Source organism: Camelus dromedarius, chromosome 21, assembly GCF_036321535.1.
Source record: "Camelus dromedarius isolate mCamDro1 chromosome 21, mCamDro1.pat, whole genome shotgun sequence".
Lineage (NCBI taxonomy): Eukaryota > Metazoa > Chordata > Mammalia > Artiodactyla > Camelidae > Camelus > Camelus dromedarius.
The window spans coordinates 23,890,172-24,034,350 of NC_087456.1; the positions used below are offsets into that span (position 1 = coordinate 23,890,172).

Here is a 144,179-nt window from a genome sequence, read left to right on the forward strand (position 1 = left end):
TAAATTGAGAGTATTATGTAGTATTTTGTAGAAGCACGTAATTTTGAAATATGGAAGTAATTACATAAAATAGTCAAAAACCTGAAAAAGTCTGCCATTGGAAGTTGGGCTCTAGAGTAAGGAAGAATGGGCAGGGGTCTTCTCTCTTCTCTTAAAAGTTTTGTATTTATCCTGTAACTGTTTTACATATGTGTTTTATTAGTTTGGTAAAAATAAAAGTTTAAAGCATCCGGAATTTCAGACAACAAAAGTCCAATAATAGACTTGATTTGTTTTCCTGTAATCGAGTATTAAACCTCTTTAAAATGATTGATGTGTTTACTTTTTAATGATAAAGAAAATGATAAAGAGATGATGATACAATTAAAAATCAGGGCACAGAAGTATATTTGGCATATGCTCCCACACTATTAAAAAAATAGGTTGGAAAGAAAGATATATAAGTAGAGATGAACTCTATATTTTCAAGTGTTTGCACAACAAGGCTTCATCACTTTAATGAAAGAAAAAGAGCTACTTTTGTAAAAGCATATGGTGGCTCATTATCAAGTGAATATTCATTCTTTCGTAACTCTGCCAAGGACCAAACTAAAGAAATTAGTTTAAAGTGCAGGAGGGGAGATCCCAATTAGGCATAACAAAACAAATGTCACTAAATTTTGAAACTGGTTAGCTGGGAAGGTCACAAAAATATTTTAAAATAAGATAGACAAACTTCTTAAAATATTAGTGCTGGAAAGAAACACCAGGATGACCAATTTCTAGCCAATACTCGACAGATGAGGAAACTGAGTGTCATAGAGTCTATATGCCTGTCTAAGGTCACGAAGCTATAAAGAGGTTGAGGCACAGGTGGATACCAGCCTGTGGGCAACAGTGCTGTGCTCTTCCCACTTGCACTTGCACCCGTCCTCCATGGCTTGACTTCAGTGTTATTTAAAGGTCTGAGTGTGGACTTCATTTATCTCAGTTCTTCAAGTCTGTTTCTGCTTTTGTTTCTACCTTAGCTCTTAATATCCTTTCCTTTCTGGCCTCTCCACAGAATGCTGTACTTGAAAGCATAGGATATTGCCTAATGTTATATCTTTTCACCTTCCTATGCAGCCATGCCTTGTCAAGGTTGTGTGTCTTCTCTGAGGGTGACATCTTCCCCCAGACAACCACTGCCAACTTCTGCAAGCGGGAGGTTTCTCAGCGTATGCTGTGGATCAACATTCTCTCTCTGTATAAGTACACCTCACACTTCTTTCAAAAATCAAACTATACTTTTGTTTTGCCTTATTCTGTTTGAATCATTGAATTTAAGCAAAAGTTTCTACCTAGGTGTTTCTGTGTAACTTGTTTTTCTGGTGGAACACAATCAGGTTTTTAGCTTTGTAAAACTGGCTCGACTTTTGGAAAGAACATTAAAACAGCCTACTGGGAAAATGATATTTGGTCCAACCAATAGTTAGGAGAATTTATAAACAAAGTACTGAATTCGTGAATTTTCTAGCTTCTGCTCCGTTAGTTTGGTCTTGGTGAGCTCTAAACCCAGATTTGAACTGGTGTGGAAGTGGTGGAGTTTCCTTAATGTGGGTAGAGCAATGTCAATGTTGAAAGTCAAATGTATTGGCTCCTGAAGGCATGCACCAAAGGTCATATTGCCCTTCCTCCCTCCTCTTTCCCACATTCCCTTTCACCCACTCATAACAGCCATTTATTTAGCACCAGCTATGCCAGACAAGATGATAGACTTTGTCAACAATGATGCACATGCACTGTGTACAGAGAAAGACAGTTCCCTTGTTCTCAGGGTGCTTATGTTTCTTTATAGTCCATTCCAAGACCCTGTCTCTACACTGGTAGGTGCACAACAATGATAGATGGTGGTAGTGGTTTCCTGATCATGTATATAAGTATGCACAGACATTCATATATATGTATATAACTGTCCTAGTCTGTTCTATCAGAACACAGCAAGAAAGCCATAAACGTAAGAATAGGGCACAACCATCAGGAGAACAGAGTGTGCAGCTGACAAATTCTGGGGGAGAAGAGACTGAGGATGGGGAAGGGAGCAATAGGAAAGGAAAAGGGGGTTAGAATGCTAATAAGATTTTGACAAGTCAAAAGTTGACTTATGAGAAATTTTTTCCAGAAATATAAGGTAAGGGGGGAGGGTATAGCTCAGTGGTAGAGTGCCTGAGTAGCATGCATGAGGTCCTGGGTTCAATCCCCAGTACCTCCACTGAAATAGGTAAATAACCTGAAAAAAAATACAAAGTACTGAAATATGGTTAGTGTTACTTTAAAGTGCATTTTGCCTATTTATTGACTTCTATAACAATGGGAGTAGTTCTGATTTGACAGGCATTTAACATAAAAGATATCATGGGCTAATGAAATATAATATTTTGATCTTTAAAACAGAACTGACATCTGACAGAAGACCTTGTGAGGAAAAAGGAAGTTGGTTTCTGAGTTGCTTCTGGGCCCACAAGGAGATCATGACACCACCTCTGACTAAAAACTCTCCTGTATTTTTATTTTTTATTGAATCATGGAAGAGTTTCCTAGTGCATAGACCTAAGGTCACTTCAGCTATGATAACATCTTTCTAGGAGGACACAGGCTGGACTCTAGTAGTTTTTGTGTGTAATAAAATATTATATCTACACATTTGCCTCTGGCATGAATCAAAAGTCGCTGGTGATTTAATTAAAAATAAATCATCTCATTTGTGCTGACTCTTCACTCTAGTGAGGATTAATTTCTTCCCCCTGGCAGAGTTGGGGGAGGCATTAATTGGATGGATGAGGAGCGGATCCCTTGGTCCCTAACAAAGACCAGCCCCTTAAGATGAAGGCTTTCCACACACAAGGCCAGGGGGTGGGAATTCAGATACAACAATAACACGTGATTCAGGAAGGGCATATATAGTCCCCGGAGGCCCTTGGTGATGACAAGGCTTCTTTTCCAGATACGATCTACAAAATAATCTGTCACTGATAAGAAGACTTGGAGACTGCACATAACAAGGGTAATACTACTCACTGGCAAAGTTTTAATGAGTATTAGCAGGTAAGGATGTAAAGCTCCTATATGTATGGATGGCAAATAGAATGTGCTCAATAAATAGTACCTACCAGAGTAATACAATGAAATATAACAGTCATAATAATATTAATAGTAAGTACTCGTAGTTAGTAGCGGTCATAGTAGTAGAAGTGATGGGGCTCGTAGTTTCTAGAGCCAGATATAGTCCCTGTTTACTTGTTAAGTTGATCAGGGACAAATGTAATAATTAGGCAGCAAATCTATTTGTTTTAATCAAGCAGTTTCTTGACTGGATTAATTTAATATCTGACTTCGTCAAATGGGCACTTTGAGCAACAGAGGATAAAGAGGATTCCCAAATTGCATAATGACCCTTTGCTTCCTTCCTACCAGCTGTGAGATAACCGTAAATAACCCCCACGTGGGCAGCAGTAAGTCAAAGGTCTTCTCTTGGAACAACCCTCCTCCCCACACATACACACACACACACACATACACACGTGACATGTGCAGCCAGCCCTGCCTGCAGCCCCGCCCATCTGATGGACGGGCCTCTTAGCAGGATGGCTTTCTTCTCCAGGGCCTCCACCTCCCCTGTCCCTCCCCTCTTGCCTTCCTCCAAAGCTCTCCTGTCTTACAGAGCAGTGCACTCCACAATCCAAGACTTTTCTGGGCTCACCACTGCCTCCCTCTTCCTGTCCAGGGGCTCTCTCCGTAGCCCTCCGCTCCGAAGATAGCACACTCCATACTGAGCTACACTCTGCTCCCCGATGTCCCCCAAGCCTTCCCAGGTTGCAATCTGCAGCGCCTCCCCTCCAGACACAGGAATCTGGGCTAATCCACTTCCGGTCCTCGCTGCTTCCTCTGCTCCCCTTGCTCTTTCCCTCTGCCTCCTGACTCTCCTATTCGCCATCAACTTCCTGAAGAAGGCAAGGAACCAGGGAACAAAAACCTCAGACTCATGGTCTAGAGACTCCTTTAAAGTTTAAATCTACCCTGTGCTGGAAGAGATACTCTTGCTTGAGTCATGGACAAAGTTATCCTAAGGGAGCAGGGAGTCCGGCCCGCCTGACCTTGTTTGACCATGTTGCTTGAGGGTCCCCGCCTGCTTAATCTCGCTTCTGCAAAGCACTTGCTCCACCACAGAGAAGAATGAGCGTGAGAAGGACAGTCAATGAGGAGAAGACAAGAAGCTCAAAGAATAGATATAAGGACCCAGCCAAGACCCCAAGGACGGGAGTTCCTACGTCAAGCCACTTGGGCTTCCGGCTCACCGCTAGAGCACCCCTTTTCCTTCCCCTTGAGTAAATACAGCAGCCTTGCACTCTGTCCCTCTGCCTCAGCTGCAAATTCTTTCCAGTCATCAGGCGTCAGGCAAGAACCCATGTTTTGTGGGATCCCCATTCTAGGGGCGAGTCTTCCACCCACTAACATTCCCACCAGCTTCCACTCGCCTGCAGCCATGCCCCACCCGTGCCCCTGCAGGGGGGAGCAGAACAGCACGGAAAGGACTTGGGCCAGGGAGCCTAGAGGGGCGGAATTTGAGCCCTGACTCTGCCCCCTTTAAAGCTGGGTGACCTGAGGCAAGTGTTCCGTGTGTAACACTGGGTGGTGGTTGAGAAGATGCCGGGTAAAGGAAGGAGCCCAGTGTTCAGCACAGAACAGCTTCATTTCCTTTCTGTTCTTAGTCCAAATCTCTCTTTGGTCCCAAAGTCTTCCCCAATACTATCTTTTTATCCCTTTGGTTCCATTCACAAACTTCTAATGACTTCCTGGTGCTATTTTATTCTCCAAACGGACTGTTAGATTTGGGTTTGTATGTAATTTATACGTTTCCCCTGTCATTGTGTTTTATGTCCTTGTCATCCAGTTAAACTTATGAGCTCCCGAGGCATTTGTGTTTACTTGTTCAATATATAAAAAATGGTTTATTTATTCAGTTTTCACTGTATGCAAAATACTGCGGGAGAAAAAAGATGAATGAAATATAAGCTAACCCTGTCTTCAGTAAGCACTTACTTCGGAGGCAGAGACCGACAGGTACACGTTTGTTGGCCCTACAAGGGTAAGTCCTATCTGAATGCTCTGGGGATTCAGAAGAGGGCGACCTCATCTTCACAGTGTTAATCAGAAAGAGGCTTCAGAGGCAAGGGACCAGATGAGTGGTCCGGGAGGATGAGGTGGGCTGGAGTGTCAGGGCTGCCGTTAGGTTTTTTTTAAGTCACAGCCGTATTTCAGCATGAGACACGTTCAGGAAATGACTAAGGACCCTTTGCGGCCAGAACATAGGATCTGCATGTGAACGTAGTGGGAAATGTGTCTGCAAAGAGGTGCTGAGAGCCGTGAGTGAGAGCAGAAGAATGAGCTGTCTTCCGTAGATGAGGGCCGGGGTTGCATAAGGTGAAGATGGGAGTTTTTTAATGACAATTAACCTGCCTTTTACAGGCAATAAGGCTTCATAAGGAGAGCTCCAGGAGGGTTGGAAACTATTTGGAAGGCCATGGAAAGAGTCTGGGGTTGAGGCAAGAGGAGCTGAACCAGGGCAGTAGCGAGTAAACGGAAAGGAGGTAACGGGATGGATCATTTCAGACATTGCTGAGCATGAACCAGCGGTTTGGCAACTGATTCATTTTGCAGGATGTGCGTTTGCATCATCCGTGCAAGGGCACCCACTAACTCCAGCAAGCGTCCCGTCCCTAGCCTGCTATTACTGATGGGGCCTCGAGTCAAGTCATCCCTGCTCTCTCCACAAATGTAATTACATGCGACGAAAATTGATGTAACATGGTTAGCCCACAGCAGATGGGTTGTTCCAGTGCCACTAGCATGACATCAGACTTCTCTGAATTTGATTATAATAGTTTGGAACTCCCCACAGAGGCATCGTGTTAAACGCCCTGAACCCTGGCATCATTCCCTTGAGCCAGGAGCCCAAGCCTAATGTGTGCTGTTGAAAGAGAGGGTTTGAACCGATGGGTTTCATTTCCTTTCCTCAGCTGCTGGGGTACCTCCTGTATACCAGAATAGATGTCAGGCTTCTGTTGAGGGTAAAAATAATTTGATATAGATTCCTGCCCTCGGGAAATATACAGTTTTATAGGATAGACAGATGTAAAAACAGATAATTAAAAATACATGTAAAAGAAAGTGAGGAGCGGTGAGGGCTACATGATGCAGGACTTGGATCTTAAAGGAAAACTGGCTCCTCATATTACACTCATCTCCTCGTAAGAAGAAAGGAAACTTTAAGCAGAGAAAACAGCACACAAGCTACCAGATCATAACAGAGGTGAGCCCGGGCTATTTAGGGACAAAGGATAAAGTCACTGTGGTTCTACCACAAGGGTGGGTGTGGGTGGTGGGAAAGAGACGAGAGAAGAGGACAGAAATCTGGGTAGGGGTCAAGTCGTAAGAGAAACTGTATGATGACTTCACTTGGGATTTGTACTGGAGACAACGGGAGTCACTGAGGAATTAAGAAGTATTTAGTGGTCTCGTAAGGAAATCTCAAATCTAGAAATCACAGCTAAAGGAAAACTGTTTCTCTATTTACAACACTTTTGACACCAAATGTGTGGGCAATCCATTTTCCAACCCTCTGGATACCAACGAGGTGTCCTATAATTTAATGCAATTCTGACACTAATTACTGGAGTTAGTGCCAGATTCCACAGGTGTAAAGGCTCAGTCCCACACCCTGCCCTCACCTCAGGTGCCGGGCACAAGTGACGGACCCCTGGGCTACCCGCACTTCTGACGCACTCGACTGCGAAGCCAGGGCTTCCCATAACCCTCTGCCGCAGGCTTGGAGTTGCCTGGAATGACTCAACAAAACACAGGGAAACATTTACTTATGTTTCCTGGTTTACTATAAAGGGTGTGATAAAGGATGCAGATGAACAGCTAGATGAAGGGATACCTAGGGCAAGGTCTTGTGGGGGGGTCCCCAGCACAGGCACTTCTGTTCCTGTGGATTTGGGGTACACCAACCTTCCAACACGTGATTGTGTTCTTCAACCCACAAGCTCTCGGAACCCCATACTTTAGGGATTTTTATGGAGACTTCATCATGTACACATGATCAATTATTCACTCATTTTCCAGTCCCTCTCCTCTCTCTAGAGGATGGGGGAGGGGAAGGTAGGACTGAAAGTTCCAAGATTCTAATCATTGCAGGACAGGGAGCAGAGGCCTGAGGACTGGAACCCAGGCCTCAAACTCTATATCTCCGGGTTCTGGGGAAACAGTGCCCAACGGCCCTTCATCGTTTTCTCTTCTATCCCTCACTTACTGGGAGAAAGTCTTTCTGGAATTGCCAGAAATCCTTTTGCTCTAATTTCCCACCTGACATAAAGTGAGTGAATGGCTATCCCTAAGGAAAAGCAGCATTTGTAGCTATGAGCATCTGATGCCCTGTCCTCATGAGGCCCCCTGTAGAATTTCTTGATTAGGTCATCAGATCAAATCTGAACGAGCTCGGAACATTGTTGCAGGTTTATCCAGACCTCTGAACTCTTGAATCTTCTCTCACTGCAACTTACCACAGGGAAAGAAATACAGGACTGTATATGGAAGGGATTTTAACTTAAAAAATAAATTTGAATTAAATGGCCATGATTTTCCTGGGCCATTCAGGCTTCTATTTTAAAACAAACTGCCTTTGGTTGAATAACAAGGAAATCATGTTTACATTTAACCTACCCCTCCCCTTTCCCTGCCCTTCCTCTGGTCACACTGGTTTACCTACAGGCTGTGGCTGTGGCCCCATCATGGTGAAGGAGATACACAGGGTATTTCCAGAGACCTGGAAGGAAATGCCTTAAACCTTGTGTTTACAATGAGGCTTCCTAGTCTTTAAAGGCACAAGGTGCTCTGGGGTTTCCCCTGTATACAGGTGTGTCTGCATGAGTAGGGCTGCCACTAAGCCGCACGGGGGTACCCTAGGGGTGGTTGAAGTTCTGAGCGCCAAGTGGGGGCCCCTTGGAAGCAGGTTAAAAGGCAACACTTAATGATGGAGTCCAAAGCCACGCTTCTGCATAAATGCAGACTGTGGGGAAAGCTTTCACAACAGTTAATATTTTAATGTGGGGAAAGTCAGTTGTTTTGTTTGGTTGGTTGGTTTATGGAAGTGATGTAGAGGAATGGGCTGGGTTGAAGGCAGCAGCTGGAGAGGGCACTGGATGGACTCAAGGGTGAAAGCAGACCACGTTGCCAGGTCTCGGGGAGTTTTCAAAATTTTCTCAACATGTAAACAACGTGCACACAGCCCACGTCACCACCATTTCTATTTTGATGTTTGTTGGTTGACTGGTCAAGTTTTGCAGGCTCTTGTGTGGATGGGATTGGGATTTCTAGACCTCGTAGACAGGAAAGAAAATGGGCATTCCTGCTGTCCTCTTGGTGTGTGCATAGCGCCTTAGCTGTCAGTCTCAACCGACCACCCGTGACCTGCGGGAGGCCCCCGCTGATCCTGGCTCTGTTGACAAAGTGCATCTGCACTGGAAGTAATTAAAAGGGTTGACTGCAATTGTCAGAGCTGCAAGGACCGAAACGCTATCTCTCACCAGAGCAAGAGTAATAGCCTAGCTCCTTTGCTGGGGACATAATGAAAAAGACGGGAGGGAAGAAAGCCCATTGTCAGCAGCACAGATAACTTGCATGTACCTGGGGTCTGGTTTAAATGCATCATGATATTGGGAAGCACGTTTCCTTATCTTCAGGCCTCTTTAGCAGAACAGAGGAAATCATCCCGGTGCAACATTTATTTATCTTGATGTGGGTCCCTAGTAGTAATGACGGGAGTTCTTTAGAAACTTCTTGAGGAGGTCATTGGTCTTGCCTGGACAACTTACGCAGGTGGACACAAGGCTAGTCATCCTTGGGCATCTTGCAGAAGGGCAGACCTGAGGAAGAGCATCCAGGAGAGATCCTTTTCAGGACTGAGATTTTTAAAATAACATTTCATTCGAAAATAAAAGGGTTTCCCGTCCCTCCTCCCCATTTGAGATACAATGGCAGGTAATGGGAAAGCAATTAAAAGTAGTCTGGGAAATGCTAGGTTTAAGGAAGCTGAGAAAGCTTTACTACAGAACAGCTCAGCGCTTGGACCTGCTCTGTGACCCTGCAAGGGGGTGAGAGAGAATGCATTAGAGAGCATTTCTCAAACTTACTTGACTATAGGCTCTTCTTAAGGATGGAGCTGTTGACCAGGTTAGTGTTTCATGGGATGTACTTTGAGAAATGAGACTTTTAGAGCAATATTTCCCCCATCTCCATTGGCCTGTGGATTCTTTCCTAAAGCCTTAACTTTTACCTTGGCCACTTTTCTTTAAAAATAAATTTTAGAACTGTTCAGGCATGGACAGTTCAGTTACATTCCTAGGTCTCCGAAAGACCCCGTGCTGGCCTTTGGCTGGAGATCGAGGACGATTTGTATCAATCACTGGTCCCATCATCCTGTTTCTACTGTACCCGCAGGCTCTCAGGTGACAAACCTGGCTTCATCGAATGCAGGTCATTGTAGCTGGGTGCTGGGGACTCAGTGATTCCGGTCCTCACCACTCTAAGGAGCTGGGGGACACTCTATCACGCTGTGATAGTTTGAGTTAGGAAGGGAAGAGACTTGGGGAAAATGGTTTCCCCAGGAAACAATTAGCCCCGTGCTTTTTATTCTTTTCCAGTTTTTCCTTTTAAATATGTCTACTTTTTCTGGCCAATTTAATCTAAATAGCTCCCCTCATTTCTGCTTTGTGATTTGGCTTGCAGGATGCCAGTTGTAAAGTCTGAATGCGTTTTGCACCTCACCCATTTTTGTCACGGTCGGGGGCTGGCAGGGACTACAAGTGGTTTTGAGTTTTTGGCACTGAAACAAACCACTTCCCTCTCAGACTCCTCCCTTTGCCTCTCCCCACTCAAATCCTTGTGACCAGTTTCTCCGGTTCCCTCTCTTTTAAATATTAATGGTGGGTTCTGTTTTCCTGGTTGGACCCTGGCTGATGCAGGTGTCCTGGAAAGCAGATTACCTAGACTCAGTTCCTGCCCTCTGCTCGTCGCCTCTCTCCCCTGGGAACAGCTTTGTGTGGAAGATGCAGGTGAAATCTGGATGGTGGCTGTCATCCAGCCCAGGATCAACACGGCCAGTTCAGCCAGCCATCTGGAACTTAGAAAGGCCTGACACCTGTCTACCCCGAGTTCAATTTTCCTCCTAGCTGGAGGAATTCATTCATCATTCATTCATACATTCAGCCATCATATTTTAGAAAACTCTTCCATCATATTTTAGAGAACCCTTCTATCTGCAGAAAACATTGCTAGAGACCCAATTAGGGAGAGCAGGATGTGAGCTATGAAAAGCACAGACGCTTCCTTCAAGTCTAATGTCAAAATTTCCCAGGCCAGCTGTGCTGAGATGTGATGTCTGGAGGAACTGGGGAGGGGAGATCACAGGCTGGAGGGCTCTGCCCCGATGCCCCCAAGCAGTTGACTCCAAGGGGCCAGTTGCTTTGCTCAGGGGGCTGGTGGATTGTTGAAACACGCACTCCAGCACAAGGTTGGGGAAGAATAACATTCTGCATTTTGTCTGCTGCAAAATGGTTCCACTCTGTTATCAACTCAGACACAGCCTCTCAGGTCAATCAGCTGTGACCTCTCCATGCCTCAGCGAAGAATGGGCAGGTCAATAGTGGTGCAGAGACAAAAGATTTTAGAAGTCAGTATTTCTGAGAATGAAATAGACAGGGGAAGAGTGCATATCTGCCTACAGAACAAGACTGCTCTTCACTGATGACCTCGTAGCTGTACCCGTCGTGAAGCCAGCACCACGCCAGGAGCTCTCCACACGTGGTCTCACTGTGTCCCCCCAGCTCTGCCAGGTGAGCATCTGCTAATCCTCGTTTTACAGATGAAGAGCCTAAGCCTGGGTCAAAGTCTGTAATTTGACCCAGAACATGAAGCTCCCGTGAACCCACGCCCATGGGATTCTCTAGTTGACTCTCCCCCAGACTGCTTTTCAGTAAAGTTTGAATTTTCGTGTGAGCATCCTGGGTTTCTGGGTCACATACCCACAGTGGGTCTGGAAAGCAGGCTAAGTCACTTTGATGGTGCCAGAGCCAGAAAGAATGAGGAAAGGGCAAAATCAGTGCTGGAAAAACAAAATCACCAGCGACAGAGCAGGACCACGGGGCCCTCTGTGGATTTGGGGTCATCTAGCGTGCTTCTTCCTTTTACAGGGACAATTATGAGTTCACACTGTGCCGAGGGGAGCCGTGGGAGACAGGAATGGCCTGGGCCGAATCTCAAAGGTTTCCTGGAAGAGGGTTCCCCATCACCGGTGACGCTGTGCTTCTGGAAGCCCAGGGTGATGGTGGAAGACGTGGACTGTGCTACTTACCAGCCACGTCAAGTTAGAGGAGCTACTTAAACTTTCCGAGCCTCGATTTCCATATCTATAAATGAGGCTCTTAGGAATTCTTCCATCACAGATTTGCTGTGCGGTTAAATGAGGGGCTATTTGTAGAACACGGCACACTTGGTGCCCGCACAGCCAGCTGCTCGTCTTCTCATTTTTTCCTTAAGCTCTCAGGTGGCCAGAGAGCACGTGTACCCTCTCTTGTGGATGAGATGTGGCTCTTTCAAAAATGCCAATTGCCAATATGGCCAAGGCACACTTGGCCCCCGGACAATGCTGCAGGACCTCAACTAACACTGACCCCTTGGGAGAAGGTGTCCCCCAAACTCTTGTCCTGCCAGCAGGACAGTCTTTAGATCCAAAGCCATATTGGGGGCCTACATGCACCCAGAGCAGCTTCTGACTTTGAACTCTAAAGTGATGGCCATGTGTTCTTCTTGAGGTTTCCTAGCCCAGGTGCACTTGCACCCCAAGTTTCTCATTCAAACCCGGTGGAGAGAGGAAAACTGATTCTGGAGAAGTTAGTGGCAGAAGCGGGGACTGGCAGGGTGAGCAGTCACTGCATTTCCCCCCTATTTTCCTACCTCCTCCCCTTGGGGACAAGCATGCCACACACATACACATATGCAAACACACATACACACATGCACACACCTCCTGGCTCACTCCTGTCCACCATGTCTTCGTCCCTTCCTGTGACTTGCCCCTTTTTTGCGATGTCAGGCTGGATCCAGAACTTTCACTGCTTCAGCTTACTTCTGGCCTTGCCATCCTTTCACTGGAGATTCGAGCCATCTCCAGACAGCATTTTGGCAGAGGGGAGGGAAGAAGCCCACAAGATAAATGCAAAAGCTTGATGCAAAATCTATCTTTCTGTGATGGGACTTTGGAGCTTCCACTCGAGGCTGACAAATTAAACTGAATCTGTGGGGGCACCAGTCAGCAGATTGAGGATGACACTGCATTTCCGAGGCCCGTTCACAAGATGACCGAGGAGACAATTTATCATCTATTTATTCCAATTTGGCAGCTGACGGCGGGGTCCGGGTCGGGGCGCACGCTGCGCTCTGGTACTTGGCTTTGGTTTTGAGGCCTCTGCCTCGCTCGCCTTTACCCCGGGCCCCTTCTTCCGCCCCGGGGGCTCCCACCCGCATCAGGTAATGATCCTTCCGAGACAAGGCGACCGTGATGGATGGACGAGCAGCCTGTAACTGGGCAGCGGCCAGATGTCATCACACGACTTCACTCCACTGTTTCCCCAAAGGGAAGTGGGTCAAGTGTGTTGAAGCAGAAAGGCCACGTGTGGCTCAGGACTAGGCTGTGGTCCGTGAAGCAGAAAGGATGACCTGTAGGCAGGATAGAGGCCCAAAAGTAGGGTGTCTGCCGAGGGTCTGAGCCCCTATATGACCCAAGGCCAGCAGGGGGTCCCACACCAGCCTCTGTTCCCTCATCTGTAAAACAGACACAGGTACACCTGGAGAAAGCACTATTCTCTCTACCTCCAGAGTGTGTCTGCAAAGGGGCCAAATGTGAGAGCAAACCCAGGCTCTCAGCTTGCTTGGGTCTTAGGGACTCCATCCTCCTGAATATCGTCTTAGTGCCAGTCTGAATGTAGCAACAGGGATCCTGCCTCAAGAGACTCTTAATTGCGAACTCACATGAAAAGGCTGGTTTTTTTCACTCACAGAAAGACAGAGGGTTAGAGGTGTGATGGAATTAGTAATGAAGAGATCTCTAACACATGTCCAGGGCAGGGGACGGGGGTGGGATTGTGGATTGTCCACCAAGTGACAGAGGGTTCTGTGGGAGGAGCACGGCCTCAGGGAAACCCGAGAAGCTGGTGTATTAATGACTGACTGCTGTGTAACAAGTAACCCCTAGACTGAGTGGTTTAACACAAAATGATCACCTGTTATCTTTCATGGTTCCTGTTCACCAGGAATTCAGGAGCCGCTTGGCTGGTGGTTCAGGCTGGAGGTCTCTCATGAGGTCAAGGTTGCAATCAGATATTGGCCAAACCCTGGTCTTTGTATAAAGACTTGACTGGATGTGTGGGATGTTTCCAAGATGGTCCAGTCCCCTGCCGCAAACTGGCACTGGCTCTTGGCGGGAGGGTCCAGTTCCCGTCCACATGGCCTCTTGTGGGGCCGCTTGAGTGCTCTCCTGGCAGTGTCTGGATTTCCCAGCTTACTGACAGATCTCAGAGTCAACGGCAGAGCCTTGGAAGTCACATTGCTGCTGCCACTTCAGCTGCATTCTCTTGTGGGCACACGGATCACCTCTGACTCACTGGGGGTGAAAGCTACACAAGGATGTGGATGCCCAGAAGTGGGGGTCCATGGGGCCACCTTGGAAGCTGGCTACCACAGTGGGCGGAAATGCTAGCTGGAAATCCAGGCAAATTGGACTTGAAAATGGGAGTGGCAGGGGAAGGATGAACAAAAGCAGACAGCTATTAGAAAGGGAACTTGGGGGACCAGTCTTCTCCAACTGGAGCACAGGGTACAAATCCATGCAGAGAAGACTCATCACCATACGGAGCCTGCAAAGGAGGTGATGAGACTCAGGTCACAGCACTGGCCGGATCCCACTTAGGTTAACTGTCAGGGGGTTTGTGAGCCAGGCAGGGTCCCCATGCTCATCCCTGGGCCTGGCTTGTCTAGGAAGACTCCATGCAGAGCCCACTGGGTGGGGCAGAGGTGGCCCAAGAGCTTCTCTGTTCAAGTCAGGATGGGTTTTGGAAACAGAATGGGCGTCTGCACAGGGAAAATGGAACATCTGGGGACTTGGAAGTGGCAGAAGAGTTGGCACCGACTGTCCTCTGGCTGGCGGCCGGGCTCTGCCCAGTGTCCTGAGGAAGTACAGGACCACCCACGACTGGCTTCGGTTTTCAGTGTGAACAGATGCCGGGTCCCAGAGAAAGAGCCCTGAGGATGTGCATGCGAGCTAGGAACCAGCAGCCAGTCTACCTTTTTTTATGCACCTTCACCCTCAGCACGTGGAATTCGTCTCTAAGATTCCCCCCTGACACTTCTACCTACATCTCAACTTTCCAAAGTCCTTTCAACAACATCACCTCCTTTGGGCTTCTGAGCACAAGCCGACACTGGAGATGAGTTGTCATGACTGATGTCACCAAACAGATGAGGAAACAGAGGCAACCAGACAGAGGAAGTCCTGTCCAGACATGCCTGATGGAGCTGAATACTCTGGCCTTGGTCCAGGCACCCCTGAGCTTGATGTCAGCCGAGCAGCCCCACGAAAGTGCTGGGTGCCCCATGCCCCCGGGTAAAGGGACCGATCTGGGACCCCAGACAATGGACCTCCAACCATAGTTGTGCACATTTTTATGATTTTTTAAAAAATATACCTCACCATCCTTCTCTTAGCATCCTTCTCTTAGTGAACATGAGTTCACTCTGCTTCTGGCTCTGAGCACAAAGAATCTCTGTTTGAGGCTTCCTTTCAGCCTTTTAAATCGGTTGTTTCCTACTGTCAAATGAATTGCCTATCATCTGCTTGACTTGACTTTTCCAACAGTCTCAGATGCAGAGTGGGAAACGTATTGGATCCTAGGTGTCCTCTTAGTCAAGGTCCTTTCCAGCCCAGGATGATGAATGAACCAGGTCATCACCCCAGCCAGGCACTCTGGCTAGAACTCTGTGTAGGCAGACATGTTCGTAAGAGTGCGTGCCCTTCTGGGGTCCCTGTAGAGCAGTGCCTGCCTTCTCTGTGGAGGTGAGGTTTGTGAGTAAACAGAAGAGGTGAGTGCTGTCAGGTTGGACTGGCCCCTCCACCCCGTTGTGAGAGCTGGAAGGTGATGACTCTGGGGTTTCCTGTCCAGGTCAGGATCTTAAACTTCCTGGCTTCCTTCTGTCTTGGTTGCAGGGAAATCATCACCTTGGTTGCAGGGAATGCGGAAGAGCTAGCCTTCTTGGAACGGCCACTGCGTGCCAGGCGTGGAAGCAGGTGCTCCCTGCAGAACGCTTCTGAGGGGCGGGCTCCCTGAGCACTGTGTACAGACGAGGAGGAGGCAAAATCACTTGCTCGGGACCCCACCGCCCACTGCTTGCTGGACCTGGGGTTTCAATGTAAGCCTCTAGGACTCCTCTGTTCACACTTTCTCCAAACATGTTGTCACCCTGGAAAGGAGATCTGAAGTCTTCAAATGAAACAGTTTCCCCCTGTAGAAATCGATACAACAATGGAGCAATTGAATGTTCTGGAAAGAAGATTTTGTCCTGCCACCTTGCTCTGAGACCCAAAGCAGGAGAGGGGTGAGTCTCCCGGAGGTGGTGGCCAGGCAGTGAGAAGGGACAATGTTTATGTAAGGCAGCGGCACCTCAGGGTGGTCTAGCATTTCTCAGAGCATGGTCTACAAGTTGGCCTCTCGTGATGTGGGCACATTTTTTAAGTTATGAAAATGTCTGTACGTCTGGTTTCAGCCTGACTTAGTAATCTGCTTACATAACCTCTGTGCCTCCCCTCGGGGGCCCTAAGGGCCTGGAACAGGAGTTTTACGAACATCCTGCTGTGTCTAACCCGCTGTACCTGAGAGTATCTATTTCCCTAGCCCAGACGGTGCTGCTACCACACATGTATCCGGCCAGCGCAGGGGTTGGTTAACAACCGTAACCAGTGAAACCACAGCATTTTGCTCTAGCAAAAGGGCCGGGAACCGGAAGCAGGTAAATCCCCTCCTGCACCCACCCCCAGTGCTCTCTCCTCCCTTCTGTGAAGTTCGAGTCGGGGGCATTTCACTCCTCTCTGTTCCTGGGGCCAAACTGGGGGAACCCACGAGCCTCATATTGAGTTCAAAACACCCCTGGGCTACATGTGGGTTTCATCACTTCCTTACTGGGGGAAGAAGCTGTAACTGCTCACTTCTTCTCCTCCTCTCTTCTCTTGTCTTTCTCTGTTGTTTCTCCTTCTTTAAAGAATCATGGTCTTTCCTGGACCACTCTTTCCAGATGGACTTCTGTTGGTCAATCCTCGGTGTACTCCTTAACCAGAACTACGTTCTATTTCCCGTAATTTCTGGAGAAAGCTGAAGTGGTCCCACTGGTTTTCCTGAGAGCATCGTAACGTTTCAAGTACTTGTCCTGTATTTCTGCCCCTCCTCCAATTCTGCCACCCTCCATAAGCACATGACTCACTACTGAGCACATTGTAAATGCTGAAACACCATTCACTAATTAACTAGTTTCTTAATCCCATTTTTTCTCCTTTTTTGTTATCACAAGGCATTGTAGGTGAGGTGTTTCTTTTCCCTCAGAGAAGTTGCCTGTTGACTGGAAAACTCAAAACAGGCACAGCTTCAGAGAGTCACAAATGCACTAGCATCTCTTCACAAGGGACCTTTTTAGGCACCAGAGGGGGAGAGCTAGCCCATGGTCCTCCTCCCCAGCCCCTGAGCAAAGAGGTCTTCACTCACTAGCTGCTGGCCATGTCAAGGGCTGCCAGCTGAGCGCTGAGAATGGTATAAGGACAGATTGTTGAGCCTGCTTTCTGTCTGTGAGTATTTTGCATTTAAACTGGGTTCACGTTCACTCTCTCATGTGGCACTCACCAAAAAAATTCTAAGCTGACGTGGTGAGTGTCTGCGCCCATTTTGCAGATGGGGGTCTCAGATGTGAAGTGATTTGCTAAAGGTTGCCCAGGTGCCGGATGGTAGAGCTGGGTCTGGTGAGTAGGTGTTCTTCCAAGGAGCCCTGTCTACCTGCCTTTCTTACTGGAGGCTACATCAGTCACTTAGTTTATGGGTCAAAAAATGGCTCTAAGAGAAAATACATGTCTACACGAAAACCTGTAAATGAATGCTCATAGTATAATGTTCATAATATTCATAATAGCCAAAACCAGCCCAGATGTCCATCAACAGAGGAATAGGTAAATAGAATGAGATGCATCCATGGGATGAAACAGTCATCAAAAGCAACGAGGTACTGATTCACGCTACAAAGCGGAGAAGCCCTGAAAACGTTATGCTAAGTGAAAGAAGCCAGTCACACAGGGCCACGTGGTGTGTAGTCCCCTTACAGGAAAGTTCCGAGTAGACAAATGCACAGAGGTGAAAAGTAGGCTAGTGTTTGCCGAGGACTAGGGGCTGGGAGGGGGCTTTGTGAGGTGTCCGCTAATGGGTGTAGATTTCTTTTAGGAATGATGACAATATCTTAAAATTGATTGTTGTGGTGGGTGGTACAACTCTTTGAATAAACAAAAACCTATTGAATTATATACTTTAAAAGGGTGAATCGGATGTCATGCAAACTATATCTCAATACATTGCTATTAAAACCCAAAAAACTGGTTCTGGGCAGTGGTTTCTTCAGGACTCCAAAGCTCCTGGCCACTTTGACCTTGTCATAGGGTGGGACATTCCTCCAACTCCTTGCCTGCTCCAGGTGGTGGAGGGGACATCAGGCACCGCATATTCCCAAATACATACATCTAGAAAGAGCCTCTGTGCATCTCAGACAAGCATTCAGATCATCTGGTGATCATTATAAAATACAGATTCTGATCCAGCTGGTCCAGGATGCAGCCCGAGATTCTGCATTTCTAACCAGCTCCCGAGTGGTGTCGGGATGCTTCTGGGCACCACACTTTGAGAAGGGAGGGTGTAGACCCCATGACCAGGTAGTGGAAATGTTTACTTTCTAGCTGCTGGTTTTACCACATGAGGATGCAGACTTTGACTCCAAAATGCCAGCCTGTACCATTGAACCAAATATCAGGCTTTTTTAAATGTATGCCCTCCAATGTCTTTTCTCTACTCTCCAATCAACTGTTAGGTGCTAATAACAGAAGATTATTGACCAGAGCTACCACCCAACTTGGGGCACGTTAATCTTTGTGGAAAGCACCTGACGACGTGTTTGAATAATTTTTCTTTGAACTAATCAAACTGGGCTCTCTGTGTTTGCATTAGAGGGAAAACCCCGAGTTGCCCTAAGTTTGTGCCTCTTTACTTACGACCCTACATTTTAAAAGTACAAGATTAATTTCTAGCTCAACACACCAAAGGAGGTTCAGAAGGCCTCCTCAGAAGGAGAGAAAAAGCCAAAAGTTTGTGAACTTATCAATGGGTTGAGGTAGACTTATGTATATGACTGAATATTTATTTAATAAGCCTCTGTTACATGGTTGCAGCAAACAAGACCCTGCCTATCCATCAGACAGGAAACTACATAAAGGGAAGAAGGCACTGTCTGTGCCCTCAGAGGGACCTGGATCCTAACGGGGAAACAGACAAACTCACTGAGAAAAGCAAGAAATGAAAGCAAGGGCAAGCCCCCTTTGGAGCGGAGAGAGTGCTTTGTGCCTGCTCTCACTGTTTGATTGGTTGACTTTCAGTCTCCTCTCCAGATTTTGCTGATGTTGCTGGAAAGCTCAAGAATCCTGGACATCCTCCGAACCCAAATGAAAGTGCCATTTACACAGGCTTTGCTAAAGGCATACAAGGCGAATGACAGCAATAGCGTGAAGCTGTGGAGCGGCTCTTGAAAGCAGCCCTTCGTTGTCCTCCGGCCGGCGGGGATCTGAGGCCACAGGGCCTGCGGGCCTTTGATGAATGGAAGAGGATTGGGTTCCACATCTTAGAAGAGCTATAGATGTGATACAAAAAAAAAAAAAAAAATCAGGTTCAAATGCCATTCCTGCCAAGGTTTAGATGTTTTACAGTCTGGCTTTGTACACCTGCTGGGCCTTTATTTCGTCTCTAATATCAAGATGATTATACTAACTGCTTCACAGGGGTAAATCCAGGATGAAATGGGCTCAAGTATAGAGCAGGGCTTCATGAACTGGAAAGCACTCTAGGATGTGAAAGATAATGAGGGTTTTTCTCCCCCCACGTTCACCAGGCTCACCCGTCCCTCTCCTCCCCTCAGATTTGCCAAACGTCACCGACCATCCAGCCACCGTTTCAGACAAGCTAAGTGAATGTGGGCTTTTCCTAAAGACAATGTGATGTGACGACGGTGATCAGGGGCCTTGGGTCTGAGTCCTGTGTGAATTCTCCAGGACTTCATTTCTGCGGCTCTAAAATAAAGGCCTTGACTGCATTTTGAAATTCTCTCTTTGCTAGAGAAATTTCTACCCCCAGAGCAGGCAGGATTTCTATTTGGGGCACCATCTCGTCTCTTCTATAGGGAGAAAAGTCTGCAGTTCAGTTTTTTCTTCCCTGGGTTTTTGAGTCTAAGTCCTTATTTCCCACCAGCTGGGAAACTGAACACTTGGAATGGCTGTGATAACTCTGCTTGGTTAATCATCATCCCTTTTTCGTCATCCCTTGAGAGTGGGAGTCTGCATCCACTGCAGGTCCTCTGCCACCCCCTCCCTAGGAAGAGCCGGGGCCACTTATCAGCCCCAACTTTTCAGCTTTTCAAGCCAGTCCGTGCAGATTTTCTAATTCTTCTTATCCCCAGCCAAATAACAAGCCAGACATGGGACAAACTCTTGATTAGGAAAAGTATTACTTTTAAATATGGCCAATAAAATAATAGCTGAGCCAGCAGATCCTTTCCTGATAAAGGCTCGTGAGCATCTCCAGCAGAGCTGCTGTTGAGAAGTTTGGTTTTTTTTTTTTAACTCAGCCACAATTAACCCCACCCCAAACTTGCCATCTAAATTCTCGCCTCCCGAAGGCGAGACAAATATGCATAATACAATATGCAGGCATATATATATATATATGCTCCATAAATTATTTCCAGGTCTCATTTGATGGTTCAAGGCTATAAATCTACTCTCAGGATGAAGAGATGTTCATAATTACTTCCATAGTGTTCGATACTTGCCAAGTGACTTGTGATTATTTATTACGTGGTTACTTTACATAGAACAGGGTTCTCCCTGATAAGAGAGAGCAGAGAATGAAGTCTGGGCTGTTATGAAAGCTCAGAAAGATGGTTTTGCCATCTTCTGTGGTGTCTGTGCTGGGAGCCCTGTCTGATGGAGACCACTGTGTGAAGCCTTATTTCCTTTGGTGTCTGTCACCAAGCACCTGTGGAACAGATAAGACAAGCTGGTGCTAAGTTTTAACTGCATAGCTGGGACCAAAGTCTTTTCTTGACGTAAGGCTGCAACCACTTCCCAGACTTTCTTTCCTGTGAGGATGTCCTTAATTTTTTTTTGTTTGGTTGGGGAGGGGCAGATAATAAAGGTTTGGATTTGAGGAGACCTAGGTCCTGGCCCGACTCCCTTACTAACTAGCTGTGTGCTCTTAGTCCAGTCACTCCACCGCTCTTGATCTCTGAGCTGTCTCTTCATGAGACTAGAATGACCACAGCTAATGTGTCAGGATATAGCAGAGTTTCTTCTGCACAAATAAAATAATGGGCTCAAAAGCACTTTGAAGATGTTGGAAGTCCATCAGGTGGTGTTATTATTACTGTTATTCAAACAGTTTTTCCATCCCATCCTATCGGAAAATTAAAATTCCTTGGTCAGCATCCCTGATCTAAATTTTTGGGGGGAGGGGGAGGTAATTAAGTTTGTTTGTTTGTCTGTTTATTTTTAGTGGAGATATTGGGGATTTAACTATTGTTAAATAATATAACAGTCACGTGATTGCAGAAGAAGAGAGTGAGAAAGGAGCAGAAAAAAAATTATTTTAAGAAATAGTGGTTGGCACTGTGGAAAACAGTATGGAGGTTCCTTAAAAAGCTAAAAATAGAATTACCATATGATCTAGCAATCCCACTCCTGGGCATATATCCAGAGGGAACCTTAATTCAAAAAGATACATGCACCCCAATGTCCATAGCCGCACTATTCACAATAGCAAAGACATGGAAACAACCCAAATGTCCATCGACAGATGACTGGTTAAAGATGTGGTACACACAAAAACACACACACACACACACACACACACATTCACACACAATGGAATACTACTCAGCCATAAAAACGAAGGAACTAATGCCATTTGTAGCAACATAGATGGACCTAGAGATGATCATATTAAGTGAAGTAAGTCAGACAGAGAAAGATAAATACCATATGATATCAATTATATGTGGAATCTAAAAAAAAAAAAAAGACAAATGAACTTATTTACAAAACAGAAGCAGACTCACAGACATAGAAAACAAACTTATGGTTACCAAAGGGGAAGGATGGGCCATAAATTAGGAGTTTGGGATTAATAGATGCAAACTACTATACATAAAATAGAGAAACAACAATGTCCTACCATATAGCACAAGGAGCTATATTCAGTATCTTGTGATAATCTATAATGAAAAAGAATATATATAGTATGTATGCTGTACACCAGAAACTAACACAACATTATAAATCAACTATACTTCAATTAAAAAAAGAAAGAAATGGTGGCTAGAAAGTCCCAAGTTTGAAGAAAAATACCACTTACAAATTTAAGAAGCTTGAGAAACGTTAAGCAAGATAAGTACAAAGAAAATCACACCCGGGCAATTATAGTCACACTGTTACAAGCCAAAACTAAAGAGAAAATATTTAAAGCAAACAATGGGGGAAAAGGAAAGATAAGAAAGGAAAAGAAAAGAAAAGAAGAGAGGAGATCTATCAAGCCATCAAAAGATATGGAGGAAACTTACATGCATACTGCTTAGAGAAATCAGTCTGCAAATGTTACTTATTGTGTAGTTGTATTCCAACCACACAACATTCAGGAAAAGGCAAAACCACAGAGGCAGTAAAAGGAATTAGCAATTGCCAAGGACTTGGGGGGGCTGTAAATAGGTGGAACTCAGAGGATTTTTAAGGCCATGAAACTACTCTGTATAATTATAATACTATAATAGTAGATACATAGCATTGTGCCTTTATTAAAACCCATAGAATGTATAACACAAAGAATGAACCCTAATGTAAACTATGAACTTTAGCCGATAATGATGTATCAATTTTGGTTCATCAACTGCAATAAATGTGTCACACCAATGCAAAATATTAATAATAGTGAAAACTATGAGCAGGGGAGAGAAGGTATATGGGAACTAAAATTACTCTAAAGGTTAAAGTCTATTAGATAAAAAAAATACACATGGAAAAATAATAAGAAATTAAGACTACTTCTTAATAGAAACAATGGAGGTCTGAAGGCACTGAAACGACGCTTTTAAAGTCTATCAACTAAGATTTCTATATCCCAAAGAAAAATAGCCTTCAAAAAGGAGGATAAAATAAATACCTTTGTAAATAAACGAAAGGTGAGACATATACCCCAGAAGTTAATATCGGAAATGAAATAGAATACTAAACCTGCTCAACCAAAATAAGTGAAAAAAAATTAGAGAAATGGAGGAACAAAAAAAAAAAATGGAAGAGAAAAATGAAAAACAAATAGCAAGATAGTAGATTAAATCTCACCATATCAATAATTTCATTCAATGTAAATGCTTAGAACACTCCAATTAAAAGGGAGTAATTGTCAGACTGGAAAAAGCAGTACTTAATTATATGCTGTCTAAATGCAAAGTATGTGAAACAAACATTATGCATATAAAACTGTGCATCTATATTAATAATCAGGCAAACTAGACTGTAAGACAAAGTATTAGTGATACAGGGAAGATTATGTAATAATAAAAGAGAAAATTATCAGGAAGATGTAAAAACCTACATGTAAATGCAACTAATAACAGAGTTATTAAAGACATATGAAGCAAACATTGACAGAATTAAAGGAAGAAATAGACAAATCCATCATAACAGGGATTTTAACACACACTGTATCAGCCAGGGATCTCCAGAGAAACAGAACGTGTGTGTGTGTGTGTGTGTGTGTGTGTGTGTAAAAATTTATTTCAGTAAATTGGCTCATGTGATTTTGGGGCTGGTAAGTCTGAAATCTGCAGGACAGACCAGCGAGCTGGAAACTCAGGCAGGAGTAGAGGTTGGAGTCTTGCTCTTAACGTCTGTCAGCTGATTAGATGATACATTATCAAGGAGATTTTCTTTTACTTAAAATCAACTACTTTTCTTAAAGTCAATCTCTTACTTAAAGTTAACCACATCTGCAAAATACCTTCAGAGCAACACTTGGATTAACGTTTGATTAAATAGTGGGATACTAGACCCTAGCCAAGTTGACACCCAAACTAGTAATTACACACCCCCTCTCAGTAACTGATATAATGTATACACAGAAATTCACTAAAGACAGAGAAGATCTGAAAAACAGCATCAACCAACATGACCTAACTGACATTTGTACAACACTACAGCAAAAATCTTCAGAATGTGCATACTGTTAAAGTAAACATGGGGCACATATCAAGATAGACTATATTCTGGGCCATAAAATGAATCTCAGTAACTTTCAAAAGACTAAATGCTGACTTAGCCACTTACTGACTGTGAACTTGGGCAAAGTAATACTCTTCTGTAACTCAGTTTTCCTCATCTGTAAAAAGGAAATGGCAATAAACACTATCATTATTATTGTGCTGTTATGATGTTTTAAGAAGATTAATTGAGTTAATTTATGAAAAACTCTTTGCAGAGTATCTAATAAATGAGATCTGATAAATGGTCAAATACATAACAGTATTATAATGACAGTGATGATGATGATGATAATGGTGATGAACTGGCCCAAATGAAACATAAAATTCAGTGAAAGTCAGCATATAATCCATTATTGATAATAGTAATAATCCATTTATTCAGCAAGTGCTGTTGAAGTGTTAGTATATGCCAGGATCTCTATAAAAGAAGAACAATGGTGCTAAAACTGTCACTGTCCCCGCTTCCATGAAGCTTGTCATCTAGTGGGAAAAAAAATATATATATAAAAATCAAATACACCTTGAGATGAGTGATGTGAAGGAAAGGTTATGATTCCATCAGAGCATATCAAGAGAAGCTAACACAGGATAAGGAAGAAGAGGGTTCCAGAAAGAGAAGAGAATATGTGAAGGCTCTACTGACATGCTGGGAGAAGACCCGTGTGGCTGGCTTGAGCCAAGAGGCAGGGAGGTCTGTGCATGATGAGGCTGTAACTCACGACGAGGCCACAGTTCATGGACCACAGACTCCACGCCATGTGCTTGTATTCTCGCATCCATTCTGAATAAATACTTGAGTGGTTTGATTTACTGTTTCCAGCAGTAGTAATTTCCCTAGAGCTCGGTTTAATTAACCAATAGATTTGTTTTGTTGTTTTTCTTCAGCAACATGCCGAGATTCATGTAGGGAGTAATGATTTTTTAAAAAGTAACTTTAACAGAATATTTGGTAGTTGGACACCCATCCTGGTTTTCCTAAGTGGAAATACCTATTCCAATAAGGAGGTGACTGGTTGAGATGTTCCTCTTTTAAAGAAGAATTCTGTGAGGGGCATAGATGGGGAAGGGAGATAATAAGGAAGCAGGAGAACAGTTGCCTGGGAGGAGGGCTGGCTTGGCGATTTCCAGACCATGTGGCTTTGGGTAAGTTATTTAACTTCTCTTAGCCTCAGTGTCCTGATCTGTAAAATGGGAGTAAGGACTTCTAATACCCCAAGGATGAGGGTGAAGATTGAATGAGGCTACGCAAGGGAAGTGTTTATCTAACACCATGGCTGGCATACTGTAAATGCTATTATTATTCTTGCTATTTTTGTTAAGGGCAAAGTGAAGTGTTGTCCTAGGAGAGCACTGGGGTTTAAGAGAAAACACTCAGAGGTAACTGGCCGAAGCCAAAGTCCAGTTATAAGAATGCAGCCTCCGTGGGGAAAGGGCTGGAGGGTGAGATCAGGACCCACATTCTGAGCAGCACAGAGGATCCTGGGCATGTGCCTTGGGGAGCAGTCCCTCCTACCTGCAGCCAGATTTATGCTGGAAACTGGGCGCACAGCGGCACACCAGATGGCCAGGAGCTGAGCCGGGGGAGATGAGAAGCTGGATGCTTCAACCTGCCCTCTGTCAGCCCAGGGAGTCCCCAGCTGAGACACAAAGCACCAACAAGGCAGAAGAGTGATGGAAATTTCTAGAACGGGTCAGGGTCTGTCTCAATGCTGACTGCTGTCTCTCACTGAGCCAGGCACGGTATTGAATGAACAAACCAACAGGAGGCCAATGCTCAAAATGAACTGAAGTTAAGGAGAATAAACATCGACTTTTATTTATTTTTTGTTATTCTTGTGTTTAAAGCAAGTGCAGCAAGGAAAGGAACCGACTCCTGGAACCTCTTCGGTAATCGTGTGTAAGTCAGCGATTTGAAGCTCAGGCTCTGTGGGAAGATGGGAAAAGCTCCTGGACTACTTGCTATGTGAAAGGTATCCATCCGGGGTGGCGTCCGGGAGATTCTGCCAGACATCGGGGACCCACCAATCAGCAAGACCAGTAGAGCGGCTACTGTCACTGCGGTGGAAAATGATGAAACTACAAAATAAGAGAAAGGCTGTCTGTCCTCATATCTGGGAGCCATACCTTTGTCTGAGGGATGAAGAGAGTTGGTCAGAAAAGTTACTTAAAACATGCAGACTCTTCCCCAAATTCTCTTTCCTGAGAAGCTTAGGATAAACTTCCCTCCTCTTCCTCTTCCATCATCTCCTCTTCTTTCTCCAATTCTTTGTTCTCCCGCCCCAAAATCTGCTCAAACTGTCTCTGCCCTCCTTTTGCCTAATCTCCTCTTTAATCTTTCCCCAAAGACTCTTTGCTTCGCCTGTAGAGTATCTGACCCTCCTGAGACTTCTCCAGTTTGCATTGTCAACCTCTTAAAAATAACTCATCATTCATTTTTTCACTCTCATACATAAAAAAAAATTATTGAGCATTTGTAATATGTACATGCATTGAGCAACTTTTCACATTTTCTAGTCACTTCTACCCTATGAACTATAGGTTCTGGTATTTTCCTGGCTTTACAAATCAGAAAACTGAGTGGTAGGGAAATCAAGTAACTTGCCCAGGGTTACCCAGGAAGTAGCCGTTGCCAGACTCGACCTTGGGTTAGCTGATTCCCAAGGCCACACTCTCAACTATTATGCCACGTTGTTTCCAAGTGATGGTGATTCACCCTGTGACCTCTGGATGACCATCACACAGGAAGGGCAGCATTTCCAATGTAACAGGGGTCACAGGAAACAAGCTGACCCTGTGCATAAAAAGGGCGGCTGTGTTCTTTGGTGGGGCGGGGCAGGTCCAGGGGCCCTGCTACCCGCTGTGGAAGTGATGCTCGGACTCAACAAGATGAGGAACGGAGCGAGCTCCCACATCCCTTGGGACAGGTCTAAGCAGGGAGGGTAATCGCAGGAAGAAGAAAACACTCGAGGAGGCCTAGAAGATGGTCTCGGGAGCTGGCATGGAGTATACAGGAAGCGGAGATCCCACCCACTGGGCTGGTGGGCCGGTGTCTCAGCATCCAGGAGAAGGACACTGCAAAGCCAGGCCATCTTAGGTGCCAGGGCAGCAGGAGAGCGATGGTTTCAGTCGTGTGACCACACTCTTAACTGCAGGCAGCCTCTGGCAGGATGGGCAGCTGTGAAGGTGGACACTACTGTAGAGGTAAGCCAGGCTCAGGGAGTCCATTTTTTTTTAACTTTTTAAATTCCAGTTTTATTGAGACACAATTGACAAACAGTACTGTATAAGTTTAATGTGTACAGCATAATGATTTGACTTAACATACATCAGGCAGTGATTATCACAATGGGTAGTGAATATCTGTCAACTCGTATGGATACAAAATTAAAGAAGTAGAAATTCTTTTTCCTCTTATGAGAACTCTTAGGATGTACTCTCTTAACTTTCACACACAACATACAGCAGTGGTAACTATGTTTATCATGTTGCACGTTACAGCAGGGATTCCTTTTTTGAAAATCGGTCCATTTCTTTGGTCACCAGGTACTCATGGAGGTGCAATTCCTGTGTTCCCGGGTCCAAGTCTGAGTACTGAGCATCCAGGACTGAACAAATCCACACATGCTTCTGCTCAGTGGAGGTTTAATTTGTGCCACTTTTGTAGGAAAGTGACCAAAACACACCAGGTGATGATGGTGATATGGATAGGCCAGCCTTGAAGCACAGTGAGAACTGTCCAAAAAATTAATCAGGCAGCAAATATTCACCGTAACAGGCTTCTTTGCTGCACAGAAAAGCTATTCTGGAGTCCTTTCAAACATGCACCACAGAGCAATCCCTGAGTACGTGCAAAATGGAATCCAAATAATCCGAAGTGTATTTATGCCCAACTTTTCAGAAATTCACCCAGGATAGAGAACAGGATGTTCCACTGAGTAGGTGCTAATAAGGTGGCCTCATTTCCGTGGCTGGCACTGTAATACCTGGTGGAGTGACTCGTTCCACAAGTCATTTGATGGTAAAGCTAGTCCAAACATTGCGATTAACAAGTGCCTAGTAACAACAACCAGAAATTAGAGTCTCTAATATTAACTGTGTAACCCACTTTTCTGGTGACCTTGAACAAGTCATTTCACTTTTGTAAATTTCATGCTCCTTTCCTGGGGGAAGAGAGAATGCCTGGGACAATTTCTAAGTTCCCTTCCCAAAGGGACCTAGTATTTCTGCTAGGCTCCAGGAAGGAAATCACTCCAGGGCATTAGTATGAATGGAACGTGGCTAAGATGTGTGCCAGATGCAGAAGAAAAGACCCCAAATCAGCCAGAGGGTCCCAGCTCTGAGAGCCAGGATCTCAGCATCCTCCAGGTGCAGGACTATGCAGGCTGTAGGCATCACTCACATGTGAGATACTTTGTTTTCCTCCCTGTGGCCTGAGGGCATGTTGTTCCTGACCATGTGTATAAAGACTTGAGGTGTTTTCAGGGCAGCAGCATGTGTAGGTGGCACCTTGGAGAATCAAGTGCTCTGCATGAGTGAATTCCCAAAGAAAACAGCCAAGCTTATTTCTGCAGACATCAACTCTTCCTTCACTAGATCTAACCTATTTTCCCCAGGGCTGGTATGAGGAACACCCACTATTCTTCTGTGCTGAGCTATGGTGATAGATGTGGTTTGTTTAGGAGTATGGGTCTGACCCCAGATAACTGGGGACTTCCCATTTTTTATTTTTTTGCATTCTTTTTTATTGAAGTATAGTCGGTTTACAATGTTGTGTACTTTTTATCTTTAAAGCTGTTGTTTGCTTCCTTGCTTCTTTGTTCTTGCTCTTGCCTCTGCAGTCTGCTGTCTCACTGCCCTTGCTCTTTTGTTTTGATTTGCATTCGTCGGTTTCAGGCAGAACCGCCCAGTGGACAGCCTGAAGGCGACTCCACGCCTCCTTCCCCTGTGTACATTACCTGAGCTTCCTGACAGCTCCTTTCTCAGAACGAGGCTTTTGGAACTTTCTATCACGATAAGAAGCTGAAAGGCTGATCTTCACTAGTTATTTGGGTATGAAAACCTGTATTTAGACATCAAGAATTAATTCATGAAATTAACAACAATTTGCTTTAATGAATGTCCCGTTTTAAGTAAGGAGGCTGTGGGCCTTGAGGGAAAGTCAGGGATTGGCGAGTCAGGTTAGGGCCTTGCTCTATGAAACGTGAAAGACTGCTTCCCTCCCTGAACGTCATGCTCTCTTACTTGCAAACTGAGAATAGGAACATGCACTACAGAGCTGGTATGAAGTTCACATGTGATCAAGTGTCTGACGACACTTTGTAAAGAACAGCAGGGAATACACTAGTAACCATCATGAGGACACAGCGGTGCACTGTAATAATTTGTGGGTCTGTCCCATCCTCTAAACTGTAAGCTGTTTTAGGGCAGAAAGTATGCCTTACGTCTAAGGGTGACATTCAAAATATTTAACAACTCGCAGGGCGTCAGCCAATCAGGTTGGACACCGGCCTCAGCAAAGCAGATGCGGGCTGTAAGGAGCCAGAACACCTCCGCCAACGTGCAGACCGGCCCTGCTCACACCCTCGGGAATCCTCCAAAGGGACCAGTGCCTACCTTGCACGAAAGGGATGCTCAGTAAGTGAAATGAAGACATTATCTGCTTTGTAAAACTTTTTTTTTTTTAACTCACGAAGTTTTCAGAGGAACTTTCAACGTAAAACTGCATCTCTCTCTCTCTTATTTCCCCAAGACTATTTTAGGGGCATATGATCTATCCCTGCCCTACTTGACTTCCCCGCAGAATATTTTTTTCCAAGTTCAGTTCCAGGTACTAATCCCTAAACACCTGAAGCCTCTTTTCTTTTACCTGAGTTATGGATTCATTAACCCAGACTTTTTAGAAATGTTATTATTAGAACTTTAATCACCCATGTCCTCCTTTTAAGTTCTTTCTAAAATTACTTTCTGGCAATAATAATTATGTCAATCAGGGGCCAGCCAAATATAACTGTGGCCCTTGAGCCAAATCAAGACAGGAGTTTCCAGCCATAATCTATTATTTCGCTCCAAATGGTTGTGCTAGTTTTCCCCGACCCCCACCCCTACCCTCACCCTCCCTTCTCTGTCCTATCTGTCTTTCTTTGGCATCAAGTGACAACAGCAAACGGAGTCCTAAAGACCAAGGCAGAATGTCAGAACAGGGTCTTTCTTACCACCTATTGTTATGTTGGCGTCTGGAGCCAGATTCTGCAAGTCATTTCTTCGAGGAATACAAAGGCAAACATGAGATGGTAAGTCAACAGGGTCTAAGTCAAGGGCAGAAGCCAAAATGGCAGTGCTGTGGCTGGAAGGCAGGGATTGGGAGGACAGTGAGACTAGGGTTGGAAGAGACAGCAGTTAAGAGGTTCAGACATGAAGAGTAGACGACACAGGGCACAGGTGACAGGACTCTCATTTTGAAAGATGATCTCAGCCCCAGCTGCTTTGATGTGAACCAGGAGAGTGGTGGCGAATGTACCAGACGCAGGGAGGGAAGCCACAGCCGGTAGAAGCATTTCAGCAGTGACTCACCTGACTCCCAGCCCCTGCAGCCTCCCGCCTCTGTCACAGGAGTTCTGTGGGATCCAGGCTCTGAGATCACCTTGGCCGCAGTCAGACAGCATCTCGGGACCCCTCTCTCATCACCTCGGCTCAATGTGAGGTCAGCCAAGCTGGCCCTTTCTGCTCTGACTTCATTCATTCATTCAACAAACATGTACTGAGAGCCTCTTATTTCCCAGGTGCTGTGCTGGGGTTTGGTGTGACAAACATTCTAGCCCTAGGGGTAAGGAACTGAAGACAGACAAGGAAACCAAAAATCACATTTGTAGGGAGCAATGTGCTTAAGTAGTCAGAGGTCAGATAAAGGGCACATGCCAGTAGTTCACAGTGCCTGGCTTGTGAGGAGATGACTGCGAGCTGTTCCAGGGTGTTTCCGTGGACCATAAGGGACCATTCAAGGGTTAACCAGGGGAGTGAGGGGTTTAGATTTGGGCTTTGATAGCCCACTAGGGCAGCAGTGTGGAGAATAGTTTGCCCGCAGCCTGCGGCAATACCCAAACAAGATTTTGGTAGTCTGGACTAGGTTGGTGATAGCGAGGATGCAGAGGACTGGGTGTGTCTCAGAGGGATGTTGGGAGAGTTTCGACTAGCCTGGTGAATGATGGGCCAAGGAAGGTGAAGGAGGTGTGGGGTAAACTACCCTCTGCCATGTTTCTGTCTCAGAGACCTGGTAGGTGGAGGTATCAGCTCACTGAGGAGGACAGTGAAGGAGCAGAAGTTGGTTTAGGAGGTGAAGTGATGGGTTCAGTTTGGGGAGAGATGTCGATGGGTTATTGACAACTGTCAGTAGGAGACTGGACATACTAGTGTTACCCAAAAGTACGTGCTCTGTGCACCGTGATGCAAAAGGGAGGCCAGAGAGAAAGTAAATTAATACTTTGCTCGTTTCAAAGAGAGAAAAAAAATTCAGCTGAACTGAATAGCATGCTTAATAATGTTGTTTATTTGCATTCTGACGCAAGCTGCTTCTCTGAATTTAGACCAGCCACGGTCAGTGTGTGGTCCCTCACTGGTCCACAGACCACATTTTGAAAAGCTTGGGTCAGGAGAGTCTGGGCTGGATGTACAGGTAGAATGTCAGCGTTCAATGCTTTTCTCACTGCCTAGATCGTCCTGCCTCCTTCTTCGCTTCTCAAACTGTCCTTCTCTCTCCTCAATACTTCAGGGAATATTTACTTACTCTTTTCATCTCTGAAAGAAAGGTTTCCCCTGACTTTCTAACACTTGCCCTTGTCCTGCTGACCCATTCACCCATCCTCTCTCCTGCAGGACTTGGTGCTGACAACTGCTTTCTTCCTCTCTTGTACCTTCTGCATCTTATTTCAACCAGCAACTCAACTCAGCATCCGAAGTGCCCAAATCCTCCACTGTGAACCAAGCAGAGTCCCCTGGTTCTACTGTTACGGAGTCCAAACTCATTCTACTCGCCGCTCGACAAGCCAATAAATCAGGAGACGAGGTGTTGGGGAAAGGAATAATGACTTTATTTGGAAAGCCAGAAGACTGAGAAGATGATAGACTAATGCCCTGAAGAACCATCTTACCCAAGTCAGAGTTCAAGCTCCTTTTATAATAAAAAGGGAGGGGGTGTGGTTGATTGTTGCAAACTGCTTGGTGCCGAATCCTTTGTTCTTGCAGCTGTCTTTGTGGGCCAGGTCATGATGTTCCTGTAAACTTCCAACAAGACAAATGTTATTTTCTATTCTGCAACTTTTTATCTCTTGTGGATGGCAAAGTGTTGTCCTCTTAAAGGTCAGAGCCTTGAGAATGGGCTCTCTTGTATATTCCAGGCTGTAGGCAATATTCTTTTACCAAAGGTGCAGAACCACCAAGCCTAAGCACAGGAAACAGAGCCCAGGGTTAGAGGCAAAGAAACAGATCTCATATGGAGTCAGATTTGCTCTTCCCTGCAACACTACCACTTCCTCCATCTGGCTTTTTAGCTCCTCCCTTTCCTTAATCACAGAACTTCCTGAAAGGGGTGGGTCTTTGACACTGTCACCTCCATTGTCCCTTGGCTTCCACCTCCCTGCCTCTCTGCAACCTGCTCCCAGTTGTTATGCCCAAGTCTCTTCTCTGACCTCGACCTACTAAAATTCCCTACAACGTTGGATGCTTTATCACTCTTTTCTTGAAACTCCCGTTTCTAAGGTCCTCTTTTTCCTGGTCTTCCTGCATTTCTCTGACTGCTTTCCCACAAATTCTTCTCCTTCCACAAGTGCCTTGCAGATAGGACCAGTGTATTCTTTCTGGAACTATTATTGAAAGTGTATTCCTGGGTAAGCCACTTCAAGTCTGGCTTCTATTTTTTTTTTTTTTCCTGTAAGTTTGGAGCTTTGTACTAGGACACTTGCAATGTCTACTCCAGGAACAGTTTGATTCAAGAAGCATTTATTAAATGCTTCTTACATACAAATCAATTTGGGAAATGTACTCAAGAAGTCTGAATGCCATTTGCAGCAACATGGGTAGACCCAGAGATTCTCATATTAAGTGAAGGAAGTCAGACAGAGAAAGACAAATATCATACGATATTACTTATATGTGGAATCTACAAAAATGATACAAGTGAACTTATTTACAAACCAGAAGTAGACTCACAGACACAGAAAACAAACTATGGTTACCAAAAGGGAAAGGAGGGGATGGAATAGATTAGGAGTTTGGAATTAACATATACACAGCACTATATATAGGATAGGTAAACAACAAGGACCTACTGTAGAGCACAGGGAACTATATTCAGTATCTTGTAATAATCTGTAATGGAGAAGAATATGAGAAAAAATGTATATGTATAACTGAATCACTTTGCTGTACACTTGAAGCTAATACACCATTGTAAATCAATTATACTTCAATTAAAAAAAAAGCTTGAAGGACATTAGGAGTCAAAGGTCACCTGCCATCTGCAGTGTGACAGCAGCCTAACCAGCTACTGCAAGCAGTCTGTGGAGTGAGGCAGTGCTAGTCAGGGTTCTCCAAGGAAACAGAACCATTAGGATGCGTGGAGATATAAATAAGAGACTTGTTAATTGAATCGGGTGGTGCAGTTACGTGAGCCCCAAAATCCCACCCTCTGCCGTCTGCAAACTGGAGCACCGGGAGGGCCAGTAACTCAGTCTGAGTCCAAAGGCCTGAGAACCAGGGGAGCTGATGGTGTAGCTCCTGGTTCAAGGTCAAAGTCCTAAGGCATAAGTCCCAGAGTCTGAAGGCCAGAAAACCAGGAACTTCTATGTCCAAGGGCAAGAGAAGGGGGAGAGAATTGGCCCTTCTTTCAACATTTTGTTCTGTTTGGGCCTCCAAGGGATTAGATCATGCACATTGGTGCGGGTGTCTTCCTTACTGTGATGATTTCAACGCTAATCTCTCCAGAAACACCCTCATAGACCTCACCCAGAAACAGTGCTTTGCCAGCTGTTTACTTAACACATAAACAGGCAGCAGACAAATAAGCAAACAAGTAAATATGATCAGCCTCGTTCATGCTCGCTTTTATTTAGCTAGCCGGCAGCTATTCCCTCAGCGCCTACTCTGTGTCAGACATCATGCTAGCTGTACAAATATAACCACTATTGCTAATCCTCGCAAAACCCTGGAAGGCAGTGTTATGATTCCCATTCCAAAAATTAAACTGAGGCTCCGAAAGAGTAAGGTATCTTTACAGAAGGAAAAAAAAAAAAGAGAGAGAGAGAGAAGTTGGGATTGTACTTTGTAATCTGTTTATTCATGCACTTTCTGGTTTAATGTCTGTTTTCTCTTCTAAACTGTAAACTCTTTGGAGCAGAGAATATGTTAATTTTGTTCAGTACTGAATCCCTAGCATCTAAAAGATAAACACAGGGTAGGTTATGGGACTGAGTAACAAATTGATCCAATTAAACACCAGGGCCTCTGGATTCTGAGGCCCGTGCCCTTTGTGCTAAAAGACTTGGTCCTCTGTAAATACTATGTGTGTGTTACAAACGTTTGGGGGGACACAAAAGAGAGTTTGTCTCATTAATGAATTTTTGCGAAGGTTTCCATGTCATTTTGACCAGGCCTTGCTAGAGAGCATACACTCTGACAGGTAAGCCCAGATGGCCAAGCAGTGTCGGGAGTGACTTTAGAACGGGTGGGCAGAGGGGTGCAGAGGCCCTCACTACAGCAACAGTTCTAAGGATCCAAGGAGATGGATTGAGTGCCTGGCAAAAAGTGTCCAGAGAACTAGGAAATTCACTCCCCCCTTGCCAATGCCTCCGGGGCCAGCTCTGGTGATCTGGGGCAGCACCAAGAAAATATTATGCAAGCCACAAATGCAAACAATATATGATCATTTAAAATTTTCTAGTAACTCCATTTAAAAATGGAAGAAGAAAGGGGTAGAAGTAGTTGTAATAATATGTTTTATTTAGTCCCGTATTTCTAAAATGTTATTTCAACATGTAATCGATACAAACTTATTAATGAGATATTTTGTCCTTTCTTTTTTCCTATTGATTCTTCAAGATCTGGTATGTATTTGACACTTACAGTAGAGGTTCATTCAGACTAGCCACAACTCAAGTGCTCAAAGCCACGTGTGGGTAGTGGCTACCATATTAGACGGTGTGGGTCTAGATATGCAAAGTGTGGTTTGTGGACCAGCTGCACCAGAGTCCCCGGAAAGCACGTCAGGAAATGCAGAATCTCCAGTCCCACCCCTGACCTACTGAATCAGAATCAGAAATTTAACCAGACACCCTGGTGATCTGTGTGCACGAATCTGGTCTAGGGAACAGGCAGGGAACTTCCAGTCTGCTAGAAACCGAGAGGTGTAGTTCATGGTCGAGCACTTCACACATTCCTGATAAAGAGCCAGGGAAACTGAAAACATTAGGCAGCTGCAAAAATAGAGTACATTTTTGTGTCCAATGCGGTTTTGTGAACCGTGACCTCTTCATTTTGCAAAATCCACTCCGTAGGCCCTTATGCTGAGATCTTGTAATAATTCACCGGTATGTCAATTAACTTGGGAAAGCAAAAGCAACAAGGAGTAAATATGTGCAACAAGATGTCAGCATTAATTTGGGGATTTAAAATGGCTTTCTCAATACATGCTAGAAAATTGGGAAAGCAATCTGTACTTACTGTGGAAACTCCTGATGGGCTCAAAAATTTGGGATGTTTAGATAAAGATTAAATATGCATTTAGGGGGAAAGCAGAAATATTCATAACTTTCTTCCTTCAGGCTAAATGGACACACATCAGAGGCTCAGAAGCGTATCTCAGATTTATTTTTATCTTTCCAATTCCTAGATGTCTTTAGAATCCCAAAGTCAGAGCTTCACTGGGTTTTTGTTTTTTTTAACTTTCTCCTAATAAATTATAGTGGGGGGAGGGGGCAGGATTTGTTTTCCTTATTAATTAATAATCATAACTTAGATTTTCCTATTAAATTTTTTTCTATCCCAGATTTATTAAGTGTATTGTCATCACCTTTTCAGAGTAGTTTTAAACTCTTGGAAATGAAGGCACTCAAGGATGGAGAGGCACTCAGTTCAGTGTGTCTTTAGTAATACAGGACAGGCATGGAGAGTTGTTGACACTTGATACAATGCTCATCTCCCAGACTTTGGTTTACTTTGTCCACAAAGGGGAAGAAGGATGTATTAGTAAGAGTTCTCCAGAGAAACAGAACCAATAGGATGTGTGTGTATACACACACACACACACACACACACACAGGGGGAGGGACAGATGGAGGGAGAGAGAAAGAGAGAGTACTTTTAAGAAATTGGCTCATGTGAGTATAGAGGCTGGCAAGTCCGAAATCTGTAGGATGGGCCAGTATGCTGAAGACCTAAGAAAAGCTAAGGTTGTCATTGAAATCCAAAGGCCATCTGCTGATAGAATTTTTTCTCACTTAGGGGAGATTAGTCTTTGGTCTATTGAAGCCTTCAACTGATTGGGTGAGGCCCACCTATATTATGGAGGGCAGTCTGCTTTGCTCAAAATCCACTGATTTAAACATTGACCTCATTTCAAAAAACACCCTCACAAAAATATCTAGAATAATGTTTGACCAGCTCTCTGGGCACCGTGGCCCAGCTAAGTTGACACTTGAAATTAACAATCTCAGATGGAGATCACAGCAGCTTAAAAACACACAGGGAAGGCTCTGCCTCCTCCTGAGAAAGAGGCACAATCTGTTCCTCCTACTGTGAAATCAGAGAAACGTGTCTTTGGGGTTCTCATAGGTTTGACTAGAGCCTCTGGGCCCGCACTTGGACTCATTCAGCTTCCCCAAGGGTCGGTACTAGCTCTTTTCATACTTGAGGCCCCCTGGCCTGGCACAGAAGTGGTCAGTTGGTATCTGGCTCAGAGACATCAAGATGGGAAGCCCGACTGCTTCCTTCTCATCCCAGGAGTGTGGGCGCAGCCTCTGCTGGGGACAGCTGGACTGAGCTTCATTGCTACCTAGTTTGCTGGCTGCAAAGATTTCAACAACTCCTTTCTGGGGCCAGATTCTGTTCTAGTCTATTTAGCTCATGAAAACAAAAATGTCTGGTATTGGCAGCATTTCCTCTACTTGACCAGTCCTTGCCCTTTCTCTGCCCAAGCATACCTTTCCCAGCCTTTTTATCGAAAATACAAGGGACTAGTTTAAAAACAAAGAAAAAAAAAGAAAGAAAGATAGAAAGAAAGAAAGAAAGAAAGAAAGAAAGAAAGAAAGAAAGAAAGAAAGAAAGAAAGAAAGAAAGAAAGAAAGAAAGACTCCCTCTCAGTCTTCCTTTTTCCTGCCTGCCTTCCTTCTTTCGATTCTCCTTTCTTCCTTCTACAAATCATCTCGATGACTGGAAGGTGGGAAGTGGGAAAGGAAAAGTTTGACCTTCAGGGGATGCAGTCACAAATTCTAGATATGCTAGAAGAAAACACTGGTTCAATATGCTGGCTGATCTCAATGAGTGAATAACTAAGTCTCTACTTTCTCTAGCTCATACTCTGGAGAACTCAAGTAACACATGGGACCCTGCACTGAAAGGAGAATCAGAATTTATTGTCATTTCTGTTCTGTGCAGAATATACAGAAATCCCTTCATTGGACTGGTTGCTGTCATCAATCCAACCTAAAGTTCAGATTAGTAGTTTATCAAGGAGCAACAGTTTTCCTAGTTCCTAGGAACAGGGATTGCAAACTGAAGCATGAAAGAGTTCCCTGTGAATGATATATTTTAGTGTGATTCTATAGAAAGGGGAGACAGTTGTTCAGTCACTCACACCTGCCACATCCCAGGTCAGTCTGTGCATTGGCAGATGAATAAAACACACTCCAACACTTCATTTGGTCATGTTCTGGTCCAATCTATTTATCTTAATTCTAAAGTTTTGTGAGCTGGAGGTTTAGGGCATCCATTCTCCCTTCTCTAAGATTCCAACCTGAGCTAAAAATGCCATCAATTCCAATAGCAATTTTTCTCTTACCTAATTGAATATGTTGAAGTGACTTCACCTGACCTGACTTGAATTCACTTGAGCATCTACTACCGGTACTGCAGACTCAGTACTCAGCACACAGTGAATACTTCAGCTCACCCAGAAAGGGACTCATCCACCACATTTGTACATTCTTGGCACTTGCAGGCCAAGAGTGCGATTCTAAAGTGGTGGCTTTATTCACCACATAAATCAGGGGATAATACTGAGCACTCCACCTAGGTAGGAAGTCTCGGGGGACACAGGCCACCTTCAGAGAACACTAGAAGCAGGATTTCTCAGGTCATCTCCGAGCACATCACCCAACTCCTAGGAACATGAGAAACTTGTTGACTTTCACTTACAGGTCTTGATGAAATGCCTCTTTCTGGATAAAAGCTATTTATTGGCATCAGTCATATGCTAGACAATAAACACTGGCCAAGCCCTCTGTCAGGGAGATGAACACAATGAAATAGATGCCTTTGAGTGCTGGAAAAGGGAAGATGTTGAAAGGGAAAAGGAAGATACTTTCATTCTGCTGAAACTCAGTGAAAAACATGGGGGACATTTTCCTAAGCATGGAAGATGCTCATAATGTACAGAGTGCTGGCAAACACAGCAATGCAAGTATTGGGTGGGTCATCATCTGATGGATTATAATGAGAAAGATACTGACATTCTCATAGATACTAGGGGAAAAGAAGAAATTGGAGTTAAACGGTAAATGGAAGACCATGGTAACAAATAAATAAGTCATGGGTAAACAATGGGGATCCCCACAGATAGACAGTTGATTCATATCTGCATGAATAATTCAGAAGAGGATTGAATTTATGGAATTCAGGTGTCCCTAAACTTCCAGCTATCAGAGAAGACCAAATCAGTAGCTGGAAAAGTGTCAGATGAGCCAGAGTGCACATTCGGAAAAAAACCAACAATTCAAGGGTATGTATAAGAAAAATGCTAGTTATTTGTCAATTCATTCATTCATTCACTGACTCACTCATTCATTCAACAGAAACATACTGAGCTCCTGTGCCAGGTGGTAGTGAGGGAATGGCACACAAGATGTGGTTGGCAAGAGAGTTGTCACAGGCCCTTCCTCGAACCTGCCAGTCGAGCCTGCAGCAAAATCCAAACACTGACAAAGTTTAGAGCACTATTTGGGAGGATTCTGGAAACAAAGGGGAAGTGTATTATTTTTTATGGCTAAGTAATATTCCATTTTATAAATATACCACAACTTCTTTATCCAGTCCTCTGTCGATGGACATTTAGTTGCTTACATGTCTTGGATATTATATATAGTGCTGCTATGAACATGGGGGTGCATATATCTTTTAGAATCAGAGTTCCCTCCAGATACATGTCCAGGAGTGGGATTGTTGGATCATTTGGTAAGTCTATTTTTAGTTTTTTGAGGAAATATTGATGGACCTGGAGATCATCATTCTAAGTGAAGTAAGCCAGAAAGAGAAAGAAAAATACTATATGATATCACTCATATGTGGAATCTAAAAAAAGAGAAAAGAAGACACTAATGAACTCATCTATAAAACAGAAACAGACTCACAGACATAGTCAACAATCTTATGGTTCCTGGACAAAAGAGGGTGAGAAGGGATAAATTTGGGAGTTCAAGATTTGCAAATATTAACTACTATATATAAAAATAGATAAAAAAACAAAATTCTTCTGTATAACACAGGGAACTATATTCAATATCTTGTAATACCCTTAAATGAAAAATATGAAAATGAATATATGTATGTATATATATGAATGGGGCATTATGCTGAATACCAGAAATTGACACATTGTAATTGACTGCATTTCAACTTAAAAAAATACTCAAAGGAAACTATGAAAAAAATTAAAACAAAACAAAACGACACAACAAAGTGGAGGTTTGATTTGGTCCCAAACAAGGAGGATGCGGTCATGAGAGAAACCACAGGAGGACATAACAGACGTTCGGGAGAAAGTAGAGGAAAAAACAGCGAATTCTTCTGAAGAGGCAATTAGAAACATCCTGGAAGCCTGGAGGCTGAGGGGGATATGATAGAAGTTTATAAAATCACAAAGACCGTGAATTAAATAACACATAATGTTTAAAAGCAGATGCTCTGGTGCCGGATTGTCTGGGTTCCAATGTTGTCTCTGCTGCTTTCCAGCTGTGTGACTTGGGGCAGATTACTTAATCCGTCTGCATTTCTGTTTCCTCATCTTTGAATTAAGACCAAAAAATAAAGTACCTACTTATGGCATCAATGTGGATGGGAAGACTGAAATGAGTTAATATACTGCATGGCTTTCCACAGCACTTGGCACCAAGCAAAACGCTGATAAATGCTATGTGTGGTCACTTTTTCCCCCCAAGTGCTGAATCTTTAGAATCAATTCAGTCAATGTTTAATTGTAAAGGAAAGAAGGCACATTACGGCACACTTGGTCATCTAAAGGGAACTTGTAATATCCAGAAGCAGTGGGTCTTAACCTACTAGGAGATGCTGAGAAGGTTAGATTAGTTATTTCCTGCTAGACCTGAAACGAGTCCTAACGGGGTACAGGAATGCTTGGGGTGCATGTTTACCTTTCATCTTTGCACCCCGCAACATACACAACACAGTCTGATGCAGCCTTCTGGGGCTGAGTGAGTGTGGGTCTGCAGGCGTTTCCGAATGAGAAAATGATTGCTCAGTTTGGCAAAGGGGAAAATGTCAAGGCTTTGATGTAGCAACACATAATAATAACAGACCATCCACTGCAAAGCAGAGCATTGCTGGAGACCTAGGGCCAGAGAGTGCATTTTTGTTTGTTGTTTCCATAAGGAAAGAAGTTGGTGTAGAGGGGCCACACACTTGGGCCTAGTCAGAATTCTCTTTTGACAAAAGCTTTTGTGAGGCCATAAATGGGCGTGGGGGGTTGGGGGGAGTTGAGTGGAGGGGAAGGAAAAACTAACTGCCTGGAAAGGGGATCTCTCACTGCAGTTGAGACAGAGAGCTGCTTAATTCCCCCATGCCAACTGTCAGTCATCTCCTCTACTGCCAGGCTGGATTTTGAAATGAGGGCTGAGGTCAAGTCTTGAGGTAAGCATGGTATTGACCATGCCCTCTCCATTCTCTGGGCCTCAGATTGGTTTCAGGTAAAAGGATGGACCAGGTTTAAAAAAAAAATAGAACAAATAAAACAACCAGAATGTTTTCTTCAAACGAAATCTTACTTCAGAGTTTCAGGAATAAACTATATACACCTCAAGTGTGTGTGGCACCGGGGGTGGGGCTCAGGGCTCCACCAGCCACTGCTGCTCCCTCTTCAATCACCCCTACTTGCATTGCATTCCCCTCTTCTGGCTCATCCTAACACAGTTTGAAAACCACTGGCCTCGATAAACTCTGAAGTCCCCTCTGGGTCTAACATTCTGTGGTTTTTGTGCCTTTGGCACCAAAGTGACCTCAAATCAAAGGAGCAATTACAGGCTCTCGAAGAGCACTGTCCAGTGGAAATATGTAAACTGCCTAAGTTACGAAAAATTTTCTAACATAGTCTAAGAATAAATAAAAAGAAATAGGTAAAATTAATTTCATTCACGTATTTGATTTCATCCAACATACCGAAAGTATAAATAATTCAATAGGCAATCGATACAAAAGTATCTAAGATAGCTTACATTTTTATATAAAGTTTTCAAAACCCAGAGAGTGTTTTAAACTTACAGCACATTCCAATTCAGATCTGCCACATGTCAAGTATTCAGTCATCACAGGTAAGGGGCTACCACACCGCAACACACAGACACAGAACCTAAAATGGCTCAGAGCCTTTTCCTGAGTCACAAGTGCCCCCTACCCATGAATTGAAAGGGAAAGACCTGCAGGCCTCCTGCATTCAGACTCATGACAGTGAGACATATGGATGGTCCTGTCTGTTTCCATCAACCCACAAGCACTGCAGGGGCCCCCTCTTTCAGAGGATCCTTTTCATCAGCCTCTCTTAAGGTCTGGAGGTGTCACAGGATGTCTCAACAGGCCGGCTTCGGTGACCTCAACTGCTCAATCCCTCACTTTTCTATCCCTCAGTTCACTCCCCACTTCTTGCTGCTTTAACATCACTTTATCCTGCAATTTTTTATTTCTAAATTTTCTGTAAGCCTTTCTCTGCCTTACTTCCAGTACCCCCAGGAATCCACTTTGACCTTGAGTATTATTCCCAAAATCTGGCTCTTACCTAGTCCCTACCCTCTGCCATTACCTCACACATTTAACCATTCAGGTGCACAGTCATTTAATACGTTTGTTCAGGCTTAATTATATTATGTCTCTCATGTTGGCTTAAGATATCTTCACCTTTTTGCTTTAACACACAGTGCTTTGCACTGAAAGGAACGATCAATATTTTTCTTGTGCTGTTTGTTTGTAGGAACAAAGAAATGGCTCGGTACAATTATGTTAGGACACTCAAATGCAGTAAAGAGGTATCATTGTTTCTTTGGGACTAAAACTGAACATTAAGGCTTTGCTGGTTATTTGTATCCAGATCAGTTTCATAATCATTGGCTGGCTGATATTGCTAATTTAAATCTAAGGGTAGTACTTCAGATAGTATTTCCACATTTGTGACTCAAAAAGATGGAACAAAATCACCTCTTTTTATACAAAAGAAGCCTAGAAGAGTAGTGATTAAAAAAAATCCACCTGTAACCTGTTTTTTCTACCACTATAATTTGAATTTAAACTATACATTTAGAGATGCTTAATTTAAAAACTAATTATATCTTTGCATATGTTAATAACATGTTTATTCCATGTTTCAGTCTTGATAAATGATGAGGGATTTTGCCATCTTTCCCAATTTTTCAGCCTGGATGGCTTAGATTTTTAGTCAACTAAATTATAATAATCCACTAGTTTGAAACTATAATAAAATAATCATCTCATTAAATGAGTTACAATTCTTTTTGTAGTTAGTTTCCTCTTTTGGGCCTTGTAGAGAAGGCTGTTAACTATTCTGCAATTGTATAAATTCTTACTTTGTTTGGGCTTAGATACTGAGGCATTAGCAATGAGTTCATAATTTATAGATCTTCAGTACCTTTAAATACAGGCACCCCATTTCCTGAAGCAAAGACACTGCTTCCTTTACCGAATGCTTTTTTATCAGCAGAGAATCCTTTCTTCCCCCACCCCGAGTTCTTGCACCAGAACTTTTTACTTTTTCTCCTGAGCTGGGTTATTACTATTTCACAGCATGAATAAATAAAGCCAGTGCCTTTGGATGAACAGATACAACAGATGAGGGTCAGAATCAAGACATATCCAGAGCTCTCCAACCTTGAGTCAGTGAATGTTTTTCAATAATTATCTATGGTTAGGAAAAGGCAAGCTGTTAAAGCTCCAGGGTTGACCCTCTGGGAAGTTTTTTTTCTGATTTCTGTGGAAGTTACCAGAACCCACCTTTCCTGGCCAGGACGTGCTGATCCCCAAAGGTGTAAGGTCCAAATGATGTGCCCTAACCTCTCATTAGTTATCATTAAGGGGTAGTGTGTGTGTGTGTTGATGTGTGAGTGGAGCTACAAAACTCCTTTGCTGTTAAAGATGATTGTATGCATTTATTTCTGTTTGAAACACTGTTGTGAAACCTGGGCTGTGCATGTATGTATGTATGTGTGTGTATATATGTATGTATATACATATATATACACCTAAAGGGATCTCTCAGCTCATTGAGCATAGCTGGCTAGCCGACCAAGGTTTGGCATCTTCAGATTTCAGGTCTGCACTTAAAGCGATTACATGACTATGTCGTCGCTGCCATTAGCTTGCTTATCAGGCTTGGAGCCCGAAGTATGGCTCTTAACACCTTCAGTCTGGTAAGAGAGAATCATAGCCAAACATTCTACGGTGCTCATATGTATTACTTCACTGGAATTATTGCACTCTTTCGCCCTTGCCTCTCTGAGATAGAACGGGAGGGGTCGGGTGTAAAAGCCCTATTCCTTTAGGGTTCTTCAAACTCTCTGCAGTTCGTCTCCCCATCTCCACTTCTGTTCGTACCCCAAGACTTTCCTGCAGTTTCCCTGATATTTTCCTGACGATGCGCAGGAGAGCTCGGCCCACCCCCGCTCCAGCCTCCTTCTGCTCCGGTGAACGCCTCGCCCCGCGACCACTCCTGCGGCGAAGTCGAGAGAACCCAGAGGGGAGGAGCCTCCTCCAAGACACTCGGCTGGTCACACTCAGTCTGATTATTTACACTCAGCTCCGGTTCCTTTCCGCCAGCCGCTGCTGTTCCAGAAGCTCCGGGGCTGGCGGTCCTCCGCTGACAAGGGCCCTACGGGTGGCGGGCGACAGCCGAGGCACGCGGGGCAGTGGGGCTGCGGGCCGGTGGCGTGCGGTTCTTCGGGACGCGGCGGGCGCGGCGCGGGGCCCCTGCCTGCGGCGTGGGAGAGGGGCGCCGGCGAGCAGGGGACCCGGCCCTCGCGCGTGGCGGGCGCAAGGCGAGCACGGGGGACGCCGGGCCTACGGGGTGGCGCCCGTGCCGCCCCTCGAGGCGCACTCCCTATAGCTTCTGGCCTGGGCCCAGGGGCACCGCCTCCGAGCAGCCCTCCTCCGTGCTGCCTTGGTGCTCCGGGTCGAGCCCCGGGAGGCAGGCGAGGGAAGCGGGGGCGTGACCGGGGCGCAGATGTAGGCGAGCCAGAGGGCGCCACGCCACCGCCACTCCGGGTAGCAGTAGGGCAGCCGGAGGGGCAGCGACATCTGCGGGCGGGCGGCCGACGCTTCCTGGCGGCGCAGGGCCGAGCGGGGCCGCCCAGAGGACGTGGGCCGCCGCGAGGCTGGCCGGGCCTCACTGCCAGTGGACGAACGGCCGACTCGCCAGCGGAGCGGGAGCCCAGGTTTCTACTGCGTGGCCCCGGGCCCCGGACGCGAGAAGAAGCGATGCCCCAGGCAGCGCGCCCACGTCCGTCCCGAAACAGGCGGTTCGGCGACGTCAGTGAATGTGGAGTTGGGATTTATCAAGTCACCTCGAGCGACTCGGAAAACCTGTTTTTCCCACTGGGGGCAGTGATTATTCTTGTTGCCTCTTGCCTTTAAAAAGTTACTCCAACACGTTTGCTTATCCGTCCAGAATAAGAAGGGAAAATAAATTGCGTGGTCTGTTTCCGGATGAAGGAGTGTAGGGGGATCCCGCCAAGTGGGCAGAGTCAGTTTCAGCCGGAGCGGCGAGTCCAGCCCATTGACAATTCAGCTCCGGAAAGGGTTAACTGCATCCTGCTGGTTCGGTTTACATGTAAATAGAGAGCAGCTGCTCCGCGCGGGCCCCAGTTGGCCCTTTTAAGTTTTTGATTGGTTGCCAATGACATCACCGCCCGTGTTATAACACTGAAGACCCAAAGCGGCGTCGGATAAGCCCTCCTTAAAAAGACAAGGCCACGCCCCTTCTCCGCCCCCTCCGGACCCCTATTGGTCGCGGGCTCCTGCGAAGTAGCGGTCAGCTTTCTTCGGGTTTCTATTGGCCCAACGCGCCGTCGGTCGGTCGCCGGCCCGCCCCCTCAGAACCGTACATTTACAGTGTAGCAAAAGAGAAAGTAACTATGTTGCTGCTGGAGATCAATGAAGCCAAGTGAATGAGGGCTGAGTATGCGACTCCATAGCTGAAGAGGAGCGCCAGATGGTGGAGGGTTACACTTATTTATGAAGTAAGTGGAAGTCACCGCGGCTACTCCTGAGAGCCCGGGAGTGTAAGGCGGTGGGGTGTGTGTGTGTGTGTGTGTGTGTGTGTGTGTGTGTGTGTGTGTGTGTGTGTGTGTGTGTGTGTGTGTGTGTGTGTGTGTTGCGATGCTCACGGAGGAGCCACAGCAGGTGAGGTTATAGGGTTCTGGCTATTGGCTCCCGCTGCCCTGTGCGTTTACTCTCTCTACAGTCTACTTGGATTGGGGCGAAGAAAAAATGAGGTTTGTTGGGATGCTTTGCGGCAGTTTTAAATGTCCGGGGCTTGTTAGTACGCTATGTTGCGAAGGGAGATTTTAAGTGCCCCAGGAGTAGGGAAGGAGCATTCTCTAACCACTTAATTTTCTTTCCAGCCCCTGACTAGAGGTGGAAGGACGACTAGCGAGGGAGAGGGGATAGCTCAGTATTTCTCTGGGAGGTTTCCTGGGCCAATCTGGACGGTTTCACGGGCAATATATACGCCCGACCCTCTGCTGCAGGGATGCAGAGCTCTTTATACACTCCATGTGTGTGTGTGTCTGTGTGTGTGTGTGTGTGTGTGTGCGCGCGCGCGCGCGCACTCCGTGTGGATGTGGGGGTCCCAGCTTGTGTCTCCGAGAACACGCTTCTGCGTCCCTCTCAAAGGAAATGGACTGTTGATCCTGGAACATACCCTACCAGGTAACACAATAGCAAAGACTTTCAGCGCTTGGTCCAGCTGGGAAACAGTTATAGCTTCTGGAATAGTACTTGCTCTTCAAAAAATACTACGCAAGGGAGGGAGGGAGGGCAAGGGAGGAAGCTCGGCAGGGAAGAAAAGAGGGAAGGAGGGAGGGAAGGGGTTGGATCCTTCTCGCCCATCCAAAGGTGGGCGAGAGAAAGCCACGTTGGTGGGGATCTGTGGATGTGAGAGGTGTGTGCCCCTATGTGTGTGCCAGTGTGTGGATTCTGCCTGTGCCACTTAGGCTGTGTGTCAGAGAATGGTGACAGTCGTGTGTGTAGATGGATATTCGATGACATTTTTTTCCAGGCAGCTCTTAAAGTTCGTTTAGATGAGTGACTCTTGCAAGGGGTTTGGTTTCTTTTCTGTGTGTATGTCTAATAGGAGAGGAGCCAGCAGGGCCCAAGTGTGGAGTGCCCCTGTGCCTATGGGGAGGAAGGAACTGTCCCTTTGCAGGCGCCCTCTCGTGAGACAGGAGGTGGACCCGATGGGCAACTTCCCACAGGGACGGGCTAATTGGGAAGTCTTCTTAATGAATCCATCCTCTTGAAAGGGAGGCGTATCTGTGTGAGACTGAAATATTATGCTTAGCTGCTGCCTCCCATTGAGAGAAGGATGCACAGTCTGTGCCCATGGGGAAAAGAAGGAGGGAGGAGAGTTGAAATGGTCTTTTCCTTAAAGGCAGGAGTGGAGGGAGGGGGTGGTGCGGCAAGGGAGCAAAGGGTGATGGATCTGCCAGGGTTGCGATTTCCAGACCTGGCTCCTTGGCTTGAGGCTTCATTTTAGGAGACCGGTTTGTAACGAAAGAGGAAATGCAAATTAATGTATAAGAGGCTAGTAGGAAACATGGGCGGTTTAAATATGACTCTGCTGTGCTTTTCAAAGGACTCAGTAGAATGGAAAGTAAGACTAGCTTGTAGTTAAAGAGAGTCACTTAGGGGGATGCTTTCATTTTGACGTGAAGAAAGTTGACAACTGCCCCTGATGTATATTTAGCTACTGTATATTCCCGTGAGCCATGCCAGTGCTCTTGGTCATTCCTTTGCCTTTGCAGTGGGTGACGGAATTACACAGAAAGTATGCACAGGTGGACGCATGGGTCTTTCTCGAGTGGTTGCAGTATACTTCTGCCCAGGAGATGAGGCCCTGCAGAGATGCCTTTTATGAACTTTCCCTTCTGCCTCCAGCTTTTCTAAATCTGTGTGTGTTTACCTTCTCTAAGGCTGAACTTTGATGTAGGTCCATGAAAGGTTGTTCATCCACATTTGCATGGACTTTGCACCTCACCTTAGACTCAGCAAGCAGTTGGGGTCCTCAGGTTGACATCCTCTTTGACTCCGTAGCCGTGAGGTTCAAGCTCCGAGAGTGGCAGGATAAAGGGCTCTCAGGAGGACTTTGCTCAGAGGGGCGCAAAGGCCTTTCCTAGGGATTGGATTCGACTGCCTTTTGTGTCACGTGACTTGATTCTTTCTTTCCCCCTCCCCTTCTTTACAGACTGTCTTGAGTTCTTCTTGAATTGCCAGTTTTCAGCCTCCTCATGCCTCCGTCTCCTTTAGACGACAGGGTAGTGGTGGCACTGTCTAGGCCCGTACGACCTCAGGATCTCAACCTTTGTTTAGACTCTAGCTACCTTGGCTCTGCCGCCCCCGGCAGTACCAGCCATCCTTCTGTCATCACCACCACCGTTGTGTCCCTAAAGGCTGCGAATCTGACGTATATGCCCTCATCCAGCGGCTCTGCCCGCTCCCTGAATTGTGGATGCAGCAGTGCCAGCTGCTGCACTGTGGCCACCTACGACAAGGACAATCAGGCCCAAACCCAAGCCATTGCCGCTGGCACCGCCACCACCGCCATTGGAACCTCTACCACCTGCTCTGCCAACCAGATGGTCAACAACAGTGAGAATGCAGGCTCTCTAAGTCCATCAGGTGGGGTGGGCAGCCCCGTGTCAGGGACCCCCAAACAGCTAGCCAGCATCAAAATAATCTACCCCAATGACTTGGCAAAGAAGATGACCAAATGCAGCAAGAGTCACCTGCCGAGCCAGGGCCCCGTCATCATTGACTGCCGGCCCTTCATGGAGTACAACAAGAGCCACATCCAAGGAGCTGTCCACGTTAACTGTGCCGACAAGATCAGCCGGCGGAGACTACAGCAGGGCAAGATCACTGTCCTAGACTTGATTTCCTGTAGGGAAGGCAAGGACTCTTTCAAGAGGATCTTTTCCAAAGAAATTATAGTTTATGATGAGAATACCAATGAGCCGAGCCGAGTGATGCCCTCCCAGCCACTTCACATAGTTCTCGAGTCCCTGAAGAGAGAAGGCAAAGAACCTCTGGTGTTGAAAGGTAATGCCCCCGCGCCCCCACCCCCAGCACAGTCCTGATGCATCCGGGGTCACTCTGGGTTTTCTCGTACAAGTACCAGCATTCTCCTTCCCCCGGGCTGCACAAGACCAGAACTGACTTTCTTCTTCTCGACTTCCCTTCCATGCCTTTTCTTAATTATCTGAATGCAGGGAGAGAGACTCCTACAGTGGACGGAAAGCCAGAAGACCTGGGCTCCCGTCTAGTTGGGCTTGTCACGTCCCCTCTCAGAGACAGTTTTCTCTTCTTTCTAAAAAGGGGCTTTATGACACCAGACGGCCTCTCCCGTCATGCCTGGTCTGGTAGCTCTCTTCCCATCCATAACTCGTTGGAAAGTTCTTGTCTCTCAGATTTAGCCAAGGCTGATGGCATGGAGGAAACAGCAACCCTGGTGAACAGCAAGTAAACTGACAGGTGCCACTTCTTTCTGTGGGAATTCTTCCTCTTTCTCACCTCTCTGAATAGCTGGGATGATCTATGACTTATAAAGTGACTTTCAAGAAGGGCAGAGATCCTTATTCTCAGTCTCCTCAGAAAGTATCAGTTCACCCCAAACATCCGTTCCTCTGTCAAAGCTCCAAGGGACAGTCCCTTTTATGAAATACTCCCCAACCTATGATTCCTTCCGGCCTCACCTGACAACCAGTAGCATCACGGCTCCTCCTGAGATGGGGGGTGGGCCACTTGCCCCAGGACACGGAGCGCAGAATAACTGGGAGGTCGGAGTTGCTGAGCACTGGTGGGAGGAATGAACTTTCCGCTGTTCTCTGAGCTCCTTCTGCACACTGCTGCCGAAACGAGCAGAGGAGCCCTCGTCCTGTGCCCATTCCTGGTGCGCCTCCTTGTCCTCGGATGTTATCCGTTGGGACCCTGCACATCACTTTTCCTGTTTGGTGTCTTCTGTAGGGTGGTGGTGGTGGTAGTGAGAGATAGTCAACTTCTTTCTTCTTTTCTCTTGTATTTTGAGCCAAGGCACCCACTTGGGGCCACCTCGCTAGCCAGTCTCCTGAAGCGTGTTGACCCAAGGCATGGCTGGGTTCCTTTGAATGCCTTGAGTATTTAAATTGCAACAAGCCATTGGGGTGGGCAAAATAGTCATTAGTCAGGGTGGGCCAGCTCTGCCATCCTTCTTCTCTTCTTCCCAGCGATGCATTCTGCCTTGGATTAAGCAGTGTTCTTAGAAATATGGTTCAGAATTTCTTTGCTATCATCCTGCCTGCCCACCGTCACTGCCTCCCAGCTTGCTCTCATCGGGCTCAGCCCACACAAAGGTGCAGCTTTCCTTGGGGCTGGTGGGCTCCGAGGGAAAGGAGAACATGACGGAAGTGGCATCCAGAGGGTTCCAGCAGCACCCAGTCACTTTTTGTTGTTGTTGATGGGTTATGGATCTGACTTTAGACTGTCAGATTTCCTCTGTGTACCTCTGTATTTTATCATTTTATATCCTTGTTTGCCTTCCCAGTTGGGTTACCCAGCTAGTGTTCTGTCACTGTGATCTTGGCTTGTCTTATCTATTTGAGATGAGAAAATACAGCCTACAAACTTCTCTTTTGTAGTCATCTGTCTTGGGGAGCCAAGAGAGGGACAACCAGTGGTCTTAAGGGTAGTCTCTTTGCTCACGTAGAGTAGATGGTGTTGAGCAGAAGCAGGCCTTTCGTGTCTGTGTGACCTGCGGACAGGCATCAAGCAATACAAAGGAGGATGACCCTGGACTTGAACACGAGGGCGATTGGGAGGACTTGTAGACCCCACCCTCTGCTTTGCAGTGGGCATTGTTGCATGTGGGAGTGGCTTGTCAATTTCTGGGAAATGAATCTCCTAGGTGTTACTGATCAAAGTAGGGTTCCTTCCCCCCCCCTCCCGTGGATGCAGCTGAGAGTCTGGGCAGCCTGCACTTAGTCCTCAGTGTCAGTAAGACTGCCTCCATGGGGCGGGGCCGGGCCTGCTGCTGACCTCACCACTGGGCGCCCTGGGCGGCCGCCGTTCGGGCTGATCATTTTCGGGTTGGTGAGACACAGCGGCGGTCGACCTGGAAGACACGCCGGTGGTGGAGGTTGGATTCTTTGTAGTTTGGGTGGGGGTGGGAGTCTTTCTTCAGTTATCTGGGAATTGGGTTGAAGACGTGTAGTTCAGGAACAAAGGGGTCTGTAATCTAATTCATTTATTATTTCTCTCATTAGTATCGTGATCTCTTTTGGGGGAATAGCCTCAAGTTGGGACCATGCTGGGAAAGAAGGAAAAGAGATCAATGTTAGAATGCCCCTACCTACCCTTTCCTCTGGGGAAACCAAAGGTTAATACCATAGCACCATTGTGGTGAAGGATGGGTGGGCATCTTTCAGAAGGCATGGCCAGCAACTTCTCCTAGGTTCTTGAGTGGGTCAAGCAGACCATTCTAGTCTGGCTTCTCTGCTGAGGGTCTATTTTAGTAATCCCCTCCCTTGGTGATGTAAGATTTTATTTTAGCAAGAGTGGGAATGGTACCATTTTGGAGTGAGTGATTTTTGCAGGCAAGATATAGTGGTGGGGATGGTTAGAATCAAAGGTAGAGACTTCTAAGGCTTCCTTAATTTATTTTCAGATATTTCAGTACAATCTTGGGTAATTTATGGCTAACCCATCTGATTCTCTGGTTTATGTTTGTAAACACTGGTTGCTACCCTCCCTGTCCAAGTTTTATGTGCCCCTGTTTCAATGCCACGTTCTCCATTTTTGGTGCTGCCTGTCAAGTAGAACGGCTGCTCAGATCCCATTTTAGTAATGCTGTGTCAGGTTGGGAAGAAACTGATCAGAGGCGCAGAAGCCCCTGGGATTAAGTTACTGTTCTAATTTACAGTCCCCTCCCCGTTGTGACCTATGTCTGAATCTGTCCTTTATTCTCATCTTCTGAAGAATAAATGGCATCAGGCCGGTGCTTCTACTCAACCTGGCAAAAATGATCCAAAGGAATAAATATTTAGAGCTTTGCAAAGCCTTTGAAAGAATTACAATCCATTTTACCCGAAGGTGATTTTTAACGTGATTTCTAACCAAACTGAATAAGGAGGTGAGACAATTCTGGGCTTTCCACGATGAGGGCTACCATCTTTGTTATGATGTTTATAAGACTCCCTTTCTTTTCAGCAAGGCTGGGATCAGAGAAATAATTCATCACTTACCTAGGTGGGAAAGCATACTCTACTCCTGCCTCCTCTTTAAAGACAGTCTATGCGTTGAAATTTTATTGTAACATTTTTTCAAATACGCAGAAAAGAGTGTAATGAGTACCCATATACGTATCACATTCGATGACTATTAACATCTTCCCTATTTGCTTTCTCTTCCTTTTTATGGTTGTTGCAATATGTCATAGTATAGACCACATTTTACTGTATTTAAATAATTTTCATGTTTAAACTTAATGTTTGCAAATGAAGAAGGCTGAGAATCATTTATAGTATGGACAACATTTTCATGCCCACTTCTGAGAGCTTTTCAAGCTTGGAATTCCACTATAACTAAGTCGTGATCAGATCTCTGGAGAAGTGTCCCTCTCTCAGAGGGGAAGGTTTCCAGGCACCTCTTTGGGGGACTGGGGGACTGTAGCTCCCCCTTCCACATGGGTATGTCAGAGCTTGTGCCTGTACCTGCTCTGTGCTGTCACAAAACAAAGAGAGACTGGCTGCTGCAGCCTCTGACAGGCCTGCCTCTGTATCAGAGGCATTTATTGGGGGGAGGGGGCTGGGGGAGGGGGAGGAAAGAGCATCACTTTAGGAGGCTGATATGTAGCAAAGTTTCCATAATGTAGGGAGTTAGATTTTTATGCTCTCAAACTTTCCATCATAACTCTTGAGAAATGAGCAACCCAGATTGCACATCTTCCTATAGTCAAAAAAGATTCTGAAGTTAACACTTGTAGGCAATGTCGAGTTTGACGACAAAGTGAATGGCCATGCTCAGAAATCCAAGATCCTGGAAAAATATCCTTTCTGTATTCTGCTTTGTTTTGTGTGTGTGTGTGTGTGTGTGTGTGTGTGTGTGTGTGTGTGTGTTGGGAGTGGGGAGACTTCCTCTTGTCTGTTAGGAAGTTTTCTTTTTTTTTTTTAAAGACCTGTGAAATAAAGGCAGAATCTAAAGTCACAAATTTAATGTTGTTGTTCTGAGCTTCTGTATATCATCCACACGTGATGACATTAGCCTTGTAGCCAATGGTGGAGACATTCAGGCAGGACTTGGGACCCAGCCTGTCTGAGTCCTCATCTTGGCTCCCTTCTTAATTAGCTGTGTGCCCTTGGGCAATTGCTTCTTCCTTTACTTCCCTACTTCCCCCTTTACAAAAATAGGATATGACAGTAGCTCTCTCATAGTGTTAGTTTCAGAATTAAATGAATTAATGTGTGCAAAGTGTCTAGAACAGTTCCTCATACATGGTAAACACTCAGTAAATGTAGCTTTATATTATTACTATTGTTGGTGGAATAGGAATGATGGTGGCAGTGAAAGTGTAATTTTGGCTCCTCTTCCAAAGTAGTACAAATCACAAGCTAGGTGTAGCACTGTGTGTGTGTGTGTGTGTGTGTGTGTGTGTGTGTGTGTGTGTGTGTGTGCTGCTATGGCCTAAAAATAACTTGGTGACTGTTACCTAATTTAAGTAGGATACAGTTGGAATGCCAAGTAATTACAAAGACACGTTGGGTCAGGAGGGCGCAGTAATTTGGGCCCATCCTAGAATTATTTATTTGTAGGGGAATTTGTAAAAACGTGATGATAAATCTGTCCAACTCATGCCCCATAACTAAATAATGAAAGCATAAAACTACTAAGCTTTGCTTTTCCTGGCCTCTCATCAGGCTGATTTATTTTTGGAATAAGGATTGTAGTCTGACTATAAAAGGGTCGGTGGAAGGAGGGGGGGGATGTGTGCTGCATTTTGAGAAGTTCTGGAAGCTTGGAGTTGCGATGAGATGAGACGTGAAGGGGAAAGGAGGGAAGTCACCGAAGGGCCTGCTCATTGATTTAAGTCAGTCTGAACCTTTCCCTGAGCCGGCGCCCATTGCCTCTACTCTCTCTGAGTGTTTGCAGGGACCGTTCTTCTTCCGAATTAAAATGTAAGTGAGGAGTCTGTTTCCTGTTCACTGCATGGTCAGCGACGTGGAGTTTAGCTCACTTACACCTGAGCTGAAATCGAGGCTCTTCCCCAGACCCACTAGAGGTGTCCTTAAGCAACTGGGGTTACTGCTCTCAGCCCGTTTTTCTCCATCGTAAATCAGGGGTACTTCCAACATCACAGGATGAGTTGAGACAATGTAAACAGACCATCTGGCACGCAGATAGCCCTCTGTAAATCAGGACCCTGGGCTCTGCTCGCCTACCCCCAGGCCCGTTCAGAACCCTTTCCATCAGTGAGCGGGGGCAGGGAAGAGGGTGTCTGTTACTCTAAACACAGTGCTGTGGGAACAGGTTAAGTATGAGCCACTCGTCCTCACCAGTTCAGATCAGTGAAGTTACCCATCTGGCTTGTCAAGGACAAGTTCAAGGAACTCCTCTCCTAGCACTGGTAGAAAATGCTTTTAGATTAGAAAAGCGGGGTCGGGGAAGGGAGGTTTGACAAAAATCCCAGGAGCAGAAACTACCACGGAGCCTTGTGGTGCGCATGCGCTCAGGAGCTAGCCGCGGGCCTTGGACCTCCGACCTGGTGCTGTCAGCGGCCAGAGCTTCCCCGGCCCAGCATCGCTGGGGAGCAGTTTGGGTATAAAAATGTGTGTGTTTGCAGTCCCTGGGCAGTTTAACTCGAGGAAGTAGATAAGGGTACATGACCCGTGGCCGGTGGGTGGGGTGGGGGGCGTGGCACTGGCGGGGCGGGCAGAAATTCTAATCCAGGAGGGGCCATCTCACCTTTCTGAACTCAAGAATCCCAGGTTTTAGATGAGGAAGAATTAGAGGTCACGTAAGTCCAAGAGTCTTCACTCTAGGCTGCTCCTTGGAATCGCCTGGAGCAATTGCAAACCTGGGAGGCTCAGTGCCCACCTCCAGAGATTCTGATTAAATTGGTCAGGGGTACCACCAGGGCATGAAGACTTTTAGATCTCCCAGGTGATTCTAACTTTGGGAACCATCCACCTAGCCCAGTCTTCTCACTCTGCGGTTACAGAAATGGGGCCTGGAGAGGTTGATCGCTCATCTGAGGTCACGTGCATGATTAATTTTAGAGCCTTAGTGCAAAAGTAGGTCTTGCTAGGTCGATAGATGTGTGTGTGTGTGTATTATCTGATTATAACAGTACTAGTGTGTAGCATACAAATATAAGATATTTAATCAATCATTTTGTGTATTGATACCTTTTTTGTTGAATTTTGAGATTTCAGTCCCAAACTATAAGGACCTAAAGTCTAAGATCTTTTGAAACCATCAAACTCTTGGTCCTGATATTTCCCTGGGTCCTAGAAATACGGGACAGATACTAGTGACGATTCAGTCTCATCTTCTAGGGAATTTAATGGTTTAAGGAAGAACTGGAAAACATTTATTAAAATGCATTCCTGTACCCAAGTGCCTCAGGTTTCTAGGGACTTTTTGGTTGGTTTGTCTGCACGGATGTACAGCCTTGTGGGTACAGGAGATTCATTCATTTGTTCAACAAATAGTATTGAATGCCTTCTACGTGCTAGGCACCCGTGCTCAGGCTGAGGCATCAACCATCATGACTCTTATAATGTAAACGTTGGAATATACGGACCATATACGGACCAGCTAATAGCCCAGATTCTTTCCACCTGGAAGATGATGTATCTGTTTGGCCTCTTCGTCCTCTTCTGCCACACGGTCTTGTTTAGGGAGTGGTTTATCTTCAGGAAATCTCATTCTCCTGGGAAGTACGTGTTTGTGTGACATTTGGCATTTTTATCGTTTCTTTTTACCTTTCGTGGTAGTGTCTGGCCTCTTTTAAGCACATCTTTATGGGCCAACAGAATTTCTTTCCTAAAACTTGATCTGATAAGCATTCTCTTTTTTATTACTATTATTTATTGGTTTTTAATGGAAAAGGAAGTACACCTTTTCTCTCAGCCTCAGAAGCTCACGGCTGACAGACCTCCTCCATGCACTGGAGTGGAACTTTGTAATTTGAACCTCACTAATTTGGGATATGTTGCTGATAGGAGTAAGACCCGTGTTTATTTTTTCCTGCATGCTCTCTATGAAAAGGGGACATGCTAAGCAAACAAACATTGTACATGGTATTTCAAAGATAAAGTTTTGGCCTGCTTAGGGGAAAAAAAAAAAAAGAATTTGCAAGTAAAGTTAAAAACCACTTTAAGGGGCAGGGCTGGTTTGAAAACACAACTGTCTGTCATTTCAAAGCCTGTGATATTTCCCCTAAGCCATGTGGGTCACTTTGAGGCAAATTTTCTGTGCCTGTGTCTCCATACACTCGACATTCACGTCACATAACCTCACTAATTCAGAAAAATTGGTGAGGAGAGAAAATGATGCGTATGAACCACAGCCTGAGTTTTATTGTGGATCATATAGAAATAGACATTTTATATTCACGCTGAGGTAATGCCCTTTCTAATTATGAAGTCTGACTCTAGGTGCTGAGAGGAAGGCCTTAGTATCCTTTTTTTTTTTTTTTTTTTTGACCAGCTTATGTCTGTATCATCTATTATTGCTTAAAAAGTGAGGACAAGTGGCTCACGGGAAAAAAAGGTTTGCAGATTCACCAAATTATCTGTATTGCCTTAATGTTTTATTTGTGGTGAAGCCTACTCGTCTCTCCCACCAGCACCTCAAGACTAGAACTTCGTGGAAAGAAAAGCAAAGCAAAGCTCTTCCTGAGTGCTTCAACAAAGGGTTTCATTTTCTTTGTCTTGCCACCAACTGGACCCCCAGTCAGGCATCTGTTGCCTTTCAATTCTCCATCAAGTAAAAAGATGAAATTGCCTGGTCCAGGGGGCAGTGTCAGGCTGTCCTCCCATTATGATATGAGCTCAACTGATCTTATTTTGTGTCCCTGGGTAAAGAGGCTGTCACCACTTTGCAGCAGAACATTATCGCCCACTCTTTAATTCTTCATACTTATTCTACGGGAGAAATAATCCCACGTTCTTTGATTCATGGCCCCGAGGTCCACTACCACTGGGCTGAACATCACCAGCTGTTGCTACTGGCAAGTGGAAAGAAAAACAAATTGGGAGGAGAGAAAGGAGGAGCCAGGGAGTAAAGGCAACAGCACACTGTGAGGGCAGGGGATGCTTTCAGAGTCAGAGAGACTGGATATCTTCTGGCTCCTGGACTTGAGTCTTGGGTCCGAGGTTTCAAGACTGTGAGTTACTACCATCCATTATTACAGAATGTCTGCTTCCTTCTTAAAATAATAAGATGAGACAGACTTCTAAGGGGGGTTTCCTTGAAGGGACAGAGGATATTTTCTTGGGTCTTATTTTTATTTTTCTAGTCTCATTAAACAGCACATTTTTTTTATGATAAGATTTTTAAGAATGGTCCAATGATTCTCATAAAATGATATTTTAATCAAACAGTGGAACACCATTTAATGACATGTAACTACTCTGAGTCTGATCAACCCATTATCCCTGAAATTAGAAAATTATTTTCCAGAGAGTTTGGGGAAAAAAATAATAGCTATTGAATGCTTTCCATGCACTGGGCATCGGGCTGTCACATATGTGTCTTACTTAATTCTCAGTGCAGCTGCTTGAGAGAGGTTTGAGATGCTCAGTTTTACAGATACAGAATCTGGGGAACAGATTAAAGATTCTCCCCCAGATCACTAACCAGTGAGTTGCAGAACAAGAATTGGAATCCAGACCTAAGGATCTCAAAGCCCAAGTTCTTTCTAGGCTGGCCACATTCTTATTTACAAGTGTGCGTTGTATCTCAGCCTTAGGGTTGCTTTAACTGTCCTTTATCTCTGATTGCCCTAGGTTACAATAATTTCCCCTCCCCCCCATTTTCTCATATCTCCTCAACTGAAAATTCCAGTGCTAAGAGTGACCAACTCCGTGTCTTCAGAGAAGAGCTGGCTTCCCAGTGAGCTCAGCGTGAATTATATCCCAGCTTTTGGAAACTTCAAAGTTTGGTCACAGCCAAGGCTTTGAAGTAGAGTGAGAAATCAGTGAAAGAAACTTTCGAAAACTACAATGATTAATTGTAGCATTTATGAAATGTTTGCTGTCTCGCTGACTCCGTGATCAGAGCATGACATTTCATGGTAACACCCCAGTCTGCATATGAGCGACTGAGACTCAGAGAGGTCCAGGCACTTGTCCAAGGTCACTCAGCTGGTGCCTGGTAGAGACCGGGCAGAGCGCTTTTCCGCTTCTGCCTCTGCTTGGTGCGTTTTCACTGTGGGGAAATTTAGAGGGCATTCTCTTTGTAGCCTGTGGAGTTGGGAATGCTACTTCCTTCTTTTGCACATGTTAATGCACTCACTGACTTTGTAGAATGGGAAGGCAGACAGGTATGGAAGTTATATATCGTGAGTAAGAAGGAATGTTTGATGGGGATATATGATTACATCCCAAAGACTCTGGTACCCAAAGATATTTGATTCCTTATGTTTTACATTCATTATCCATTCTATTCATGTGGATAATAATATTAATTATGTTTTTTTTCCCCCTCAACTGCGTGAAGAGAGAATCTCTAGTTGGTTATCATTACCCTTTGGGAAAGGGAATTCTCTGGGATAAGTGAACAAGAATCTTATCAAACTATTTACTATGTACTGTTTACTATTTTCTTTTCTGTGTTCCTCTCCTTTCTTATCTTTCTTCTTTCTTGCCATAGTCTAAGCTTACAAACAGCTCAGATAATCTGGGAGTGTAGCAGGAACAGACCCCGGAGAAAGCATAATTAACCCCCATGAGAGATAGCAGAAGGGACCCCTGGGAACCCTGTGCCTGAAGTAGCATTCGTTCAGGCAGAATTATTGAGCGTTTGTTTCAACTGTCCCATTTTACAGATGTGAAAACTGATCACTTACCCAAGAGCACATAGATAGCAGAACTGCTATAGGATCCTTGTTTCCTAACTCTTAGTTCAGATCCCCGTGGGAGTATACACAATCCTTTGATTTGATTCTGGGTTGTTATTAAACAGGCAAATCTTGGGGGTCCAACTGTTTGGCCAGGTTACTTCACGTTTTCTTTCCTTTTCTCTTTGTAATGAATTTATTAAGCACCTTCTCAATGAATCGGTCTGCTGATTTGCATTTGTATGCAGCCCACCTATTAGAAATTATCTTTCATAGCAGAGGAAATGTCATGTGGAAGGAAACAGCACAGATTCTAGAACCGAGAAGTTTAAGTTTAAGTTCTAACTTTGCCACTTATTAGTAGCATGAACTTGAGCAAATTCAATTCAGTGTGTCTCAGTTTTCCTACCCATAAAACAGGGAGGGCAATGACAATTCTCCCATAGGGTTAATTGTGGATTAAACTAGATAATATGTATACATGTGCTAAGAACAATGCCACACACAGAATAGCTCACATTTGTTGAAAATGTACCATGATTTTAATATCGAATATCTGTAATAAAAATTCATCATCGTATACTTATCTCCAAGGGGCATATGAGTAATAAAATTCAGTCAAATGAATTGACATTGCCACTGGTGCCATGTAATAGAAACCACTCTTCCATGCCTGGTAGATTTTTTTGTTGTTGTTTAAAAGTTTGGAAAAACCCAGTGTTTCTAGTGGGATGCCTAGAAAACTGCATCCGTACTTTTTTCTGAATCAGTTCCAAACAGGAAAATTACATACTAGTGCTACGTGAGGAAATCTTATAAAATTAAGTCTTAGCAAAGACTGAGTGATATACTCATTGTTGGAATCTTAAGAAAATTTTAGACAAAAAAAAGAAAGAAACTCAGATGACATACTAATCCTCCTGACTGGCCTGGTTTCACTTTGACAGAGTCTCTTCATTCTTTACCCATATATGTGCCTATTTTGCAGAGGTTTTCATATAGAAACTGAAATTCATTTTCACTTTATACTGCAGGTACTTTTGCTTCCGGTAAAGTCATCACAGGTTTTCTTTAAAGGTTATCACATGTCTTATTTTAGGGATGTGTCCCATTTTACTTAACTAACTTGCCTGTTAACAAAGTTAAGATGGATTCCAAGTTTTTGCTATTACAAGAGAAACCTCCAGAGGGAATTCCTCATTTGAGAGCCTCTCCACTTTCCCGCTGAGGAATGGAGGGTCGGGGCCAGCTACCTTGGGTTTATTTTTTCCCCCTAACCCCCCTTTATTTTTTTCATCTCAGCTCTTCTCTTCAGAAAGCAAGAACCAACTGTCTGTTAAAGATACTGGTGTGGAGGGAAGTCTTTATCCTTGATCCCGGGTCTTTGCACAAATTCCGATTGTGTGTTGCAGCACACGTGCCCTAAGGCACGTGCTGTGAATCTCGGACTTGGAGGTTGGTGAGCAGAGGGAGGAAGTCTGCAGGCAACACTCAGCACTGTTCAAAACCAGAAGCGACTGTGGACACGAATATTCTGGCCGACACCACCTCCTTGTTTCATAAGTCTGAGTCACTCCCAGTTTTATGCTGTTGATAAGACACTTTGAAAGGGACATCGTTACAAATAACAGCAGAAAGGGTTAGACCTTGTGAGATGCTGTGTGATATGTGTTTGTGTCCCCACCCCCTTTTTTTTAAACCCTGGGGTTTTAGTGCAGTGCTGAAGTGTTCGGAATGCTTAAGCAAATGCAGTCAAAAGAATACATCAGAACGGAAAGACAATTCCCATTAGTTCTTTTTGCCAAATTAAGGTAAAATGCCCTTTAAATAGGACCTAATTCTCTGATAGATAATTAGCTTGTCTTTCCTGATAAAGTATGTGAATTGGATTGAATTTATTATAATTAATCTTGCATATTATGTAAAAATGCATTCATCTGCCCTTATTAGGTGTATCTCTTCGTTCCTACCTTAAGGGTGACTCAGAACCCCCTCCTCCTCCAACTCCAGTGAGAACTGAATGAATTGGATGGATCCCAGGGTGATGGGCAGCTCTCGGATACAAAGGTTAGGAGAAGCTGAATGCCGAGCACCACCATTCAAAGGGACAGAGCTTTCATAAAAATGTCTGTGCATCTTAAAAAACAAAACAAAACAACAACGACAACTTCGATTAGGTTTTGAGTCCTGAGAATCACATGCTTCAAAGCTGCCTGAGTAATTACCTTGAAATCAGTCTCCGACTAGTGACATTCTTCTGGATTTACAGTGTGGAGCATTTTCCAAGGGAGTGAAGAGTGGGGTGATTGGCAGGTACACTTGCTGGGGTGTCTGGGCAGTGAGTCTGGGAGGGGGCCCGAGGAGGAGCAGAGGGGCCTTTCAGTGACTCCAGGAGCCCAAGCTCCTCCCTGTAGTTTTGCCTCCTCCCCACCCCCCAGCCTTTCAGAGTTTTCTGAGACTTCCCATCTGGCTGCATTCAGGGCTTCTTGTCTCATTGAAAGCTATTGTCCAGGGTTACTTGATTTTGCCAGTATCAAAATGTGTGTTGGGGAGATGTGGGAGTTCGGGAATAAAAGAGCACACTGTGGATAATTCATCCAAGAGCCTCTCTCCTCCAATTTGAAGTGTTTCTTTTCCCGAGAAGAGAGCAGCTATTTGATATTCTGTGGGGCTGCCTGACACATGGCATAGAGTTTAGTCAATGATCACTGCCTATACGTGCGTGTGTATATGTGAACACACACACGTTCGTTAACGTTTGTAAAATGGGGACGCTAATGGCACTAAGCGTTAACTCATTTCATGAGGATAACAACAGTTATCTCTAGCTGTGTGCCCAGGATGGTAGCCACAGGTCACACGTGGCCATTAAGCTCTTGAAATAGGCTACTCCAAACTGAGCTGTGCTATGCACATATGGTACACACTGGATTTCAAAGGCTTTGTATAAAAGAGGATGTAAGAGATGCCGCTGATAATTTTTTCAAGTTGCTTACATGTTGGAATGATATTATTTCAGCTGTGTTGAGCCAAGTACAATATATAATTAATGTTAATTCTGCCAGTTTCTTTTTACTTTTTTAGATGAGACTGGGCACATTCAGGGTGGTATGGCCATAGAACTCTTTTTACTTTTTAAAATGCAGTTACTAGAAGAAGATTTGTGATATAGTAGCTGGCATCACATTTCTATGGAATGGTGCTGATCTCTATATAGTAATAAGGATATTATTATCTACTTTTGAGATAAGGAAACTGAGGCTCAGAAAGGTTAGGTAAATTCCCAAAGTCACACAGAAGAAAACCAAGCTCAGAGCGGTCTGACTACAGAGCCCATGTTCTTCCCCAGGACAAAACTGCTGAATGATGCAGAATTTGTCTGGCTTTTGCTCTTGGTGGTCCCTGGGAGGTAACCTCTGGTTACACCTGAGCATATGCTACTGACATGATTTAGAACAGGGGTGGGTCATCAGAAAGACCGACAATCTGATTACAGGGTGGGGGCTTTGTACTGGCCTGACCTCCTCCTGAGAGGGAAGAAGGGGGGTGAAGATTGAGTTCAATCATATGAGCAATGGTTCAGCCAATCATGCCTCCGTAACGAAGCCCATATAAAAACTCAGCACCAAACCTGGGTTCAGCTTCCTGATTAATGAACACATCGGTGCCCTGAAAGGGTGAAGAGCCCTTGAGGGCAAAGAAGTTCCCCATTCAGGACCCTCCCTGACCTAGCTCTAGGGTCTCTTCTTTTTGGTGATCCTGATTTGCATCCTTTATCATAAAACTATAGCAGCAAGAAGGCTCTTTCCTGAGTTCTGTGAGTCACTCTGGTGAATTATCCAACCTGAGGAGGGTGTGGGAATCCCAGAATTTTTAGCCCCTTGGTCAGAAGCGCAGGTGGCCTGGGAGCCCCTGGACTGGGGCTGGTGTTGGAAGTGAAGACAGTCTTGTCGGGAACTCTGCCCTTAACTGGTGGAGGCTGCTGACTCCATGTTGTTAGGGTCAGAGTTGCCCTGAGGTTTGACAGGAACAGACCGTTTGTCATCTGGATGTATGCTGTAGTGGTACACTATTTGGGAAAGCGATGTAGACTCTCTAACCTCACATCTGGGTGACAGTGGCCAGTTACACCCTAGACTGGTAGAATGACTCAGTCTTCCAGAAACAGCTTTTGACCACTAGGCTCAGCCTGAAGACAGGGTAGGCTCTGACAGCAACCACCACGCCCAGAACCTTCCAGCCTGCAATCCTTGGGGTCCCCTCTGCTTCATCTCCCACGCAACACCACATGGGTGGTGGGGGCATATGTAAGTTCTGTACCTCCTTGATATCAGAGATTCTTAAATATCGGTGTTGGGATTCAGAGTCTTATAGGAAACTGACATAGGGTGATAATGCGAGTGCAAAGTGTTGCGTGACGTTTTGTTTTTTTAAATAGTCTGTGTCATTGAGAGTTCGACTGTTGTAATGTGTTCTGTTACATCTTAAGCACTGTGTTCAGATCAATTGTCGTCTTTTCTTTGGGGGATTTTGTTTGGATATTTAAACCATGGTTCTACATGTTTTCTTTGGCTGTTTTGCTTTGGTTTCTCCTTCCTGCTTAAAATAGACGCTGTGTCTTCCCCGTGGTCCTGCTAATCGTACCCTTCTGTTCATGCGCAGGCCTGGCTCTTTTCCCGCAAGGCCCTCCTAGGTCAACAGCTCCTAGAAAGTGGACTCACTGCAAGGGCATCTTGGGGCTGCTCCGGAAGGCACATTTCTAAGAAAATATAAACTTAAGCTGTGTAGTTATTGCCAGAGAAGGGTCCCTTACCGGTGAAAGCCAGGAATGAAACAAAAAAAGCTTCTCGAGTTGGAGAAGAGGTGTCTTGAAATGCCCAAGATGACTCGATTTCTACCTGCCTGGGCCAGCTCTGGGCACGTTTCATCCTGCCACTCTGCCCGGCTTGCTGTTCAGAACCGTTCAGCGTGAAGGTTGCGGGCAGTGAACTCTTAGGCACTCTCAGTAGCTGTGAGAGTTCAGCCCCAGTTTCTAAGAAGGAGAGAGGATTCATCAGAACCAACCACAGAGGCACAGAAGACTGGGTGTTTTCCTCTCACGCTGTGTCCCCGAGCATCTCACCTTCCAGAGGACCGGAGGCCCTGAGGCCCCTTCCCTGTCTTGTAAGAGCACCCGGAAAGTTACCCCTGTGGAATAAGAAGGGATGTAACCATCTTTTTTTTTTAGAGAAGAGGAAAATCCTGTGTTTGAAGAAAAAGCTCTTAAGATACGATTATGTTTTGAAATGGCTTCGTGGTTAAGGAACTTGCCTGAAGGTGGCAGGTTTAGTGAAAGGGACAAGAGGAACCCAGAATTCCTGATTTTAGATCCAACATTTAGTCCCTTCAACAGGAGGCAGGAGAAACAGCCCCGGGGTGGTGAAGATACTGTGTGAATCCATCTGTTGCCCTCACCGTGTATGAGTGCGCGAGTCAGTTAGCCAGACCAGGTCTTGTTGAGTTTTGTGCTCTCAGTACTGTCCCCTCAGCCCACACTTAGTGCTTAACAAATGTGTGTGGAGATGGACTGGGGTCCCCCGACATCCCTCAGGCCAAGCGCTCTCTCCTAAGTCTTCTTTTCTCATTCTGGCTTTTTCAATCCCTTTATCACTTGTGTAGAATGTCCAAGGAGGACACGAGGAGAGAGGAGAAAGGGTTAGAGGCCACCAGGTGTGAATCGTCTGGGACCCCAGCCGTCCCCTGGTGTGGCTATTTGTCACACTTACACCTGACACTCCTGCAGGCTGTCCGTTTCCATCAGCCTTTCCGGCTCCGCTTCCCAGCCAGGGGAGTGACAGGATTTCTGGGTCCTCATGCTAAATTCACCTGGCTGGCCCCAAACCTGCCCTGCCCAAGTCACAGCCAGATGGCATTACCCCTGATGTCTTTAAAACGAGTCTTCTGCCAGGGGTTTCCTGTTTCCTCTAATGTTCCTTCATCTCTCCTCCTTTCTCTCATTAGATTTATCTTCAGGGGCTGTATATATTTCAAAAGTTGTTTTAATCTCCGAAATTCCTAGCATTATGCCGAGCAACACATAACACAAGCTTTACAACTAACTGGCCCTCTCTTGTCTCATTCTGAAGTTCGTTTACTGTAGAAATATTTAATGAGCACCTGCTATACAAATCAGGTGTTGCTCTAGGTGCTAAACAGTGAAACTTGCATTTTCTATTAATAACTACCAGTATTAGCTGATTAAGTCCTTGCAATAACTCTACTGTTGCCTGTTGGTACTATTATTAGCCGTATTTTGCAAAAGAGGAAACTAGGATTCGAGAAGGCCAAGGAACTCAGCCAAGATCAGACTGCTGGAAGGTGCAGAGGCTGCCTGAGCCACAGCACAGTGATGCTGTGTTTCCTCTAAGACAGACGACAGCTCGGCTTTCTTGGGGTCCACATTATAGTACTAACCACGGAGTGATGAAGTCAGCAAGCAATTTCAGAGAACCGAGGGGCGAAGACGGCAAAACTTTGAAACGCCACGATTTGGTGAAAGAGCTAAAGGAGGGGGGCCGCTGTGCGTGGGCGTCAGGGAGGCCCTTTGTGAGGAGACCCCACGTGACGTGAGATCAGAATCACCTAAGTGAGGATCTCGGGGAAGGGAGTCCCAGCAGGCGGGAACAGCCAGGGCAAAGGCCCTGAGGTGGGAGGCAGATCACCCAGGCCTCACCCACCCTGCGACAGCTGGCCTCGTTCTTGCTGTCATTTCATCAGTGTCACTATATCCAAACTGTGCTGAAGTAACAGAATGCTGGAATTGGGAGACACTTACAGATGATCCAGATTCCTGATTTTCTGCAGCTGGCAGAAGAGGTGACAGAGCTAGCACCCAAGGTGGCTTGAGGGTGGAAAGAAGGGCTGCTTTCCAAGTCCTTTCTGTCAGGACGTCTGTCCCCCTGAGCAACGTTAGGCATGGCTTCAAGGGGATGTGGCTGGGAGGTCTGATGGTGCCAGAGGTGGGGTGCATCCCAGGTCCCCTCTCCTTCCCCATGTCCCAGGCTGAACTGACCATGACTTATCTGGATTTCCACTTAGCCTCAAATCCACGTCAGCATTGTCTAATCCCAGCCCGCCTCCTCAGAGATGTACTGGCCTCTTAGTTGTTCTGTTGTCCCCTTCATCCCAGAAGATAGTCCACGAAGTGGGGTCATGCTGGCTTTTGACCTGATGCAAACTCGTGTATCTGTCAGTGCACAGAGGCCTCATCGGGCTTCAGACTGACCTCCCCAAGCAAAGCCCTCACATAAGGGTCTGACCGTTGGCATGGCCGGCTGGGTGAACCCCTGCGCCAGGAGAGCTCACACCTGCTCTCTGGGGCAGTTTATACTTGATGCTCAGCCTTGCTTCATATTCTTGCCAAATATAGAATTCAGCTCAGTGACTTGGGGAAGTTGTTGCTATGCCTTTTGTGAACTGAAAACCTTGGTTCAGTAAAACAATTCACATTTCGATATTGACACTTGATCCTTTCCCCTACCGCTTCCTGAGTTCCCTAAGCCACAGCCCTTTGACCTCCAGATCACGTTAAGACACATCATGGTCCAAGCTGTTTGTCTGGACACAGGGGGTTCATACACAGTGAGCCGAGATGCACACAGTGTTTTTTCCTGGGCGCTTCCATACACTTCGTTGTGATGGAACCCGCCTGGGTTTCACTAGTGTGACCTTGTCTTGCTTCCTGCCTTTTCTCCCTCCTCTTGTCATGGATGTTTTTAGATGACCTTTTATGAGAGTAATTTCCAGTGGGATGTTTCCCAGTAGAAATATGTTCTCTCTGGAGGCTGGCTCTTGAGACTTCTAGAGATTTACTTAATTGGACTCTACTTAAATCCCATTGGGAAACATACTTTTGCTGTGAAGTTGTGATGGGTTTAATTTGGAGTCGAAGATAAATGTTGGTCCTCAGGGGAGGTGGGTTGAGCAACAGTATCCCTTTTGAACAGTGGGCTTGTTTAATGAATAGATTTACTGGCTTTTCCTCTGTTTGTTTGTTTAGCAATGCTTCGTTATTTAAACTTCTGCACTGAAAAAGCAAAGAATGTTTTCCCTCTTCAGAGAGTTAAACAATAATGGAGAGTATCTGCTTGGGCTCTTGGGGAAAACATGGCTTTGAGTTTTACAGCACTCTCCTCCTGTTAACATTCTTCTCTCTCCAGCCTTCTGGTATGATCTCATGGATTTTTTTCCCATCCCTTAATCTGTCTTGATGGATTAACAGGTATTGAGTTTTGCAGCGAACAGAGAAGGCGAAGCCCTAACATGGTATCGAGTAGCTTCCCAAATACACAGAAAGCTCCAGCTAAACTGTTCTTCAGCCCAGAGAGATGCTCAGGGAGGGCATGGGTCAATGCTGACCCACAGGGAGGGTGTAACTGATGAGGAAGCATGTGTCTTTGGGAAGAAGTGGGCTCTGGGCTTGCGGCTGATTTGTGGAATGAAGGTTCTGGAAGATCCCATGGATTTGCCTCTTAGGAGCATGCCAGTCCTTCAGGCAGCATCCCTGTCTTAACTTTGGACCATTTCTGGCTTGACTTTAAGATACAGCACCACCTTGGGTTGGCTCCCAGAGGCCAGGGTCTCAGGCAGTCCAGGGGTTTTGATATGGTTCTTCAAAAGTAAGAATTATAATTTATATTTTAAAAAAGGAAGCTATCCTGGGAATTAAAAGGGACCTTGTGTTTGTCTGCTGGGGCTGCCACAAGAAATTACCATAGACTGGGTAACTTCAACAACAGACATTTATTTTCTCATAGTTCTAGAGGGTGGAAGTCCGAGATCGGGGTGCTAGGATGGTCAAGTTCTGGTGAGGTCTTCCTGGCTTGCAGATGGCTACATTCTTGCTATGTCTTTGTCCTCAATGGGAGAGAGAGAGAGAACAGGAGAGGGAAGAGAGAGGCAGAAAGAGACCAAGCTCTCTGGTGTCTCTTCTTATAAGGGCACTAACCCCCATCATGAGGCCCCCACCCACTCTTATGAGCTCATTAACCTAATTATCTCTCAAAGGCTCCATCTCCAAATACTGTCACATTGGGGTTAAGGCTTCAGAATGTGAATTTGTGGGAGAGACACAATTCAGTCCCTAACGGGGACAAAACATGTATTCTGGCAAAGAAAGTGTATGAATTTTGTCCAGGGTTTGAAATATAGGTACATTGCACCTAAATCTGATGAATTTTTTTCTAGCTCTCTTTTTCTCTCCCTTGTCCTTTCAAACCCATATCGATCACATATTATGGACTTCTAAACATTCAGGGGCCTCCCTGAACTTAGGATAAAATCGCAACGGCTGAATGTCCCTGAGAGGCCCTCTGCGGACTTCTTTGCCTTCCACTGGCCATTCTCCACTGTCTCCCCTGCAAGTTCACACTGCTCCCCATCTTCCATCCCTCTGAGTCATTGCAGGCCTCCTGAGTGTCCTGCCTTCCCCACCCACTCCCGGTGTGGTTCTCTCTGCCTCCATTGGACTATCCTCCTGGCTCCCTTCCCGATCCCTCTTTTCCAAACCAGTCAATCCCTTCTTATCACCAGAGGAGTCTTCCATGAACCCTGATCCAATTAGTCCCCTCTCCCAGCACCCAGGAACCGGAGGGCACCTCATAGCCCTAATCATCATTAATCATTACCTTTTTATTTGTGTGTTTGTATATTTATCATCCATCTCCTCCCACTGGACCCTGTCCGGTGGGGAGGGAGGGAGGAGGGGAGACGGAAGGGACATCTTCAGCCCGTCACTCAAGTCTATAAGTGGCTGGGAGGGCTTGCTCCCAGTGAAATGTGTGTTCATAGAACTGGGGTGTCTCTGAAGAAAACCCAGAGACTTGCGCTGCGTTTTTATGACGTTCCTGTTGCCCGGGGAGCTGGCTGGTCTGGGCGGACATAGATGAAGTCTAGACATGGAGGGTTAGAGAAATCAGAGGGGAATCGGAACTTGCAAATGGCCAGGAGCCTGAGGCTGGAACGTGGCTGTTTTTCTGTTCCCTCCATAAACCCAGCCTGCATTTGGACAGTCGCACTTCTTGGTGGCAAGCCGTTCACGTGATTGACTCCCAAAGCCCCTGGGCGTCATGAGAAGAAACACTCTCTTTCCTCAGCAGTTTTGTGAGTGGGAGTGCGGCTCAGTCTAGGGGTTGATGAACTCCCTGTGAAAATTAGACTCCCCCAGGCGGGGCTTTGGACAGACTGAGGGGACGAAGGGGGCAACTGGATCCCCGGGAAACTTCTGCTCTGACCAATCCAGGCTCCTCCTGCCACTCAGGCTGAGCAAGTGACTTGGGGAAGTCAATTATGCCCATCCCCCGCCCTCCACGTGGTGCTTCTTGCAATTTTTTGGAGGTAGAATGGGGATGGTGGGTGTACAGATGGGGTTCTCTGCACGAATGGAGCCTTAGGGTGTGGGGGGCGGGGACGGAGACTTGACCACTTTTCCCACCCCCACCCTCGACTCTTTCCAAAATAGGTTAAAAAATATTCTGTGGATTCATTGGATATTTAAGATTCTAGGGTATTCCAGGTAGCATCTGCTTCTCTCCTGTTTTCCTCTTGAAGTTTATGACAGAACCGATGGGGAGGTGGGGAGGGATGGAGAGGAGCCAAGACAGGCCAAAGGGTGCTGTTCCTTAAAGTCACAGTGACTTCTGCAAAAATCCAGGGCTTCCTGGCTGTGGGAACTCTGTGATCTTAACAGTTTGAAGCCTGCTCACAGAAAAGTCATCTGCTCATTAAAATAACACAAGGCTGCTTAATTGTTGTCTTTGTGGAAAATTACATGACTGTCATCAGCTGTTGCTTCTGGCAGTGCCTTCTGTTCTAATGTAAATAAATGAGGTAACAGATTTAAAGACACAGGCTGTATTTACGTGCTTGTGAAGTAGCCTTTCAAAGATCTGCCCGTGTTATTCAAATACACACAAATTAAACTTGTGGAATCATAAACACTGGTTACTCATTAAAGCCTTAAAGCAGGGATGGTCAGAAGGGAGCAATAGAAGTGTATCTCCCTCCAAGGGTGCTAACCGGAAGCTGCCTGTGTGTACGTGTGTGTGTGTGTGTGTGTGTGTGTATGTGTGTGTGTGCGCGCGCGCGCGCGCGCGCAATCCAGAGCTGCTTCAGCAGGTTGAAATTTAATCCCTGGCCCTTTTCTGCACCAATTCTGTAGTAAAGGGACTTATATGCACCTGGGGCAACTTCTTTTTTGTGTGTTTGTTTTTGTTTTGTTTTTATTTGTTTTTAAAGTAGCTTTATGGAGCTATCATTTATGTACCATAAAATTAGCTCATTTTATTTTCTATTGAGTTGGAGTTGACATACGATATTATGTTAGTTTCAGGTGTACAACACAGCGATTTGATATTTTTTTACATTCCAAAATAATCACCATGGTGAGTCTGGTTACCGTCCATCACCCTCCAGAGTTATTACAATATTATTAACTGTATTCCCTATGCTATACATTTCATCTGCATGACTGGTATATTTTATAGCTGGAACTTTGTATCTCTTAATCCCCTTTATCTATGTTGCTTGTCCCCCTACCAATGAAACAAATGAACAAACAAAACAAAACAGAAACAAACTCATTAGATACAGAGAACAAACTAGTGGTTGCCAGAGGGGAGGGGACAAAGGCGACTTTGAGCTGAGGGTGAGGTGGTGGAGACAGAAAGAGAATCTTTTAAACTTTGACAAAAACATGCTAGGGTCAGCATTTCTTGGAAGGCATACAATTAAAGCTTCATTTTCAATTTTTGCAAATCATAGTTCCCAAGTCATGGGAACTTTCTGACTCAGTTCACTTTCTTGAGGGAAATATTTAGGCGGGATTTAAAAAAAAATTTTTTTTTCCATTGAGGGCATTACAAAGATTTTTATCAGTCAAAGAGGGAAACAACGTATTTTAAAACATGAGAAATAAAGAGCCCCCAAACAAGTTAATAATTGAAAAGAGTTGTAGAAGTATGTAGAATCAAAAATTTAGCTGAAAGCACGCTGTAAATTACACAAAGATGAGGAAGGAGCGAAAGTTCTTGTTTTTAGTTCTTGGTATTTATTGTAGTCAAATATTAGCTGATTTCCTGAATGCTAGATTTTATAATCTACCAAATTGCTGGGGTGAAAGGGATGGCACATAATCTGAGGTAAACAAAAATGAGGTCCCTGAGTTGCAATGATGCTACAAGCAATACCTATCTCAGGTAAGCATCAGTAGTCTCAAGGGTGATTTTTGTCCAGCAGAAGAGCCAACGAAAGGATTGTATCATGAACTCAAAACTTGAGAAGACTCTGGTATAAACTTTTCACGAATTTTCTTTTTGTTCTCTCGGAACCTCATCAAATACAACTCGGTTAGATTACTATTAAGTAAAAGGACAGGAGTCCTCTTTAGTCTGTTATGGGAAGACAGTTTGGGGAGGGGCATTCTTGAAGTAATTCTCCTTATGGCATTAGGTAAAATAGATACCAGAGAGATCCTTTTACTTCTCTTTTAATTTCTGTAAATTATTTCCAAAAAGAAACTGATCACCCGTCCATGACCAAGAGATCAATCAGTTCCCTACAGCTTTTGGTATCAAATGCATCAACAGATCACCTGTCTTCCTGTGACACAGCTAAATCCCGTGTACAAAGGGATTTAAATAAGACTACCCCTGCACTCTTCCCCTGCTGCCTTGTAGAGAACAGACTGCCTTCTCGAGTTCGCTTTTAAAATAAATCCCTAGAGAACTTGTATCTCCAACCAGAGACACCAGACAGTAAAAAAAAAAAAAAAAAATCCATGCAGCAAGGGACTAACATATGTGCAGATATATCTTCCTGGAACACTTAATGATATTTATGCAAATAATCAACATGTGCTCAACTGAATTCAAGATCCTAATTTTTTTTCAAAGAGTGTTAAGCTGTATGGTAACTCCTTGCTTATGTTTTTTCACGTGTTGGACATTTCACTTGTGAGCAATGAAATGATGTGATTATAGGGGAACTCCTCTCTGACTCATGGTCCCCACCAGCAAAACGATACAGCCTCCCTTAATTCCCCTTAGGGAAGAATACACGTTCCCTGGGGACAGGATCATAAGACAGTTGAGGTGACACCATCTGGCGTTGAACTTGAAATCATTCCTACTACAAAATACCCAGACCTGTTTAGGACCTATGAAGACAATCTCATGGAAAACAAGAGGTAGAAGTAATCTTTGTGGATCTAGCTAATATCCCTAATATTTTTCCTGTTAAGGTGATGATTTTCTGCCCTGAAAAGTATGAAACAACTCTGACCCCTTCTTTGGGAGTTTCAAGTCAGGAAGCCTGATGTCAGTTCCAAATTATCCAAGCTCTGTTTCTTCCACAAGGATCCTCGTGAGAGTGGAATCCTGACAGTCGGCTGAGAGGGACTTCAGTTTCCACGGAGAACCCACAAAATAGCATCCATGAAGACCCACTTACACCAGTTATCTTTCCCTTTTATAGTGATGTTATCTACCTCATGTAGCATTTTACCCACATTAAAAGCCTGTGAGATGGATACTGCTGTTAACTCCACATTATAGATGTGGAGATTGAGGTGCAGAGGTGTTAAGTAGCTCACCAAGGTAACACAGCCGGTTCGTGATGGGAGCCAGGATTCTAAACACAGACAGTCTGGCTCCAGCATCTTTGTTCCTAACCACTATTATCAAGTACCATTTAATTTTAAAAAACTAGTCACCCGGTAAGAAAAGCTAGACAACAAAAAGGGGCAATCGGTATATTTGCAGCAAGTTTGTGGAAAAGTCCAGCTTGAGTGCCCTTCCACCTTTCTTTGGGTGTTAATGCCACTTGCTGACCTTCAGTGAGAGTTTTCCTTAAATTTCTGGAAAATGCCCACTTTTCAACTTACCATCAAGCCAAAAACACCTGTGTGCAAAAGTGCTGGCCATCTTTGGAATATGGAAATCTGTTGATAGAGTCTGCAGTTGGATGTGGTTTCTTTAAATTGCCACCCAGAGCACTGCTTCTGAAGCACGTGACACAGGACTCTTGTGTTTCTAGGCCAGCAATGGCCAAAACAGCTACAGGGGCTGAAACACGTCTACAAAGAGAGGTTCCCCACTAAAACTAGAATCCATGGCCTCTGGGGGACCATCACCTCGCTGATCTCCTGTTGGAGGAAACTAGCCAGTTGGATGGCTACACATTGCTTAGGGGTGCTGGGCAGTTTTCGTTGTGGCCATTCAGAATCATCGTGCTGACCATACTCATTCTGGCAGAGAACCTGGTTTGGAGATAAGGTTTGAAATGTTTGCTTCCAGCATTGTTGCTCCTGCCTAGAAAGAATTTGCGCTGATAACTGTGGGCATTGAGTGTCCATGGAGATGACTCAGCCTGCTGGGGACATGGGGGCACAGGGAAGAGGGGGACGGAGAGGGGACAAGAGGGATTTTATTGAAAACATCCAGTCTTCTCTGGAAAAGCCAGGACTCCGAAGCCATGCAGGCTTTATTGGGAAAGCTGGGACAAAGAAAATGACATCAGAGGTACTCGTTTAGGAAGGAGAGGGAGCTGCTGCTTTCTTTATGAAGAAAAGTCTATTATTTAAACTCTAAAAACTGCTCAGATACCTTGGTTTCTTGTTCTTTTTCAATAAGCTTTTAAAAATAAAGACTCTGGAAAATTAGCTTCCTTATCATTTAGAGTCTTTATATTAGGTAGATTTAAAAAAAAAAATCTTTAAAATGGTAGTTTTCCCAAGTAATGAAAAAAGTGCTTCATATGTGCTAGATACTGTTTCAAAGTATTTTTTTTAAGTCAGTTTAATCGTCAAAACTGTCATGTAAAGTAGGTGTCTTTGTTTTATATGTGGGGAAACGGGGAAACCAGGAGATCAGAAACTTGCACCAGGTCTCAGAGCTAGAGTTTGGTGGTGCTGGGATTCAGGCCCGAGCATTCTGACCTCAGGATCACCGCACCGCGTTTAGGGTTCTCGGGGACCTCTGGGTGCCAAGATCAACTGGCAGTAAGGACGGCAGGGATAACATTGGAGTAATAAGACATTATTTGTCGAATGCCTGATTATATATCAAACTGTTTACCCAGGCTTCCTGTACCACAACTCTATGGGGAGGTGACATTTTTATCCATTTTACAGATTGGTAAACTGAGGCTTAATGAAGGAAAGGGATTTATTACAGGTCTCACAACTCTCATGAGACAGCATCACATTTGCAGCCTGGGTCTGCCTGCCTCTACCCCTTCAGTGAAGCCACCAGGCTTCACTGCCTCTACTTCAGTTGTTAGTTATCATGTTGTAATGTTCCTATATAGTAATGACAAATATGAAATAATCAAAACTCATTAAGTGGCCAGTCTGTTCAGGCTGTAGTAGGCCACGATGGAGTGGGGTAGAAGAAAAGTAGTTGGAAGAGAGAACCATATTAGCACTCCTCCTTCCCTTTACCCCACCCCGGCTTCCAACCCCAAACCCCTAAGGGAAGGAAACCATCTTCCCTGCAGACATTTCTCTCTAAAAACCACCAGTGTGAGCTTCTACTGGTTCATTTGGCCTTAACACCGTCCCCAGAGAGAGTTCTTTAACCGCAGCATATAGATGTGCACAGCCCTTAATGAGAACTGATGCCGCCGCTGGTCAGCAGACTGGCAATTGAACAGAGTGTTTGTTCCTATCCCTCCATGAGAGTTTCCTTGTTGAGCGAATATGTGTGAATTAGAATATTTCCTTTTCTATTCACTCTCCAAATATGCGATCAACAGAGTTCCCACGTGGCTTAAACATACAATATACACATAATTTTGCATGTGAACACCCCCTGGGATTCAGAGCATTCTGTGTCTGTCTGTCTCAGATTCCCTCCCCCTCCCTCCCCCATGGGTTTTTTTCCCCCCATTAGGCAAATGGAAGGCCCATGCCACCTGTTAGCATTACATCATTGGCTCCCCAGAACACAGTTGTACCAAAGGCCTTAAACAAAGTAGTTCTTCTTGTATTGTTTGCACTCAAAGAGCTGATATCATGCCAACTGATGTCATTGTATGTCTTTGTGTAACTGCTATGGCAACTGGGCAGGTGGGGAGCCTCCAGCTGATGTCATTGGGAAAGGAGGTGTTAGAGACAGAATTTTAAAAAGCTGTATGCTGCTTTTTTCTGTGTGTGTGGTTTTCTGGCGTGCATTTTTTTTTAAGCTAGCTGCTTTTAAGACAAATTACAGCCTGAGTACCCTAAGTAAGAACAGAGAGAACCTCCTCAACCCACCCCCTTCAAGACTTCTTTTGAGTTTGTTTTGTTGTTCTGTCCTCTCATCTTATATGGAAAAGTGTAACAACTGTCTTTTTCTTAAGGGGAAAAAAAAAAGTGAATTAGGTTCCCATCACAGAACCAGTGTGGAACTCTTTACTTGGATTTTATGGAGACAAAGCTGAGCAGATTTTAAAACAACTCTTTCAAGTCTCTTTTGTGGAGGTGACAGTGGGTAATTTCAAATTTTTGTTTAGGTATTCACTCATGAACTTTTTCTGGTGGCTTCCATTTCTTCTGTCTACTTTAAAAATGATCTCTTTGGATCCAGGAAAACTTTTTTTTTAAATCATTATTTCATATCAGAATAAACTAATAATACATCAAGCCAGAGTTTAATTCTAGAAATCCATTAAAATGAATTTATAGTTCCTGTTCTTCTTTTCAAAAAGTGAAGGTAGGTTTCAACACTTACAGATGATCATAACATTACCCCCATCGTATGAGCTCTGAGTCACTGCCGGGTATTCATGAAAACACGACTTCTCTGGTTCATACGACCCACGTACATTGGCTCTAAGCGGCCCTGAGACTTGGTCTGGGTTACAGTCTGGGGCTTCCTGCTGTGGTTGCCAAAGATGGGACTCGAAATGGAGAAGGACATATGTTGGGTTCAGAAACCAGCAGACAGATAGACTTCCTGTATTTATTTCAACACAGCCATATCCTGTTCACACTTTATGTTTCCTCCCTTATCTGCTGAAACTATCAAGACAGAAGTAAGGCATCTCTCTGGGCTGGGGTGGGGGAATGTTGGTTGTGGTGGCTTTCAGCTTCTAGGAGATCTCCAACTTCCCCCTCTGTTCAAAGGGAAGGCCAGGGTGTATCCAGTGGATAAGAATTAGAACTCATTTGGTAGTAATAAAATCAACCCAGATTTCATAGTCCTTCCATGTACAGTGTGTAGCTTGACCTTTGTAATAATCATTTGGGCTTATCCATGTGTGCCATGCATCTAACAGATATTAAAGAAAAAGCTGAAACAATAAATTGTGATCCAAAGATTTCCTAACTGAAACAAGTGTTCTTTCTTGCATGGTTCTTAAGCTTTTGAGCACATGGATGGTGAATGTTTTTGAATTGGCTTTTTTCAGTTAATATTAAGTAGAAACATTTTCTTTATTCTCATATTCCTTTCACAACTTTTAATGGCTACATAATATTCTGTTGGGTAAATATGACAACTTTTCCCTTTAAAAAAATGCTTTTGAATTTTACTTGGCTTTTCCAGAAAACAGATACTGCCGTTGCGAACATCTTTATGCATCTAGCTGGATATCCTGGGACAGATGATTTCCTTAAGACACACTCCCATGAGTTACACGGCATTTGATGAGGGGGAAGTTTGCATATTTTACATGCACTGGTTCACTCCAGACTCCCAATCACACTAACAGGTATATGCCATTACCTTCATTTTACAGATGGGGAAATTGAGGCACAGAGAGAGAAATTAACTTATCCAGGTCACAGACTTAGAAAGTGGTGGAACTGGAATGATAGCCAAGATAATCTGGTTCTTCCAGGGTCCCTGCTCATAACCACCCTGCTGTACTTGGCGCAAACTTGGCCTCCCGGGTGATGTGAGCTTATGAAGGGTTCAAGACACGCCCCTGCAGTACCCAGATACTGGCTGAGATTCTCTGCCAGAGGAAGTCATCCATGCCTTCCTGGGCGCCCAAAGTACAAGGTTCTATATAGGCCACTGAGCATATGGCTCTTTGAGGCAGATCAGATTTGCTGCTAATGAAATTTCCTGATGCTTCATGGAACTCTTTCCAGGGGCACATGCCCCAGTTTGTATTAAGAGCACATTTCCAAAGTCCTGCGTGTAGGAATATCCTTCAAAGTTTGCCCTGGGTCTTCAAATCGACTTTATGTTTGTTTTTTTCTTTTCTTTTCTTTTCTTTTCTTTTCTTTTCTTTTCTTTTCTTTTCTTTTCTTTTCTTTCCTTTTCTTTTCTTTTCTTTTCTTTTCTTTTCTTTTCTTTTCTTTTCTCCTTTCCTTTCCTTTCCTTTCCTTTCCTTTCCTTTCCTTTCCTTTCCTTTCCTTTCCTTTCTTCTCTTCTCTTCTCTTCTCTTCTCTTCTCTTCTCTTCTCTTCTCTTCTCTTCTCTTCTCTTCTCTTCTCTTCTCTTCTCTTCTCGGTAATAAGCAACCATGCACACTCATTCCTATGAGGAAAGTGGCGTTTTCTGCCAGCTCGGAGATTCTGGGGCGGTAGTCATTCTCCCTTGCTGTGTTTTTGTTCCAGGTGGACTTAGCAGTTTTAAGCAGAACCATGAAAACCTCTGTGACAACTCCCTCCAGCTCCAGGAGTGCCGGGAGGTGGGGGGCGGCGCGTCTGCGGCCTCGAGCACGCTACCTCAGCCCATCCCCAGCACCCCCGACATCGAGAACGCAGAGCTGACGCCCATCCTGCCCTTCCTATTCCTTGGCAACGAGCAGGATGCTCAGGACCTGGACACGATGCAGCGGCTCAACATCGGCTACATCATCAACGTCACCACGCACCTGCCCCTCTACCACTACGAGAAGGGCTTGTTCAACTACAAGCGGCTGCCGGCGACCGACAGCAACAAGCAGAACCTGCGGCAGTACTTTGAAGAGGCTTTCGAGTTCATCGGTAACTGTCTCCCCCGGGGCTGCTCATCTCCCGCCGTCCTTTCCCCTCTGGCTTTTGCTTTGATAGCAAGTCCAAGATTTATGCCTGTGTTGCAAAAAAAAAAAAAAAAAAAAAAAAGCTGCTCTGAGGTGTTTTCGGGCCCGGCCACCTGGTGCAGCCAAAGTATGCTCCTCAGTCATAACCCATCAGGTGTATGAGAGCCATTAGGTTGGATAAAATAGAACCATAATTCAGTTGGGTTGGGATCTTTCAACTAGAAACCCTCATCCCTCAGGTTCTCAAAGGAAAGGGGGTAGGGGTTAGCACTGAGATGCTCTATAATGTAATGTCAAAAGAATTGGTGGAAAGTAAGAACTTGGCGGCCAGAGCAGGTGGCGCGGTTTTGAGGTCTACAAGCATCCCTCTGAGCCTTGCAGGCAGTAAAGCACAGTTGGCCCTCGGTGTCTGCGGGTTTCCCATCTGAGGATTCGTGGATTTGGAGAGCTGACTGTACTGTGCCATTTTATATAAGGGCCTTGAGCATCCATGAATTTTACTGGGGGGGGGTATCCAGGAACCAATACCCACATATCCCAAGGGCTGGCTGCATTGTGAATATGATACCACTTCCAAAATCACCCTCCCCTCCTTTACTTGGAGTTAAATTAATTTGCAGCTGGTACAGCCTCTTTCTATGAGGCTGGGGCGAAGGTAGTGCTTGCTACATGGGTGTTTCTGAAGGGCTTTTCTCAGTAAAACATGATCTTGCAGTGGACATCTTTATGCATCACATCAGTGCAGAGGAGAGAGAGGGAAGTGCAGGGGGCTGAGGAGTGTTTCCCTTCTGTTTCCTTTGTCTCAGTTCTTAAACATGGGGCCGCCAAGGGCACGAACGTGAGTGCTAATGAGATGGCCCTAGATTTTCTTAGTTTACTCCAGACTCGTTGAAGTAGGAGCCAACAAATTGTATAGCCCATGTTGTTCCCCAAAAAGGAAAATTCTAGCAATAGCAGGCTTTTAATCTCCAGAAGGAAGCAACGGCCAGCCTAACCCTAATTCTAAACTTGGACTTCCGTTGCTTCTGTAGCCTCAAACTGTTGCAAGGCTCAAATTACCATTTGGGGAGCACCTGGCACCTCTCAGGTACTCAAAGTCTTTTTTTTTCAGGTGACTCCAATCTTTCTTACCACGAAGAGGTGACCCAGTACTTTTCCTAAATACTGTAGCAGATTGTTACTGGCCTCTGTCTCAGGAAGAAATGTCTCAGAATAAACTCTATAAAATATCTTATTCAGAAAACCAAAAGATAAACCACAAACTGAAAGAAATGTATTTGCAAAATACATAGCTGATAAAGGATTTGTGTTCAAATTGTACCAAGAACTCTGGAACAAGCCCCATCAAAAATGGGTAAAGACTGGAACAGACACCTGGCCAAAGGAGATACACAGAGAGTAAATGAGCAAACAAGGATACACTCAACATCATGTACCAGTAGGGAATTACAAATTAAAACAGCAATGAGATAGCCCTACACACCTATGAAATGACCCCTCCCCCGCCAAAAACCGACACTACTGGTTGATGAAGAGTGAGGAACAAGAGGAAGGCTCCTAAAAAAATAACAAAACAAAAAACTAAGTAAAACAGAACAAAAATGAGGAGCCCTCATGTTTGGTGCTCCTCTGTCAGGAAAAAAATAAAAGACAAAACAAACAAACAGACAAACAAACAAACAAAACCTTGGGTTTAATAGCCACCCATCAGGGTAGGTGGATGTGCTGCAGAGCTGGCAACTCTGGCGACTTTGCCCAGGTATTTCCTTTCTAACTGTGCTTTCAACACAGGACCATGCAAGGACAGTCTGGAAGGAAATTCTGAGTGGTCACTGAACTCAGAAAAGTAACATGACTTCTCCAAGGTCGTAGGAATTTTAGTATCAGAGAAGGGGCCAGAGCCTGGTGCCTTTGACTCCAAGGCCAGAGGCCTTTTTGCAATACACCAGGGCAGTGTTTACAAGTTCCTAATGGGCCACATTTGTGGTTGCAAAGATAACCTAGATTCTTTATTACTAATCTCTGAATCAAACCTTGAACCCTGGGAAAGAAAATTTGTCGCCAAGTAGATGAGGAACTTCCTGGTAGATACATGATGTTATGCCTGCAGTTTTACCTGACTTAATTCCACTTGGGGGAAGTTAGGAAATCGTTTTCCACTTAATGAGTAGCATAAGATGTGCTTGTTCTAAGAGGATTTCAATCAAAGCACCCACATTCCTTATAGATTATTCAGGCTTACCTGGTTTTTGCAGAAGGAAACAAAACAAATAGTAAATAGCTTTTAACTTGGAAAACAATTTCCCATCACAGCCTGCGCAGGCACGGTTTTTTATTTTCATTGCTCCATCATTAGATAAACTGAAATCTTACAGTCTTGCTTTAAGGAAAACACAGCTGGTTTTATAAACATAATAACATCCGCAGAGAGTGTAATATAAACTAAGCAGAGTCTAGGTTTAGGGTTTAACTCTGCCCATTTATTTATTCCTGAATTGGGTGATATTATTCCCATGCTCCCTAAGCCTGCTTAGGGAATGTTATTCCCATTATTCAGACAGGAAGACTGAGGCTCTGGGGAGTTGTGACCCACACAAGGTCCACCACAAGGTGGAACCAGTGGTTCTCACACCTAGCACTTTGTGGCTCATCTTCTTGCCACCAAGCTTGCCAGTCTTCGGGTGGAGATCGTTAAATAGTATGTGCTCAAGAGAAGAAACTGAAAACAGGAAATACTTTCCCAAAATACTACTATCTATGAGAAATAAGCTAAATCTCTAGATTTTTAAGATAAAAACTTGCATGATGTTTCTTTCTTTGGTTTATCGGTGAGTAGCCGACAGAAGTAGTTTATGTTAGAACGCTCTCTCTCCATTCCTGCCCTTTATCCAGTTGGTAATTTTTGCAGGGATGCTTTCTTTGGGATGCTTTTTAGTTTAGAATGTCATTAAGAATCCACTTAGGCAGTGCCCACAAGCTCTTCTCCTGGGCTTTTGATATATCTGAAAACCTTTAGAGTATTACCTTTTTCCATCGTGCTGGATTCTGAGCCATCACTGGAATTCCTCCTTCCTCTGCATCATTGCCATGTTGGAAAGGCACGCGCAGATGTGGAGGGGTTGGAACTGTTCCGATGTAGGTGACACCCTATGCTTGAGCCCTGCAAGTCTTTAACTTGCAACAGTAGGGTTTTCTAGTGAGAAGCTGAACACAGTAACTTTCTAGTTGAGTTTTGTTCCTTCTACCTCCTTTGGAGTTTCATAAGACTGAAACTCTTACCCATTCAACACCAGCTCCTGTACAGAGCAATTCTATCGTATAAAAAGGAAATTTTTTTTCCCCTCTATCACAGGTGGGAGAGACATCGTCAATAGCACTAGTTTTGATAAATCCCAGGACGTGGTGATAGGAATTAACGTCCTTCATCAGAAAGCCCTCCTGAATCAGTAGCTTGCTTAACATTTAAGCTAATTGGGTCGTGACTCCCACTTCAGTTGGCCACCATCATGTGTGAAGTTAACTTTGTGAATGACTCATTCACCCCATCTTCTCTTTAAATGTAGAAATATAGCTTCTTATATGTGCTAACATAGCCAGTTCTGGACGTAGTGAATTAAACATACATAATTAACTGGTAAATTATACTTTGTTTCAAAACCGTTTTCATGAATTCTTTCTCTACAGAATATGGCATTGTCGAGTCTAGATAAAAGATTAACCTCTCCCCTTCCCTTTCTCTTTCTCCTTCTCTTTGCCTCTTCCCTTTTTCCCTTGCTCCAGAGGAAGCTCACCAGTGTGGGAAGGGGCTTCTCATCCACTGCCAGGCGGGGGTGTCCCGCTCAGCCACCATTGTCATCGCTTACTTGATGAAACACACGCGGATGACCATGACTGATGCTTATAAATTTGTCAAAGGCAAACGACCAATTATTTCCCCAAATCTTAACTTCATGGGGCAGTTGCTGGAGTTTGAAGAAGACCTCAACAACGGCGTGACACCGCGAATCCTTACACCAAAGCTGATGGGCGTGGAGACGGTGGTGTGACGACAGTCTGGCTGGAAAGGATTACTGTTCTCCATTAGGAGACGAAGAGGAAAGAGGATGGATTCGTTCTTTTCTTTTCTTTTTTCTTTCTTTCTTTTTTTTTAAAGATGGGGGTAAAGGTTGTGAATGGAGACAAACTTGTTTAAAAACCTTTTTATTTTTAACAAGTGTGAGAAGAATTTAACTTTTGATGCCATTGAGATTTACTTCCCGCGAACTGACAAAGCAGGGAGGCTAAAGAAGTGATTTTTTTAAGCCAACAATAAAAATATGATCAAACTCGTTTCTCCCCCTTTTTCCTTTTAAGCTATTTGTAGAGTTTACGATGAATTAGTCTGTGCAGGTTCATAGACCGAAGATGCTACACTTTAAACCAATTAAAAAGAACCAAAAGTTAGTAGACAAGACCTTGAATCGTGAAGGCCCGGGATCTGCCTGGGCTGTCCACACAGAAAACAAAAACCCAACCAAACCAAGCCCTGCCGTGCTCAGCGGTGCAAAGAGAAGACCAGAGCAGCTTAAGTGGTCTAAGAACGCTTCACACTCGTCAAAGAGGCAAAGGATACTGTTGATTTTGTGTGTTTCATACTCCGGATTATTTTTCTCCCTTTCTGGGTTTCAGAGGTTTTTTGAAATAGCAAGGAACTGACCATTATACCATATGCCTTCGCTGGCTTCTTGTGCAATAATGTGGTGTTTTGAGTGTGCAAACGAGTTAGAGCTGGCAGCCGAATGACAGACAAATAGTGCAACGTTGCCAGTTTGGAGATAGAGAGGGATTAAAGGAAACCAGTTACTTTTCTTTCCCACCTTTTCCCTTTGTTTAATTTTCTTTTCTTTGATTTGACTCTGGTTACAGTGCCATAAACCTTGTTACATATGTATATCAGAATGTAAAAAAAAAAAAAGATAAAAATTTATTTAAAAATATTTTTCGCAAAAAAAAAAAACTTGGTGTGTTTCTGTTGATTGTGTAAAAATTTATTTTCATTATATAAATGAAACTCATTTGGAGATGTGTCTTTTTTCCTCCTCTTTCCTCCTCAACGTAGGCTTAAGCATCTCTTACCTCTGGTAACTTGTACGTGTAACCCCAGTGGAAATAAACACACATTTTTACACAGGGGAAGAGCGATGGGGAAGGGAAAAATATTCTCTGGCCTCAGTGTGAAGCAGAGAGAATTAATAAGGATGTAAAAGAGCTCCAGTCAGTCCAGTCATGATCCCCTCTATTGTCACAGCCCCACCATCCACTTCTGCCAAAGTAATTCCTCTTACAAACCAGAAGCCTCTGGTAGCATCTCCTGAAAGGAGTGAGGGGCCTCGACACCAGCCTTTGAGCCTTGGTGATGAGGTCACTGCGAGATTAATTGGTTAGAATTCCGTGATCTCCCCAGTGGCTCTTTGGTAAATATTTGTGACACTCTGCCAATTAAGGGTCTTGACACCCCACCTCCTCCACTGTCATTTTCTCACTTGGCATCTTTGGTGACAGTGATCACAGAGTGTGCATTGCAACACGTTGCTAGTTCCTACTCTTTTGCCAGTGAACTGAGTTCATCTTCGTAAGTACGACTTTGCCATCACACCTGGTGAACACATAGCTGGTGTTCCACAGGTTCCCAGTCCACAGAGGAGGAGTAAGGGCTGGGTAGGGGAAGAATACAATCCACGCGTTATTTTATGTTTTATTAAAATAGATGCCTAGAGGGAACTGGCTACAAGGAAGATTCACAGCAAACTGAAATTTGCCTGGGGTTCGTAAAAGAGTTGAAGAATCTGAGCATTTTCAATTCTGTGGGACTTCATTTAGAGATAACATTTTTGTGAACATTTTCTGACAAATGTGATGATGAAATATGTTTTGACATTTAAAAAAAAAAAAAAGCTTTTCTAGTAGAAGTGATTTAACTTTTTTTTTTTTACCAGAACAGTAGAGACTGAATTTAACAGGAGTTAACTGAGAGCTGTTTCGAATTATTTTGGTTTACTACAAAGTGTTAAGGTGAAAAGCCAGTCTCTTATGGTGCCTTCTGCTCTTCAGACTAACAATTTTCTTTGTGCTGGAAGGTATTTAAGGAGCAGGGGGTGATATGTCATTGGTAATTTAAAATACACGATGATTTACTAGATGGTTCTTTTGGTTTATTCTAAGTCTAAATGTTAAAGTTCTGATAGTGTAACATTTATTCCCTTTCTTTTTTTCCTTTTTTCTTTTTAACAAAACAAGGCAAAGAATCAATATAGTTTCTCTTCTTTAACTACAGGGAAATAATTTATGTTTTTTGAACTTTCTGATTTTGAGAACAAGACTGTCCTGGGGCAGATAGAAATCCTGCCAACCAGCATACCAAGAATTCTGAGAGAGACTCAGGTCTTTTTCACTAATCTGTTTTGAGTCACTTAGCCTCTCTTTCTTCATGAGGAATGTTAACCACTTCGTGGAAACAATATGGGTTAGCCGAGCCATTGCTCTAGGAACCAGACTCCCTACGTTTTGTTACCAAACCAAACTTGGATCTGCTCACCCATGCAGTAAAGCCAGTCTGCTGACACCAGGTCGTGGTGAAGGAAAGTGCAGTGTTTATTGCAGGACACCAAGCAAGGAGTCGAGGGCAGCTGACACTCAAAAAGCCCTGACTCCCTGATGGGTTTCAGTGAAGCATTTTTAAAGGCCAGGTGAGGGAGGCATCCCAGGGTATGTGGTCAGCTTGTGCACAGTTCTCTTGTTGATGATGAAGTAGCAGGGGGGTGTCACAGGGGTTGACATCATCAGTCTGTGGCTTCCAGGAGGCCTGGGGGCTGTGTGCTTATGATCATTGAGTAGTTAACATCTTCTGTTTGCCAGGAGTTACAGCATCTGCAGAGCAACTCAGGACATGTGCCTCAGATACTATTACATGGGTGCTGCAGAGAGGATGCAAAGCAGCGGATATGGGGGAGAGGCCTGTGCCAGGGAGGCCCCACAGGGTCCTGCTCAGTTAAAGCTTCTGGGCCTCAGTGGTCCCTGGGAGCTTTGGAGCTGAGCTGGGAAATTCAGTGTTGTCTTCTGAGAAGCAGAGTCTGACTGACAGACGCGTGCGTCGCTCTCAGAATCCAGTGAGGGCTGTTTCATGCCGGATGAACTTAACAATTTAATAAAATGAGCCTATAACTTATCTAATTGAAAAAGAACAGAAGCAACAGGCATTGCTACTTTACATGAAACAGAACGGCAGCTTCAGCTCCTCTGTAAGCACTTATTTCCACAGTTAATACATCTCCAATCAATGGATGTTAATCAGGATATGGAGTTCATATTTCATGGAAAAGCCTGTGCCAGCCGCTTTTGGATAAGGACAGGTAGGGCAGGAGGTGGGACAGGGCAGCTGATAAATGGAGGCCATGAACAAGGGGAGATATGAAGGGAGAAATCTACCGAACCCATCAATTACATATTGATAGTAAATGAGGAAAGATAACTTTCCAAAGGGTGATAAAATACGGGGAATAGGAGAAACTGGGAGTTTATAATAAAAAAAAAAAAACAACTCTATCAGAGTGAAGAGCTAGGAAAATGGAATCATACTTGAAAAGTTAAGATAGAATGCTGGTAAATGGCTCAAGCCAAATTGAACAGAGATCAATCAATAAGGTCATCACCCTGTTTGTGAGTAGGCTTTGGTAAATAAGCCACAAGACATTATATCTATGTTTAATTTCCCATGCGTGTAACATCCAATCTCAGGAAATATGGATTGATGTTGGTTTTAAGTTCTAATTGGAGACCGTTGTAATATGTGGATATGTGTGAATACGAGGTGTAAAATGACTAGAAAAGCATTTAGAAACAACTGTCCAAAATTAAATCTGTCTAAAGAAGATTTTCTGACTTTATGGAGGTGGTAGACTCTGAATGCCAGGGTTTCCTTTGTTCCCAATTTCTTCCTCTGTGACAACCTTTGCCAGTGTTTGGAGGAAGACACGTGGGATAAGACACTCTGCGTCTAGTGAAGAAGTCAGTGGGAGTGTGTTGCCTCCACGTGAATGATGGGCTGAAGTCTCTGTGGGTCAGCAGAGCTAACGGGGACAAAAGGTGGGCATGAATAAAGGAGAATGAGGAAGAACTGGAATTAGGAGGGAAAACTAGAGCCCACATTTGCCTTTTACCAACCTCCATGGTGTGGGTGACTTTGGAGGAGGATCTCGTGTCCTTTCCCACGCTGCGGAATGTATACGTGGTGCAGGACCTGTGAAGCAAAGGAAGAGCTCTGGAGAGAGCTTTGGGAGCTGCGGTCACAGCTGCAGCCCTAAGTCGAGGTGAGCTACCAGGTCAGTGAAAACGTGTGCCAGTTACCATAGTGCCCTCTTCAGAGTGTGACGGCTGCTGCTTCACTTCTGCCTTCCAAATCTCATGCAGATTTCTCTGAAGGCTAACCTTGACCCAGTGTGAGACAGGAAAAGGAATTCTAGGAAATGCAGTTTCTGATTTAGCTAAGTTGATACTGGACAAAACCACCACAGTCCATTCCTTGACAACTTTCCGTCCATTTACACTTCTTTGAACCATATATATGTATCTTCCAAGCAAAGACATTAGAAAATGATGTTTTCACCTGATAAGATGCCACTATCACCTCTGCATTGACAGGACACTAACCCTTCCTCCAAAGGAGAATGCATGGCCTCATGTGCTAATGTATCCATCTCGGGGTGATGTTCGTGCCTCTTGTACTTGAGATCCACTCTCCCTTTGATATCCTGTAATTTAAATACTGAGATATAAGGATATTATAGATTAAGTTGTATTTGCCAAAAAGATGTTTTTGACATTTAAATCCCAGACCTCGTAAATGTGTGATCATATTTGGAAATGGCATCTTTGCAGAGGTAATCAAGTTTTTAAAAGGTCATATTGGATTAGGGTGGGAGCTAATCCAATTACTGGTGTAATTGGACCAATCCCTCTTATAAAGAGGGAAACTTGGACACCCACAAAGGAACCAGTTCTGGCTGATTATACTAGAAATGGTCCTATTTCAGGGGGCTGGTGATCAGTCTCTGTTCAGGGTGGGTTGGATGCTCAGCAATGGCTGTAGCCAGATTAGACATGATAATGGAAATTCACGTTGCTGAGCCCATGCATAACCTCCGTCTCTGCCACCATGGCTATTTTGTTCATGAGCCCATTGGTCCAGGACAAGAGTGATTGAAGAAAGGGACTTGACAGAGATTCACAGAATGTGTCACCTTGACCATTATTAAGATCCTTCTACTGAGGTTGAGCTTCACTGAACAGTCACATGGTCAGTGCCATTGAGGGAGCTCTATCCATTTACTTCTTCCCCAGAATTTTCTGTCACCAATTTTCCAATGATTTTTCCTCGAAGTCCTTTATTATCCATCTAAACCATTATCTACTGCTCATGAAGCAATGTAGATTTATATCTCCGGCTATCTCTCAGACAAAATGAACAACCAGGTACACTGCTGGAAGTTCTGCCCACTGGGAAATTTATCCTTCCACACTATCATCCTTGGCCACCCCAGTGTGGGTCTGCAGTGATTTAACCATCTATTTTAGGATGATACCAGGGTATCACACAAAACTCTGTAATCAAGGTCAGATACTTTTCTTTCAGTCTGCTGGTCACAGAGAACTTCCCATGAAGTCGTAAGTGTGAGTTCAAGGAGGTAATGTAGCAGAAATGAAGACCATGAGCATTTGGGTCACTTGTTTATTCAACTTACTTGTATCTGATTTCACATATTCAAATTCCACTTGATAATGGAATCATGTTATTCCTGCCCAACTTAGAGGCTTGGAGGGTCAACAACATTTAGCTGTTTATGAACAATTTGGGTAGCATTATAATTTGATGGTCCATAATAAAGCTTCCAGCTTCAAACTGCTATTCAAAAAAAGGATAGTTTTTCAGAAGAAGCTGTCATAGTGTTGTTCCAAAATCCTAAATGTCTGCTGTGTAAGTCACCTATCAGATGAATGGCTTCATACAGGATCCCTGTCTAATACAGACCCTTCTAGTACCATGGGATGTACTGCATTTAGATGTAAGAGCAGCTTACATGACAGTCTTGAACTATTGCAGAGGCTTCTCTTGCTCTGGATCTTTTGTTTCTGTACCGAGTCCCAATGTGTGGGGTTTTTTTATCCTGTATCAAGCTGTTTGGGGACACCAGCTGGGTGTCCTACTATTCAACTTATTCCTGACACTACTTACCTGAAGATAATGCCAGACCCTGCAGGTTAAGGGCTCCGTCCTACATGACTATCCCTATACCCGACTCCAGTTACCAGCCACTAGGTTGTCACCTGTGCTTCTGACCAACCAGCTATAGATTGTGGGTCCAATGATCCCCTCCTTGAGTTTGATTAATTTGCTAGATTGGCTAACAGGACTCAGAGAAACATTTTACTTACTAGATTACCAGTTTATTATAAAAGGATATAACTCAGGAACAGACAAATGGAAGGACTGAATTGGGCAAGATATGGGAAAGGGCATTGGAGATTTCACCTTCTCAGAGCACACCACTCGTTCCAAATCTCCATGGGTTCGCCAACCCAGAAGCTCTTCAAATCCTGTCCTTTGGAGTTTTTAATGGAGGTTTCATTATGTAGGCATGATTGATTAAATCATTGGCCATGGTGACTAACCTCCCAGAGATTCAGGTTGGGGCTGAAAGTTCCAACGTTTTCATTACATGTTGGTTCCCCTGGCACCCAGCTCTCATATGTAGATGCTTTCCAAAAGTCATCTCATTAGCATAACAAAGTACACCTTTATCACTCTCATCATGAGAAATTCCAAGTGTTTTAGGAGCTTTGTGTCAGCAATGGGAACAAAGATCAAATATACATTTCTTATTATAAATCACAATATCTGCAGGAATCCACTCAAATTAATGACCTTTCATATGACTTGGTAAATAGATTGGACTAGCATACCCGGTAAGTTATGTTTTCTCCAAAATCCAGAAAGGTCTATTAGACATTGTGCATCTTTCTTAGTAGTAGGAGGGGTCAGATGTAGCAACTTATCCTTTACCATGAAGTGATATCTTGCATGCTCCAAACCACTAGACCTCTAGAAATTTCATGGGGTGTAGACCCCTGAATTTATGGGATTTATAACTTGCCTTCCAGCATGAAGTATCTTAACAACATACTTGGAATAGTTAATTCATCCTCTTCATCAGGTCAGCACGATATCATTAACATGATGCACATGCCTGATGTCTTACGGGATGGACGGACAGTTACAATCCCTACAGGCTGGGACTGTAGAGCCAAAAGAGCTCTGAGGTAGGACAGTGAAAGTGTATCAATGGTCCTGCCAGATGAAAGCAAATTGCTTCCGATGGTTTATGGGGACAACAAACATTTCCTGTAAAGGGCCAGATAATAGATACTTCAGGCTTTGCAGGACATATTGTCTCTGTTATAACTACTCAACTCTGCAGTTGGAGCACAAAAGCTGTCACAGACAATATACAAATGAAGGAATCTAGCTATGTTCTAATGAAACTTTATTTACATAAAAACATGGTCATCTGGATTTGGCCCATGGGGTCTAATTGGCCAACTTTTGGTCATTATTAACAAGTATAGAGAAATAGGTTGATACTATTCCTCTGGTGCACTATTCATCTGGTGCCAGGAGCTGTGCTGAATTCTTCCATCAATGAAACCGCATGTAAAACAGCATCCTCAATTGGAGCCAACACCCGATTGAGATCTTTTAAAATCCTCTATGATTCTTAAAAATTCATCTGTGTTCTGGATAGGCCAAATATACCAAATAAATGGAGATGTGGTAGGAACGACCAGCTTTGCATTTTTTCCAGTCCCTGTTTGTGGCACTGAAGTCCACAATTCATTCAGGAGGGCTGTGTTTCTGTTTACTATTTTGGCACGTAGCTTATTGCTGTATAAGGAACTACTCCAAAATTAAGTGGCTTAAAACAATAAAAATAATTTGTTCATTAAGGTGAAATTCAGTCAGGTTCAACAGACAGTTCGTATCTGATAAGCTTATCAGGATAACACCATCTAGGGCTGGAGAATCTATTTCCAAGACAGTTTGTTCTTGTGCTTCTTATAGTTGACTTGCAACTCAGCCAGGGTGGTCCACCAGATATCCTGGTTCCTCTCCACATGGGCCTCTCCATGGAGATGCTAGGGTTTCCTCAAAACAGGGCAACTAGTTTCTAAGAGTAAATCGTCTAAGAAGTCTGGATAAAAACTGTAAGGATTCCAAATCGCCTAAACTCAAAAGTCTCATATCACTTTTGCCACACTGTATTTATCAATTGAATCATTAACGTAAGCTCAGATTCAAGGGGAAGAACATTAGACTCCACCTCCCAATGAAAGGAGTAGCAAAGATCTTGCAGCCATTTTTAATCCACAACAATTCATTTTACACAACAAAGCCAGGCTGTGAAAAAGTAGCCTACAGAGGGCAGTCATGTGGGAATCACAGTAAGGAGAGCAATATTTTTCATTTCTTCTGTTAATTTCCTTAAATGGTGCTGTGGCTCAGGGATATCACCTGAACTTTATTTACTCTCAACAAAAGATTATCATCCTCCATCCTCCACGCCCAAGCCTGGAGGAATGGAGGTAAAGGACATCAGGGGAGAGTTGTGTCTAATGGATGATTGCTTCTGCTTCTTGTTCTGATAGGAGTTTTGGGTTTCTAAGAACCAAGCCACCCATCTTCTTACTAAGCAACAGTTAAACTTGCTAAATCACAGTCTACTTCCAGAGGATATTTATTCTCTGATCACTGGCTTTGTACATATTTCAGACCCAAAACTCTGGGCACCATATTTTTCTCAATCTTTGCACCAGCACCTTTTATTCAGTTAGCACATGAGTGATTTAGCACCTTGGAAGTCCAAGGTTTGTTTGTTCTTCAATATTAGTGTGATTTGTGACGGAGTGTACCTTGTTGAGCTGGGGGAAATAAACGGGGAGATGTGATTAAAAAGAATTCCTTAAAATCCAGTTGTCTTTGGTGCCAGGATAAAGTTGAAGTCTTTTATCGTGAGGCTGCTGAACCCTCTACAAACATATCTGATTATATAATCCCTTTAAGACATACTTAAATTATAATTATTTCCTTCTGAATCATTTCATGAGTGAATAAACCTGAGGTTCAAAAATGGAAATGATCACTTAAGTCATCTTTTTATTTTCATTATTACTGTTTTCACCATATGGGATACGTATGCTTTCTCCTCAGGACAAAGGCCAACTGATATGTCCTACAACATTAATCACTACATTCTTTTCTTAAGGATTCCTCTTGTATAGTAAAATAAATAAATAAATAAATAAAAAGCTATGTGTAGCAGCCCTGTCCACCAGAGTGGCCAGGACCCAGCTCAACCTGCCAGTGAGCAGGCACGAGCTCCAGAATCCCCCCGGGCCCCATCCTGCCCTCCAGGAAGCCTGTTCTAGCCTCTGGACCAGGCTCACCCACCAGGAGGCACACACCAGATGCAAGAAAACTGCAGTCCCACAGCGCGTGGACTTAGCCCGCCCACAGCAGGACAGACCCCGCCCTGAGACCAGCTGGGCCCTAGCCTTGCCCACTAGCAGGCAAGGGTAATGATCATAAAGATGGTTAAAGAACTCAGGAGAAGAATGGATGCACAGAGAGAGAATTTAGAAGTTTCTAGCAGAGTTAGAAAATGTAAAGAACAACCAATTAGAGATAAAGAATACAATAACTGAAATGAAAAATACACTAGAAGGAATCAACAGTAGACTAAGGACACAGAGGAATGGATCAGTGAGCTGGAAGACAGACTAGAGGGAATCACTGATGCTGAATTGAAAAAAGAAAAAAAAATAAGAAAAGAAATGAGGAAAGCTTTAGAGAGCTCTGGGACAACATCACGCACACTAATATTGGCATTATAGGGGGCCCCCGAAGGATATGGGAGAGAGAAAGGGGAAGAGAACACGTTTGAAGACATAATAGCTGAAAACTTTCCTAGCCTGGGGGGGAAAAAAAAATGTCCAGGAGGCACAGAGAGCTTATACAGAATTAACCTAGAGAGCAATATACCGCAACACATTACAATTAAAATGACAAAGATTAAAGATAAAGAGAGTATATTAAAAGCAACACATAACATAGAAGGGAACTCTCATCAGACTACCAGTATAAACCCTGCAGGCCAGAAGGGTTTGGCATGATATATTTAAAGTGATGAAAGGGAAAAACTTACAACCAAGAATACTCTGCCCAGCAAGGCTCTTGTTCAGATTTGCTGGAGAGATCAAAAGCTTTACAGACAAGCAAAAGCTAAAAGAGTTCAGCACCACCAAATTAGTTTTATAAGAAGTGTTAAAGAGACTTCTCTGAGTGAAAGAGGAAAGGCCACAACTGGAAATATAAGAATTATGAAATGAAAAACTCATTGGTAAAGACATACATACAGTAAAGGTAGGAAATCATCCATGCACAAAAGTTATGGGAAGGTTAAAAGACAAAAGTAATAAAATCATCTATATCCACAGTAAGCAGTTAAGGAATACACAAAACAATTAGATATAAATTATGATATCAAAAAGAGTAATCTTGTGAGTTCAAGTGCAAGGTTGTTAAAATGCATTTGAAATTAAGAGATCAGCAACTTAAAACAATCACATATAGAGAGAGACTGCTATATAAAAGCCAAATGGTAGCCACAAACCAAAAACTTGGAATAAATAGACACACAAAAAAAGAAAAAGGAATCCAAACACGACAGTAAGTACAGCCATCAACTCATAAGAGAACAAAAGAAGAAGAAAGGGGAAAAAAAGAACTACAGAACAACCCCAAATCAATTAACAAAATGGCAATAAGAACATACGTATTAATAATTACCTTAAATGTAAATGGGTTGAATGCTCCAACCGAAAGACATAGAGTGGCTGAATGGATACAAAAATAAGACCTATACATATTCTGCCTGCAGGAGACAATTCAGATCTAGAGACACACACAGACTGAAAATGAGGAGATGGAAAAAGATATTCTATGCAAGTGGAATCCAAAAGAAAGCCAGAATAGCAATACTTACATCAGACAGAATATATTTTAAGATAAAGACTGTTACAAGAGACAGACAAGGACACAACATAATTATCAAGGGATCAATCCAGGAAGAAGATAAAACAATTGTAAATACATGCACACCCAACATAGGAGCACCTAAGTATATAAGACAAATGCTAACATGAGTAAAAGGAGAAGTCAACAAGAACACAATAATTGTAGGGGAATTTCCATTACACTTACATCAATGGACAGATCATCCAGACAGAAAATCAATAAGGAAACACTGACCTTAAATTACAAATTACATCAAACGGACTTACTTGATATATAGAGAGCATTACACCTGAAAGCAGCAGACTACACATTCTTTTCAAGTGCGCATGGAACATTCTCCAGGACAGATAACATGCTAGGCCACAAAATGAGCCTCAGAACATTTAAGAAAACTGAAATCACATTAAGCATCTTTTATGACCACAGTGCTATGAGACTAGGAAACAACTACCAGAAAAAAAGTTCAAAAAAATAAATAAATAAAATAAACACATGGGGCTAAATGATATGCTATTAAACAACCAATGGATCAGTGAAGAAATCAAAGAGGAAATAAAAAATATCTAGAGACAAATAATAATCAAAATACATGATCCAAAACCTATGGGGTGCAGCAAAAGCCGTTCTCAGAGGGAAGTTTATAGCAATACAAGCCCACCTCAGGAAACAAGGTGGTGCTGCGTCTGCCATCCCCTGGTACTTTGCACTTAAGAGAGGGTGTCACATGGGTAGTTTGGATTGTCTGAAGCCCATGAGTTGAGAAAATCTAAAGAACTCAAAAAAGATAACCCATGTAGCTTATCAGAGGTGGAGAAACTGGGCGAGACTCACCAGTTGAGCTGCAGTGACCCGAGGACTTGCTTCCTGGGTCTTAGTGTCTTCAAGTTCAGAGAGTGACCTTTGTGGCCAGAAAGCCCCTCAAAGCACCTGGAAAGTCAGGAATTTCTTTTCCTGTCTGAAGGAGTTGACCTCAGATGAGGGCAGCTTCTGCCAAAACTTGACTCCTGTGGATCTGCCTAGGATAGAGGGTTGCCTGCTGTCACACAGAGGCTTCCTAAGGTCAGGTGACTTGGCAGGAAGGACAAGTGGGTTCAGAGGAGACAGGTGTGTAGCTGCAGGTGTACACTAAGCTAGCTCTCCATCTTGAAGATGTCAGTCAGTCACTGAGCTGTAGATTAGTGGTGAAGAACCCCTGCAATAACCAGTAGCCACAAACACAATTGAATATCCTAAATCAATTAGGAGAGTCCCCAGTATAGAACTATTGAATTCTCATTCCATATCTGACTTGAAGGATGGAAACGACTTGGCCCAGCAACTCACCAAAGGACCCTTAACTGCACACATCTTAGGGCAATGCCCAGAGGTCTGGTTGCAGACAATTAAGGGCTTCTAGACTGAATATCAGATGAGTTGAGTTTACCCAGATACTATCCTGTGAACCTGAGAAGTTGAAAATTTTTCAGATTGTCAGGCATTCAGAAACCCAAACAAACAAGCAGCTAAGCATTGCAGCAGTCACATAACCTCCTAGTCTCTTCAAACTGGCTGAAATTACCTGGAAATTCTGCTTTTATTCACTCCCCTCCAGTGAGCCAACTGGAGGTATAGCCCAAGCTTTCATGCCCCTATGGGTGTCCTGGCTACCTTGTTAAAAAGCAGGTTCTGATTCACTAGATGAGAGGTGAAGACTGAGATTCTGCATTTCTGCCACACTTTTAGGAGTTCCAAAGCTGCTGATCCTGGCGCCACCATTTGGGTAGCTGGTCTCTAGGGACATATTTCACAGAGAGGTAATTATCATACCGCCTCGGTGGGCGGCCACAAGTTTTCAAGATGGTGCCCTCTGGGACCTATTGTGAGCCCTGCCGATGGGGCTGATTTTATTCCCCACACTTCAATTTTTAGAAAATAAAATCTGGGAAATGGAGATAATAATACCTACTCTTTCTCAGGCCCCTAGCCATATCCTGAGAAAATAATGGCTGCGAAGTGTTTTCAAATCCAGAGTCCTGTTAGCTCCTTACTTAGCAGTACCTTTTTAAGATGAAGCCCAGAAAAGTGCTTCATAATGATCCAGTGTCCACACAACTGGTTGGCATCAGAGGCTGTTGCAGTTACATGGATGGCATCCTTGCTCACCCTGTTTGTTTGTTTGTTTGTTTAAGTTGTTCAAGTTCAGGTGTAAGGTTTATGCTACACTCCTTCCATGCCCTCCGTTCTAAGCTGAACTGTCCCTTTTAATGGGCTGGTGGCAAACTAGTGGTTTGGCTACTTAGGGCCCATAAATGTCAGGATGCTTTCCTGGGGCTGATGTGGTTTTTCACTCCTGAATTGTATCTGATGGCTCGTGTGTAGCTAAGAGGCCAAGGCATTTTTAGCTTTAGTTAAGCAACACCAAAATCCTCCAGGTTGCAGCTAAATCCCTCTTTGACTGCTCTTGGAGTGCTAGCTGAGGGCAATGTGTATCCTCAGCGCCAAAGGCGCCAGCACAGATGGGGCGGCTCCGGGCTGATTCTCCTATATTTAACACAGCCCTAATTACCCACAGGTCTCTGAGTGAGGAGGGCTGATGAGCAGTTCAAGCTCCCTGCATAGAAATAGCCCCAGAATAGTTCCAGTGTTGTTTCTAATTGCAATGGATGAGCAGACTGTCTCATTAATCCTTCCCTATCAGCGTGCAAACGGGCTGCCCCAGAATAGCCCTGATCTCAGCCAGCCCGCAGCCGGCTTCAGGGCTGGTGGTTTTGTACATATTTGGAGACGGAAGGTACTTCTCCCCAAGGATGGATGTGTGTGTTTGGGGGCAAGGAGTAGTCTACGAATTCTGGAATCTTAGGTCAACAAAGGGACAGGATGCAAAGAAGACTACCACACGGGGGCTGGAAAAGCTATGAAGTAGCTGAAATAAGACCTTCAGATGTCCCCAGTGTGTTCTTGTGCCCTTTTACCTCTACGGGTGAATATTTCACTCCGTTCAGTTCTCCTTGCTCTGCCCTGTCTGTCCCTGCTCAGTGCAGGATCTGATTTCAGTTATGGACGCCTTAGGATGGAGGCGCCGCTCGCAGGTTTCCACATGCTTACAGCTTTACAGTGAACAAAGGTTAGTTTCCTTTAGACACTCACACTGTTAGACCCTCTCAGCAGTCTTGTAGAGGTTAGCAGTGATGGGCATTACTGTCATTATACGAAAGAGGAGATTGAGGGCTGGCAAGAAACAGTTTGTGAGCACCCCGAGATCGCAGAGTTAGCAACTGACAGACCTCGAACATGAAACTAGATCTCTTCTCTGATGGTTCTAGGAAATACTCATTTTCTTGTTAGAGAAATATAAAGTCTCATGGTCAGGATGATACCGTGGAAAGAGAAGACTCTGGAATCAGATTGGGATTTCAACCTCTGGGACTTTGGGCATGTTGTGAGGATTAAATAAGATAATGCACATAAAAAAATCCCGAGTCAGAAGAGTGCAAGTAAGAAGAAAAAAAAAAATCCTAATTCCTCAACACTAAACTATTTTGTACTCTTCCTTGGGGAGGAGATAAACCTTTCAGAGCACAGGGTTCATAAAGTATTATGGGGTCCAGTCTTCCTTCCTTTTGTCTCCCTCCTTCCATCTGCTCCTTTTCCTCACTTCCCCTCCCAGCCATCCCTGGGACCCCTGTATGTGCATCAGTGGGAGATGCGGCAATTTGGAAGTCAAGTTGCCCTCAAGTTCCAGACCATTAAATCCAATCAACTATTTTTTTTTTTCATATCCAACTGCCTCTACAGTGTAGAGGAAAATGGAAAAGGGCTAAACTGAAAAGAGAACTATACATAAAATTTATTGAGCAAGATTTTGGTTCTAGGCACTCAGATGTTTATATGTTTATATGCATTTATATTTTAAAGTATGTATGTGTATAAAATTGTATTTATTTATTATATTATATTGAAGTATAGTTGATTTACAATGTGTTACTTTCTGGTTACAGCATAGTGATTCAGAGATATATATATATATTCTTTTTCATTATAGGTTATTATAATTTATTGAATATGGTTCCCTGTGCTGTACAGTAGGACCTTGCTGTCTATCTGTTCTGTATATAGTAGTTTGTATCTGCTAATCTCAATCTCCCAGTTTACCCCTCCTCCACCTTCCCCTTTGATAACTGTAAGTTTGTTCTCTATGTCTGTGAGACTCTTTCTGTTTTGTAAATAAGTTCATTTGTGTCACTTTTTTAGATGCCACATATAAGTTGTATCATATGATATCTGTCTTTCTCTGTTTGACTTCACTTAGTATGACAATCTCTAGGTCCATAAAATTGTATTTCATATTCACAAGAAAACCGTGAGGTACTCTTCACATGGTAGAAAAAAAGTTCAGCAAAGATAAATAACTTTATTTAAAGAAGACAGGTTATTGTCTCAACTTATCATCCAATATCAAGAAGGAAAAAAAATAAAGATGAAAAACAAAAATGATAGCTTTGCCCAAGAACACATAAACCTATGCAAATAAGTGTGGACACACAATCTATAACCACAGATCTTTAGGGGACACATGTGGTTATTCTCTCTTCCACAAGACCGAGTCCTTCACAACCTTTAGACCCATCTTCAAAGTCACTATCTCTTTGAAGCCTTCCCAGATGCTCCTCTCCCTCTCCCCATCCCTTGCCCACATGGATTGGTCTTTTCCACCTTTGTGCTCCCAGAGTGTGTTGTATACACAGCACAGCTTGCACAGCAAGACTGCACTGTAACTTAAAAGATCACAGGTCTCATATCCACCTCTGGTGAACACCTTCAGAGGGCGGACACTTGCAGTGCTTGACAAATCAACTAAGAAATAAACAGAAAAAGCGCACTTCTAGAAAATAGGAGGTACTCTACAGTAATAGCTAAGTTACTGAGTATTCAGCACATCCTAAACACTGTCTCCATAAAGCTTTCCACAATGCTGCTCACCCAGTCCTGATAACCTGCCTCAAAGGTAAGCATTATTATTCCTACTCTCTTTCTCTCTCTCTCTTTTTTTTTTTTTTTTTTTTTTTGATAAATGAAGGCTTTGCAAAGTCTAACACCTAGCTTGGTCAGAGCCTTGCAAGAATAGTGGGGAAACAAGATCGGAAGCCCAGTCTGTGTCACTCAAAACCCTTGCTCTTTAGTCTCAATGTTCAACCTTCTTTTTTGTCAACAGATGTTAGCTTCTTTGTTTCTTGGATAACTGGATGAATGAATGAAAGAAGGAAACAAAAGGATAGAGGATGGGTGGATAAGTGTGCAAATGAAGGATCTTCATCAGTCCCCTCCAACTCTTCTATTCTTCTGTGGGTTTAACATCCTGATTCCATCATCTCTGGCTGGTACTGATCTTCTGAGACATTGAATAACCATCCCAGACAATGTGGTACTCTGGAACACTGGCGGCATAAAGTTCAGCACTGCCTGAAAGCTGATTTTCTCAGAACATTGCCCTCCATGCCCAGACCTGCCTGTGACCTTCTGTGATGCCCAAGATTTTATTGTGAGGACATTCCTTTCGATGGGGGCTAGTAAAGTACAAATTCCCATGGGAGGAGCTGTATATTTATTCATCATTGGCCATTAACCTCACCCCACAAGTGCTAAGGGAAGGTATTCTTTCTCTGTGGCTGCTCTAACAAATTAGTACAATCTTGGTGGCTTGGAGTGACAGAAACGTATTCTCTCACAGTTCTGGAGCCTAAAAGTCCAAAATTAGGGAGTCATGGGACCACACAACCTTGGAAGTCTCTCAGGGAAAACCCATCTCTGCCATTTTCCAGGTTCTGGTGGCTGCCAGCTTTCCTCAGCTTGTGGCTGCATCACTCCCTAGTCTTTTCATCACCTCCTTCTCCAGGTGCGTCTGATCTCCCTCTACCTTTCTCTTATGAGAACACTCCTGCCGTCGTTTAGGCCTACCTGAATAGTCCCGGACAATCTCCTCAAGAGCCTTAATATAACCACACTGTGCGTGCTTTTCCATAGGAGGCACCATTCACAGGTTTCTGGAATTAGGGTCTGATGTCTTTGGATGGAGGGGGCACTGTTCAGCTCACTAGGGGGAACTCTAACCTTCCCTTGGGAAGATGCAACCACACACTTCCTCTCTAGGAACTCAGTCCCAGGATTAATTAAAATTATGAATAGTCTAGTGCTTTGGAAATCACAGGCTAGGTTTTCAAAGCTCCAGAAGGAATGAAACATAGTGAACCCTTTTGAAGGTCAAGGCATTTGGGGCACGTTTCCAGCCCTGGGTATTTCTGTAGAGAGGAGGTGTGGGTGGGAAGGAGTCAGCCAGAGACAACCTAACGGCCCCGAGTAGAGATGAGACACTCAGCATGAGGGATTAACAGGGTGCATGGGACACTACGGGGGTGACAACTGCCTACATCAACTGGATTATCTCCGAATTTAAATTGATCTGTTTAATAAGGTGATGATGAGCTGCAAGTCGAAGATACACCAGTATTTAAATCCTATTAGTTTGTGTGACCTCCACCAAGTGACTTGGCCTTTCTGATTTCCTTAAAGGCTAAAGTAGGAGTGATCTTACCTCCTTCAGGGAGTTACTGTAAAGACTAAGCTGATGTATATAATATAGTCTTTAGAATGCAAAGCATATGGTAAATGTAGAATAAGTGTTAGTTTCCATCTGATTTGAATATCGTGGCCCCATGAAGACCTTTATATTGTGGGTGAAGATTTTGGGCTTCTGATCTAGTTAGTAATGGTGAGGTGTCCTTTCAAAATTCCATTTTAGGAGGTTTTATGGGCACCAATAATGAGATGAACGGGCTTTAACCCATGTGCCTCCTGACACAATGCATTCAGGAGGGCACAGCATTGTCTGTGTTTCACCTACTGAAAATGTATACCCTAAATCAAGCCATCAATCTTGAAAATATCCAATAAACACAAATTGAGAAATGTCCTATAAAATAGTCACCCTATATGTTTCAAATATATTAAGTCATAAAAGACAACGAAAAGCTGAGAAAATCTTCCCATTTAAAGCAAACTAAAGAAATCCTTTCAATTCCACCTCGTTTTTTTTTTCTCTCCATCTGTCTCCATGTTCTTATACAAGGAAAACATGAAAAGCACATATAACATATATGAACCAACAAGATTTGACCAATAAGCATTTTGAGGACATCCACGAAATCTTACTTCAAAATGGAGCTACCTTGTGGATTCTGTGCAGGGGAAGAGTTAGAGAAAATAGCTTAAGTCATGTTCTCTAGAGCAATTAGAGACCACTGTCCTCAGATGGACTCTCATGTTTATAGACAAAAGAGGGAGTTAATAAAGCTACCACAAAGAAACGTACAAAGTTGTCTGTGTCTCTGGAGAGATATTTGGTTGAGTCATTCGTGGCATTAAATTTAGATCCTGGGTTTGTTTTACGTTTCTTAGGTGTTGTTACTGAAAATGAAAAGGCAAATGCCACTGTAACTTTTGTCCTTCAATCTCCTATTAACCCTTTCCCCGCACCACGTGTGTGTAAGCCCTAAGAGATAACACTAAAAACTTCTTACTAAGAAAGTTGAGGGGTTGTTGTCTATTAGTTTATCATTGGGAGGGGAGAGGTCAATACTCATCTTTATAACAATGTTTTTAATAATCTAGGATGACAGAAATAAAGTATCTTTTCCTTGCAAGTAAATCCAGCTTTTTCTATTAATGTATCATGGACAGGCTTCATTGCATTCAACCTTGAGAGACCAGTGATTTTCTAGTGGTGGGGTGGGGAGTGAGTTGCAGGATTGGAGCAGTTATTTAATAAACAGCATCTCACAGCTGTTCCCAACAGGAAACGAGGAAGAATGCTACAGACAACTGTTGGGATCCCAGACTAGGATGCCACCATGCCAACGCTTTTGAATACAAAACTCCCTTTGCCAAAAGACCTTGAGACATGTTGGGAGAGGGATGTCAAAGGCTGTTTGGCATTCCAAAAGAAAGCTGCCTCATTTTATTTTCCCTGTAGATTTAAACTGTTTGGTGTTTGTGTAGAGAGGATGGAATGTATTGGCTGGATGTAGACAGATTGAAAAATAGGGGATTAAGAAAGGGAAGGGACAGATTATCCACTTTCCTGCCTTCTGGCCAGTCACTGTCCAAGGTATTATAATTGATTGGCATTACCTAAAACTTTATTGCCAGTGTGTCCTTCCAGTTTAATGAGGAAATATAATGTGTAGTAAGATATAAGTATAAACCACACATGAATGGGCATGAAATAGTTACAGGGTAAACTACCATGTTGCTCTAGCCCAAAAGGGATGTATCATAGAAGGATAGGGGACATTTCCAGGCACTCATGTTGCTGCACGGGGTTGGGGTGCGGCTCAGATTTTACCAATCTGAGAGGTTTTCTCCCTTGTAGAGAATGTAGTAAAACATCTCCCTGACATCAGAGCTACAAAAGATGAATGGGGCAACCAACTAGAAATAACAGAGCAAAAGCTAGAGTGTTATCCAGATAGGGAGAGAAAAGGTTTTCTCTGCTAATAAAGAACTGGTAACCCATGGCTTGCCAAGGTTGTTGAAGCAAACCCCAGCCTCCTCAATCACATCTTGGATGGAGATTCTCTTTATGTGCTTGCTCAAAGTTAGGTTTGAATTTGGAGCCTCAGCATGAAAATCAGATACAAGCAAGCAACTATTCTGGATGGAACTGCAGAGGGAGAGGCTAACGGGGTCACCCAAGAAAGGATTAAGGAAACGTCAGTGCTGCAGTCTAGATGATTGCAGGATAGAATTTCCAGGCTGAACTGGCTAAAGATCTTCATGTGAACCTTAGAGAGAGGCAATTGGAAATTAGTACTAAAATGTTATTTACAGTGTTACTGGGTGAATATAATTGTACTAGAGTGACCAGTACACAGAAGTGGCTCTAGAATTTAAATACAGGAAGACTTAATGTTGGCAATCTGGATGGAGGAGCTGGGATCCTTAAAGTGATGCTGCATTTGCACAGTAAGCGTAAGTCTTTTACTTAGGTCGCACACCTGTTTGGGATAACTTGGGTGGCTATATTGGAATGGCTTGGCCTGAACTTTATTGTTGGGTGGCCTCCAAAGATTCTCCCAAGTAAATTTTTTGCCCTACCCACAATTTTCATACCCTAGCGTGCTTTTAGTTACTTTCAACATATCCTTCTGTATAAAGCCCTGAGCATAAACACCATTTGGGAGGTATTGACATGGACAGACAGTTGGTCCCATGTGGACGCCATGGACAACTGCAGTCCAGATTATAGCATCCAGTGAGGGCAAATCAGGCAAGCGGCTTTCTGACCCAATGCTGCCTTAACAAGGCTTGTTTACACTGAAGGGTGCTAAGTGTTATGTCCAGAAACTAAATTTATACTTTAAAGCAGTGGTGGTCTCTCACTGAGTTGTTTTATTTGGTTAGCCATCTTCCTTGCAACTCATGCGTAGTTTTCTGGGGACCTTCTCTTCCCCCAAATTGCATGGTAACAGCACTGTGAGCCCAGTAGCTACCTGGAGGTTGTACTACCGGATAGGGAATGGGGACTTGAGCAAGATGGGCTATTTATAGCTAAATGTCTAGGAATTTAGATTTAGGCAAGAGATAAGAGGTCAGATTCTCTCTGGGTAGCTGGACACGTACTATGCAAATTTGGGAGATACTGGTGTCTATGGCATGTGAGAGAAACAAAAAAGCAGACAGACAGCATAAGAGAAAAGAGCTGAGGGGTAGAGAGAGACCTGCCTGGATGTCTTGCAACTTTTCAGTTCTTGATTCCCATCCTTTTCCTTGGGGCGGGCTTATCTTTTCTTGACTTCTCTGAGCTATTATCAGATCCTTACAATACAGTATTTCCCTCTTGCTGCTTAAGCTGGGCTTTAGTGATTCTTGTTACCTGTGCCATCAAGGGTCCTCCTTGGAAAGTGGCTCAAAAATACTGCTTATAATCCCAAGAAATTTGAACACCTGCCACCTAAGAAGTAGATCCACTGTCCTAAGAATGTTACTTGCTTCCCTGTTGGATTCCTCCGTGGTTGTCTCCAGAGGCCTTGCTGGTGATCATTATTATGAGTTGAGTCCTCATTTTAGAGAGTGAAGAAGAATCAGTGCCATATACACATGATCACTAATGATTCAACTTTACACCGTGAGCATATGCTCCAGGTCGTCGTGCCTCTTCACCAGAAGGCTGGAGAGTAACCAGGCATGTATCACAAATGCCTGGAAGTGAGTTTTCAGTCTTCAGAGTAAATAAGAGATTGTCATTCATCTCAGCGTACTCTGATGGCCACCTAGTGAAGTCGTGATGGATCGGTATCAAATTTCCCAAATGAAGAGAATGAGTCCTAGAGAACTGTGTGTTTGAGATCGTTTGAGAGAAGAATACACGAGTAAATGCCCTTTATTAACCAGTTCATGCTCACTCACAGTTTTAATCATAACACATACTCATTAAATATGACTTTGAAAATAGAAAAATTGAAACTATTTACCTCTTTTCCCCAGTGTACATATTTTGGCTTATTTCCTAACACGTATTTTTTTCTAGGCACTGTTTAAATATGGTTGTCATCACTCTGAAAGTATAATTTTGTACTTATTCTTGTTTAACATGATATTGAAAGTAGTTTTTGAGTTATTCCTTAGTCTTGCTGATCATTTTTAGTAATTGCCTAGTGCACCATCCTATAAAAATATGCTCTGTTTAGTAAAATATGGTATATTGTTAGATATTAAGGATGTTTCTGTTTTTTCATAATTATGGATGTTATCAATGGTATATTGCAAATGAAGAGACATCTTGCCTAAAATTACCACCAAGGCTGCTCTTTCCTCTGCCTGCATAACCTTCTCACTTTTCTCCTAACCCATGTCTGCTACTTCCTTCAAGTCACTTTGTCTTCACTAACGGCTGATTGTTCTTGAAGATATTAATTTTGTTTCTTTTGTGATGACTGTACTCCATACCCGCTAGCTCTCATCTGTAAGGCTGCTGTCATGCTCTTTGCCATTTGTCCACATGTGGCTTTGCTTGTTTGCTATTTTATCAGGCCTTCCCCACCAAAGCACCTACTATGTTGTTTAGCACATATTAAAGTTCAGCAATTTCTTGCGGAAGGAGAAAGATGGGAAAGGAATGAGAAAGCAAAGAGGGAGTCAACTAGTACTGCTTCATAATTTTCTACTAAACCAAGTTATAGTTTTCTTATTCCTTGAATGACCAACACCAGTTTTGCAAATCATGTTATCTGTTATCAATATGCTTCAAGCTTATCATGATTTCTTTATTTTTTTTTTGTCATAGCGAAATTTCCTGGTGTGATGCCTCACCAGTATCTACCTTTTAGGTACATATCTCAATGGGGCAATATATTATGAAAGCTTACAAATATAACATCTTCATGATGGGGCATGTAGTGGTCATTTCAACAGGCTCTTTTTCCATGAGCAAGGGATTCAACACACATTTCTTGTTTCTGAGACTCTAAGATACATTAATTCTTGAAGTAAGATTTTTCTCTGGGTGTTTTCTCTTTTCGTTTGAGGATTTCTCCCTACTAAAACGTCATTTTTTTAAAAGGCCAGCAGACAGTTGAAAACATACCTCTGAACTCTTGTTAAATTGGTTGGATTTTTAAGGACAAATCACTAGATCCAAAGAGCAGAAACATAGAAAGAGAGAAAGGACTTTTCCTTCAAATTGAAGGGTAATTCTATCGACCATCTTGCTGTAGGTCCTATGTTTTGAGTTTTCTTTTTATTTTTTAACTGAAATATTAGATCTTTGAGTTGGAAAGGAAAAGGAGAGCAGAGACTGAGGGGAAGTTTAGTATTTATGTTTCCCCTTTTGATGAGATTAATTGATTGTCACCTAATGAGCAAGCTTCCTGTTTCTATGCCTTCTCATCCAAGCTCCATGGGCAGGACATCCAAAAACTGAGCAGTCTTGGGCCAAGCTTACTCCAAGAGGCAGATAAACCCACGCAAGTTAACCAAAACCACATTTAACTGTTTACCTAAAAATTATTGTAATGCATGATAATTAGACTGAATGCTATGCAGTTTATATAAATAACTACAATTAGTATTGTTTTTATACAGGCTAATCACATTTCACATTTGTTTTCCTTCCATGTTAGCTATCCAGTATCCCTAATCAGCATTAATATAGAAAATGTTGCCTAAAGCTGTGTATATGTTAGTTCTCATTTTATTCACATTCTCTCTCTCTAAATGCCTTTCATTTCAGATGATAAATGATATTTTTGTAAAAAACTGTAATTGTGTTTGAGATCAACATCTCAATAAAAACTTTATTTTTTTTTTTAAATAAAAGAGAATAAAGTAGGGTTGAAGGAGGACTTGGAAGAGTGAGGATGCTGGTGATAAGGTAACCCAGCCTTCCTGTTCAGCCCCTCTGGCAACTGAGAAGGGTCAAGTGATTTTGGAAATCGAACACCTCCACTTTGAATCCCAGCTCTGCTACTAACTAGCTGGGCTGACTGTGCTTACCTCTCTGGTCCTCTTTCATTGTGCTCAGCTTTCTGATCCTCTCTGAGATAGTTTTGAAAAGGTGTTGGATCATATTAGGGACTTAGGAAGCATTAGCTCCTTTGGGACACCCACATTTGATCATGTTTATTCAATGTAATAACATTTATGGAGCACCCACGATGTCAAAGGCATTGATACTACACATTAGAAATATAAAAATATATATGATGTGGCACCTAATCTTAAGCTGCTCATTGTATATTGAGAAAGCTTTGGGTTATAATTGACTTAAAGCACAATGATGAGAAACTATGTTTTTTGTTTGAAAAATGGCAATGTGAGGTGAATTGTAATGATCTAAATTGTCAGTATTACATACAATGCACTGCAAATGGCAAGAATCCACAGTGATCATATACCATAGCTGTGCCACACTGTACGTCAGATTTCCCATCTGTAAAATGGGAATAATAGTGCTTACCTCTTTAAGAGTGTTGTGCAGAGGAAATGAATTACTACCTGAGGAAAATTAGTCGCTGGCACATAAAAAGTGCAGTAGGATTGTTAGCTGTACCCATTGCTCATTTCACAAGTGTTGAATGAGCACCTCCCATTTTTTCAGAATCGATTTTAGACTCCGAGGCTACGGCAGTGAATAAAACTGATAGACACAAAGTAATATTTCATTATTCCTTTTGATTTGCATTTTCCTGTCTAGCAGTGCATTTCGTCATCTTTTCACTTACAAAATTGACACTTCTACTGCATTTCTATAGAATGTCTATTTATATGTTTTTATATATTTTTGTCTACTCTTTAAGTTTTTGATCATTGTTGTTTAGTATGCATATTAATGCCTTTCTGTGTTACAAATCCTCTTTACTCAAATCTCTGGTGTGTTGGTTGACTTTCCGTGTGTCATCTTTTCCCATGTGATTGTTGTTAATTTTTACATTGCTAACAGTTTCTACCATTACTGTATAGCTTTTAGAGTAAAAGATTTAGTTAAGTTACATTGGACCCGTAGTTTCCAAAATATTTCTAACAAAGATTTTATAGCTTAATTTTTCACATTTAAATCTTGATTTGTAATTGACTTTTGCATATGGTGTTATAATGGGGTTCCATGTTTTTCTTCTAGTTGAAGAGCAAGATACGCACTTTTTAAAAATACCCCATCCTGAATTTAAATGAATATTTAACCTCATATATATACACTGTATGTTCCACTTCTGAAGTATTTATTCTGTCTACAAATCTGTTCTTATACCCATGCCATATTGATCTGATCACATTTACTTGATGTGTGTTGATCTCTAACAAACCAGATTTCCCTCATTCTTCTTTTTCAGTTACCTTGGCTCTTCTTGGACATTTTTTCATCCATATTGACTTTAGGGTGATTTTATCTAATGTTAAAAAGCAGGAATTCTAAATGGAATGGCACTAAATTGATGTGCTAATTTTAAGAGAATTAATATTGTCTTTGCCTTCAAGAACATGGTATGCCTTTCCTTTTTATTCAGATCTTATTCTTATATTTTAAATAACATCTTATAGTTCTTCCCATACAGGTGAATTTCTTATTAAATTTAGTTAAACATTTTATAGATTTTGCTACCATTTTAAGTGAACTAAGTTTCCCATTTCCAGTTGCTACTGTTAGATGAAAGAAAATGTCTTGATGAGTTGATTTCATCTTGCATGCCATCACTTTCCAAAATTATTCTGTTAGTTTTTATCAGGGTATCTTGGATTTTGATTGGTAAAAAGAGAGAAAATTTTCTTTTTACGCTATATTGATATCAGCGATTTCGTGTTGTTTTCTTATTGAACATATTAAAGCCTCCAGGGAAATGTAAAAATTAATGATGATAGCAAACATTCACGTCCACTTTCTCTTTTTAATTGGAAACATCTTATTTTGTTGTTCAGTATAATGTACTGTTATTTAGGTATATATTATTTATTTTATTTAAAATGTTTCTTTTTATTCTTATAAATATTATCATAATATTAAAATAATGGCTTTCTCTTTCAGAATCAAGGGTATGATTTTTCTACCAAAATACATTGGTGGGTGGGTTTACACTGATAAATTTTCTTTGTATTGAAACTCTCTTGCATTCCTGGAATAAATCTTGCATAATCATAATGCAGGATTCTTTAGTTATAAGCTTGTTTTTTTTAAACCAGGGATTCTCAGAATCTTTCATCAGGTAATGATCCTTTGACCCCCTAAGAGAATCTTCTGGTAGGAACATTTCCCAAATGAATTTGGTTTCAGAGACACTTTCTCATGCAGAACCTATTAACATCTCTCAGAATGTGTCTTGGGAAATGTAACACTGAGACTTCCTGCTGTTTTCTGTTGTCCCGTATGTATGTAGTGTGCATGACATCCTGAGCTTTAAGCTTTTTCACAGGTGAATGATAATGATCCAGACAGAAACTCCCATCTCCCATTCCCAATGGAGCCATCCCAGTTTCCCAGAGTTGTTCCTACAAATATCTTTCTCCCTGAGCCCTGTGTACTCTGGGTAGAAAAATCAGCTTAATATCAATAAGAAGAGATGGTGATTATTCATTTTCTAATGATACCTATGGAATTAATTGTATAATGTAAAGATGATATTTTAAGGGACATTTTCTGGAGAGCCATAAGATGTTAAGCAACTTTTATTTCCAGGTTGCATAGCAAGAAGCAACAGAAACAACACTGAATCCGGTCCACATCCTCTACGTCTCAGCACAGGGCTTCTGCATACTGTAGCCTAAAGGAAGAGAGGTCTTTCAACTCTAATAAGTAAAACCTTGAGGCAGGAAATCCTAGCAGACTTGTTTCACCTAGTTGCCTTGGTAATTACTTTTCCCATGCGTTTTGACGTCCATCTGCTTAAATCACTAAATGATTGTTCCCACCAAATGGTTACCCTTCTCACTCCCCAAGGTCATAAAAAACAAATATCAGAAGTATGGGCTCTGGAGTTAAGTGCCACCTCAATTTACTGTTTGACGACAGACTAGTCACTTACTTTGTGCCTTGGTTTTCTCATCTACAAAATGGATGCAATAATAGTATATACTTCATAGATTTTATACAGATGGGGTGACATAAATCGTAATAGCTTAGAACACAGTCCAAACATAGAAAGTGCTCAGTGTAAGTCAACCACTGTCACTATCACTATTGTCAGCCCTGCGTCACATAGTGATAGACAGGAATCTAGGCCCCCCTCCTCAGACTGCACTCTTATCTAAGCTAAATAACTTTGTCCCTTAAATCATTTGTCATATAACAGGATTTTGAGTCTTTTTTTCTCTTTCCAGTTTGCCAGCAATCCTTTGAAAGGGAGTGAATTAGATGTAGCCCAGGCAAAAGCTGGTACAGTACAACCAATGCAATGCTCCTTCTAGAGGTCACATTTCTAGAGGCTCAAGATAACAGTTTTTCTTGGCAATCGTATCACTCTGTGCATGAGTGATCCTCAGTAGAGAAGAAGTGTGTGTTGGTATCACACAGGCAGTCTGACTAGGCATCTCGATATGGTAAACGTGAAGCATTAAAAGAATCTGTTATAACATCTAGTGACTGTAAAGCTCATTAGCATCTTCCTGGTAGTGATATTCTGACACCCCCAACCATACCCATAGGCAGGTGCCTACTCCACTTCTCTAGTTGTACTTAAAGCCATCTTTGTTTCGCCACATGCCTGACTACTAGCTAGCTATCAGGCAGTTTAGAGAGATAAGAGAAGAAAGAAAGAAAGAAAGAAAGAAAGAAAGAAAGAAAGAAAGAAAGAAAGAAAGAAAGAAAGAAAGAAAGAAAGAAAGAAAGAAAGAAAGAAAGAAAGAAAGAAAGAAAGAAAGAAAGAAAGAAAGAAAGAAAGAAAGAAAGAAAGAAAGAAAGAAAGAAAAGAAGGGAAGGAAGGAAAGAAAGAAAGAAAAGAAGGGAAGGAAGGAAAGAAGGAAGGAAAAAAGGAAGAAAGAAAAGAAATCTACTATACCTGACCTTTATGATTTGACCACATACAGAGTTCTGGTCAACCCATGTGCACTGCTAATAATATAATTCTAATTCAACTTGCTGATAAGTTAAAAATTCAGCCAATCCAGCTGGTTATTCTGTTGGGGTGACTAGTTGGATACATTTTTCACCTGTATTACAGTAACTGAAGTTTTTAGGCCCTGGGTTTACATAACCTGCACATCCTATGTTTATTTGATTAGGTCTGGTCTCTTCACAGCCTGTTGGGATTATTGGACGACATTTAGGCAATAGAATTTTAGGGTAAATCTCAATCATTTTTGGACACACAAGTGTAAAAAATCTAAAGTCAAAAGAAAATAGAGAAAAATAATCCAGGATTGTGATATAATGTCCCTTCCCCAAGTCCCACAAATAGAGGAGACACTTACAGAATAAGATAGGAGTCGCAGTGGTTCTCATTTGTTGAGTGACTACCATGTGTCAGGTATGTTTTTACATCATCTAACTTAATGTCCCACCATCTCTATTAGGCAAGTATTGTATTCCACACAATCGTCCAGGAAATCAAGCCTCAAAGAGCGTCTTTTTGTTGTTGTTCAAAGTCTTATCACTGGTAATTAGCAGAGTTGGGACTCATATCTATGTTTGTCTCCCTCTACGTCCTCATTTATGCTAGTCTATATCTCCTTTGTGATAAATTCACCTTTAAAGATTAACAAACTAAATAACTAGAAAATAACCAACTCATGAGCTATAAAAATATTGTTTTCTTCAAGAATAATGCTGAACAAAGTAAATTATGGTTGTTTTTGATAGAATTACGAGATTAATGCACAAGGGAGGCTGTGACTCTAATCCTTTATATGAAAATGGTGCTCCCTTTGATTTGTCATGTAATGCAATTCTTTCAATTGATCTAAATTGGCTTCTTCGGGAAGCTCTTATTAGTGACAGAATGAAAATCCAATTGCCTTAAGTGTCTTTTGCAGGAAGCCAACTCCAGGCTTTGCGAGCTGTCCTCTGGGCAGGTGTCTTGGTCTCTGTTGGCACTGGGGAATGGGGAGAGAACTCCTGGCCAAGGGTGGAGACCTTGCACAGCCTATGGTTCAGTCCAGCCCCAAGCTCTCTCCATATACTCCTTTCTGAGGCCCGAAATCTCCACCCTCCCCTCCTCTCTGTGTACTCAGCTCATATTGGGTTCATGTTTCTTTTTCTCAATAAAGCCTTGCTCAAAAATAACCCACCCAAATTGTCCCACATTGAGTTTCTCTTTTCCAAACTATTCAAGCATGTATTGCTGGAATCATTCAACTTGGCATTTAGTCATTTGCTGTCTTCTAGTATTGTCCTTAAGGTCATAAATCTTGACTCTACTATAAGTCATATAAGGTCCTAAGGGGGAGTAGCTTTCCAAGCAACACTGAATTCAAAGACACTAGTCCAGTATCACAAGTTATTGGCTTGACTTGAATTCTCGCCTATTAAGAGATAAATTAGGACTGAGTCTGAGGGAGGCTCTGAAAGTCTGAGGAAATCTGTTCTCCTTGATTAGCTAAAATATGGTGGATGGTTATAACCAAAGCTCCCAGGGTACTCTTTTAGTCCTTTCTGAAACCTCACTAGCACCCCGAGCAGACACAGGGTTTCAAGCCAGTCCATGCACGTCCTCTGCCTTAGCTTTTCCCGAGTCTCTGGCTTAGGTGCACACTGCTCCACTTCTATCGGAACCATAGTTCAGAATCCAGCAACCTCTCAGCCTCGTGAGCCTTCGCTGGTGGAATGGCCAGATTTCCAGAGCTCTCGTTGTAAAAGGATGGTAAAGGAAAGCGAGCAGTACATTTTCCGTCACGCTGTGGTGAGGACAGAAACGTGAGCCCTGTTGAGCCCCTGCCAAGAACAGGTATGTCACCCATCTTTAACTCAGTGACACCAGGTGTGGCTGCTGTGTGCTTAGCAGGGGCTGTCATTTTTCAGGGCTTCTGAAGCACGCCTTTCTCCTTCCTTCTCATCACTGGAATCACAGCACTTTTCTGCTGCAAAGTGCAGGCCATTCTGCATCCTGGGGAGCAGCTCGGAGGAAATCGGTGTAATTAGGTGCTATTTCATAGAGGACTGTGTGGAGCATAGCGTGTCATTTTGGGGATTAGCACTGCAATGTCTTGGAAAATTATGGGTGAAAAAAATTCCATGGTTCAGTGGACATACCTTGCTTTGATTTCAACTTCTGTCACAAAGCAGTTGCAGGGCCCTGGTCAATTTATCCGCCTTGTCTGAGAAGGAATCTTACCCATCCCTGCATGAACAGGGATGCAGAAGTCAGTGAGGAACCCTTCCAGGCCCTCTGAACCACAGTTTCCACAGGGCTCGTTCTTTGGCTTCTCACTGCGCCAGATGTACAGTAGCCGTTCAACCAAGAGTTGTTGTTTGGCTGATTGATTGTGTGGCTTTTAAACTGACAGGGATTCTATAAACAGCAGACACTCCTCTCCTCAAAAGTAAATCTGAAAAGTGCCTGCCGGCTTTGGGAGTATCTCATGGCCTGCAACAAATAATGGAGTGAGCGTGACTGGAACGAGAACAGACCTCGGGAGTCCTGGACCCGTGGAGGCTCTCCTGGATGGAGATGCAGGCCTCCGGTCCATGAGAAGGACGGGAACCCAGGATGCTGAGCAAGTCCTCCTCCCTCCCGTTCAGGCAGCACATTTGGAATCCATTTCCAACCCACTCCGATACCAGAAACAGGCTGGAAAGTACCAAATGAAGTGAGATAATCAAGTTCATCCCATAGCCAACAAAGGAGGCCATCCAAAATGCAAGAACAAATAAAATGAAAACCTCTGGCAGAGCACAGAGAAAAAGGACTGCATTTCAAAAGGGAACTAAAATTACTTTTAATAGATCTTTGGTGGAACTGCCGAGAGACCTCAATCTCTCAGCTCTCTGTATTATTTATTAATTGGGCTGGCGTCCTCCCTGAATCATGAGTGCTTTAGAGAATTACGCAAGCTTTGGTTTGCAGAACGCAGCCCAGGAAAGAGAAGCCTTTGCCTGGGAGCCATTTCTTCGTGTTTTTTTTTTTTTCCCCTCATGCCTTAATTTCCTCATCAGGGAACTGGGGAAATGCATACAGACACTTGCCACGTCTTTCCTTCTCAGAACCACCTCAATTAGGCAGTCACTGTGCAGTGACAAGACTTTTCACCTCTCAGATTTAATTGTGAATTTCTCCAAACAACACTTATCTCAGTAATTTTCACTTGTAGCTCATAAGTCAGTCAACCTGCAGGAAGAGAGACCTTAAGCATGAATTTTACTGCAAATCAGTCTGTGGCTGCGTGGGCAACTCAGATGTCTGACGGATGCCACTTGATCCGTAAGATGTCTTATAGTCTTAAGCAGATTAGTTGCATAAAGTCAGACCTTGGGGTCTATCCTGGCTTTGTCACCAGCTTGTAAAGTCTGGAACAAGTCAACATATTTATTTTTTCTGATCTGTAAAATGAGGAGATGGCCTAGGTGCCTTTTAACATCCTTGCCAACTCTTACAGTCTATATTATAGTAATGAAATTTGTGACATTGCTTCTCTTTCAAGAAGCCAAAAAAATATTGGCTTTAAAAGCACAGAAGAAAAATGATATCTTTCCTTCACTCCATTAAGAATAATCCCCTGTTGCCAAATTAGTGACATGGTAAATTGAGGTGACAGTATTCAGTGTTTCTGCTTGGCCAGCACAAGCTGGTAATCAATCCTAGCTCTGCGAAATAGAACGTTTTCTTTGAAATAAAGTTACTACCAGTAGTCTCAATAATAATGTAAATCTAGAAAAGATGGAAAAAGATTTTTTGCCTACATTAGTTGTTAAATAAGCAAGATTCCGTTTGTTTGTTTGTTTTTTAGATTCCACATATGAGCGATCTCATATGGTATTTTTCTTTCTCTTTCTGGCTTACTTCGCTTAGAATGACATTCTCCAGGAGCATCCATGTTGCTGCAAATGGCGTTATGTTGTCGGTTTTTATGGCTGAGTAGTATTCCATTGTATAAATATACCACATCTTCTTTATCCAGTCACCTGTTGATGGACATTTAGGCTGTTTCCATGTTTTGGCTATTGTAAATAGTGCTGCTATGAATATTGGGGTGCAGGTGTCATCCTGAAGTAGATTTCCTTCTGGATACAAGCCCAAGAGTGGGATTCCTGGGTCATACAGTAAACAAACAAACAAACAAACAAAAACAAAGCATAAATACAGGACAGAAATAGACTCATAGACAGAGAATACAGACTTGTGGTTGCCAGGGGGGCAGAGGGTGGGAAGGGATAGACTGGGATTTCAAAATTGTAGAATAGATAAACAAGATTATACTGTATAGCACAGGGAAATATACACAAAATGTTATGGTAGCTCACAGAGAAAAAAATGTGACAATGAGTGTGTATATGTCCATGTATGACTGAAAAATTGTGCTGAACACTGGAATTTGACACAACATTGTAAAATGATTATAAATCAATAAAAAATGTTAAAAAATAAGCAAGATTTCTGTTTAAAGCTAAAGCAAGAATATGTCTTATGGCCAATGTCTTGTCTGTATATCCGCTTGTCTGTCTGTCTGTCTGTCTGTCTATCTGTCTGTCTGTATCTCTCCATACCAACCCTCTTACGTCTGGTCATGGGTCTTTAATCTTGAGCTGGATAGACTGAAAATTCCCAGGTTAAAAAAAGAAATCATCCAATCTTTGGATATCTGTAACACACATTTCAAACATTTCTCTCCTATTAATGTAAGAGCTTCCATTTGAGCCCTGAGCCAAAGATTGAGCTGTGTTTTGTTTGTTTTATTTTCACTTATCGGATGGTAGTGAGAAGAAGGTGTAAACTTCTTGGCTTTTGCTACAAGTGAGAAGACCTAAAGAGGATTTAAATGAGATCCCACCAAATGATGCTACTTTTCCATTTTATACAGATGAGTTACAGGATTTTTTTTTTCCAGAAATTGAGAGAGCTGATGCCCGAGGAGCCACTGCAGGGAGGAAATGCTCTATTAGACTTAGCAGTAGTGCTTTAACTCCTGCACAGACTTGTGTGAAATGGCAGGGAGTGGGGACAATCAGAGGACAAGGAGGGAGGGGAGGGAGAAGGGCATGGCATTGTGGCAGGACCTGAGAGGGTGTATCTCTATGGAGGAAGAAGCAGGCAACATGAGAAAGAAATACTGTACATACAATGCTTGGCAGTGTATCTTGCCAACTAAGCTCATGAAAATTTGGGGCAAATGAGACCATCACTCAATACACGTATTGAGGCCCTCTGTGTGCATTCTGCAGGAAAACGTTGAAGCTACAAAAATCATATAATTATATTTTCAACTCAAGAACATTTCTTCAACATCCAACAAGCTCTCTGATAGGCTTGGGGAAAATGGAGGGAGAGAGCTGGAAGTAGGCAACACCTCAAACAGGGTGATTTGCGCTGTGCAGTCCCCGAAGGGCTGTGCACCCAAGGTCGATGCAATCTGCAATGGCTCAGCCAATTCGACTTTAAGGGTGTGACCACAAAGACATGTCCCTTGCCATGTAAATGCTCCTTTCCAAACTGAATCATTCTTTCCTTTTTTCTCTTTCCTTTTCATTTCGTTTTTAGATTCCACATAAGGGTGGTATCACATGGTATTTTTCTTTCTCTTTCTGGCTTACTTCACTTAGAATGACGATCTGCAGGTCCATCCATGTTGCTGCAAATGGCATTATTTTATTCTTTCTTATGGCTGAGCAGTATTCCATTGTATAAATATATCACAGCTTCCACAAAGGATAAGTGCTGGAGAGGATGTAGAGAAAAGGTAACCCTTCTATATTCTTGGTGAGAATGTAGTTTGGTGCAGCCATTATGGAAAACAGTTTGGAAATTCCTCAAAAAAACTAGAAATAGACTTAACATATGATCCAGCAATCCCATTCCTGAGCATATATCCTGAGGGAACTCTAATTTGAAAAGGCACATGCACCCCGTTCATAGCAGCACTATTTACAATAGCCAGGCCATGAAAACAAGCTAAGTGTCCATCGACAGAGGATTGAATCATTCTTTCTCCAAATGAGTTCATATTCTTGTATATTTTTGTTATGCCTTTCCCATGGTTTATAATGACTTTCTCTTCTTTATCATCCTGGAAAACTCCTTATATTTTAAGACTCACCTTCACATCTTTTTCAGATGACATTTAGCCAGATCTCCATCAGCTCAACCATTTCCCTCCTCCCATTTTTCTGTGCATGCCTAATAGCATCTTTGAGGAACATCGAATTCCCAGGTATTGTTCTGTGGTTTGTAACTAAATATCATAGCAAATCTTGGTTAATAACAGTTATGCTGAACATCATAAAGCAATAATTGCTACTTTTATATCCTGTGCTCATGTCTTAATTTCTTCATCACCTTTAGCATTTTTGGTATAATTCAAAGGCATGACAAAAAATACTGATGTTTCATCAGTATTTCTTATTTGATCAAACTCTTAGTTTCAATTTTTTTTTTTCAATTGAATCATATGTAACTGGAATTTAAGCAGCTTCTGCTCAAAATCAGCAGGAAGTCATGGTCAAATTGCTATTTGATGCTTTGAAAATTGTCCTGCATTATGCATGTATGAGACATACCAGATCTCTTTGCTTTGAAATTTCTTCTATCTGTTCCCAGGGATTTGGCAATTTCTCCTTTCTTCAGTTGCTTTGCTTAGTGTGTGCTGGGCAATCCTTTTTCATGCATCTCAGGAACAAAATGTAACACAGCTTAATCTACTTGGGATACATTCCCTTCTTAGATCTGGTAATATATTCAGTAGCTGCTTTGCAAGAAAATATGGAACTGTAGTTCTTTGTCTAACATCAAAATGTACATCACTAATATAAGTGTGCACCCTGCTGATATATTTCCATGCATTCTGCATCCATAATAACTTAATTTTCATGCCAAATTATAAGGGAAACTTTTGAAGACATTTCACATGGCAATTACCAACATCTGGCATCTCAAGTGAGGTAGTAAAAATATCAACATGTATGGTCAGGCTTGTGTAGTGACCGCCACACTGCACACTGCTTCCTGGCCAGTGTGGTGGTTAGATGCTACTGATACTATAAGATAAATTTCTATCTCAGAAACATTAAAATGAGAAAAAAGTGCATGTTAGAATTGATGAGATGTGATAAAGACTTATGGAATACATCCAGAGCCTCTCTTGTAGGAAAAATCCATAGCTCAGACATTGACATCATGAAACAATAAAGAAGAAAGCAGAGTGGTCCACTTAAGAAGTTTGAAAAAGATGTCAAAAGAAGAAACAAAAGTAAATCTAAGGAAGGTCAAAGGAAGAGATTGATAAAAAAATATATGGGAAAGTTAACAAATTAGAAAGCCAAACTGTCCAACTGCCTTGGCTAGCGTGTTTCTTTGGTTTGGTTTGAGATTTGCATCTTCTAATCATGTTAGTTTACTAAGAATTATTTTCTTGGAATAAATGTAGAATTGAATCAAATGACCTTTCCTTTCATCATCTACTGAAATGATCACAGGATTCTTCCCTGCGATCTAGTCATACAGCACAGATTAAGTCCCTAGTATTTTAACATCCTTGTGTTCATGGGCTTAACTGCACTTGTGACGACTTATCAAACTACCAAGACATACCTGGAGATATTATATTATACTGTACTATATTTCACAATATTATGTTCATAAGATAAATATTCAGCTTTAGCAGTTGTGACTGGTGTAACTATTGTCCTGGGTTTCTGAGTTCTTGCATTTCCTTAACATCAACCCTGACACCCCTACAGCAGAGACAATAGTTCTACATATTAGTACATTGGTTATAAAGCTGCAGTAATGGTAAGGTACTGGCAGAAGACGATACAGAGCAATAGAAGCTTCTAGAAATAGATTTATAAATATTGATATTCTCATAATAATTAATATGAAAATTTAGTATATGATTTTTAAATGACTATTTAAATTAGTGAAATAAGAATAGATTGGATTTTAATTTATCTTCCAAGGTAGTAACATCTTCCACTCCCTGGAACTTTCCATCGACCTCTCACAGGGCCTTTGCCCTGTGTGTTGGTAGTGGGACTGGCACTGGCAGGGTGGGAACCACCCAGGAATGTGGAAATCCACAGAGTGAGAGAGCAAGGCGGTCTTCCCTGCCATAACACATGCATCTCCATTGTCACTGGTTACTCTTAGCATTAATCTCTTTGGGGGTACTTTTTGACAATCTCATGTAATTATATTTCTCATTTTTCAGGGGAAAATTAGAACAAACTATAGATTACGGCCACTTATCTATTATCTCAAGCAATTACAATTACCTTTGTTTCTTCCCAGAAGATAAACTATGGATTTTCAACAAGGGATTAAAAAAAACACTACAGATAATCTGCAATATCATTTTGAAAAGTTCCTTTTGTTTAGAATGTTTGTTGTTTTGTAGTATTTCTATTAGAAAATTTTGTTTTTTAATCCTTACTTTTCAGAACTCCAAATGAAAGGAAATTCTCAGTTGCACGTCCCTGTTACTATATCTATTCTAAGTAAATTGATTAAAAGGTCAGAACACTCTTGTCATGGTGGCAGGGACTGTGCCAGAGGTAGCAGTCATCCCTCTCTGTTATTTATCCCCAAAGATAAAGTGAACTATTGAGATAATTGGTTCCCCATCTTCAGGCAAGGGACAGTGGTAGGACCAGTGATACCGGATCCTACCTGTCTCTGGAAACAGAAACAGGCAATAAGGATCTTTTGGGCACATGTTTATTTGTTGGGACTTGAAATTCTCATGTCATTGAAATGAAGACAATCAATGTAAGGTCTTTTCCTGAGAGAGGAGGCAGTCCTAATTTCGGAAGAATCAAAAATGCCACAGAGGGGAGAGACAAGCCCCAGCTTGCTAAAACTGGTGGAGCCACAGTTCCAGCTCCAAGCTGGAGGGTGGTGGAGAAAGAAAGACCCCTGGGCGTAGCCTGAGGGAATAACTCTCCGTTCCAGGGCGGTGTGGGTACGCAGTTGTGGGGGGTATGGGCGCCATGTTGCCTAGTCTGCAGCCCCCTTGCAGGTCTATGAAAAAACACCCAAGCCTGGGGATCTGGGGGCACGGTCAAGACTGTACCTGACTGGGTGGCCTCCCTGGGCCCCTACACCTGCCTTTTCAGAGAAGGTCCCCTGGGGCCGCTCCAAGGTGTTGGTTGCTGGGGAAAACAGTGTCTATTGTTATACTAGAGTGGAATTTTGGTGTGAACAGATTCCCTGAAGAAATAGTAGGGAATGGATATAAAATCACTTTAGAAGGTTTTTAGATTCTTAGTAGATTTATTTTAGTAGATTTTTCTTCTAGGTAATAGAAGAAGAGAAATTTCAGAAAGAAGATGTGTTGTTCAGTTTTCCAGGGTACCATAAATCTCAACTAAAAATCCTGGTCATCCTTTAAGACGTCCCAGAAATGCAGACTGTGGTAAGGAGTGGGACATCTGGATCAGGCTGGTTCCCAGCACAGTGGGTTAGAACACAGAGGACCCTGTGGATAGCACCACTTCAGCCTGACCACTGGCACTTGTCTAAACAGACCCTAAACTTGAAAGTCAGACTGGCGTCTCAAAGTTGCTATCACTTCCTTGGGTAAACATCTCTTCTGAACAATTATAAACAAATTACTTCATCTATAACACACAAAGCCACCGCGGTCTGAATCATATAATCTCTTTCTCTCCCTTCCTCTTTCCCTCCCTTTCAATTTCCCCCACCCCCACCTCTCTTCCTCCCTCTCTCTTTCACACACACACACACTCTCACACACCCTTCCTCCTCCCTTCCCCTTCCCCTCCCCCTTCTTCCTCTTCCTCTTCCCTTTCTTACTCCTCCTCCCCCTCCCCCCCTTTCTTCTGGAGGTACTGGAGATTGAGCCCAGGATCTTGCGCTTGCTAAGCACACACTCTGCCACTGAGCTATATCCACCCTCCATACCCCCTCCACCACACACACACTTTCTAAATGCCCAAATAACACGTTTTTTCTGTCTAAACTAGAATAGTTTAGAAAGTATTTTCATCTGAGTTTAAAGCTTAAGTACTTGTATGTACTGTTGCAAAATTCTGAATGTGTGATTCTTAGTTTAATGAATGACATTTGGGATTACCAAAAAAACCAAAATCATCCAACCTCCTGTAGGATAACTCCTGTTTTATAGGAGCTAGGATTTTCAAGACTGAGTAGATCAAATGCTATGAAGCGGGAAGAAAGATCACCTAAGCTACCTGGGGGAAATAGGCCATAGCTGCACCGCCCCACCCCCAGTCACCTAGGGGTTCTGCAGAGGCTGTGTGATGACAGGACCCTCCTCCCACCCCACAGCCTCGAGTGGCTTGTGCCCGTAGCTCATTCTGATCTTCCTCAATGCCAGCTCCTCACCCAGTTTCATTCGTAGTTCATAAGAATTTTTACCGCTTGCAATGACAAATGTATTTGTTCACCAGTTTTCCATCTCAGTGATGACTGCCCTTCATTGTCCGACATTCAATATTTTAAATGCCCTTGTTGAATATATTATATTCCTACTTTTTACTTGTTTCCACGAGGAGGATAAATCCACTCTCTGTTATTCTATCTTTTCCAGAAGTTCAGTATTCCATTTTACTTTAAAAATTTCCTAGATGTTTCTTATTTGCAGTCAAGTATGGGGACAACATACCTACAGAATCAAATGTCATGAACAAATAAATAAATACTGATATGGATTAAGCCATGAGAAAAAATAACTTTGTCAGAGTTGCTAATTCTCAATATAAGAGGGCTAGTGCCTCAGAAGTGTTTGACAGCATATAGTCAAAAGAGGCTTCACATGCTCTGATCACGTCAACATCATTGTACAAATTTTTATTTACAACTTATTTTTTGTTTTACATGATGATATCATTCACAAGTTTGGGAAAGCGATTCTTGAGCATGGTGGTGCGTGGCAGATAGCCACTCCCTTTAGAAAATAAACCACAGATTGAATATGTTTTTCTGGTTTGTGAACAAAAATGAGGGGGAGGTTTCAGGACAATTGTCAGATAGGCTCTCCCCACTTACTTTATCCCCTTCTTGGGGTTTATAGGCAATAGGAACCCTCCATTAACATTTATTTGTTATGTGACAATAAAATGTCTTCTGTTTGCTCTTTGTCAACAGGTGAAAACCATATATGCAGCATTCATAGTCTCAATCAGAGGCAAGTACTTCACCAAATAAGGGTGTACAATTATAAAATTGCAAGACAGGGGAGGTGGTGGTGGAATAAAGGCCACAGAATAAACTGCAAAAGGTATGACAAAGGGAGACTTCCTAAGACTTGATCATTGGGGTTTAATTGGTTTTTCTGAACAAATGAAAGGGAGGGACAAGAAGTGCCTGAGGTCTGGACTCTGGCTCATGGGGAAAGTTCCGGGATTGCGGGCAGAGGTAGCGCAGATGGAAGATGAGGTGACTTTATACACCGTGTGCTTTTCTCAGCAATCCCAAGGCAGTATGAGTGACATCCAATTCATTTTCTCAGCAGCAGTCAGCAAGCACTTCCTATCCCCTATCGTGTGTAGAACCATCGGAGAGACACTGTAGGAAAGAGAATGATGTACAAAACAAGGTTTCTACCCTGAGGAAGCTAGAATAGAGCTGAGAGTACAAGTCTGGTGAGACAGCCTGGGTATTGCCTAAGCCAGCGTATCTCTAATAAGTTAGTACTAAAAAAAAAAAAAAAAAAAAAAAGTTGAACTCATACAATATGTACTATATATCCATTTCTTCATTTATTCTTCACAGGTGAAATAGCTATTAATATTATGCCCACTTTACAAATAAGGAAAGTGAGATACAGATGGTTTAAGTAACCTACTGTCTTAGTCAGCTCAGGCTGCCATAACAAAATATCATACACTGGGTGGCTTATAAACAACACGTATTTATCTTTGACACTTGTGGAGGCTGGGAAGTCCAAGAGCAAGGGCAGATTTGGTGTCTGGTGAGACACAGTTCCTGGTTCAAACTTGGCCATGTTCTCTTTGTGCTCTCATGGCAGAAGGGGACCAGGGAGCTCTCTGGGGTCTCTTTTGTAAAGGCACCGAATCCATTTCACAAGGGCTCCACCCTCACCACCTAGTCAGCTCCCAATGACCCCACCTCCAGATACCATCTCACTGGGGAAATAGGTTTTAACATATGAATCCGGGGGAGACACAACTATTCGGGCAATAGAATCTCCCTTCTAACGTGTAGCCAGTAAGTGGCAGAGCCAGGATTCGAGTTCAGAGTCTGCCTCTGGCGCCTTACCTTTTGACTTTCTGTATTCACAGTCTATCACAAAGGGTTGTCAGGTTTGTGATTTCTTTTTCTCTCCCAGGAGGACTCTGATTGTGCTAAGCTGGAATAAGCACTGTCACTTCTGTCTTATGTCCTCTCTTATTCATATGAATTTCTCAGGCCAAGAAAATCTTCAAATGGAAGGAAAATTCATAGGCATTTGCAGAAAACTAGTGAAGACTCCTACCCTTTGGCCCACACGTGCACACCTTCTCCACCAGAAAATCAGTCTCATCGGAGAGACTGTTTCATGCTTCACTGTTACCCGCCCGCAGCACATAAGACAATGTCTGGCACATAGTATACTCAGTAAATACATGTTGGATGAAACGAATGAAGGTGGTGAAGCCAGTGAGGGATAAGGAGGATTCAAAATAACCCTGCCTGTGCTTTCATTTTTCTCCCTCTATGTCTCCATCACATGTCATCCATCCAGAAACCTGGTCCATTGAAGAGTTGCCCAAGAGAGAAATCCATGAGCTTGCAGGAGACAATCTTCTTCACACATAAGGCCACCTCAGGACACCCAATGTGGCCTCACATCACCCTGAGGTTGGCCCTGCCCCCAGGCACGATGGAAGCCAGCCTTGCTGAGTCGTTGGAAGCACTGGAAATAGCACCCATGATTTTTGGATCTGAGCCCATCACAGTGTCTGTACACTGGATCAAGTTTCCCAGTAGAGCAGTCGTAGGGCAGCTCCAGTACTCCCAAATCCTACTTTCAAATCCACACTCTCAACTAAATAATTTGCTTCATATTTCCCAAAAAAGTTCCCTTAGAAAATGTGACAAAGTGTTACTCTTGTTGCCCTGGATAAATATGCCCCTTTATAGGTAACAACCAAATTCCCAGTTCAATTATCAGCTTCCCTGCCCAAGAGGGGACATAAAGCCACAGCAAGCCAAGATTCTAGTTGTAAAACCCACTCTCTGGCATCATACATAAGGACTCACTTAATAAGTGCTTAATGGTGATAGTGATTTATACTTCGGCATAGACCAAGATGAGCAGAGCGGTGCCTGACTCCCTTCCAAATACAATGGTTTGGTAGCCAGGTGAGGAAGAGGGATCAGGAGCCACAAGGGCAAACAGAAAATGTTCCTGGTCACTGAAGTCCACAGGAATTATGGCTCCAAAAACTTGATCTCTTTGTGTTGGTGATACAAAAGTTCTTTCAGGTAAATATTTTCTTTTATGTCAATACCACAAAATAGCTTGCAACATAGACTTATGCATGGAGTAACTGGCATTTTAGTGTGTGAAGAATCAGGTTGTTTATTTAATGTTGGATTAAAAAAATATCCACCTAACCTCACTATCCAAACTCACCACACGGCGTCAAATTTTCTAGAAGATTCATTTAATGATGTCATTTGCCATTTATTTAGAGAATTAGTCTTTATTAATATATTTCTCTGTACTCCAAGCTTTGGGAAATAGATAAGATGTGGAAACTAAGGTTCCTGGACTTGAGAAATTGATGATTAGAAATATTAAGGAATTCTCCAAAGTCATATAGTGATCAGCTAGAAACAAAGCCAATCTCTCAAATTTTTAATCACTTTTGTTCAGTATTCTTCCCATCATGGTGCTGTTTCCCTTTCTGAGTGTTCCAGTCTTATCAGCATTTGAAATTTTCCATTTTTTTAGGGTGTTTCCTAGGGTCTATTTCATCCTCATGGAAGGTAGCAACACCAAGATGCCACGCAGGAGTCACTTTTGCTTCCTTACTTCCACTTGGAAAAATACACGTCTTACGTTAGGTATTTTCAAACTCTGTATTTGTGGATAAATCACCCTGAAAATACGATGAAAATACATCTTTGAATGTTAAATCAATTTGGGTAACTGATTATTCCACTCCCTTCCTGAGTTTAACTTGAGGGTCAAAAAGGTAAAATTGATACTTAACACCTTTTTGATGGGTCAAATGAATGCACTGCGATGAACAGTCATATCTTTGTCCTAGTTCACGTAACATGATGCTTTATAAAATACGCTTCCAATAGAAACATGTAATACTGCTATCTGAAAATCCAGGATACCGTATACTTGTCAATAAACTAAATTGCCTGATTTTTCTCTTTAAAAAAAAGAAAAAACTCTTCCAATATAAAATTAAAGAAAGAACATCATTGGTGAAAAATAAATGAGATATTTGAAGTTTATTCAGTTTGATTAACCCAGGCAAGAGAAATTAAAAATGAGGTATAATCTTTCCAATCTTTGATTCCTAAGGCCATCCATTCTCCATACTTTTATAAAATTCAGCATTATGTTTTATATCTAGTTACCACCTCCAGTCTATGTATATTATCTTGTCTGCTCCCTCAATAACCTTACATACATCTGTCTCAGGAACTGCCACATGGTTTACTTGTTCATATCTCCAGCTATGGTGAGCTGTTATTGAGAGCAGGATTTAGTCTCATGCATTTGTGCATCCTCTGTGTTTATCGACAGAGTCACTTGGTTTAGGCTGAGTAAATATTCGTTAAATGAATAAAAGTTGGAATAAACAAGTGAATAAGTAAATATTGCCAGTTGATAACAATGAAAGTGAGTAACTATCCCTGTGCTTCTAATTGCTGGAACATGAACAAAGCCTTTGTACACGGTGGGCCATTCTCAAAACATAGCCCATAAAATCCAAGTCTCATATGAAAGAGCGTAACGGAAAAGATCAGAAAAAATACTGCCGTAGGGCATTCCATTTTCAGCAAACTCCAGAAAATACAAACTCTTCATCATTTGGGGAACCAGAGGGAGATAATGGTTCAATCTCAGCCAAACAGTGCTATTAAAATCACTAACAACTGAATCTATGTGCATTCCAGTTTCCCTTGTGATTCCAATTAAGATCCCATCAAATAAGTGAACTTATCATTTTGCATCATGGAGCCCTTGAAAACTGTATACAGTTCAAGCTGGCATTTTCTCCTCTCCCTGATAAGGAAGGAACATGATTGCATCACACTGATTGCATACTTAGCTCTCAAAGCAGCTGTATAAACATTATAAGCCATGTAACAAAAAAGAAAAAAAAGTTATACAGGCTAAAATCCAAGGACACATTTCTGAAACAGAGCATCCTATGGACAGTTGATTCTAACTGAGAGATGACTCAGAAATATGGATCCAGTAGAAGAGTGGGTGGTGCAGAAGAGGAGGAGGTGATAAATCTCTCCCCACTCGGCAATTCTAAAGTCATAATCTTGGTTCATAGGTCCTTATATGAACTTCCTTAGTGACAAATTTCCCCAATATCAGGCTGTCCACGGTAGCATCGCTAGGATGGGAGTATGGGAGGGGGATGGGCAACTGTCTGTTAGACATCCCTTAGAGAGATCAGATTTCTGTTACCATCTTTCTACCTTTTAGAAAACCTCACTAAATGGCCAGATGATCTCCAGAATACCCTAGCATAACTTCCTAGTGATGGCAGATCACAAGTGGTAACCGAGGGTCCCCCTTCTGCTTATATATTAGTAGTTGATAGGAGCTCTCAGACTATGGCGTCTTTTTGTTGGAATTAAAATGCTGGCTCACATCTGACTAATTTGCATGACCTTGAGTAAGCTAGTTAACTTCTCTGTGTCTTGTTTGCACCTTTATAATACGGGGAAAATATTTGCAACTACATGATAGAGTTGTTGTGAGAATTAAATGCAATAATATCAATAAAACACATCAGGAGCATAGTTATCCCCCAGTAACTGACAGCCACCATCATTACTGTTCTCACGTGCTGCAGCTGCTGATCTAATGAAATTGATCTGTGCAGCATCTGGGCTGGGGGTGCTCCCAACAATGAAAAGTGCACTCTTCTCTCCCTGATAATGCTGCTGAGAGATGCCCCAGAATTACAGGCAGGGCTGTCAACAGTCTCCTTTCTAAGCAGATAGAAGGCATTTTCTCCTGGAAATAAATGGTGGTTGAGTCCCTATACAAATACAAGAATCTGCCTTAAGATGTCGGTACAGTATCTAAAAAGGTTACACTTACAGTAGAAAAAGGGCAGAAGATCACATAGAAAAAGGTAGAAAATCCAAGGATGGCATTTTAACTAGCTTTTGGGTGAAGCTGGCTTTTGTAAGCTAGTCCACAAACCTGCCTATAACTCTTAACTTGTATGTTAGTTAAGAGCTGATTGTAATCGGAATGAGCTTGTTTGTGTCTGGGGGGACTTTAATATAGCAAGGTGTGTAGGATAAAGAGGCCATTTCCACTTTACAGAGATGGCAACTGAGGCCCAAGGAGGCTGGCATGCTTACAAGGCTTCACAGATGAACATAATACCAATGTTCCTGGTCCAGGTGAGACCTCTGAGCTCTCCGGAGACAAAGGAGCAGCTCACGGCTGCTGGCACACCCTTCTTCATGGACCTTCTTGAATGTACCCCCTGCCCCAACTCCCACCTCCCTCTTCTCTGATCTGTTATGTTTCTGTTTCCCTTCAAAATGTCATCTAGAAATTTCAAAAGAGAACGGAAGGAAAGCCACTGCAGTGTTAACTGTGGTTTTCTCTGAGAAACTGGATTATCGGTGGTAATCACTTTCTCCTTTGCGCTCGCTTTTATTTTCCAAACGTTCTGCAATGACTATCCTGTAGGATGATTACTTTTAAATGTTTTAAAAATTCTGCTCCAGATTTCATAAAGCCTCTCTAAACTAGCCCCGTCTTTCTCCAACCACCCCACTCAGCCGGAGCTCATGGATTTGGCTCTTGATAATCTGTACACATCCTTTCTTCCCCGTTTCTCTTCCTTCCCTTCCTCTTCCCCTCCCTCCTTTTTTCCCCTTTAATTTCACATTATATAGCAGCATCTGTGCCAAGAGATTTAAAAATTAGACAACAAAAACCTACCGTACAGCACAGGGAACTATATTCAATGTCTTGTAATAACCTATAGAGGAAAAGAATTCAAAAAGAAAAAATACGCATATATTTTTATATGTAAGTGAATCACTTTGCTGTACACCTGAAACTAACATTGTAAATCAACTAACTACATTTCAATAAAAAAAAATTTTTTAAGTTACTCAAGTGGCAATGAAAAGACTCTGGTTGTTAAAAATTCAAACAATATCATGGTTGGTGCAGTAAAAGTTAAAATATGCTTTCATAACTTCTTTTCTCCTCAAATCCCATTCTTCTCTACCTATAGGTTGCAACCACTAAATTTGGGACATATTTAAGAGTTTTCACCTGTAAATTTTTCACGTATGTATAATTGCTCACAGATTATATGTATATAGATATTTGTATGTATGCCTATTGCTGGTTTTTTTTTTTCTAAATAAACCTGAAAATCTTTTTTTTCCTGCAAACAACTATAATTATTGCCTTGGAATGTTAGTGTTTGACTGTTTGTCAAGGGCCCACTGGTAAAAGGGACCAGTTAGAAGGGCCATTTCTAAGAGTATCCTTATCAGAAGGCCATGGGCCATGGGCCGTGGTGACCTTCACACAACCTCAGTCCCAGTCCAGGCCTCACCATATGACCACACAATCGACCTGTTAGCTGTTCAGCCTACTGATGACAGGTGCCAGTGCCGTGTATAACATGTGCTCTCCAAAAACAGGACAGAGAAAGGAAGGGTCTCATGTCCAGCCTTCTGGGTGGCCAATGATAAAATGTTCATCCCTTTAATACTTAGTGGAAACAACACTATTTCAACATAACATCACCTGTGTCCATACTGACAGTCACACTGAGCTCTTTGAGAAATCAGCTAGTTGGTTTGATCAAAATGGTAAATTAAGAATCTCTTGAACAGCCTTAATCCCAAGAAATCTGAAGAAAAATGGTGAGAAGACTGAATGTGTTTTGCAGGATGAGATCTGGTTATTTCAATTTTCTGAGGCAGGTTTTGCCTGAGAATCTCTCTTCTCTTAGCCTTTCTTACTTTTCACCATTTGCCAGACTCCTGCGAACATGAGGGATTCTTGCCTACAATTCGGAAAGCTCTGATGAAAGAAAACACTAGACTCCCGCTTTCTGCCTCCTATTTCCATGACAGAAGAGAAGAATGCTGCTACAGGAATTGATTTAGGAGGACGGGTTCTAAAACCAGAACCACCCAGAAACTGTATCTAAGTGGAGGTAAGTAACTGATTTCTGTGCATTCGAGGGAAACCTGACTATGGAGTACTTACCCAAAGAAGATGTTCATCTAGCAAGCATTTATTTAGCTGACCTCCTGTTGTCTTCGTGCTGCCACATTAGGCCGTGTGGGAGGGGTCCACTGTGGTCCTTGACACAGAGTAGTATGCAAGTGCCAAATGATGGGGTGATGTGGGTCACATCTTCCCTTGGGCACCCTCCAAATCTCCTCCCTGCCTTGATAACCCAAGTTAAACTTGATATGATGACTAGCAGCATTACTTTTACTACTAACTAAAAGCACAAGAGTAGCAGTTTGACAGAAAGTCTGATATTTGATTATCAATTGAAATTTACAGAGGATAAAATAGCAACATTAAAGGAAAATTTCATTCGAATCATTTCAAATGCCCCCGATATAGGTATATGCCTAAATCTTGCAGAAGCGTATTTGTTGCTTCCCGGTGAAAGGGTGCCTCTTTTTACTGGTTGGTTTGTAGGAAAACGCCATCTAGCTAGTTGAGAAGAACCTATTTATACTAGATTGGAAGAAGTTGGAATAGTGTAGACTAGTGTGGAAAAGGCAAATTTTAGGTATGAGCTAGCCTATGAACTACCTCTGGACACTTCCTCAGTAGTTCAGATCCGCTTCTGAACTCTATCTCATTTAAATTATACCATTTTAGTTGTGGTTACTTAGTTGTTACTGCCTTGCAAATTTTTTTGTAGTTCTTACTTGTGTTTATGTCTTGTCTCCCCAGTCAACCTCTAAGTTCCTTAAGGGCAGGCACGATACTTATTTGCATTTTGATGATTTCTGACAGAATCTTTGGTACCACATCTTCCTGGGGCTGGCTTGGCCAGCAGGTGCTGAACCCCTACCCTCGCCAGGACCCTTGCTCAGCTCTCCCGGGGCTGCTCCATGGCCCCATGGGAGGAAAGCATCCTTTGATGGAAGAGCCGGCCTCCTGTGATCTGTGTACATCCTGTCCAGTCTGTGACCTGGGTCTCCAAACTTTCCAATTCACCTTCCAAGTCACACTCAGTTCCCTGCACAGGGAATTTCCTTGGGCTGGGAGCACGTGGACTTGCACCCACGTTCCTGGATGCCACAGTTACTACTTGGCCATCTCTAAGTAGAGTATGAGTGCCTGGAACATCTGGGCTGCCTTGGGACCAAAGTGACTCCATCATGTGCCCGGCCTCCCTCATGTGACCTCCCCATGGGGGCAGGCCAGGTCGCGGGTAAATTGGAACTATTTTTGAGAAGGCCATTGGCAGAAAGTCTTCTTCTCCACAGCCCAAGTATCCCACATTCTTCATTCTCCAGGCCAAGACTGAGTAGAGTGATTGAAATAGGAGCCAGAGAGGGAGCAGGGCCAGAGTGGGGAGGGAGAGTACTCGACCTGGCACGGGAGGAGTCTAGAGCTGGGGACTGTCTATTTTGGATCCCTGTACCAACTCTGAGTGTCTTCAGGGGCCTCCTTGCTGGGGTCTATGCCTCTGTAACATGCAGTGGGACAACTTTTATCTACCCACTGGGAAGTGGGGGAAACACTTAAAAAATATTGCACGTGTAGAAGTGCTTCCTACATTAAAAATTTACTAAAATTCATTCAGTCTCCAGGGGACTCTCAGCTGGACAGGTGCTGGGCATGAGCAGTTCTTCATTATCCACCTCATTTATATGGTTGTTGAAATGTTCTGAGTTGAATTTGTCTTCAGTGACTTGCATTGAAACCACCATCCTGAGAAAGAGAAAGAGAATCTTCTTGTTTTATAGAAACATAGGTGTGAAAAGATGAAGTGACCTACCCAGGATTACAGCAGAAGTTCACAGCAGGGACAGGGCCTGACCCCAGAAAAACATCAGTGCTATTTCCATAGGCCCTTGTGTTTCCTGAAGGCATGAATCCATCTTACTTTCAGATAGTCATTAGTTACTGCTCAGGGTACCCACTTCCCTCTCCTCTGAGTACATAGAAGATGATATATTGCCTGCCCTCTTTCTGATTGAATGAGCCTGTAACTAGTTCTAGAAAGGCAGAAGGCTTTAAGAACCAGTGTATACAATTCACTGAACTCTCCCTCTGCTGACTCCACAAGCTGAGATGCTTTGGATCCCTAGGTCTATCCATCAACCTGAGAAAAGCATGTAGTATGAGCAAGAAATAAACCTTCGTCATTTCAAGCCACTGAGATTTTGGAGTTGTTAGTTGCTGCAGCAAAACCTAACTTATCCTGACTGATACAGTCCCATGAAAATGATTTTAGAGGTCCCAGAGCAGGATAGCATCAGATTTCTTATTAGAAAAATCCCAAGAGACAATTTTACATGAAGGACGTTGAGGGCCAGTTGCCCTGATCTCCACCTCCACTCAGAATTCTTTCTATGTCACTGTGCCTTAGAGTGGATTTAGTCCCACTGAATTCTGAGGCATGGCTCTTTGTAAGATATTACGAGCTGGTCTTTCAGTTACTGCTCGAATATCTCCTTGGAAACCTCTAGTAATTGGGAGGTTGTCACACTTCCAAAACATTTCCTTTTTTTCCTTTTCCTCTTTCTTTTTTTCCAGCAATCAGTGGTTAAAAAAAAAAAAAAAAGTTTTCTTTAAGCTAAGTCAACAATTTCCTGTAACGTATATTCACTTGCCCCTGTTCTTTCCTCCAGAGCTATGAAGAACATGTGTCATTCTCTGTTTACGTAATCCTTCTAAATCATTTAAACAGCATGAACAGCCTAAATTACTTATCCATGTTGAACGCTTCCCAGTTCCTTTTCTCACTCCTTCTGTTGAATTATTTTGAGGTCCTTTATTATTCTATCTTTTTCATCAGGACAGGTGCAGTCTGTAAATAAACTATTAAAAATATGGCTCCCAGGAGCACACATAGTAATATAGAAAGTCTAGCTTGATCCATGTGAAGTGAAATGTTAACTGTTGGGTTCTAAGTGTCGTAGATCCATTAAACCTAAATTTAACAAAAATTAAAAACTCCAGCTTAAATCTGTCAGTTTTAGATCCTGATTCTTTCATTACAATATTAGCAACACGCTTAGATTGGTGCTATTCCCCAATTTTAAATACATGCTCCTAGGAAATCACCACAGTCATTGACGTACATAATGTTGAGCTGGACAGGGGCCAGATGGATTTCTGAGCAACACCAATGAAGATATCAATTTGACAGTAACAATTCTTTGAGTTCAGTCACCAAGCATGTGCATGGTCTCCTGGTTGTATTACCACATGGTTGCACTGTCCTGTCTGATACACAAGGTATGAGAGAGAATCTAGGAATTCTTTGTCAAATTACATAATACGATGTTTCCTCTAGCCCCCTCAACCTGCCAGCACAATGATAACCTGCAACAAAATGATACATGATTAGCTTGTTACGCTCTGGTTTTACTAAATCCATACTGGTTCCTTGTGACCACTTTTCCATTTCTGGGTACCCATAACCTGTTCCAGAATCCTATTTCGGATTACTAATATGTTTGCTGGTTTACCTATAGTTTTCCTCTTTGGAGATATTGTGCTTTCGTTTAACCCACATGTGTTCTTTTCCTCTTGATGAAAGCAGGCTGTCAGTTAGCAGTGTCATTATACACCCCTTGGGTATCCTGAGATAAAACTTGTTATAACCAACAGACATACAAACACCAAGAGCAAATTGTACTTTTGTGTAATTCTTCTCACTCACTCTATTGAATATTTGTTCTATTCATTTGTCTAAAAAAATCATTCTACCAGAGAAGACAGGGATGAATAGGAATTTGAGATTAAGAATTTATAATCTAGTGAACTCAGGGAACTAGATTTCTTGCTTTTTAGGGGGTCCATGAATTTGCATGCACAATTTTTGTGAATATTTACTGTCTGCCTCTTTCTTTCCACTTTTTCCCTCATAAACCCTTTGCCATCTATGGTCTATAGCTTAATAAGATTCTCTAAAGGGTCTATGGCCTTTGATATGTTAATGGAAAAAATAAATTATCTCTCGTCTTTATCCCTGGTGCTTGGCTGAATTCTGTATAGAGTGGGATATTCAATAGATTTTGGTTGAGTAAGTAAAAGAATACTTCAGCACTGGTCTGTCTTTTCTAAGAAAAGAAGCTACAGTTTTCTCATTTTTACTTATGCTTCAAATGTGTCTTAAAAAAATAAAGAATCCTTTCCCCTCTCTGAGTGCTTTTTAAGCTTTAGTTTTTTTCTGACACTATGCTTGTGTACATGCTGTAATCTTTCTTTAATAAATTCTATTGCTTTTATGGTCTTCTTATCTTTGTTCATATGAGTTCATGTTGATTTCTCTAATTAGAATAATTCTTTCCTGTCCTCATGGGATAAACTTTATGCATGGCTAAGAGCCCACTGGTGGCCTTGACAGTACGCTACTCAGATCTCCCTTTCCGAGCACCAGTACAGCAAGGAGCACAATTATTGACAATCCCCAGGCCACTGTGCTTTCAGATCCACCCCAGTGTTCATGTAGAGGCCATGCATCCCTCAGGCTATTCCCAGCCAATGCACGAAATAGTGGGGCCACTCTGGAAATGGTGGGGCTACTGAAGCTGGGCCATTCAGGCCACTGATGGACTTCCCCAACAGGCAGTTCCTGCTTAGGAACTGCTTGTTGACCTCCCTGAGGTTTTCTCAAAGCCATCCTACACAGCTATCTTAGTACAGTCTAGCTTGACTACTCTACTCTTTTGGATGAATTGGTTCCTTGCTTGTTTCTCTGATATAAAAAGCTGTGATGGAATGGAAGGACGAGGTCAGGGGTGCCAGACCTAAAAGTCAACTTACTCCTTACCTTTCTGGTCTTTGACTTTCCAAGCTTTCACTGGGAAGGATAGTGGAACCCAAGCCAAGCACTATTCCCATTATACCAACCATCCTCTCTTCTGGGGCCCCAGGGGGTGATTAACTTTTCATTTGCCTTGAGGTGTTACAGTCTTTTTCATTTAGTTTTCATCAGCAAAACTGATACTTGAGATGCTGAAATTTACCATTTTCCCATTTCAGGATGTCTTTTTCTACCTCACCCATTATCTGCTTGGGAAAAACTGGTCAAACCTCAACAGATATCTGGAAAAGAATCAGTGATTAAAGATTCTTGTGTTTGAATATAAATACCTGTTTTAGATTTTTCCTTGGAGGAAAAGCCAACTTCTGATGTTGCCTAAGATGGGACCAGTCAGCAACATGTCAAATTCCAGTGCTGTCGGACAAACACAGAATCCTCACTTCTAGGAAAGCCAGTCCCCAGCTGACAGAGCAAATAGGATGAAAAAGTAAAAGACAAAAGGAAACAAAACCCAAGCCACTAGCATTTGAAAAGGCAGGCACTTTGATTTCTCCATAGGATCTTTGAAGCACTGATTGTTAAAGCAGAAATAATCAGAGTGCAAGATGCAAAGTGGTGATAAAACAGAAAAGCCATCATAAAACACCAAAGCCAATACTGAGTGAAATGTGATTTCAAAACAGACAAATCATTACAGCAGTTATTGGCATGTTTGGCTGTCTACATGCCATCGAAAGTAAGAAGTTCCCAAAATGCAGGGGATTATTATCAATCTCTCTAATTACTAAACCAAAGTCTTTTTTCCATATTCTATAAATTTCTGTAATAAGCACAATAGGGGAGAATCCTTTTAAGGCTCCTGAAATCACTTCATTTCAGAAACCCTCTATTTGACCAATGACCAAGGTTTGTGAGTTAGTCAGGCCTCCCTCTCCAAACCCTACATTTGTTCTGGTCTCAGGGACAAAATGCCCTTCCTATCTCTACATGTGGGTTTACAGAATAGATCCACATATGCAGTAAGCCCATTACTTTCCCTCCCTATAATTTCTCCCTCAGTTTGCTTCCTGGAAATAAGTGGGTGTAACTTTCTTTGTAGGACTTTGGAAAAATCCCAAGGAAGAAGGGACAACCCAAAGCATATGCTTGAAGATCTTCTCAGCTGGATCAGATACTAAAGGTTTCATTTCCTCACCAAAGATGTACATCCTATGTACCTATTATTATTATACACCAGAATGAAGACACATGGTTGTCCAGAATTACAGAACCTACGTAGACATGTCAGTGATTTCTGCATTTCTGCAATGCTTCTAACATCAGAAACATTTGCACAGTCTGCAACCTGGAGAACTGATTTCTATAGACTTTATTTTCTTTCTGGAAAAGCAAACTTGGCTTAAATGTAGTCTGATAATAAACAGAAGACTCAAAAGAAAATAATTTTGCTCCCTATATATGAGGAGAGAGTAACCTCCTGTGTGTGAAGCGGGTGGTGGGGGAGAGTCACAAAAATGCTTGAATGAGTTATCCAAAAAGTAATCAGCAAGCAACACATGAGTAATTGTGTGATAACAAGAAGTCAGAAAGAAAAGGATGCAGAGTTGGAAGATCCTGTTCCTAAGTTTCATCATCATCTACCTCCTCTATTCCCAGTTGTCATTTCTTTTAGCTCTTGGCTTAACTATCACTTACCTAGGAAACCCTCCCTGACTAGTCCTGCCCCATGGTGATTACTCTCTTATACGTTTTGTTTAGCACTTATTCAAGGTTTGGTCCTAGAGCATCCCATACTTGCTCAGTGACTACTTTTTCCCTAGTTGTCTCAGGTAGTGGTGGTGGTGTAGGTGATGATGTTTTCCTGATCAATGAGAATTTAAAAAGGGGGAAAAAAACAGTGAGTAGAGACTGAAGGCCTATTTTTCTTGACTCTCTTTGCTTCTCGTTTTTATCCTCTTCTGTGTTTAGTACCTAACAGATGTAAAATAAGCACCTGGTCACAAGTAGACACGTGAGCTGCCTGGAACACGCACCAACACCTAAGTCCTTGCCACTCCATGAGTCAGTAATATGACATCACCTAGAAGCTTCTTGGAAATGCAGAATCCGAGGCTCTACCTCAGGACTAAACTCTGATCTATATTATTAGGAGATCCTTGGGTGATCTGTATACATATTACAGCTGGAGAAGCTCTGGTTTAGAAGACACTGATCTTCCAAGTCTGTCCCTCCCATCTACTTTCATATACCACTTAATTGATAATTAACCATAATATCTTGTCTTTTCATGCCACTGGGCTTTGTAAAGCCATGTAGAACTTCAGTGGGTCCCATACGTTTTATTCTACCTTGGACTGTTCAGTATTGCTTCATCTATGCTAATATTATACGCTCAAGCAGATCATAAGTTCCTTGGGGGTAATTTCTGTCCTTTGTGTCTCTTTAAGTCATGATGGTGCTATGCCCATTGTGGCAAACATTAAATAGTAACAGCTAAATCTTGAGAAGTGACTACATGTCACATATTTTACTAGGCACTCACACATTATCACATTAAAAACAGTAACACTATGAAGTGGCTACTCTTTCTTTCTTTCTCTTTGTAATGAGAAAACCAAGGCCTTAGAGAAGTTAGTAAATTGTTAACTGGAACTTGAATCCACATCTGTTTGACTCAGAAGTCTGGGCTTTTAGCCACTATGTTGTATTGTTCACTGATCGATTGATGAATAAACAAATGTGTTCGGTGTTAACCTGATACAGTGAGACAGAGACCAGCTTTCATCCAGCCTGGGTGCTGTCCTGATAGAAATATTTCTCAAGGGAAAAGAAGCAATACTTTCTCCTCTGTAACCTCCCCAGTCTTTACTACATCTTTGGGATTCTATCCCAAATTTTCTCCCTCCTGCTGTTTTTCTTTTTTGTTTTTGTTTTTGTTTTTGTTTAGTTGAAGTATAGTCAGTTTATTATTAACTCCCTTCTCCCCTCTTCTCTCTCTTTCTGGTGTAAGACCTCAGTCCGTGTCCTCCCCTTGTGTGAGTCCTCCGAGGCCAGCATTTGGCCTGGCCTGGCCGAGGGGCACCGCACGAGGAGTTTTTCAGGTCACAGGCGGGGCTCTCTCCGCCCGAGTGGACGTGTTTGTAGAGCGGAAGGATGACCTTTCATTCCTGAACACCCAGAGGGCCCATCAGTCTGTTCTTGCTCCACTGAGAAAAGTGAATGAAGTGCTTGCCTCTTAAAATGAGAGTAAAGAATAAGTAGCTATAAAAATGCACAAACCCCGAGCCCCTCAAAGCCCGGGCAGCACTGCAGCCCTTTCTGTCTGAGGGCGCCCCATGTCTGGCAGACGATGGAGCCTTTTCAGACGCCTCCTCTGAAAACGTGGAAAGTCACTTCACTGGAAAAGATGCCCGCCAGGCCAGCGAGCAAGTGCGCATTTGCACCCCGCCGCACGCTGCCCCCGGCGTGTTCTCTTCTCTCGGAAGCGCCGGGGCCAGCGGCCCCACTCCAGTAGCTGGCAGGACACTTACATAACCATCACCTGTCAGGAGCTGCTGACCTGCCCTCTCGTCCTGGGCAGCCACACCACCTTGACGGACAGGATCGTGAGGCCACGGGGCGCCCAGGGCAGCCTTGTCAGAGCAGATCCTGCAGGAAATACGGACTCCAGACCAGGCCAGAGGCCAGACGAGACCATGCTCTGGGAGAACCCTCAGTGGGAAACAGTGCTGGGGTGCGCTCTGACTCCAAAGGGCTCCCAAGGATGTGCTGATGTCACAGCAAAGCAAAAGCATCAACTACTCCTGCCTTCAAAGGCCAGTAATTCCCACCCTATGTGCACTGATGACCATAATTAATATTTCTGTGTTCAGGAACTTTCAGTCCAACAGTCTTCCTTAAATCTGGTAAGTACTGACCTAGAAATCAGGGAAGCTACACAGACCATTCAGCTCTGGAATTCGCTAACTGCACAGCCTTGGGTAGGTCACTGGCTCTTGAGGGTTTCCATTTCCTTATGTGACAGGTTGGACCAGCTTTGCTGGCCTCTCAGATGGCTTCAAATTCTAGCATTCTCTGATTCTGGTGACCTCAACTTCAGCCTACTGGTTCTCAGGCTCATCCATCCCATCCTGAAGAGAAAAAGAGATGTGACTAAAGGCGAAAGCTTGAGGCTTATGCCACAGCCTTCCTTCTACATCCTTCTACATGTTTAAATTCATCAGTGACAGCAGAATACAGGTAAACACAGGAACCCCTGTCAGTGTGCTTGTACATATGAGGTTTTCCCATATGGGTTCATTCACTATAGTTCATCCACATTGGGCTCTAGCCTCCCCCTCCTGTGAATGAGGAGGAAAGTTAAAAACCTTTCTGGAAGAAATTGCCTTCACCCTCCAGCCACTGACCTTGAGTGCTGAAATTCAATTAAATTAGGAGACATCACAATTAAGATGCAACTCAATGATTCTTCACTTTATGTAAATGAGATTTCTGATTGCAAAGAATCAATAAGTTAACTGTGTTTAAGCAGCTCATCAGAAGCCTATCTAAGCATTGTTTCGTCCCTTCTTTGCTAAATCCCTAAACTCACAAGCCAAATGGAAGAAGTGTTCCTGGAAATCTGAAGAATGAAATAATGCAGCCACTCAGATTTTCCCGGGAACGCATTAGATAGTACGGCTACACTGATGCTTTTCCAACTCAGAGCTTACTTGATTTCAAAGTGCCACATGCAGCCAGGGGAGGTTCTTTATAAAGGCCACTCTTATTCAAACACCTGAAAGAATTCTAAAGTGATCTGAAAGATATTTCTACATCCTGTAGAAGTGAACCCTTGGAGAAGTCTGCCTTCATGTCGCCAGTTCCATGCTCTGTCAAACATATGTTTTGGTCAGTAACTCAAAACACAGAAGTAATAGTCATTACCCCTGTAGGGAAAGAGAAATGAATTTGCAAGTAACTATTTAGAATCCCATTGGTAGTGAAGTCATTTGAAACCAAAATCATAAGGACTTGTTGATCTATTATTGCTACTGACACCACAGTACTGTATAGCAAACCACCCTCAAACCTAGTTCCGTTCAGTAACAGGCATTTATTATCCAGTTCACAGGTGTGCAGGAGAACATGCTTCGGCTGATGTGAGCCAATCTGGCCAGCGGGCCCTGCTGCAGGCTGCAGGCTGGGCTCCAGGCTGGAGATCGGGTTCAGTTGCTCCAGGTGTGTTTTCTTGCCCCAAACCAAAGAGGCAGCAGCTGCCAAGGTATATACTTCTTATGAGGAATCACTCAAGGATGCAAGACAAAACACATCACATGAGCACATTTCAGGCCTCTGCTGGGGTCCTGACTGCTAATGTTCCCTTTGTCAAAGTCACATGGATGGTCCAGTGTCAGTGGACAGAAAAACACACTCCATCCATAATGGGAGGGGAGAGAATTTTTACTAAGCAATCACCCAACCTATCCCAAATGTCTTTAGCTCAGACATTTAAAAAGCCAATGGCAACAGCCTAGACATTTCTGATTCTAATGATAAAAGTTTTCTAGGTTTTTAAAAAATCAGTAATTTTTAGAGATATATAAATGAAGTAGCTACTTTTCCAATAGCTTGTTTTTCACTGAAAATGTTCTTTTTTTTTTTCCTTGAAGTATAGTCAGTTTACAATGTCATGTCAATTTCTGGTGTACAGCATAATGTTTCAGTCATACGTATACATACATATCAGGCATATTCTGGGCATAGGAATAAGTTAGACCCAGTCCTGGGCTTGGAGATTTCCCAGCCCAGCAAGCCCAAGTGTCTGGCTCTGACATTTGAGGCCTTCCACCATCTGTTCTTCCTCACAGCTGGCCTCACTGTGGTCAGTCTTGAACTTTGGCAGCCACATAATACTTCTTGCTTACACATCTTCCACCAGACTCTCTCTCCCCTTCTGTACCTTCACAGTCCAAATTCCCACACCTCTAGATGGAGCCTACAGGTAGCGTGGATCATTGGCGACTTCCTGAGCTGCAAATCTGGTGGCCTGGATCTGCCACTGCCTCTATTCCCCTAGTCTGAGTGACCACAGGTTTCAGAGATCTGAAAAATGGTCATCAGTTGTGTTCTGCCCTGCTTACTTTTTCTTCTGAGTCTCTTTTTTTTATTAAAAGAAATTTAATTGTGGCAAAATATACATAACATGTAATTTTACCATTTTAACCATCTTTAGGGTACAATTCAGTGGCATTAAGTATATTCACATTGTTGTACAACCATCACCACATCCATCTCTTTTCATCTGCAAACCTGAAGCTCTGCACCCATTGAACAATAACCCATTCCCTCCTCCCAAGCCCTGGCAGCCATTAATCTACATTCTGTCTCTCTGAATTCGACTATTCCAGGTACTTCGTATAACGTATTCATGTAGAATTTACCCTTTTGCGACTGTGTTATTTCACTTACGTAATGTCATCAAGGCTCATATATGCTGTAATGTGTGTCAGAGTTTTTCTCCTAAAAGGCTGGATAGTATTCTATATGGATGGCTACACCACATTTTGTTTATCCATTCATCCATTGACGGATACTTGGTTTGCTTCCACCTTTTGGCTATCACATAATGCTGCTATAAACGTAAGTGTACTAAATATCTTTTAATCTAAAGTGTCCCCCCATCCAATTTTCCCATTTCCTGACAATTCTTTACTGAAGAGCTAATTGCTTGAACTCCACAGTTCCCCTCGCCCAGATTTTGCGGATTGCACACTCATGGTGCACTTCGACGTGTTCCTCTGTTCTCTGTATTTCTTGAAAATGGGCAGCTGGATCTAGAGGCTTTGTCAGTGTTGAGTTTAATGCCTTTGGCAGTATTATAGATGGTGATGTTGTGGTCTTTCATCAAGGCGCACGTGATGTCTGGGTTTTGCTTTTGATTTCAATGATATTAGCCACTGATGATATAAATTCTTTGGAGGTTGAAACCTGGTGATATTCTCACTCATTTTGTTTTCATTTATTAGCTAAAATACTTTTATTAAAAAGATGCTCCCCTGCATCTACTACTTAGTTACGTAGTGGTGTAGCTCATAGAGGAAAAGCAGGATAAAAACTTGATTCTTTTCTTTTTATTTGCCCAATTTCAAAAGCAACCAGTTTTTACATCATTTTAAACATTCTTATCAACACAAAAAGTTTAAAATATATTATAAATTTCAAAACATCATGACTCATATATTGAAGCTCAATTTGTTCTCTCTTTGGCCATGGAAATGTTTCCAAGTTAGCTCCAAGTTCTATCTATCTATTTACCAACCATCTATATATTACTCTGTGTGTTCATAATCGTATTTCCAGTCCAGTTCAGAACTACAGAGCTTTTATTTAAGTTGCTGATATTACATCTGTATATTCTTTCTACCACACCAAAAAATCTTGGTTCTGAATGACACAGGGCATTGCAGAATTAGAATAACTCAAGATTACTTGTTTTATTTCATATTCAGTATCATAATCTCAGAATACTAGTAACACCAATTATGATTAATGAAAATATTTTTAAAATTATATATGCTATCCACCTGTCTACTCCAGGTTTTAAATAGTTGTGCTATATCTGCGTTGTGAGATCATCACATATTACAAACTCTCTATTTTATCCCTTAGGTAATCTTAGTTCTCCTAGTATTAACACACCAGCAGTCCTTACACTGATGTCTGTTTAGTCACCGTGGCTGTCTGAAGCGTAGGAAGGGCTCATGGGAAGAATGTTTCTGGGTTTTTGCACACTGATGGCGGTTTTGTCTGTGCTCTTGTCCCTTCACACTTGGCTTTCAATTTCCTGCTACTCGCTTTTAGCTGTTCACTATCTTGTTCTCACACTACGATGATGTTCAAAAATGGTCATCCAACATTGTTGTCTTTTCATCTACTCGTTGCTCCCTACCTCTGAATTCTCTGACACATCATTTTTGCCAGGGCATCCTTCACCCCTCCGCTAACCCCTGGGTGATAAGAACCTGCTTTGTGTTTGCTAGACTGTGTCTTCTGAGCCCAAATTCTCAGGAACATGCTGTATTCTTTTAATATCCCATTTATTTTTTAATTTTAGCAATGTTCCTTTAAAATTCTACTGTTTATTAATTATTCTGTTATTTTTCTTTGATTGGTTTCTTTGGCAGCTCCTCTTTCTGTATTTCAGGTCTTCCTTTTCTTTTTTCCAATATTTCTAACTTTCTTCGATTCGTTGCACTTTTGAGAGTATTTTTTACCTTTCACTTTCTGTTTCTCTTAAGGCAGTTATTGGTTGTGTTCTTGGCTATTCCTTCCAGTTTAGTTATTTTCTGATAACATTTTTTCTTTTAGTTTTTTGGACTCGTTCTTGTCATCTACTTTTGAGTTTTTCTACTTATGACCTATGTGGGCTTCGTGTTTTATAGACATTCTTAACGCTGTTCAGTTGATTCAAAAATAGTATGTTATAGTTTTAACCTATTTTTGGAAGATTTATTTCCGATGTGCTGTCCCTGTTGGGGTGCTCTGCTTCTTACTGTCTTATTTCATTGTCTGTATGTTACTCTGCTTCCTGTTTTATATTTTCTTAGAGCAATTTTGAGTGGCACTTGACTTCGATATTTTTCTGTAGTTTATTTTCCTGTGAAGTTATTTTATTTGCACTTTTAGGCAAAGGCTGAATAGTTCAGAGAGCATCTTAGCTTATTCTTACTCTTGTCCTATTTTTTTTTCCCCCAGTGGTCCCTCTTGGGTGTCTTCTGTGAAACTTTGAAAATAGAGAGCTGTTGCCCATGCCACTTTAATCTAAATCTTCCTTTCCTTTGTTGCTATTCTCCTTATGCTGAATCTATTTTGATTCCACCCTCTGTGGTTTATCCTAAATCTGGCCCCCTGTCATGGAAGGGTGCTAATCTCAAGAGTTTCCTGGGACTAGGTCATGTCTGCTCTTGAAAACCCGGCAGAGATGCTCTTGTGGATTGCAAAACCCCCACTAGGTTCACATTGTCCACACTAATTTCTAGCGAGGATCATTTGGTTGTTATGGTTTCTCCCACTCTAGGATCTTTCAGCCTCCTTGCACTTCCCCTTTTCTTTTTCTCACACAAATGCCAACATCACACGGTCTTCTGCGGGCCATTTGTCTCCAGCTGCTTGTATTCCTGGGGACACTTTGCCATCCGGCTATGTTGTAAATGCTTTCCATGGATTTTGTCTGCCTGAGTGCTACCTCTTCACTCTTTCCACTTCAGTGTAGGGGGAAAAAATATCACTTCCCCAAGGTAAACCTTCCTCAGAATTGTTACATCTTCACCCAAGCCTTTCATTTCAATTCCTCTCTAGGTCTCCAGGAATTAAAAAAAAAAAAAAAAAACACAAACAAACAAACAAACAAAACACAAGGACGAGAAGAGCAAGTTATTTTCACTGAGGGTTATTTATTTTTTTCCTGACTTTTTAAAAAATATGACTTAAAAGAGTCAAAGTGACATGGAAACAGTTACAACTGAATGATCTCAGACAAAGTGCTTGGTAAAGTGCTTGGCTTTGTGAAGCTCCAGTGGATTAGGTCCCAAATAAAGCCTAACATATGGGGGAAATGGCAGGTTAATGCACAGAACCCAAAGAGGACTGAATTTATGTGGCCATTTCTTATATTTAGTCCTTTTTTTTTAACAGTGACTATATGCACCCTGAAGTTTTCTTGGCCTTCTAATGCAGGTTTAGAAAACTAGGGGAAAGAACAGAGTCTTGGAGCAGAGAGAAAATAATTATGAACTGTTCCTCAGTTACTTTAGAAACATTCCCCTCTTACGGAGCTATCAAAATTTATAAAAACAGCTTTAAATTATAATGAAGGGCTGCTGTTTTCCTGGCCTCAGATGAGCTAAACTCAAAATCTGTGTTTAGGAAAATGACTAAAAGTGTATTTGAGCCTGAGTCATGGCTTTAGGATCAAGGCTGGACAGAAATGGGTAAATTTTCTTTTTAGACTTTGAGTATTTTGACTCATCTTGGTTGATACAAACCATCACAAAGCAGCACCTTAAACCAGAAGCAACCCCTGATCAGGATTTGAGTATTCAGATCCTTGAAGTCATGAGGAATGAGCAATTTTCTGCCAGTATATTTATGATGAATGTGCATTTTAATCAACTCTGCTTTCACACTTTTCAATCTCTTGAAAGGCAAGGCCACCTGTAAACCAAGTCCCATAGATTTTCCAGATTATCCAGGGTATATGCAGCAAATTAAAATGAATATTAAGCGTGAGCACATTGAAAGATTGCATTACTCAGCAAGCCTCCAAAAGGCTCCAGATTCTTTGAAGTGATCCATTTCTCTCCAAGATTTATGAGCTGCCTGTCAATGAATTTAATTGTATGCTGATTGAAATTAATGGAAGTGGCAACTGATTGAGCAGGCTTTACTCAAGCTTTGTTTTTATTGTTTGTGGCTCTTTTCCCTTATTTTGCCTTTCCATGTTGCATGCTGATGAAGCCACGAGCAACATGGATGGGAAGAACCCTTCCATGGAATCAAGAAATGACTCTCCTCACCATCCTTCACAAAAGGAAAAGATACTGCCGATGAGAGAGTCCTTCCTCTCCCCAACTCATCACTGTTCAGGGTTTTTTTTTAAAGCCCATTTTCATGCACAGCCTTGGGGGTTAAAAGCAGAAACTCCAGAGGCACACAGCCTGTGTTCAAATCCCTATCATCTGTGCAGTTTGCTCTGTCACCGCAGCCAAGTTCCTCAACAATTCTCTTGCTGCAGCTTCCCCACTTGTAGGGTAGAACTGATAATAGCCCCCATAGTCGGTAGGAATTTGTTACTATTATTTGGCTCTCTACAGGGAGAATCATGTTATATGAATATATTTTATTCTTCTTGAGATAAACAAGCAATTATACTGCGAAAACTACAATGATATTATCAGGCTCTGTTTAATGTGACAAGTGAAAGCCTGGAGAAGTAGATGTCCCTGCCATAAGAAAAGGGGACATGTTTGTTCCCCTGTTTCTTTTCCCTTCCACACTTTGCCTCCAGCTACTATTTGGACATATTTTATAGTCTTCTTTCCAGGGTTCTGAATATCCTGCAGATACTAGAGTAGAAATGGCAACGGAGAGGGGGTGGGAGGAAGCAGAGGACAGCGTTCTGTAATGGATTTTCTTGGACTCGGGGCTAACATCACAGTTTTCCAAACTCTCTTGCATTTTCACCTTCGTTTCTTTCTTTATTCAGTGAACACGATTATAAACTGGGCACAGAGCTAGATGCTGGGACTTCAGAGCTTATTTTTAGGAAGTGCATCCTCAAGAATCATGCTCACCAGTGAAGAAAACAACATTGAACAACCTAATGCTTCTAGCAGCACGTAGCAGGGTGGTTACGTGTCCCGATGCTGCAGCCAAACCTGGTTTGAATCCTGCGTTTTGCAACTTAAATGTGGGTCAAATTACTTTATCTCTTTGTGCTTTAGTGTCCAACTATTAAGCGGGGTTGTAATAGTACTTAATATTTTGAGGATTAAATGGATATATATATATATATATGCTTTTGGAACAGTTTCTGGCTTATGGGTTGACATTAAATAAATGTGTGCCTTTATAACAACCATGACTCCAAAGTTTATTTTGGGAAATTAAGGAACAAAGATAAGAGGAAGAAGCTATGCAAGG

At 43.0% G+C, this 144,179-nt stretch overlaps 1 protein-coding gene across 1 annotated transcript; it reads left to right on the forward strand.

Moving 5' to 3' along the window:
• The first annotated feature begins 45,333 nt into the window (after positions 1-45,333).
• DUSP10 (dual specificity phosphatase 10) lies at positions 45,334-82,580 on the forward strand. Its single transcript, XM_010992913.3, has 4 exons — positions 45,334-45,458; positions 47,684-48,537; positions 77,114-77,485; positions 81,301-82,580. The coding sequence occupies exons 2-4, from the start codon at positions 47,727-47,729 to the stop codon at positions 81,564-81,566; spliced, it is 1,449 nt and encodes a 482-aa protein (XP_010991215.1). The 5' UTR covers positions 45,334-45,458; positions 47,684-47,726; the 3' UTR covers positions 81,567-82,580.
• Positions 82,581-144,179: the final 61,599 nt, after the last annotated feature.

Excerpts from the sequence above, each read along its gene's own strand:
- DUSP10 (XM_010992913.3), top strand. The coding sequence starts at position 47,727 with ATGCCTCCGTCTCCTTTAGACGACAGGGTAGTGGTGGCACTGTCTAGG. Across the intron at positions 48,538-77,113 it reads AGAACCTCTGGTGTTGAAAG|GTGGACTTAGCAGTTTTAAG; the intron begins GTAATGCCCCCG and ends TTTTTGTTCCAG. Across the intron at positions 77,486-81,300 it reads AGAGGCTTTCGAGTTCATCG|AGGAAGCTCACCAGTGTGGG; the intron begins GTAACTGTCTCC and ends CCCTTGCTCCAG.